The 144,179-nt window shown below is 46.8% G+C and overlaps 1 protein-coding gene across 4 annotated transcripts; it reads left to right on the plus strand.

Moving 5' to 3' along the window:
* Positions 1-6,588: 6,588 nt before the first annotated feature.
* Positions 6,589-103,952, plus strand: LOC135538042 (TBC1 domain family member 15-like). Of its 4 annotated transcripts, none has more exons than XR_010455317.1 (18): positions 6,589-6,852; positions 7,822-7,920; positions 8,015-8,086; positions 15,017-15,176; positions 16,907-17,132; positions 41,700-41,802; positions 49,013-49,213; positions 61,514-61,642; positions 63,901-64,004; positions 69,973-70,067; positions 71,996-72,112; positions 73,624-73,724; positions 79,580-79,679; positions 82,289-82,386; positions 82,837-82,953; positions 95,954-96,040; positions 96,945-98,478; positions 98,515-103,952. XR_010455317.1 is itself a non-coding variant. In XM_064964036.1 (17 exons), the coding sequence occupies exons 1-17, from the start codon at positions 6,709-6,711 to the stop codon at positions 97,167-97,169; spliced, it is 2,178 nt and encodes a 725-aa protein (XP_064820108.1). In that variant the 5' UTR covers positions 6,589-6,708; the 3' UTR covers positions 97,170-103,952. The 4 variants fall into 4 exon arrangements, 2 of the variants coding, with proteins under 2 accessions (XP_064820108.1, XP_064820110.1); XR_010455316.1 differs by having other exon boundaries at positions 96,945-98,002; positions 98,269-103,952; XM_064964036.1 differs by having other exon boundaries at positions 96,945-103,952.
* Positions 103,953-144,179: the final 40,227 nt, after the last annotated feature.

The raw sequence follows: 144,179 nt of genomic DNA on the forward strand, positions 1-144,179 counted from the left end.
GGTGTATCATTGTGTTGTTGTCATGGTGTATCATTGTGTTGTTGTCATGATGAATCATTGTGTTGTTGTCTTTGTGTATCATTGTGTTGTTGTCATGGCATATCATTGTGTTGTTGTCTTTGTGTATCATTGTGTTGTTGTCATGGCATATCATTGTGTTGTTGTCATGGTGTATCATTGTGTTGTTGTCATGGCGTATCATTGTGTTGTTGTCTTTGTGTATCATTGTGTTGTTGTCATGGTGTATCATTGTGTTGTTGTCATGGTGTATCATTGTGTTGTTGTCATGGTGTATCATTGTGCTGCTGTTCTGGTGTATCATTGTGTTGTTGTTCTGGTGTATCATTGTGTTGTTGTCATGGCGTATCATTGTGTTGTTGTTCTGGTGTATCATTGTGTTGTTGTTCTGGTGTATCATTGTGTTGTTGTTCTGGTGTATCATTGTGTTGTTGTCATGGTGTATCATTGTATTGTTGTCATGGTGAATCATTGTGCTGTTGTTCTGGTGTATCATTGTGTTGTTGTCATGGTGTATCATTGTGTTGTTGTCATGGTGTATCATTGTGATCTATGTGGATTTTACATGTTTTTTTTACATCTCATCCTTACCTGCTGCAAAACCAATTGCCCTCTGGGACAAATCAAATTCCATCCATAAATCCCTTTCTATATCATCAGTCACAAAGTGCTTTTACCGTAAGCCGGCCTAGATCCCTATGCAAGCAGCAGTAGAGTAAACATCTCCTTAGAAGGAAGTAACCTTGAGAGAAACAAGAGTCAGGGAGAAACTTAATATCTCCTCGTCTCCTTCTCAAAACCCACTGGAGGAGAAGTCTCCTCGTCTCCTTCTCAAAACCCACTGGAGGAGAAGTCTCCTCGTCTCCTTCTCAAAACCCACCGGAGGAGAAGTCTCCTCGTCTCCTTCTCAAAACCCACCGGAGGAGAAGTCTCCTCGTCTCCTTCTCAAAACCCACCGGAGGAGAAGTCTCTTCGTCTCCTTCTCAAAACCCACCGGAGGAGAAGTCTCCTCGTCTCCTTCTCAAAACCCACCGGAGGAGAAGTCTCCTCGTCTCCTTCTCAAAACCCACTGGAGGAGAAGTCTCCTCGTCTCCTTCTCAAAACCCACCGGAGGAGAAGTCTCCTCATCTCCTTCTCAAAACCCACCGGAGGAGAAGTCTCCTCGTCTCCTTCTCAAAACCCACTGGAGGAGAAGTCTCCTCGTCTCCTTCTCAAAACCCACTGGAGGAGAAGTCTCCTCGTCTCCTTCTCAAAACCCACCGGAGGAGTAGTCTCCTCGTCTCCTTCTCAAAACCCACAGGAGGAGAAGTCTCCTCGTCTCCTTCTCAAAACCCACCGGAGGAGAAGTCTCCTCGTCTCCTTCTCAAAACCCACCGGAGGAGAAGTCTCCTCGTCTCCTTCTCAAAACCCACCGGAGGAGAAGTCTCCTCGTCTCCTTCTCAAAACCCACTGGAGGAGAAGATCAGAGGGGAAGGACCTCTAGCTTTTTTCCAATGTGTTTTTGAGAAGGAGACGAGGAGAGAGAGGACGCGAGGAGTATGCATTTGAGATTCTCCCTCATACGGGAGGAGGCCCATCCTTCTGGCAGGTTGACGTTTATTGTCATTAATCTTGCCCTGGAGGCAGAACTGTGTGATTTTCATTACATGGGCCAGCTTAAAAGTCAAAATAGTCTGTATTGTAAAAATTAATGAAAACAAACATTTGCTTTTTGGTCTTCATTTAAGTTTGGGATTAGTCATTAGGGTTAGCAGTGTGGTTAAGTTTAGGTTCAAATGTATATTTTCTGACTTTATGGCTGTGCCAGGTTGTGACTACTCTGCAGGCTGCCTCTAGGGCAAGATTCATGACAATAAAAGCCAAACTGCGTCCTCCTCTTGTTGTACTGGTTAGAAGCTAATAATACACACGACCACTAGGTGGCGACATCACACCAGGAAAACTTGTGGGAACCGTTAACACAGACCAAGGTGGTGACATCACACCAGGAAAACGAATGGGAACCGTGAACACAGACCAAGGTGGTGACATCACACCAGGAAAACGAATGGTAACCGTGAACACAGACCAAGGTGGTGACATCACACCAGGAAAACTACATGCCAGGTTTCCTGGACACTTTTTACAGAATGACATCAATAACCTCATGAAAACAGTGAACTGTGTTAGTCGGTGTGTGTGTGTGTGTGTGTGTGTGTGTGTGTGTGTGTGTGTGTGTGTGTGTGTGTGTGTGTAGGAGGGCACCATGGAGAGAATATTCATTTTTAGTCATACACGAAACTGCACTCGCACTCTGTCTAACTGTGGGAGTCATCATCATGTTTGTGGTTGAGTGAACCAGAGACCAAGCGGTTCTTCACGGAGTTGTGTACTTGAACTTAGAGCATTATTACTGACTGCTGTAGCCTCCAGTGGGAACAGACTGAGTGGTGAGTTAGAACAGTTTAGGAGAAAGTGATACACACTTCCCTTCAGACTCATCCAGGGGCTGTCCCAGATATCCCTTCTCCTTCTCTCCTGAAATATTAGCCCCATCCATCCCAGATACCCCTTCTGTCTCCTGAAATATTAGCCTCATCCATCCCAGATACCCCTTCTGTCTCCTGAAATATTAGCCTCATCCATCCCAGATACCCCGTCTCCTTCTCTCCTGAAATATTAGCCTCATCCATCCCAGATACCCCTTCTCTCTCTCTCTCTCTCTCTGTGTGTTCTCTCTCTCTCTCTCTCTCTCTCTCTCTCTCTCTCTCTGTGTTTCTCTGTCTCTCTCTCTGTCTCTCTCTAACTCTCACTCTATTTCTCCCTCCTCTCTCTCTCTTCTGTGAAGACAAAGAGGTCTTACAGGAGCCAGAAGAGGTAAATGTGTGAGCTGGTCTGTAAATGGAGCAATTCCAGCTTTAATTTGCTATTAAGAGAGAACAAGATGCACTAAATTATACATTAGAAAGAGAGAGGAGAAAGAGAAACCCACTGACACCCCTATCAGATCACAGCAAAATCACATTCTACTTGAACAGAGCAATATTCAATCATGAGGCATCAAGCTGAATAAACTGCATACATTTTAGAAATGTTATAGATGAAAGGAAAGTAGTGTAGAAACCTACCAGAAAGCAATTAATCACAACAAATTCAATCCCTTTTAGACAACTTTCTGGACAAAACTTTTCACTGCAATAGCGAAGGTGTAAACTTGGCAGTAGAAAGCCTAAATAGCTTCACAATCAAATCTAAACATTTCAACCAGACAACCTAAGAATATGAACAACAATGACAAATGGTTGGATGAAAAGTACAAAATCCTAAGAAATGAATTGAGGAACATATCTAACCAAAAACACAAAGACCCAGAAAACCTGAGTCTACGCCTTCACTATGGTGAATCACTAAAACAATACAGAAATACACAGTAGAAAAAGAAGGAACAGCACGTCAGAAATCAGCTCAATGTAATTGAAGAATCCATAGACTCTAACAACTTCTGGGAAAATTGGAAAACACAAATAGTTATCTATCCAAAATGGAGATGTCTGGGTAAACCACTTCAAAACATATGTTTTTTTATAACAAAGAACAAACAGCAAAAACACATACATGAACAATAGAAAATATTAGTCAGCTATTAAAGACTACCAGAACCCACTGAATTCTCCAATTACATTGAATGAACTACAGGACACAATTACAACCCCTCCAACCCTAAAAGGGCTGTCGTGTTAATGGTATCCTACATGACATTGTAAGTTATACAGACAACAAATTTCACCTCGCTATATTTAAACTCTTTAACATCATCCTCAGCTCTGGCATCTTCCCTAAAACTTGGAACCGAGGACTGATCACCCCAAACCACAAAAGTGGAGACAAATCCGACCCCAATAACTACCGTGGGATATGTGTCAACAGCAACCTTGGGAAAATTCTCTGCATTATCATTAACAGCAGACTTCTACATTTCCACAGTGAAAACAATGTACTGAGCAAATGTCAAATTGGCTTTTTACCAAATTACCGTACGACAGGCCACATATTCAAATCAAATCAAATGTATTTATATAGCCCTTCGTACATCAGCTGATATCTCAAAGTGCTGTACAGAAACCCAGCCTAAAACCCCAAACAGCAAGCAATGCAGGTGTAGAAGCACGGTGGTTAGGAAAAACTCCCTAGAAAGGCCAAAACCTAGGAAAAAACCAAGAGAGGAACGAGGCTATGAGGGGTGACCAGTCCTCTTCTGGCTGTGCCGGGTGGAGATTATAACAGAACATGGCCAAGATGTTCAAATGTTCATAAATTACCAGCATGGTAAAATAATAATAATCACAGGCAGAACAGTTGAAACTGGAGCAGCAGCACGACCAGGTGGACTGGGAACAGCAAGGAGTCATCATGTCAGGTCGTCCTGAGGCATGGTCCTAGGGCTCAGGTCCTCCGAGAGAGAGAGAGAAAGAGAGAGAGAATTAGAGAGAGCATACTTAAATTCACACAGGACACCGGATTGGACAGGAGAAGTACTCCAGATATAACAAACTGACCCCAGCCCCCGACACATAAACTACTGCAGCATAAATACTGGAGGCTGAGACAGTAGGGGTCAGGAGACACTGTGGCCCCATCCGATGACACCCCCGGACAGGGCCAAACAGGAAGGATATAACCTCACCCACTGCCAAAGCACAGCCCCCACACCCACCACTAGAGGGATATCTTCAACCACCAACTTACCATCCTTGCACCCCCTTATTGACAAACAAAACACAACAAAAGCAAAGTCTTCTCATGCTTTGTTGATTTCAAAAAAGCCTTTGACTCAATTTGGCATGAGGGTCTGCTATACAAACTGATGGAAAGTGGTGTTGGGGGAAAAGCAACATTATAAAATGAATGTACACAAACAACAAGTGTCCGGTTAGAATTGGCAGAAAACACACCCATTTCTTTCCACAGGGCCGTGGAGTGAGACAGCTTGATCCCTACCCTCTTCAACATATATCTTAATGAACTGACGAGGGCACTAGAACAGATTCTGTTCAGACCTGGGCCCTGACAGTAAATCTCAGTAAGGCCAAAATAAAGGTGTTCCAAAAAAGGTCCAGTCACCAGAACCACAAATACAAATTCCATCTAGACACTGTTGCACTGGAGCACACACAAAACTATACATACCTTGGCCTAAACATCAGCGCCACAGGTACCTTCCACAGAGCTGTGATCTGAGAGACAAGGCAAGAAGGGCATTCTACGCCATCAAAAGGAATATCAAATATGACATCCCAATTAGGATCAGGCTAAAAATACTTGAATCAGTTATAGAACCCATTGCCCTCTATGGTTGTGAGGTCTGGGATCCGCTCACCAATCAAGAAAATAAGGAGAAAACTATAACGCTGTTTGGCCCTAAACAGAGAGACACAGTGGCAGAATACCTGACCACTGTGACTAACCCAAGATGAAGGAAGACTTTGACTATGTACAGACTCAGTGAGCATAGCCTTGCTATTGAGAGAGGTCGCCATCGGCAGACCAGCCTCTCAAGAGAAGACAGGCTCTGTGCTCACTGCCCACAAAATGAGGTGGACACTGAGCTGCACTTCCTAACCTCCTGCCCAATGTATGACCATATTAGAGAGACATATTTCCCTCAGATTACACAGACCCACAAAGAATTTGAAAACAATCCAATCTTGATATTGGTTGAAATACAGTACCACAGTTGTGCCATCACAGCAACAAGATATGTGACCTGTTGCCACAAGAAAAGGGCAACCGGTGAAGAACAAACCACATTGTAAATATAACTCATATTTATGCTTATTTATTTTCCTTTTTGTACTTTATCTATTTGCACACCGTTACAACACTGTACATAGTCATACTATGACATTTGAAATGTCTCTAATTCCTTTTAAACTTTTGTTGTTTATTATTGTCTTTCACTTTTGTTTCTTATCTATTTCACTTGCTTTGGCAATGTAAATAAGTTTCCCATGCCAATAAAGCCCTTTGAATTGAAGAGAGAGAGTTGATTTTATCACCTGCTCGCTTAAGGTATGACAACAGTCTGACCGGTACCCCCTGTACATAGCCTCGCTAGTTATTTTATTGTTGCTCTTTAATAATTTGTTATTTTTCTATTTTCTTATTTATTTTTTTACTTCAGTTAATTTTAGTAAGAAATTCTTAACACTTTTTTTCATGAAACTGCATTGTTTGTTAAGGGCTTGTAAGTAAGCATTTCACTGTAAGGTCTACTTCACCTGTTGTACTCGGTACATGTGACAAATACAATTTAATTTGATGATTTGACTGAATATGTACAGGGTTTTACAACCTTTGTCTGGAATAAAAGCCGCAAATTAAACACTAAACAACATCCTATGACAAAGTCCAAAGGTGCCACCTCCCACTCCTACTGCCGGGTGTAATCATTAGTCCAAACAGTTCCAAAGAAACGAGTGATTCTATTGGACAGATTAAGGTAGGTCCCGCCCCGTTTCGTTCCGTTTATGAAACGTTTTGCAACACAATTGGGATAATGACTACACCCCTGTTAACGCTAATGTTCCCTGGCAAATGTTTGCGGAAGTGGAAGCTTGAACAAATAACAGTTCAATTAATAATCTCTGTTGTATGCGAGATACACTCAACTTTTTCAATGATCTCGTTATTTGCGTCGTTGGTTTACAATGAATGTGTCAAAAATCAGCAACACACATTGACGAGTATTTAGTTATTTATTCTGCCCTCCCCTCCCAAAACAACTGGAAACGTGTGAGCTGTCCTACTACGTCGTCAGCTGAGACAGGCGACATGGCGACTTCAGCGGGCTTCAAGGTGCTGAGAAAACAGATTTGTGGCATTTAGTTAAATAATAATAATAATATATATATATATGTTTTGTTTTCATTGTCAACGGATCATGTTGTCTGTGAGGGTTTGTAAATAGTTTAACCGAAAACAGTTGGCTAGAAGTTGAGAAAGCCATTGTCGACACTTGACAGTTAACGTTAGTTAGTAGAAGTTGCCTGTCCAGTTGGCAGAGTAATGCAGATTCATGTGAAACAAAGTGGTTTGCGGTCATAAGAAGTTACTTGTAAAATGTTGAACCTGTCTACTTCCAGAATACCAACAGGCTCATGTTGTTAGCTTTCATAGTGACAAGTCGAGCTAACTTGTCTTAACGTTACTAACAACCACCAAAACAAACATGCAAAACAGTTTAAAAGTTGTCAGGAAGTTGGTTGAGGCAGCTACCTAGTTAGCCACAACATCACATTTCTGAAAAGGTAGAAAGGTGAAAGAATGTGAAATTGGTCAATGTTCAAAGAGCAAAATTATAAACAATACAGCCAATGTATCCTATTACATTATCACATGGACATAGCACTTGATTTGGATGAAGTTAGCTAGCTAGGTACACTAGGCATATTTGTTTACCAAGTCTCCAACAACAACATAACATGAGTTGTATCAAATCAAAATCAAATGTTATTTGTCACATACACATGGTTAGCAGATGTTAATGCAAGTGTAGCGAAATGCTTGTGCTTCTAGTTCCGACAATGCAGTAATAACCAACAAGTAATCTAACTAACAATTCCTAAACTACTGTCTTATACACAGTGTAAGGGGATAAAGAATATGTACATAAGGATATATGAATGAGTGATGGTACAGAGCAGCATAGGCAAGATACAGTAGATGGTATCGAGTACAGTATATACATATGAGATGAGTATGTAAACAAAGTGGCATGGTTAAAGTGTATTCATCTCTGCATGCGTTTCCCTCTTTCTCTCTCAGGTTCTATATGAGCATGATGGAGTTTTTATACACACCAACCCAGAAAGGAGTGAGGAGCAGGATTCTCTGACTTCGGGATCCCTGCGTGTCCTGGACCAGGTATGTCAATATGGAACAACAGAGTGAGATGTGTCCTTCCCTGTTAGGATGTCCACAGATCAGACTCAACATTCCTTCTCCTCATTCCTACCAGGATGGAGACATAGTGCTGGAATATAAACCCGTGGAACATGTTGACCACTCTGCCATGCTGTGTGCTGCCAAGGTTAGACGTTATTTACATATCTTTTGATGTTATATATTCCATGTTTCAGGTCACCATAAACAAAGTGTACACATGTGCATATATTAAAATACTAACAAGATGACTCTTATCAATCTTACTGGTACATTCATATAGAAAAACTGCTGATTGGCTTTTGGCCACAACTGTTGGCTGGTGCTGATAATACAGACAGTGCAATTTGTTTAACATGGAAATAGCTGTTCTATCAGTCAGCCTACAGTAGCAGCCAATGTGTGGTGTTCAATATAGACCTACATTTCATGAGATTTTTGAAAAAAAAAACACGCAGGACTTGACGTGAACCTGATTATCCACTTGCCCTTCAGACCAGGAGGTGACTGGAAATTGTGTTTGATGCAAGAAACCACTTAAAATACAATTCATTATTATTCTGACATTATTACAGGGAATTAGACAAATTATACTACCTTCTGCCTATTGGATACTTATACACAACTGCCCCTTTAAGACAAAAACAAAAGCCCTTTACCTGACTCTCGTTTCAAAGATGTCTAGAAATGTACATGTGTTGTGGTCTTGTAGGAAGCAATCACTCCCCTATTGCTGACTACAGATGACCTATCACTGGGCTAATAACAACGCAATTAGAACAGTAAAACTAAATGTTCTGTCATACCCGTGGTATACGGTCTGATATACCACAGCTGTCAGCCAATCAGCATTCAGGGCTTGAACCACCCAGTTTATAATTGTGTGTGTGTGTATAGGACTACTGCAGCTCTGATTGGTTATGCCACCGGTCTGTGTAGAGTACGGGCTGAGTGGTGCCTGTCAACGCAATAGAATCATACAGCGATGTGTTCTGACTACAACAACATCTCTTGTATTGTTAGTTTTGCCTACTAAGTCTTGCACAATTCGTTTTGTTTCGTTATGTTGCGTTGGAAGTGGCTAATAACGCATTGACTCGATCACAATTCGTTTTGTTTCGTTATGTTGCGTTGGAAGTGTCTAATAACGCATTGACTCGATCACAATTCGTTTTGTTTCGTCATGTTGCGTTGGAAGGGGCTAATCACGCATTGACTCGATCACATTCCCACAGCTTAAAGGGAAATGTTGATAGTGTTAACCGCCTACCCAGCCAGCCACCTACCCAGCCACCTACCCACCCACCTACCCACCCACCTACCCAGCCACCTACCCAGCCACCTACCTACCTACCCAGCCACCTACCTACCCACCCAGCCAGCCACGTACCCAGCCACCTACCCAGCCACCTACCCAGCCACCTACCCAGCCACCTACCTACCCACCCAGCCAGCCACCTACCCAGCCACCTACCTACCCACCCAGCCAGCCACCTACCCAGCCACCTACCTACCTACCCAGCCACCTACCTACCCACCCAGCCAGCCACCTACCCAGCCACCTACCTACCCAGCCAGCCAGCCACCTACCCACCCACCCAGCCAGCCACCTACCTACCCAGCCAGCCACCCAGCCAGCCACCTACCCAGCCACCTACCCAGCCACCTACCTACCCAGCCAGCCACCCAGCCAGCCACCTACCCAGCCAGCCACCTACCCAGCCACCCACCCAGCCACCTACCTAACCACCCAGCCAGCCACCTACCTACCCACCCACCTACCTACCCACCCAGCCAGCCACCTACCTACCCAGCCAGCCACCTACCCAGCCACCTACCTACCCAGCCACCTACCCACCCAGCCACCTACCCACCCACCCAGCCACCCACCCAGCCACCTACCTACCCACCCAGCCACCTACCTACCCACCCAGCCAGCCACCTACCTACCCAGCCACCTACCTACCTACCCAGCCACCTACCCAGCCACCTACCCAGCCACCTACCCAGCCACCTACCCAGCCACCTACCTTCCTACCCACCCAGCCAGCCACCGACCTACCCAGCCAGCCACCGACCTACCCAGGCAGCCACCTACCTACCCACCCAGCCACCTACCTCTCTACCCAGCCACCTACCTACCCACCCACCCAGCCACCTACCCAGCCACCTACCTACCTACCCACCCAGCCAGCCACCTACCTACCCACCCAGCCAGCCACCTACCCAGCCACCTACCTACCCACCCAGCCAGCCACCTACCTACCCACCCAGCCAGCCACCTACCCAGCCACCTACCTACCCACCCAGCCAGCCACCTACCCAGCCAGCCACCCACCCAGCCACCTACCTACCTACCCACCCAGCCAGCCACCTACCTACCTACCCACCCAGCCAGCCACCTACCCACCCAGCCAGCCACCTACCTACCCAGCCAGCCATCTACCCAGCCAGCCAGCCACCTACCCAGCCACCTACCCAGCCACCTACCCACCCACCTACCTACCCACCCACCTACCTACCCAGCCACCTACCTACCTACCCAGCCACCCACCCAGCCACCTACCTACCTACCCAGCCAGCCACCTACCTACCCAGCCAGCCACCTACCCAGCCACCTACCCAGCCACTTACCCACCCACCCACCCAGCCAGCCACCTACCCAGCCACCTACCTACCCACCCAGCCACCTACCTACCCACCCAGCCACCTACCTACCCACCCAGCCACCTACCTACCCAGCCACCTACCTACCCACCCAGCCAGCCACCTACCCAGCCACCTACCTACCCACCCAGCCAGCCACCTACCCAGCCACCTACCTACCCACCCAGCCAGCCACCTACCCAGCCACCTACCTACCCACCCACCTACCCACCCAGCCAGCCACCTACCTACCCACCCAGCCAGCCACCTACCCAGCCAGCCACCTACCCACCCAGCCAGCCACCTACCCAGCCACCTACCTACCCACCCAGCCAGCCACCTACCCAGCCACCTACCTACCCACCCAGCCAGCCACCTACCCAGCCACCTACCTACCCACCCAGCTAGCCACCTACCCAGCCACCTACCTACCCACCCAGCCAGCCACCTACCCAGCCACCTACCTACCCACCCAGCCAGCCACCTACCCAGCCACCTACCTACCCACCCAGCCAGCCACCTACCCAGCCACCTACCTACCCACCCAGCCAGCCACCTACCCAGCCACCTACCTACCCACCCACCTACCCACCCAGCCAGCCACCTACCTACCCACCCAGCCAGCCACCTACCCAGCCAGCCATCTACCCACCCAGCCAGCCACCTACCCAGCCACCTACCTACCCACCCAGCCAGCCACCTACCCAGCCACCTACCTACCCACCCAGCCAGCCACCTACCCAGCCACCTACCTACCCACCCAGCCAGCCACCTACCCAGCAACCTACCTACCCAGCCAGCCACCTACCTACCCAGCCACCTACCCAGCCACCTACCCAGCCACCCACCCAGCCACCTACCTACCTACCCAGCCATCCACCTACCTACCCAGCCAGCCACCTACCCAGCCACCTACCCAGCCACTTACCCACCCACCCAGCCAGCCACCTACCCAGCCACCTACCTACCCACCCAGCCACCTACCTACCCACCCAGCCACCTACCTACCCAGCCACCTACCTACCCACCCAGCCAGCCACCTACCCAGCCACCTACCTACCCACCCAGCCAGCCACCTACCCAGCCACCTACCTACCCACCCAGCCAGCCACCTACCCAGCCACCTACCTACCCACCCAGCCAGCCACCTACCCAGCCACCTACCTACCCACCCAGCCAGCCACCTACCCAGCCACCTACCTACCCACCCAGCCAGCCACCTACCCAGCCACCTACCTACCCACCCAGCCAGCCACCTACCCAGCCACCTACCTACCCACCCAGCCAGCCACCTACCCAGCCACCTACCTACCCACCCACCTACCCACCCAGCCAGCCACCTACCTACCCACCCAGCCAGCCACCTACCCAGCCAGCCATCTACCCACCCAGCCAGCCACCTACCCAGCCACCTACCTACCCACCCACCCAGCCACCTACCCAGCCACCTACCTACCCACCCAGCCAGCCACCTACCCAGCCACCTACCTACCCACCCAGCCAGCCACCTACCCAGCAACCTACCTACCCAGCCAGCCACCTACCTACCCAGCCACCTACCCAGCCACCTACCCAGCCACCTACCCAGCCACCCACCCAGCCACCTACCTACCTACCCAGCCATCCACCTACCTACCCAGCCAGCCACCTACCCAGCCACCTACCCAGCCACTTACCCACCCACCCAGCCAGCCACCTACCCAGCCACCTAACTGCCCAGCCAGCCACCTACCTACCCAGCCAGCCACCTACCTACCCAGCCACCTACCTACCCACCCAGCCAGCCACCTACCCAGCCACCTACCTACCCACCCAGCCAGCCACCTACCCAGCCACCTACCTACCCACCCAGCCAGCCACCTACCCAGCCACCTACCTACCCACCCAGCCAGCCACCTACCCAGCCACCTACCTACCCACCCAGCCAGCCACCTACCTACCCACCCAGCCAGCCACCTACCCACCCAGCCAGCCACCTACCTACCCACCCAGCCACCTACCTACCCACCCAGCCAGCCACCTACCCACCCAGCCAGCCACCCACCCAGCCACCTACCTACCCACCCAGCCAGCCACCTACCCAGCCAGCCACCTACCCACCCAGCCAGCCACCCACCCAGCCACCTACCCACCCAGCCAGCCACCTACCTACCCAGCCACCTACCTACCCAGCCACCTACCTACCCACCCAGCCAGCCACCTACCCAGCCACCTACCTACCCACCCAGCCAGCCACCTACCCAGCCACCTACCTACCCACCCAGCCAGCCACCTACCCAGCCACCTACCTACCCACCCAGCCAGCCACCTACCCAGCCACCTACCTACCCACCCAGCCAGCCACCTACCCAGCCACCTACCTACCCACCCAGCCAGCCACCTACCCAGCCACCTACCTACCCACCCAGCCAGCCACCTACCCAGCCACCTACCTACCCACCCACCTACCCACCCAGCCAGCCACCTACCTACCCACCCAGCCAGCCACCTACCCAGCCAGCCACCTACCCACCCAGCCAGCCACCTACCCAGCCACCTACCTACCCACCCAGCCAGCCACCTACCCAGCCACCTACCTACCCACCCAGCCAGCCACCTACCTACCCACCCAGCCAGCCACCTACCCAGCCACCTACCTACCCACCCAGCCAGCCACCTACCCAGCCACCTACCTACCCACCCAGCCAGCCACCTACCTACCCACCCAGCCAGCCACCTACCCAGCCACCTACCTACCTACCCAGCCAGCCACCTACCCAACAAGCCAGCCACCCACCCACCCAGCCACCTACCTACCCACCCAGCCAGCCACCTACCTACCTACCTACCCACCCAGCCAGCCACCTACCCAGCCACCTACCTACCCACCCAGCCAGCCACCTACCCAGCCAGCCACCTACCCACCCAGCCAGCCACCTACCCAGCCACCTACCTACCCACCCAGCCAGCCACCTACCTACCCACCCAGCTAGCCACCTACCCAGCCAGAACTCTGTACTGTATATAGATAGTACAACATTTTGGGGTCACTTACACATTTCTGAAAAACAGCAGATTAAAATAAAAAATGGAATATCTACGTAGGCGTACAGAGGAGCATTATCAGCAATCATCACTCCTGTGTTCCAATGGCACGTTATGTAGCTAATCCAAATTCATAGTTTCAAAAGGCTAATTGATCATTAGAAAACCCCTTTTCACAGAACAGTGCAAACTGGTTCTAACCAAAAGAGAAGTAGAAGGCCCCGGTGCACAACTGAGCAAAAGGGCAAGTACATTTGTGTCTGGTTTGAGAAACAGATGCCTCACATGTCCTCAACTGGCAGCTTCTTTAAATAGTACCTGCAAAACACCAGTCTCAACGTCAACAGTGAAGAGGCGACTCCGGGATGCTGGCCTTCTAGGCAGAGTTGCAAAAAATAAATCCATATCTCAGACTGGCCAATTAAAAATAAAATATTGAGATGGGCAAAAGAACAAACACTGGACAGAGGAAGATTTGGGGAAAAAAAGTGTTATGGACAGACGAATCTGAGTTTGAGGTGTTAGGATCACAAAGAAGAACATTCATGAGATGCAGAAAAGATGCTGGTGGAGTGCTTGATGCCATCTATCAAACATGGTGGAGGCAATGTGATGGTCTGGGGGTGCTTTGGTGGTGGTGAAGTGGGAGATTTGTACAGGGTCAAAGGGATCTTGAAGAAGCAAGGCTATCACTCCATTTTGCAACGCCATGCCACATACCCTGTGGACGGAGCTTAATTGGAGCCAGTTTCCTCCTACAACAGGACAATGACCCAAAGCACAGCTCCACACTATGCAATAACTATTTAGGGAAGGAGCAGTTCGCTGGTGTTCTGTCTATAATGGAGTGGCCAGCAGTCACTGGATCTCAACCCTATTGACTGTTGTGGGAGGAGCCTGACCGTATGGTACTTAAGAAGTGCCCATCAAGCCAATCCAACTTGTGGGCGGGGCTTCAGGAAGCATGGGGTGAAATCTCTTCAGATTACCTCAACAAATTGACAACTAGAATGCCAAAGGTCTGCAAGGCTGCAATTGCTGCAAATGGAGGATTCTTTGACAAAAGCAAAGTTTGAAGGACACAATTATTATTTAAATTAAAAATCATTATTTATAACCTTGTCAACGCCTTGACTATATTTCCTATTCATTTTGCAACTCATTTCAGGTAGGTTTTCATGAAAAACAAGGACATTTCTACATGACCCCAAACTTTTGAACAGTACTGTAGATAGTACAGTATATGGGTGGGGGTGTGTGTGTGTACTGTATATAGGTAGTACAGTATATGGGTGGGGGTGTGTACTGTATGTAGGTAGTGCAGTATATGGGTGGGGGTGTGTGTGTACTGTATGTAGATAGTACAGTATATGGGTGGGTCTGAGTATACCTGTATTCTCTCTCCCAGGAGTCGAGCTCTGTGTTTGAATGGGGCCAGCGGCACCAGGGTCCAAGCCAAGACCCAGGAGACAAGCCTACCAGGCAGGTGGAGCACCAGCTGGGCTATGAGACAGAATGGGACATGGTTCACACTGTTCAGTTCAGGAAGAAACCCAGCAACAATGAAGGTGAGTGGAAGAGAACACAGCAGAACACCCTAGAACACAGCAGAACAGAGTAGGCCCGGATAGGCCACAGCAGAACACCCTAGAACACCCTAGAACACAGCAGAACAGAGTAGGCCCTGATAGGCCACAGTAGAATGGCCATTGATTTGACCTGTTCATTTAGTCATGGAGAACATATCAATGTTTTAGCATCATCATGCTTCCTCTATGGAGAGACAAATGTCACTATTCCTACTGCAATGAGAAATGTCCGGTTTCTTTGATCTGTCAAAGTCTAGTACTGGAACCACAATATTTTTTATTTTTTATTTTACCTTTATTTAACCAGGCAAGTCAGTTAAGAACAAATTCTTATTTTCAATGACGACCTAGGAACAGTGGGTTAACTGCCTGTTCAGGGGCAGAACGACAGATTTGTACCTTGTCAGCTCGGGGGTTTGAACTCGCAACCTTCCGGTTACTAGTCCAACACTCTAACCACTGGGCTACCCTGCCGCCCCAATATCTCGTACTGGAACCACAATGTCTAGTACTGGAACCACAATGTCTAGTACTGGAACCACAATGTCTAATACTGGAATCACAATGTCTAGTACTGGAACCACAATGTCTAGTACTGGAACCACAATGCAACATAATTGTTGTTCTTGGCCTTGCCGTTCTGTGGTTCTTCCTGGTGAGACTTAACCTTGTTAAGCGTGCAGCGGTCTCTCTCTCATATATATACAGTATATTTCTCTCTCTCTCCCTCCTCTCTGGCTGGAATTCCAAAACACCTCCCCTCTTTACGTCCAGAAGCTGCTTTAGCAGAGCGACCATGATTAAGTTGGTTGGAGGAGAGGAGACTAATTGCTTCAGTTTTCCCACAGTACGATCAATCTTCTCCAGCAGGCCCTTGGGGGATTAATCAGGCCTCCTGCTACTTCCTGCTCTGCAGACATTTAAATGTCAAGCGAGTCAAATTAAAAAGCATTACACATGGATCTATACAACTATAGATGAAGTGTGGCATGAACGTTGTGCTGCTTGTCTCTCTGCATTAGGAAAACCCCTAGCGAGAATACACACACACACTCTCATTTGTGTGTGTCTCTCTTCTGTGTGTTTGTACATGTGTTGTGTATCTAAACCCCCCCCCCTCTCTCCATCTCTCCCCCTCTCTCCCCCACCTCATTGTGTGAGTACATGTGTAGTGTTGTGTATCTAAACCCCCCTCTCCACCTCCCTCACTTCATTGTGTGTTTCTGTGTATATCCTGTCTCTAAACCCCTCTCTCCATCTCTCCCCCTCTCTCTCTCCCCTCACTTCATTGTGTGTTTCTGTGTATATCCTGTCTCTAAACCCCCCCCCCTCTCCATCTCTCCCCCTCTCTCTCTCCCCTCACTTCATTGTGTGTTTCTGTGTATATCCTGTCTCTAAATCCCTCTCTCCATCTCTCCCCCTCTCTCTCTCCCCTCACTTCATTGTGTGTTTCTGTGTATATCCTGTATCTAAACCCCCCCCTCTCCATCTCCCCTCTCCACCTCCCTCACCTCATTGTGTGTTTCTGTGTATATCCTGTCTCTAAACCCCTCTCCCTCTCCCCCCTCTCCACCTCCCTCACCTCATTGTGTGTTTCTGTGTATATCCTGTCTCTAAACCCCTCTCCCTCTCCCCCTCTCCACCTCCCTCACCTCATTGTGTGTTTCTGTGTATATCCTGTCTCTAAACCCCTCTCCCTCTCTCTCCAGGTGCTCCTCCTCAACCCGCTCCCATCCCAGAGAAGAGTAAGGGTTCCCGGCTGTTGTTCCGTCTCAGTGACCTGGCCTCGGTCAGGGTGAAGGAGGAGGGCTGGTCCTACCTGGTGTTCACCCTCAGAGACAGCAACATGGGGGTTGAGCTGCCTGCCCTACACTTTCACCAGGGAGGTAGTGAAGTCTTCCTGGACTGTCTCAGGAAGTACATGCTGCTGACAGAGTACGTAGACCAGACAGTACATATACATGCTGCTGACAGAGTACGTAGACCAGACAGTACATATACATGCTGCTGACAGAGTACGTAGACCAGACAGTACATATACATGTTGCTGACAGAATACATAAACACACTCAACTTCGTCTCTCAAAAACAGAACTGCGGGAGCGGGGCTAGGTGAGGGAGCTGGGGCTAGGTGAGGGAGCGGGGCTAGGCGAGGGAGCGGGGCTAGGTGAGGGAGCGGGGCTAGGCGAGGGAGCGGGGCTAGGCGAGGGAGCTGGGGCTGGGCGAGGGAGCTGGGGCTGGGCGAGGGAGCTGGGGCTGGGCGAGGAGCTGGGGCTGGGCGAGGAGCTGGGGCTGGGCGAGGAGCTGGGGCTGGGGCTGGGCGAGGGAGCTGGGGCTGGGCGAGGGAGCGGGGCTGGGCGAGGGAGCGGGGGCTGGGCGAGGGAGCGGGGCGAGGAGCGGGGCTGGGCGAGGAGCGGGGGCTGGGCGAGGAGCTGGGGCTGGGCGAGGGAGCTGGGGCTGGGCGAGGGGCTGGGCGAGGGGCTGGGCGAGGGAGCGGGGGCTGGGCGAGGAGCGGGGGCTGGGCGAGGGAGCTGGGGCTGGGCGAGGGAGCTGGGCTGGGCGAGGGAGCTGGGCTGGGCGAGGAGCGGGGCTGGGCGAGGGAGCGGGGCTGGGCGAGGGAGCTGGGGCTGGGCGAGGAGCGGGGCTGGGCGAGGGAGCGGGGCTGGGCGAGGGAGCGGGGCTGGGCGAGGGAGCGGGGCTGGGCGAGGGAGCTGGGGCTGGGCGAGGGAGCGGGGCTGGGCGAGGGAGCTGGGGCTGGGCGAGGGAGCTGGGGCTGGGCGAGGGAGCGGGGCTGGGCGAGGGAGCGGGGCTGGGCGAGGGAGCTGGGCTAGGCGAGGGAGCGGGGCTAGGTGAGTCTAATACAACTTATTCCACTTAATTCAAATGTTTAAAAAAACAAAACAACTTCAGCAATAGAAAAAGCCAGGGAAGAGTGTTGTATGTATTGCCTCTGGTCACACTGGGTATGTGGTGATCTTTCTGTTCCTCGAAGGGCCACTATCCTATGTCAGCCAAGGCACAAGCCCAGTCCCACAGTGAACACAATTACAGGTTAAACAGACAGTCACTAGTGGACCGAGCAGAGCAATCACGCCCTGGACAGACACACTCCAGAACACACTGCGCTCTAGAATCGAAAGTCAAGTCTTCCCCAGTGCTGGAGACGATTGCTTTCAGGAAAGTATGACCCCCCCCTCCCCCCCCCCCCAGCCAGATGTAGCCTGTTCTGCTGTAAAAAAAACAGTGGCCCGGTGCCCACACACCAGGTGGTCTGGGTAGTTCTGTGGCCGCATGTGAAGAGGCGTTAAGTCTGAGGCCGTGTCCCAAATGGCACCTTATTCCCTATATGGTGCTCTACTTTTGACCAGAGTCCTATGAGCCCCGAAAGAAAGTAGTGCACTATATAGGGAATAGGGTGCCGTTTTGGTACACATCCTGAAAGTGGTTTCTGTTCTGCTTCCACTCTGCCAGGTTCAGTTTAAAACATAAATAAAATGAATGCATTTTTATTTGTCACCTGTTTTCGTAAACAACAGGCAGGTTCAGACGAGCTTTGAAATGCTTTAAGGCTTCCCTTTTCCAGCAATGTAGAGAGAAAGATACAACTCTCTGCTGCTATCCCCTCTGTGGGTTCCTCCTATCCCCCCTGTGGGTTCCTCTCTGCTGCTATCCCCCCTGTGGGTTCCTCTCTGCTGCTATCCCCCCTGTGGGTTCCTCCTATTCCCCCTGTGGGTTCCTCCTATCCCCCCTGTGGGTTCCTCTCTGCTGCTATCCCCCCTGTGGGTTCCTCCTATCCCCCCCTGTGGGTTCCTCTCTGCTGCTATCCCCCTGTGGGTTCCTCCTATCCCCCTGTGGGTTCCTCCTATCCCCCTGTGGGTTCCTCCTATCCCCCCTGTGGGTTCCTCCTATCCCCCTGTGGGTTCCTCCTATCCCCCTGTGGGTTCCTCTCTGCTGCTATCCCCCCTGTGGGTTCCTCCTATCCCCCCTGTGGGTTCCTCCTATCCCCCCCTGTGGGTTCCTCTCTGCTGCTATCCCCCCTGTGGGTTCCTCTCTGCTGCTATCCCCCCTGTGGGTTCCTCCTATCCCCCTGTGGGTTCCTCCTATCCCCCCTGTGGGTTCCTCTCTGCTTTTATCCCCCCTGTGGGTTCCTCCTATCCCCCCCTGTGGGTTCCTCTCTGCTGCTATCCCCCTGTGGGTTCCTCCTATCCCCCCTGTGGGTACCTCTCTGCTGCTATCCCCCCTGTGGGTTCCTCCTATCCCCCCCTGTGGGTTCCTCTCTGCTGCTATCCCCCCTGTGGGTTCCTCCTATCCCCCTGTGGGTTCCTCTCTGCTGCTATCCCCCCTGTGGGTTCCTCCTATCCCCCTGTGGGTTCCTCTCTGCTGCTATCCCCCTGTGGGTTCCTCCTATCCCCCCCTGTGGGTTCCTCTCTGCTGCTATCCCCCTGTGGGTTCCTCCTATCCCCCTGTGGGTTCCTCTCTGCTGCTATCCCCCTGTGGGTTCCTCCTATCCCCCCCTGTGGGTTCCTCTCTGCTGCTATCCCCCCTGTGGGTTCCTCCTATCCCCCTGTGGGTTCCTCCTATCCCCCCTATGGGTTCCTCTCTGCTGCTATCCCCCTGTGGGTTCCTCCTATCCCCCCCTGTGGGTTCCTCCTATCCCCCTGTGGGTTCCTCTCTGCTGCTATCCCCCTGTGGGTTCCTCCTATCCCCCTGTGGGTTCCTCTCTGCTGCTATCCCCCCTGTGGGTTCCTCTCTGCTGCTATCCCCCCTGTGGGTTCCTCTCTGCTGCTATCCCCCTGTGGGTTCCTCCTATCCCCCCTGTGGGTTCCTCTCTGCTGCCATCCCCCCTGTGGGTTCCTCCTATCCCCCCTGTGGGTTCCTCCTATCCCCCTGTGGGTTCCTCCTATTCCCCCTGTGGGTTCCTCCTATTCCCCTGTGGGTTCCTCTCTGCTGCTATCCCCCCTGTGGGTTCCTCCTATCCCCCCTGTGGGTTCCTCTCTGCTGCTATCCCCCTGTGGGTTCCTCTCTGCTGCTATCCCCCCTGTGGGTTCCTCCTATCCCCCCTGTGGGTTCCTCCTATCCCCCTGTGGGTTCCTCCTATCCCCCTGTGGGTTCCTCCTATCCCCCTGTGGGTTCCTCCTATTCCCCCTGTGGGTTCCTCCTATTCCCCCTGTGGGTTCCTCCTATTCCCCTGTGGGTTCCTCTCTGCTGCTATCCCCCCTGTGGGTTCCTCCTATCCCCCTGTGGGTTCCTCTCTGCTGCTATCCCCCCTGTGGGTTCCTCTCTGCTGCTATCCCCCCTGTGGGTTCCTCCTATCCCCCCTGTGGGTTCCTCCTATCCCCCCTGTGGGTTCCTCTCTGCTGCTATCCCCCCTGTGGGTTCCTCCTATCCCCCCTGTGGGTTCCTCTCTGCTGCTATCCCCCCTGTGGGTTCCTCCTATCCCCCTGTGGGTTCCTCTCTGCTGCTATCCCCCCTGTGGGTTCCTCCTATCCCCCCTGTGGGTTCCTCTCTGCTGCTATCCCCCCTGTGGGTTCCTCCTATCCCCCCTGTGGGTTCCTCTCTGCTGCTATCCCCCCTGTGGGTTCCTCCTATCCCCCCCTGTGGGTTCCTCTCTGCTGCTATCCCCCCTGTGGGTTCCTCCTATCCCCCCTGTGGGTTCCTCTCTGCTGCTATCCCCCCTGTGGGTTCCTCCTATCCCCCCCTGTGGGTTCCTCTCTGCTGCTATCCCCCTGTGGGTTCCTCCTATCCCCCCTGTGGGTTCCTCCTATCCCCCCTTTGGGTTCCTCTCTGCTGCTACCCCCCCTGTGGGTTCCTCCTATCCCCCCCTGTGGGTTCCTCCTATCCCCCTGTGGGTACCTCTCTGCTGCTATCGCCCCTGTGGGTTCCTCCTATCCCCCCTGTGGGTTCCTCTCTGCTGCTATCCCCCCTGTGGGTTCCTCCTATCCCCCCTGTGGGTTCCTCTCTGCTGCCATCCCCCCTGTGGGTTCCTCCTATCCCCCTGTGGGCTTCCTCTCTGCTGCTATCCCCCCTGTGGGTTCCTCTCTGCTACTATCCCCCCTGTGGGTTCCTCTCTGCTGCCATCCCCCCTGTGGGTTCCTCCTATCCCCCCCTGTGGGTTCCTCTCTGCTGCTATCCCCCCTGTGGGTTCCTCCTATCCCCCCTGTGGGTTCCTCCTATCCCCCTGTGGGTTCCTCCTATTCCCCCTGTGGGTTCCTCCTATTCCCCTGTGGGTTCCTCTCTGCTGCTATCCCCCCTGTGGGTTCCTCCTATCCCCCCTGTGGGTTCCTCTCTGCTGCTATCCCCCCTGTGGGTTCCTCTCTTCTGCTATCCCCCTGTGGGTTCCTCTCTGCTCCTATCCCCCCTGTGGGTTCCTCCTATCCCCCCTGTGGGTTCCTCTCTGCTCCTATCCCCCCTGTGGGTTCCTCCTATCCCCCCCTGTGGGTTCCTCCTATCCCCCTGTGGGTTCCTCCTATCCCCCTGTGGGTTCCTCCTATCCCCCCTGTGGGTTCCTCCTATCCCCCCGTGGGTTCCTCCTATCCCCCCTGTGGGTTCCTCTCCGCTGCTATCCCCCCTGTGGGTTCTTCCTATCCCCCTGTGGGTTCCTCCTTTCCCCCCTGTGGGTTCCTCTATGCTGCTATCCCCCCTGTGGGTTCCTCCTATCCCCCCTGTGGGTTCCTCCTATCCCCCCTGTGGGTTCCTCTCTGCTGCGTTCCCCCCTGTGGGTTCCTCATATCCCCCCTGTGGGTTCCTCCTATCCCCCCTGTGGGTTCCTCTCTGGTGCTTTCCCCCTGTGGGTTCCTCATATCCCCCTGTGGGTTCCTCCTATCCCCCCTGTGGGTACCTCTCTGCTGCTATCCCCCTGTGGGTTCCTCCTATCCCCCCTGTGGGTTCCTCCTATCCCCCTGTGGGTTCCTCCTATCCCCCTGTGGGTTCCTCCTATCCCCCTGTGGGTTCCTCCTATCCCCCCTGTGGGTTCCTCCTATCCCCCCTGTGGGTTCCTCCTATCCCCCTGTGGGTTCCTCTCCGCTGCTATCCCCCCTGTGGGTTCCTCTCTGCTGCTATCCCCCTGTGGGTTCCTCCTATCCCCCCTGTGGGTTCCTCTCTGCTGCTATCCACCCTGTGGGTTCCTCTCTGCTGCTATCCCCCCTGTGGGTTCCTCTCTGCTGCTACCCCCTGTGGGTTCCTCCTATCCCCCTGTGGGTTCCTCTCTGCTGCTACCCCCTGTGCGTTCCTCCTATCCCCCTGTGGGTTCCTCTCCGCTGCTATCCCCCCTGTGGGTTCCTCTCCGCTGCTATCCCCCCTGTGGGTTCCTCCTATCCCCCTGTGGGTTCCTCCTATCCCCCCTGTGGGTTCCTCTCTGCTGCTATCCCCCCTGTGGGTTCCTCTCTGCTGCTATCCCCCCTGTGGGTTCCTCTCTGCTGCTACCCCCCTGTGGGTTCCTCCTATCCCCCCTGTGGGTACCTCTCTGCTCCTATCCCCCTGTGGGTTCCTCTCTGCTGCTATCCCCCTGTGGGTTCCTCTCTGCTGCTATCCCCCCTGTGGGTTCCTCCTATCCCCCCTGTGGGTTCCTCCTATACCCCCTGTGGGTTCCTCTCTGCTGCTATCCCCCCTGTGGGTTCCTCTCTGCTGCTATCCCCCTGTGGGTTCCTCCTATCCCCCTGTGGGTTCCTCCTATCCCCCCTGTGGGTTCCTCTCTGCTGCTATCCCCCCTGTGGGTTCCTCTCTGCTGCTATCCCCCTGTGGGTTCCTCTCTGCTGCTACCCCCTGTGGGTTCCTCCTATCCCCCTGTGGGTTCCTCCTATCCCCCTGTGGGTTCCTCTCTGCTGCTATCCCCCTGTGGGTTCCTCTCTGCTGCTATCCCCCCTGTGGGTTCCTCCTATCCCCCTGTGGGTTCCTCCTATCCCCCTGTGGGTTCCTCTCTGCTGCTATCCCCCTGTGGGTTCCTCTCTGCTGCTACCCCCTGTGGGTTCCTCCTATCCCCCCTGTGGGTTCCTCTCTGCTGCTACCCCCTGTGGGTTCCTCCTATCCCCCTGTGGGTTCCTCTCCGCTGCTATCCCCCCTGTGGGTTCCTCTCCGCTGCTATCCCCCCTGTGGGTTCCTCCTATCCCCCCTGTGGGTTCCTCCTTTCCCCCTGTTGGTTCCTCTCTGCTGCTATCCCCCCTGTGGGTTTCTCTCTGCTGCTATCCCCCCTGTGGGTTCCTCCTATCCCCCCTGTGGGTTCCTCTCTGCTGCTATCCCCCCTGTGGGTTCCTCCTATCCCCCCTGTGGGTTCCTCCTATCCCCCCTGTGGGTTCCTCCTATCCCCCTGTTGGTTCCTCTCCGCTGCTATCCCCCCTGTGGGTTCCTCCTATCCCCCCTGTGGGTTCCTCCTATCCCCCCGTGGGTTCCTCTCTGCTGCTATCCCCCCTGTGGGTTCCTCTCTGCTGCTATCCCCCTGTGGGTTCCTCTCTGCTGCTATCCCCCCTGTGGGTTCCTCCTATTCCCCCTGTGGGTTCCTCCTATTCCCATGTGGGTTCCTCTCTGTTGCTATCCCCCCTGTGGGTTCCTCCTATCCCCCCTGTGGGTTCCTCTCTTCTGCTATCCCCCTGTGGGTTCCTCTCTGCTCCTATCCCCCCTGTGGGTTCCTCCTATCCCCCCTGTGGGTTCCTCTCTGCTGCTATTTCCCCTGTGGGTTCCTCCTATCCCCCTGTGGGTTCCTCCTATCCCCCCTGTGGGTTCCTCTCTGCTGCTATCCCCCTGTGGGTTCTTCCTATCCCCCTGTGGGTTCCTCCTATCCCCCTGTGGGTTCCTCTCTGCTGCTTTCCCCCCTCTGGGTTCCTCTCTGCTGCTATCCCCCCTGTGGGTTCCTCTCTGCTGCTACCCCCTGTGGGTTCCTCCTATCCCCCTGTGGGTTCCTCCTATCCCCCCTGTGGGTTCCTCCTATCCCCCCTGTGGGTTCCTCCTATCGCCCCTGTGGGTTCCTCCTATCCCCCCTGTGGGTTCCTCCTATCCCCCCTGTGGGTTCATCCTATCCCCCTGTGGGTTCCTCTCCGCTGCTATCCCCCCTGTGGGTTCCTCTCTGCTGCTATCCCCCCTGTGGGTTCCTCTCTGCTGCTATCCACCCTGTGGGTTCCTCTCTGCTGCTATCCCCCCTGTGGGTTCCTCCTATCCCCCTGTGGGTTCCTCTCTGCTGCTATCCCCCCTGTGGGTTCCTCTCTGCTGCTACCCCCCTGTGAGTTCCTCCTATCCCCCCTGTGGGTTCCTCCTATCCCCCCTGTGGGTTCCTCCTATCGCCCCTGTGGGTTCCTCCTATCCCCCCTGTGGGTTCCTCCTATCCCCCCTGTGGGTTCCTCCTATCCCCCTGTGGGTTCCTCCTATCCCCCCTGTGGGTTCCTCCTATCCCCCCTGTGGGTTCCTCTCTGCTGCTATCCCCCCTGTGGGTTCCTCTCTGCTGCTATCCCCCCCGTGGGTTCCTCTCTGCTGCTACCCCCTGTGGGTTCCTCCTATCCCCCCTGTGGGTTCCTCCTATCCCCCTGTGGGTTCCTCCTATCCCCCTGTGGGTTCCTCTCTGCTGCTATCCCCCTGTGGGTTCCTCCTATCCCCCCTGTGGGTTCCTCCTATCCCCCTGTGGGTTCCTCCTATCCCCCCTGTGGGTTCCTCCTATCCCCCCTGTGGGTTCCTCCTATCCCCCCTGTGGGTTCCTCCTATCCCCCCTGTGGGTTCCTCTCTGCTGCTATCCCCCCTGTGGGTTCCTCTCTGCTGCTATCCCCCTGTGGGTTCCTCCTATCCCCCCTGTGGGTTCCTCCTATCCCCCCTGTGGGTTCCTCCTATCCCCCTGTGGGTTCCTCCTATCCCGCTGTGGGTTCCTCCTATCCCCCCTGTGGGCTCCTCTCTGCTGCTACCCCCTGTGGGTTCCTCCTATCCCCCCTGTGGGCTCCTCTCTGCTGCTATCCCCCCTGTGGGTTCCTCCTATCCCCCCTGTGGGTTCCTCTCTGCTCCTATCCCCCCTGTGGGTTCCTCCTAACCCCCTGTGGGTTCCTCCTATCCCCCCTGTGGGTTCCTCCTATCCCCCCTGTGGGTTCTTCTCTGCACCTTTGTTAGCAGATATAATGGCCAGAAAGAGAGGTTAAACTGTTGCGTTTGATGGTAAATTTAAGTGGGTGTCAGTGTAATTCCTAAATTCACCACTAGAGGGCTTCAGGTTCTATTGAAGTCAGTCCATTCAGTTGCAGTCAAATATATTAATATCATTACACAATTTCAGTTGCAGTCAAATATATTAATATCATTACACAATTAACTATTTCTTCTAACATATGTCAAAATTCACCAATCGAATGGTGTTCACACGTTTATTTGTTTGATTTACAACTGGCACAGGACCCCAAAAAATGTGACCTAAACTTAAATTCGGGGCTCCCGAACGGCGCAGCGGTCTAAGGTACTGCATCTCAGTGCAAGAGGCGTCACTACATTCCCTGGTTCGAAATCCAGGTTGTATAACATCCGGTTGTGATTTGGGAGTCCCATAGGGCGGCGCACAATTGGCCCAGCGTCGTCCGTGTTTGGCTGGGGGTAGGCCGTGTTTGGCTGGGGGTAGGCCGTGTTTGGCTGGGGGTAGGCCGTGTTTGGCTGGGGTCGGCTGTCATGGTAAAAAGATAAAAAGAGAACTTGTTCTTAACTGACTTGCCAAGTTAAATAAAGGTTGAATAAAACATAACATTTTTTTAAAGATTTTTCACTTCCAACTAAAAAATCACTTTGGTTTGAGGCAAGTAATTCTCGGCAAGTGTAATTTATCCTACTTGTTGTAAGTTGCAGGTGCTTACAGTGTAATTTATCCTACTTGTTGTAAGTTGCAGGTGCCTACAGTGTAATTTATCCTACTTGTTGTAAGTTGCAGGTGCTTACAGTGTAATTTATCCCACTTGTTGTAAGTTGCAGGTGCCTACAGTGTAATTTATCCTACTTGTAGTAAGTTGCAGGTGCCTACAGTGTAATTTATCCTACTTGTAGTAAGTTGCAGGTGCCTACAGTGTAATTTATCCTACTTGTTGTAAGTTGCAGGTGCCTACAGGGTAATTTATCCTACTTGTAGTAAGTTGCAGGTGCCTACAGTGTAATTTATCCTACTTGTAGTAAGTTGCAGGTGCCTACAGGGTAAAAATGGCCGTTCAACCAGTGTTGAAAAGCATCAGTAGTACTTCATCACATCAAATCAAGTGTTGTTTGTCACATGCTTCGTAAACACCAGGTGTAGACTAACAGTGAAATGCTTCCTGACGGGCCCTTTACCAACAACGCAGAGTTAAACATAAATGCAGACTGTGACACGAGGCAAAAATACACAGTGAGTAAAGATAACATGGCTGTATACAGGAAGTACCAGGTAATAACATGGCTGTATACAGGAAGTACCAGGTAATAACATGGCTGTATACAGGAAGTACCAGGTAATAACATGGCTGTATACAGGAAGTACCGGGTAATAACATGGCTGTATACAGGAAGTACCGGGTAATAACATGGCTGTATACAGGAAGTACCGGTAATAACATGGCTGTATACAGGAAGTACCGGGTAATAACATGGCTGTATACAGGAAGTACCGGGTAATAACATGGCTGTATACAGGAAGTACCGGGTAATAACATGGCTGTATACAGGAAGTACCGGGTAATAACATGGCTGTATACAGGAAGTACCGGGTAATAACATGGCTGTATACAGGAAGTACCGGGTAATAACATGGCTGTATACAGGAAGTACCGGGTAATAACATGGCTGTATACAGGAAGTACCGGGTAATAACATGGCTGTATACAGGAAGTACCGGGTAATAACATGGCTGTATACAGGAAGTACCGGGTAATAACATGGCTGTATACAGGAAGTACCGGGTAATAACATGGCTGTATACAGGAAGTACCGGGTAATAACATGGCTGTATACAGGAAGTACCGGGTAATAACATGGCTGTATACAGGAAGTACCGGGTAATAACATGGCTGTATACAGGAAGTACCGGGTAATAACATGGCTGTATACAGGAAGTACCGGGTAATAACATGGCTGTATACAGGAAGTACCGGGTAATAACATGGCTGTATACAGGAAGTACCGGGTAATAACATGGCTGTATACAGGAAGTACCGGGTAATAACATGGCTGTATACAGGAAGTACCGGGTAATAACATGGCTGTAGACGGTGGTAGCAGCATATGTGGTGAAAGTGTGCGTGGGGTCAGTATGCGTGTGTGTGTGTGTGTGTGTGTGTGTGTGAGCATGTGGGTAGAGTCCCGTGTGTGTGTGTGGGGTCAGTATGCGTGTGTGTTGGGGTGTGAGCTGTGTGTGTGTGTGAGCATGTGGGTAGAGTCCAGTGTGTGTGTGTGTGTGTGTGTGTGTGTGTGGGGGGTCAGTGTGTGTGTGTGTGTGTGGGGTCAGTGTGTGTGTGTGTGTGTGGGGGGGTCAGTGTGTGTGTGTGGGGTCAGTGTGTGTGTGTTGGGGTGTGAGCTGTGTGTGTTGGGGTGTGAGCTGTGTGTGTTGGGGTCAGTATGTGTGTGTGTGTGTGTTGGGGTGTGAGCTGTGTGTGTGGGGTCAGTATGCGTGTGTGTGTGTGTATTGGGGTGTGAGCTGTGTGTGTGTGAGCATGTGGGTATTGTCCTGTGTGTGTGTGTGTGTGTGTGTGTGTGTTGGGGTGTGAGCTGTGTGTGTGTGTTGGGGTGAGAGCTGTGTGTGTGTGTGTGGGGTCAGTATGCGTGTGTGTGTGTGTGTTGGGGTGTGAGCTGTGTGTGTGTGAGCATGTGGGTAGAGTCCCGTGTGTGTGTGTGTGGAGTCAGTATGCGTGTGTGTGTGTTGGGGTGTGAGCTGTGTGTGTGTGTGTGTGTGTGTGTGTGTGTGTGTGTGAGCATGTGGGTAGAGTCCAGTGTGTGTGTGTGTGTGTGTGTGGGGGGGGTCAGTATGTGTGTGTGTTGGGGTGTGAGCTGTGTGTGTGTGTGTGAGCATGTGGGTAGAGTCCAGTGTGTGTGTGTGTGGAGTCAGTATGCGTGTGTGTGTGTTGGGGTGTGAGCTGTGTGTGTGTGGGGTCAGTATGCGTGTGTGTTGGGGTGTGAGCTGTGTGTGTGTGTGAGCATGTGGGTAGAGTCCAGTGTGTGTGTGAGTCTTGTTCAGCAGTCTTATGGTTTGGGGATAGAAGCTGTTCAGAGTCCTGTTGCTTCCAGACATTGGTACCGTTTACCGTGTGGTAGCAGAGAGAACAGTCTACGACTTGGGTGACCTTCCTGCCGCTGAAAAACATCCCCAGAGCAGGATGCTGCCACCACCATGCTTCACCGTAGGGATGGTGCCATGTTTCCTCCAGGCATGATGCTGCCACCACCATGCTTCACCGTAGGGATGGTGCCATGTTTCCTCCAGGCATGATGCTGCCACCACTATGCTTCACCGTAGGGATGGTGCCATGTTTCCTCCAGGCATGATGCTGCCACCACCATGCTTCACCGTAGGGATGGTGCCATGTTTCCTCCAGGCATGATGCTGCCACCACCATGCTTCACCGTAGGGATGGTGCCATGTTTCCTCCAGGCATGATGCTGCCACCACCATGCTTCACCGTAGGGATGGTGCCATGTTTCCTCCAGGCATGATGCTGCCACCACTATGCTTCACCGTAGGGATGGTGCCATGTTTCCTCCAGGCATGATGCTGCCACCACCATGCTTCACCGTAGGGATGGTGCCATGTTTCCTCCAGGCATGATGCTGCCACCACCATGCTTCACCGTAGGGATGGTGCCATGTTTCCTCCAGGCATGATGCTGCCACCACTATGCTTCACCGTAGGGATGGTGCCATGTTTCCTCCAGGCATGATGCTGCCACCACCATGCTTCACCGTAGGGATGGTGCCATGTTTCCTCCAGGCATGATGCTGCCACCACCATGCTTCACCGTAGGGATGGTGCCATGTTTCCTCCAGGCATGATGCTGCCACCACTATGCTTCACCGTAGGGATGGTGCCATGTTTCCTCCAGGCATGATGCTGCCACCACCATGCTTCACCGTAGGGATGGTGCCATGTTTCCTCCAGGCATGATGCTGCCACCACCATGCTTCACCGTAGGGATGGTGCCATGTTTCCTCCAGGCATGATGCTGCCACCACTATGCTTCACCGTAGGGATGGTGCCATGTTTCCTCCATACGTGACACTTGGCATTCAGGCCAAGGAGTTCAATCTCGGTTTCCTCAGACCAGAGAATCTTGTTTCAGAGTCCTTTAGGTGCCTTTTGGCAAACTCCAAGCGGGCTGTCTTGTGCCTTTTACTGAGGAATGGATTCCGTCTGGCCTGATTGGTGGAGTGCTGCAGAGATGGTTGTCCTTCTGGAAGGTTCTCCCAACTCTGGAGCTCTTTCAGAGTGGCCATCAGGTTCTTGGTCACCTCCCTGACCAAGGCCCTTCTCCCTTGGATTGCTCAGTTTGGCCGGTTGGCCAGCTCTAGGAAGAGTGTTGGTGGTTAAAACAATATTGGGAACCTTCACCCTGCAGAAATGTTTTGGTACCCTTCCCCCAGATCTGTGCCTCGACACAATCCTGTCCCGGAGCTCTAAGGACAATTCCTTCGACCTCATGGCTTGGTTATTGCTCTGCCAGGTACTGTCAACTGTGGGACCTTATATAGACAGGTGTGTACCTTTCCAGATCATGTCCAATCAATTGAATTTATCACAGGTGGACTCCAATCAAGTTGTAGAAACACCTCAAGGATGATCAATGGAAACAGCATTAATCCGAGCTCAATTTCGAGTCTCATAGCAAAGGGTCTGAATACCTATGTAAATAAGGTATTTCCGTTTATTAAATTTTAAGGCATTTGCAAACATTTCTAAAAACCTGTTTTTGCTTTGTCATTATGGGGTTGTGTGTGTAGATTAGTGAGTATTTTTGGCTTCTTTAATCAATTTTAGAATAAGGCTTTAATGTAACAGAATGTGGAGAGAAAAAAATCAAGGGGTCGGAATGCTTTCCAAATGCACTGTATGTCCCTTATGAGTACCGGTAGCCTCATTTAATTCACATGATTATTATTGGCAATCTCATCAACTGGTGTTACTGCTGATGTTGCTTACAACGTGATACAGTCACGCCTTCATAAAACATAATGCATCACAATATTGATGTGAACGTGTCTTGTTGGTCAGTGTACACTGTTTGGTACAGTAACCAGGTCTGTGTTGACTCGGGGGTAGAGCTTTTAACACAGACTACAGTACCTGACATCTATGAAAGGACACTACAGGATAACCCTGGGTTTGTCTGTTTGGTTTTGTGTTTATTTGTTTGTTTCATGATTTCCCTACACATTGATTACCTCCCCATAAGGAGTAGAAAGGGGTGTGGTCCCGTTTGTTTAACCATCTACTGTGACATCAGCATGGTACTATATATAGAGGTGCTGCGAGAACCGAGGCCCCAGCATACAGCCCCCAGTGGCGCTGTGAGAATAGCCCCCCCCCAGCGGCGCTGTGAGAACAGGGCCCCCCCAGCGGCGCTGTGAGAACAGGGCCCCCCCCCAGCGGCGCTGTGAGAACAGGGCCCCCCAGCGGCGCTGTGAGAACAGGCCCCCCCTCCAGCGGCGCTGTGAGAACAGGCCCCCCCCCAGCGGCGCTGTGAGAACAGGCCCCCCCTCCAGCGGCGCTGTGAGAACAGGCCCCCCCCTCCAGCGGCGCTGTGAGAACAGGCCCCCCCTCCAGCGGCTCTGTGAGAACAGCCCCTCCCCCCAGCGGCGTTGTGAGAACAGGGCCCCCCCAGCGGCGCTGTGAGAATAGGGGGCCCCCCGGCGGGTGGGCCCTGTGATCATTTACAGGTGGCTTCATTGCTCATCCAGCAGTGATTTATGTTGTTTCTGCTGCGCTGCTACAGAACCTGGGAGGAGAGATACTCACTCACTCACTCACTCACTCACTCACTCACAGGCTCTGGTCTAATGTAGTAAACAGGGAATAGGGCTCTGGTCTAGTGTAGTAAACAGGGAATAGGGCTCTGGTCTAATGTAGTAAACAGGGAATAGGGCTCTGGTCTAGTGTAGTAAACAGGGAATAGGGCTCTGGTCTAATGTAGTAAACAGGGAATAGGGCTCTGGTCTAGTGTAGTAAACAGGGAACAGGGCTCTGGTCTAATGTAGTAAACAGGGAATAGGGCTCTGGTCTAATGTAGTGTAGTAAACAGGGAATAGGGCTCTGGTCTAACGTAGTGTAGTAAACAGGGAATAGGGCTCTGGTCTAATGTAGTAAACAGGGAATAGGGCTCTGGTCTAATGTAGTAAACAGGGAATAGGGCTCTGGTCTAATGTAGTAAACAGGGAATAGGGCTCTGGTCTAGTGTAGTAAACAGGGAATAGGGCTCTGGTCTAACGTAGTGTAGTAAACAGGGAATAGGGCTCTGGTCTAACGTAGTGTAGTAAACAGGGAATAGGGCTCTGGTCTAACGTAGTGTAGTAAACAGGGAATAGGGCTCTGGTCTAACGTAGTGTAGTAAACAGGGAATAGGGCTCTGGTCTGTTGTGTAGTAAACAGGGAATAGGGCTCTGGTCTAATGTAGTGTAATAAACAGGGAATAGGGCTCTGGTCTAATGTTGTGTAGTAAACAGGGAATAGGGCTTTGGTCTAGTGTAATAAACAGGGAATAGGGCTCTGGTCTAATGTTGTGTAGTAAACAGGGAATAGGGCTCTGGTCTAATGTAGTAAACGGAATAGGGCTCTGGTCTAATGTAGTGTAGTAAACAGGGAATAGGGCTCTGGTCTAATGTAGTGTAGTAAACAGGGAATAGGGCTCTGGTCTAGTGTAGTAAACAGGGAATAGGGCTATGGTCTAATGTAGTGTAGTAAACATGGAATAGGGCTCTGGTCTAACGTAGTGTAGTAAACAGGGAATAGGGCTCTGGTCTAATGTAGTGTAGTAAACAGGGAATAGGGCTCTGGTCTAATGTTGTGTAGTAAACAGGGAATAGGGCTCTGGTCTAATGTAGTGTAGTCAACAGGGAATAGGGCTCTGGTCTAATGTAGTGTAGTAAACAGGGAATAGGGCTCTGGTCTAATGTAGTGTAGTAAACAGGGAATAGGGCTCTGGTCTAATGTAGTGTAGTAAACAGGGAATAGGGCTCTGGTCTAATGTAGTGTAGTAAACAGGGAATAGGGCTCTGGTCTAATGTAGTGTAGTAAACAGGGAATAGGGCTCTGGTCTAATGTAGTGTAGTAAACAGGGAATAGGGCTCTGGTCTAATGTAGTGTAATAAACAGGGAATAGGGCTATGGTCTAATGTAGTGTAGTCAACAGGGAATAGGGCTCTGGTCTAACGTAGTGTAGTAAACAGGGAATAGGGCTCTGGTCTAATGTACTGTAGTCAACAGGGAATAGGGCTCTGGTCTAACGTAGTGTAGTAAACAGGGAATAGGGCTCTGGTCTAACGTAGTGTAATAAACAGGGAATAGGGCTCTAGTAAACAGGGAATAGGGCTCTAGTAAACAGGGATTAGGGTGCCATTTGAGAGACAGCCCAGTCTCAGCCCTGTATGTGTCCAACAGAATCACACAACTGTCTGTTGTCATCTATCAGCTGTTTTGTAACAGTTTCTCAGTGGCCTTTAGCAACGCCTTCCCCTCTCTAGTGGTAATAATACCTGCTGTCACACCGTGTGTGTCCCAAACCCCACACTATCCCCTGTATAGAGGGGCTCTGGTAGGAGTTAGTGCTCTATATATGGGATCGGGTGCCATTTAGGACGACGGCTGTGGGATTTATCTGCGTGCGGGGAGCTGCTATTGCAGTTTATCCCTTTTTTTATTCTCTAGATGCTGCCGTGCTGTGATTGGTTATTAAAGGCTTCTCTTCCCTTCAACGGATGGGACAGTTTTAACGTGTTGTGTTTCTACACCATTTCTATGCTAATGCTGCGGGTGGTGAGTTGCAGTGTGTTCTGTGTGTGGCTGGCTACATTGTGTTGGTGTGGCCTTCTCTTACCTTCCCTCTGCTGTGTCAGGCTAACAGTCTACTGGTCTCTTAGGACCAATTGTGAGGGGGGGGGGGGCGCGAGAGAGAGACTGTCAATTCTAATAACCCCTCTTAGCCCTCCCCTAGTTTTCGAGTGTCCCTCGGTGTGGGAGTGTCCCTCCAGGCGGAGCATTTAGTCGTAGGGAGAGATAAATATCCCTATGGAGTGGGACATCACTCATGCACAGCAGAAGCCGCCAAAGGATTGCTCACCTCGCACTTCACTGAAGACGAGCCTCGTGTTTTTCACCATGCCAGTACTGACGGCAGTAATAGCATTACTTATGATGTATTTCTCATGCAACAACACGTACTCACCGTATGAGAAACAAATGGGAACCGCAAAACAATAATGGGGTGGTAATGTAGCTGTCCTCTGGCTGTGGTTCAATGTAGAGTAGTAATGTAGCTGTGGTTCAATGTGGAGTAGTAATGTAGCTGTCCTCTGGCTGTGGTTCAATGTAGAGTAGTAATGTAGCTGTGGTTCAATGTGGAGTAGTAATGTAGCTGTCCTCTGGCTGTGGTTCAATGTAGAGTAGTAATGTAGCTGTGGTTCAATGTGGAGTAGTAATGTAGCTGTCCTCTGACTGTGGTTCAATGTGGAGTGGTAATGTAGCTGTCCTCTGGCTGTGGTTCAATGTGGAGTAGTAACGTAGCTGTCCTCTGGCTGTGGTTCAATGTGGAGTGGTAATGTAGCTGTCCTCTGGCTGTGGTTCAATGTGGAGTGGTAATGTAGCTGTCCTCTGGCTGTGGTTCAATGTGGAGTGGTAATGTAGCTGTCCTCTGGCTGTGGTTCAATGTGGGTGGTAATGTAGCTGTCCTCTGGCTGTGGTTCAATGTGGAGTGGTAAAGTAGCTGTGGTTCAATGTGGAGTGGTAAAGTAGCTGTGGTTCAATGTGGAGTAGTAATGTAGCTGTCCTCTGGATGTGGTTCAATGTGGAGTGGTAAAGTAGCTGTGGTTCAATGTGGATTAGTAATGTAGCTGTCCTCTGGCTGTGGTTCAATGTAGAGTAGTAATGTAGCTGTCCTCTGGCTGTGGTTCAATGTAGAGTAGTAATGTAGCTGTCCTCTGGCTGTGGTTCAATGTAGAGTAGTAATGTAGCTGTCCTCTGGCTGTGGTTCAATGTAGAGTAGTAATGTAGCTGTCCTCTTGCTGTGGTTCAATGTGGAGTAGTAATGTAGCTGTCCTCTGGCTGTGGTTCAATGTGGAGTAGTAATGTAGCTGTCCTCTGGCTGTGGTTCAATGTGGAGTGGTAATGTAGCTGTCCTCTGGCTGTGGTTCAATGTGGAGTTGTAAAGTAGCTGTCCCCTGGCTGTGGTTCAATGTAGAGTAATAATGTAGCTGTCCCCTGGCTGTGGTTCAATGTGGAGTTGTAATGTAGCTGTCCCCTGGCTGTGGTTCAATGTAGAGTAATAATGTAGCTGTCCTCTGGCTGTGGTTCAATGTAGAGTAGTAATGTAGCTGTCCTCTGGCTGTGGTTCAATGTGGAGTAGTAATGTAGCTGTCCTCTGGCTGTGGTTCAATGTAGAGTAGTAATGTAGCTGTCCTCTGGCTGTGGTTCAATGTAGAGTAGTAATGTAGCTGTCCTCTGGCTGTGGTTCAATGTAGAGTAGTAATGTAGCTGTCCTCTGGCTGTGGTTCAATGTGGAGTAGTAATGTAGCTGTCCTCTGGCTGTGGTTCAATGTAGAGTAGTAATGTAGCTGTCCTCTGGCTGTGGTTCAATGTGGAGTAGTAATGTAGCTGTCCTCTGGCTGTGGTTCAATGTGGAGTAGTAATGTAGCTGTGGTTCAATGTAGAGTAATAATGTTGCTGTCCTCTGGCTGTGGTTCAATGTAGAGTAGTAATGTAGCTGTCCTCTGGCTGTGGTTCAATGTAGAGTAGTAATGTAGCTGTCCTCTGGCTGTGGTTCAATGTGGAGTAGTAATGTAGCTGTCCTCTGGCTGTGGTTCAATGTAGAGTAGTAATGTAGCTGTCCTCTGACTGTGGTTCAATGTAGAGTAGTAATGTAGCTGTCCTCTGGCTGTGGTTCAATGTGGAGTAGTAATGTAGCTGTCCTCTGGCTGTGGTTCAATGTAGAGTAGTAATGTAGCTGTCCTCTGGCTGTGGTTCAATGTGGAGTAGTAATGTAGCTGTCCTCTGGCTGTGGTTCAATGTAGAGTAGTAATGTAGCTGTCCTCTGGCTGTGGTTCAATGTGGAGTGGTAATGTAGCTGTCCTCTGGCTGTGGTTCAAAGTGGAGTGGTAATGTAGCTGTCCTCTGGCTGTGGTTCAATGTGGAGTGGTAATGTAGCTGTCCTCTGGCTGTGGTTCAATGTGGAGTGGTAATGTAGCTGTCCTCTGGCTGTGGTTCAATGTGGAGTTGTAATGTAGCTGTCCTCTGGCTGTGGTTCAATGTAGAGTAGTAATGTAGCTGTCCTCTGGCTGTGGTTCAATGTGGAGTGGTAATGTAGCTGTCCTCTGGCTGTGGTTCAAAGTGGAGTGGTAATGTAGCTGTCCTCTGGCTGTGGTTCAATGTGGAGTGGTAATGTAGCTGTCCTCTGGCTGTGGTTCAATGTGGAGTGGTAATGTAGCTGTCCTCTGGCTGTGGTTCAATGTGGAGTTGTAATGTAGCTGTCCTCTGGCTGTGGTTCAATGTAGAGTAGTAATGTAGCTGTCCTCTGGCTGTGGTTCAATGTGGAGTAGTAATGTAGCTGTGGTTCAATGTAGAGTAATAATGTAGCTGTCCTCTGGCTGTGGTTCAATGTAGAGTAGTAATGTAGCTGTCCTCTGGCTGTGGTTCAATGTAGAGTAGTAATGTAGCTGTCCTCTGGCTGTGGTTCAATGTAGAGTAGTAATGTAGCTGTCCTCTGGCTGTGGTTCAATGTAGAGTAGTAATGTAGCTGTCCTCTGGCTGTGGTTCAATGTGGAGTAGTAATGTAGCTGTCCTCTGGCTGTGGTTCAATGTGGAGTGGTAATGTAGCTGTCCTCTGGCTGTGGTTCAAAGTGGAGTAATAATGTAGCTGTCCCCTGGCTGTGGTTCAATGTGGAGTTGTAATGTAGCTGTCCCCTGGCTGTGGTTCAATGTAGAGTAATAATGTAGCTGTCCTCTGGCTGTGGTTCAATGTAGAGTAGTAATGTAGCTGTCCTCTGGCTGTGGTTCAATGTGGAGTAGTAATGTAGCTGTCCTCTGGCTGTGGTTCAATGTAGAGTTGTACTGAAGGACTTTCATTTCATAATAGCTGTTTGACAGTCACATTTCCTTCACTCTTTAATTTTCTGCAATTTCTTGGGGATTAATGATGAACCAGTTGAAGCCATTAAAACCAGTGTTCTGAACTATAATTTATACCAAACGTTTTAGGGTGCATTCAGATGGCCACACAACTCCATAGGCATTACAGCTCTTCATCATCGACTACACAATAAGCTAGAAAATAGTTAGCTACGTTACAAACATCTTCAATCTCTAATGTTTACTGCAATATTTACATCAGCTACGTTAAAAACATCTTTAATCTCTAACGTTACTACAATATTTACATCAGCTACGCTACAAACATCTTTAATCTCCAATGTTACCACAATAAAGAACAATGACTTGTGTTTGACTTTGAAACTTGTTTTAATGAATATCAAGGCAAGCTTACAACATTGTTCATTCAATTTGTAGTAAATGGCTTTATCTAGATTCTTTACATCCACTGGTTCACAAGATGACAGCTTGGTTTGCTGGTTTATTGGAGGACCATACTATAAGTTCCATTTAAAATGGACAAAAATGCAATTTCTCAGGCAAGAATTTTGCTAAGACTGTCTGGGAGTGATCTAAGTGAGGGGAAAACGGACAACTATCTTTTATTGGCAGAGAGGTTTGGAACTCTTTTTGTTATTGGTCTATTAACCAGTTTACGGCATTGTGATGTCACCATGGAAAGCCGGAACGCCCGCCCATGCCAACCTGCTGATTAGAAGGTTGTCTGGATATCGTTTTTTTTTCAACTAGAAACTATCAGGAAATTAAACGGATAAAATGTTTTCACTCTTTAACAGTGTTAGTTTCATCAACTGTTGTACAATATGATATAAAACACTGAATTTGGACCACACTGTGCCTTTAAACAACACAAATGCCAATTAATTCAAACGTCAACACTCCATATAGCAAGCTTAATGTATAGCTAGCTAGCTAATGTTAGCTAGTCGGATAGCTTGTTAATTTGTGATTTTCATAAATTAATGGCAAAAAAAATGCAAAATCGTTTGTCAAAATATTAACATATACCTGTTAAATGTACATCATTATTTGCATGAATTGTTATGAAGTTATGACTTATATTTGCTTCCATCCTAGTATAGGCGTACTCATCCACAGATAAAAGCCCATTACAATCAGCTTTCATTTGTAATCAACCTTTTTCCCAAATATCAATAAGGAATATTTCAATGTCACTGGAGTCTGGAGGAGTTACAGAATGACCCTCCTATTGTTCTTCACTTTGTCATCCTCATCCCGCCTTTCTCTTTCCTCATTTCCTCTCCTGGCCGGAGTGGGAATAGGCCACCCGTTACACCCCTATAAATGGCACCTTATTCCCTATGAAGTGCACTACTTTCTAAAGTACTTTATAGTGTCGTTTGGGACGGAGCCTCACTCTCTCCTCTGTTTTTAAATCAGCCAAACTGAGCACAGTGGAGTTTGTTTGAAATAGCTCTGAATATTAAAATCACAGAGTATATTACAGCTGGCAGAGGTTTTTAATGAGTTGCAAGCCTTTAACAACTGCTGTGTTGGTTTTCTGGGGCTGCAGGACTATTCAAACAGGCTAATTAACTTTACATCACACTACTGTCCCAAATGTGACTCTATTTATTCCCTATATAGGGCACCTCCTTAGAAGTAGTGCACTATAAAGGGAATAGGCTGCCATTTTGCCAGATGGCGTTTTTCATTTGTTTATTTTTCATTAGCATCATCGCTAACGGCTACAGAAAGGGGTAGACAAACGGGCAAACACAGACAGGGGCTTTCTTGTGATCTGGCCTCTTCGAATCAAAGTTTATTTGTCACGTGTGCCGAATACAACGGGTACATTACATTGAAATGCTTACAGTCTCTAACCAACAGTGCAAAAAGGTATTAGGTGAAATATAAACAAAAGTGAAAAATAACAGGAGAGGCTATATACAGTAGAGGCTATATACAGTAGCTAGGCTATATACAGTAGCTAGGCTATATACAGTAGCTAGGCTATATACAGTAGTAAGGCTATATACAGTAGTGAGGCTATATACAGTAGTGAGGCTATATACAGTAGTGAGGCTATATACAGTAGTGAGGCTATACAGTAGCGAGGCTATACAGTAGCGGGGCTATATACAGTAGAGGGGCTATATACAGTAGAGGGGCTATATACAGTAGAGGGGCTATATACAGTAGAGGGGCTATATACAGTAGAGGGGCTATATACAGTAGTGAGGTTATACAGTAGTGAGGTTATACAGTAGCGAGGTTATATACAGTAGAGGGGCTATATACAGTAGAGAGGCTATATACAGACACCGGTTAGTCGGGCTGATTGAGGTAGTACATGTAGTACAAGTACATGTAGATAGTTAAAGTGACTATGCATATATGATGAACAGAGGGTAGCAGCAGTGTGAAAGAGGGGTTGGCGGGTGGAGGGACACAATGCAGCCCGGTTAGCCAATGAGCAGGAGCACTGATTGGTCGGGCCAATTGAGGTAGTATGTACATGAATGTCTAGTTAAAGTGATTATGCATATATGATAAACAGAGTAGCAGCAGCGTAAAAGAGTGGTTGAGGGGGGGGCACAATATGCAAATAGTTCAGGTAGCCATTTGATTACCTGTTCAGGAGTCTTATGGCTTGGTGGTAAACACTGTTGAGAAGCCTTTTTGTCCTAGACTTGGCACTCTGGTACCGCTTGCCATGCGGTAGTAGAGAGAACAGTCTATGACTGGGGTGGCTGGGGTCTTTGACAATTATTAGAGCCTTCCTCTGACACCGCCTGGTGTAGAGGTCCTGGATGGCAGGCAGCTTAGCCCCAGTGATGTACTGGGCCGTACGCATTACCCTCTTGTGTCTTGCGGTCGGAGGCCGGGCAGTGATGCAACCAGTCAGGATGCTGTCGATGTTGCAGCTGTAGAAACTTTTGAGGATCTGAGGACCCACGACAAATCTTCAGCAAGTTGAAGTAATTTATGCATCACCGACTTATTTTGTTCGTTTTATGATCATCTTTGGACAATTATAGAATTTTCTAATAAGTTAATCACATTTAGTTGATGTCCTGCTAGCTTCAATACATTTAGGTGATGTCCTGCTAGCTTCAACACATTTAGGGGATGTCCTACTAGCTTCAACACATTTAGGTGATGTCCTACTAGCTTCAACACATTTAGGCGATGTCCTACTAGCTTCAACACATTTAGGCGATGTCCTACTAGCTTCAACACATTTAGGCGATGTCCTGCTAGCTTCAACACATTTAGGCGATGTCCTGCTAGCTTCAACACATTTAGGCGATGTCCTGCTAGCTTCAACACATTTAGGTGATGTCCTGCTAGCTTCAACACATTTAGGTGATGTCCTGCTAGCTTCAACACATTTAGGTGATGTCCTGCTAGCTTCAACACATTTAGGTGATGTCCTGCTAGCTTCAACACATTTAGGTGATGTCCGGCTCGCTTCAACACATTTAGTTGATGTCCGACAAGCTTCAGTAGTTAAATGTTTTAATATTGTTGACTTGTGTTTTAATGTCTGGATCCCGTCCGTGTTCTCCACAAAGCAGATCTTTGTAGGGCCCTACATTTGGGCCCTACATTTGGGCCGCAGCCCCTGTTTGACCCCACTCTACGATATGATATGAGTAACGCTAGTCACTGAGCCTACCTACTATAGTACAGGGATGTTGATGAACTAAGTGTGTTAGTGTTTCCTGTGCTACTCCCCGATGTGAAGCAACCGTTGTCAGACCTGGTGTTTTTTTACGTGTTACATTTTTAGTCTTTTAAAGAGTCCCTATTCAATTTCCATGAAAAATCAATAGAGCTCTTCAATAATTCATGGAGGAACAAGTCCTAGTGGGGATCATCTTAACCATAGAAAAGACTCTTCCCCCACATCCCAAATGGCAGCCTGTTTCCTATTTAGTGCACTACTTTTGACCAGAGCCCTATAGAACCCTATTCCCTATATATAGTGCACTACTTTAGACAAGGGCCCTATAGAACCCTATTCCCTATTTAGTGTACTACTTTTGACCAGAGCCCTGTGAACTATGAAGGGAATAGGGTGCCATTTGGGACCCAGGCACTGGCTGTGGGGCTGTTAGCACCAGAAGTAGTCTACTCCACACATCAGCCAGACACTAACAACACACCGTTAAGACCTGTGACTTGTAGTAGTCTACAGGATGGATCTGAGTACAGCTTAGTGAAGGACTGTTAAGTGGTTGTCACAATATTGGTTTCTGTAGTGGCAGAATCCAATACTGGACAAGCTTGTTCCCTGAGACCAGAGACTCTCTGAGCTTCTCTTCCAGACAAGCTTGTTCCCTGAGACCATAGACTCTCTGAGCTTCTCTCCCAGACAAGCTTGTTCCCTGAGACATTGACTCTCTGAGCTTCTCTCCCAGACAAGCTTGTTCCCTGAGACATTGACTCTCTGAGCTTCTCTCCCAGACAAGCTTGTTCCCTGAGACCATTGACTCTCTGAGCTTCTCTCCCAGACAAGCTTGTTCCCTGAGACATTGACTCTCTGAGCTTCTCTCCCAGACAAGCTTGTTCCCTGAGACCATTGACTCTCTGAGCTTCTCCCCCAGACAAGCTTGTTCCCTGAGACCATTGACTCTCTGAGCGTCTCTCCCAGACAAGCTTGTTCCCTGAGACCATTGACTCTCTGAGCGTCTCTTCCAGACAAGCTTGTTCCCTGAGACCATTGACTCTCTGAGCGTCTCTCCCAGACAAGCTTGTTCCCTGAGACCATAGACTCCCTGAGCTTCTCTCCCAGACAAGCTTGTTCCCTGAGACCATTGACTCTCTGAGCTTCTCTCCCAGACAAGCTTGTTCACTGAGACCATTGACTCTCTGAGCTTCTCTCCCAGACAAGCTTGTTCCCTGAGACCAGAGACCCAACTGTCACTGGGGGCCGTGGGATTTTATGATTGGAATGTGATAGAAAAAGAAGCAACAGTGGGCTTTAGGACCGTGCGGATGCCTCCGAGCGGCCGGGTTGAATGTTTGGAGTGTTTATCCGACTGGAAAAATAATAATAATAATTATGTCAACCCCCCCCCCACACACACACACACACACACACTTCTAAAACCAAAGTTGTGGCCCTGAAACCACCGACTCTTGGACTCGTCTCATGATCAGTCCATGACACAGAGGCTTTGAACGTTCCTCCTCTGTTCTCTGTTATATCTCACTTATTCTAATTTCTCTCTCTCTCTTTCTATCTTCCCTATTAGGTCTACCACAGATGCCTCCCTCCTCCAGGTCAGCCCCCACAGCGGAGCTCTGTCCCAGTCCTTTGAGAACCTGCTAGATGAGACCACCTTCGGACTTATTACGGTACAACCTGAACACCCTAGTGTACACCTGCCCCCTCACACCCTAGGGTACACCTGCCCCCTCACACCCTAGTGTCCACCTGCCCCCTCACACCCTAGGGTACACCTGCCCCCTCACACCCTAGTGTCCACCTGCCCCCTCACACCCTCGGGTACACCTGCCCCCTCACACCCTAGTGTCCACCTGCCCCCTCACACCCTAGTCTACACCTGCCCCCTCACACCCTAGGGTACACCTGCCCCCTCACACCCTAGGGTACACCTGCCCCCTCACACCCTAGTGTACACCTGCCCCCTCACACCCTAGTGTACACCTGCCCCCTCACACCCTAGGGTACACCTGCCCCCTCACACCCTAGTGTACACCTGCCCCCTCACACCCTAGTGTCCACCTGCCCCCTCACACCCTAGTGTCCACCTGCCCCCTCACACCCTAGGGTACACCTGCCCCCTCGCACCCTAGTCTACACCTGCCCCCTCGCACCCTAGTCTACACCTGCCCCCTCGCACCCTAGTGTACACCTGCCCCCTCGCACCCTAGTGTACACCTGCCCCCTCGCACCCTAGTGTACACCTGCCCCCTCGCACCCTAGTGTACACCTGCCCCCTCGCACCCTAGTGTACACCTGCCCCCTCGCACCCTAGTGTACACCTGCCCCCTCGCACCCTAGTGTACACCTGCCCCCTCGCACCCTAGTGTCCACCTGCCCCCTCGCACCCTAGTCTACACCTGCCCCCTCGCACCCTAGTCTACACCTGCCCCCTCGCACCCTAGTCTACACCTGCCCCCTCGCACCCTAGTGTACACCTGCCCCCTCGCACCCTAGTGTACACCTGCCCCCTCGCACCCTAGTGTACACCTGCCCCCTCGCACCCTAGTGTACACCTGCCCCCTCGCACCCTAGTGTACACCTGCCCCCTCGCACCCTAGTGTACACCTGCCCCCTCGCACCCTAGTGTACACCTGCCCCCTCGCACCCTAGTGTACACCTGCCCCTCGCACCCTAGTGTACACCTGCCCCCTCGCACCCTAGTGTACACCTGCCCCCTCGCACCCTAGTGTACACCTGCCCCCTCGCACCCTAGTGTACACCTGCCCCCTCGCACCCTAGTGTACACCTGCCCCCTCGCACCCTAGTGTACACCTGCCCCCTCGCACCCTAGTGTACACCTGCCCCCTCGCACCCTAGTGTACACCTGCCCCCTCGCACCCTAGTGTCCACCTGCCCCCTCGCACCCTAGTGTCCACCTGCCCCCTCGCACCCTAGTGTCCACCTGCCCCCTCGCACCCTAGTGTCCACCTGCCCCCTCGCACCCTAGTGTCCACCTGCCCCCTCGCACCCTAGTGTCCACCTGCCCCCTCGCACCCTAGTGTCCACCTGCCCCCTCGCACCCTAGTGTCCACCTGCCCCCTCGCACCCTAGTGTACACCTGCCCCCTCGCACCCTAGTGTACACCTGCCCCCTCGCACCCTAGTGTCCAGCCGGGCTCTGTACGGCCCCCTCCCAGCCGGGCTCTGTACGGCCTCCTCCCAGCCGGCCTCTGTACGGCCCCCTCCCAGCCGGCCTCTGTACGGCCCCCTCCCAGCCGGGCTCTGTACGGCCCCCTCCCAGCCGGGCTCTGTACGGCCCCCTCCCAGCCGGGCTCTGTACGGCCCCCTCCCAGCCGGGCTCTGTACGGCCTCCTCCCAGCCGGGCTCTGTACGGCCCCCTCCCAGCCGGGCTCTGTACGGCCTCCTCCCAGCCGGGCTCTGTACGGCCCCCTCCCAGCCGGGCTCTGTACGGCCTCCTCCCAGCCGGGCTCTGTACTGTCTCAGGGTTCACAGAACAACTCTGCTGTTATTTTAATGAGTGTGACTTAATGAGAGCAGCACATTTGTTGGTTTGTTTTATGAGGCCTCTGAAAGCCTGGGTAGGAGAAATGAAATATGTCCTAAATGGCACCCTATCCCCTTTATAGTCCATAGGGCTCTGGACTAAAGTAGTGCACTATATAGAGAATAGGGCCCTGGTCTAAAGTAGTGCACTATATAGGGAATAGGGCTCTGGACTAAAGTAGTGCACTATATAGTGAATAGGGCCCTGGTCTAAAGTAGTGCACTATATAGGGAATAGGGCTCTGGACTAAAGTAGTGCACTATATAGGGAATAGGGCCCTGGTCTAAAGTTGTGCATTATATAGGGAATAGGGCCCTGGCCTAAAGTAGTGCTCTATATAGGGAATAGGGCCCTGGTCTAAAGTAGTGCACTATAACTGGGTAATAAAGGATGGGGGTTACAGGGGGGGGGGGGTACATGCTCTGAATAGAGGAGAACTGGGTAATAAAGGATGGGGGTACAGGGGGGTACATGCTCTGAATAGAGGAGAGCTGCGTAATAAATAATGGGGGGTACAGGGGGGGGTACATGCTCTGAATAGAGGAGAACTGGGTAATAAAGGATGGGGGGGGGGGGTACAGGGGGGGGGGTACATGCTCTGAATAGAGGAGAGCTGCGTAATAAATAATGGGGGGTACAGGGGGGTACATGCTCTGAATAGAGGAGAACTGGGTAATAAAGGATGGGGGGGGGTACATGTTCTGAATAGAGGAGAACTGGGTAATAAATAATGGGGGGTACAGGGGGTACATGCTCTGAATAGAGGAGAACTGGGTAATAAAGGATGGGGGGGGGGTACATGCTCTGAATAGAGGAGAACTGGGTAATAAAGGATGGGGGGGGTACATGCTCTGAATAGAGGAGAACTGGGTAATAAAGGATGGGGGGTACATGTTCTGAATAGAGGAGAACTGGGTAATAAAGGATGGGGGGTACATGCTCTGAATAGAGGAGAACTGGATAATAAAGGATGGGGGGTACATGTTCTGAATAGAGGAGAACTGGGTAATAAAGGATGGGGGTACGGGGGGGGGGGTACAGGGGGGTACATGCTCTGAATAGAGGAGAACTGGGTAATAAAGGATGGGGGGTACGGGGGGGTACAGGGGGGTACATGCTCTGAATAGAGGAGAACTGGGTAATAAAGGATGGGGGGGTACGGGGGGGTACAGGGGGGTACATGTTCTGAATAGAGGAGAACTGGGTAATAAAGGATGGGGGTTACAGGGGGGTACATGTTCTGAATAGAGGAGAACTGGGTAATAAAGGATGGGGGGTACATGCTCTGAATAGAGGAGAACTGGGTAATAAAGGATGGGGGTTACAGGGGGGGGTACATGCTCTGAATAGAGGAGAACTGGGTAATAAAGGATGGGGGGTACATGCTCTGAATAGAGGAGAACTGGGTAATAAAGGATGGGGGGGGGTACATGTTCCGAATAGAGGAGAACTGGGTAATAAAGGATGGGGGTTAATAGGGGGGGGGGTACATGCTCTGAATAGAGGAGAACTGGGTAATAAAGGATGGGGGGGCTCCATGCTCTGAATAGAGGAGAACTGGGTAATAAAGGATGGGGGGTACATGTTCTGAATAGAGGAGAACTGGGTAATAAAGGATGGGGGTTACAGGGGGGTACATGTTCTGAACAGAGGAGAACTGGGTAATAAAGGATGGGGGTTACAGGGGGGTACATGTTCTGAATAGAGGAGAACTGGGTAATAAAGGATGGGGGGTACAGGGGGGGGGTACATGTTCTGAATGAGGAGAACTGGGTAATAAAGGATGGGGGTTACAGGGGGGTAGGGAGAACTGGGGGATGGGGGTTACAGGGGGGTACATGTTCTGAATAGAGGAGAACTGGGTAATAAAGGATGGGGGTTACAGGGGGGGGGGTACATGCTCTGAATAGAGGAGAACTGGGTAATAAAGGATGGGGGTTACAGGGGGGGGTACATGCTCTGAATAGAGGAGAACTGGGTAATAAAGGATGGGGGTTACATGCTCTGAATAGAGGAGAACTGGGTAATAAAGGATGGGGGGGGGGGGGGTACATGCTCTGAATATAGGAGAACTGGGTAATAAAGGATGGGGGTTACGGGGGGGGGGGTACATGCTCTGAATAGAGGAGAACTGGGTAATAAAGGATGGGGGGGGTACATGCTCTGAATAGAGGAGAACTGGGTAATAAAGGATGGGGGGGTACATGCTCTGAATAGAGGAGAACTGGGTAATAAAGGATGGGGGGGCTACATGTTCTGAATAGAGGAGAACTGGGTAATAAAGGATGGGGGGTACATGTTCTGAATAGAGGAGAACTGGGTAATAAAGGATGGGGGGCTCCATGCTCTGAATAGAGGAGAACTGGGTAATAAAGGATGGGGGGTACATGTTCTGAATAGAGGAGAACTGGGTAATAAAGGATGGGGGGTACATGTTCTGAATAGAGGAGAACTGGGTAATAAAGGATGGGGGGGGCTCCATGCTCTGAATAGAGGAGAACTGGGTAATAAAGGATGGGGGGTACATGCTCTGAATAGAGGAGAACTGGGTAATAAAGGATGGGGGGGGTACATGTTCTGAATAGAGGAGAACTGGGTAATAAAGGATGGGGGGGGGGGCTACATGTTCTGAATAGAGGAGAACTGGGTAATAAAGGATGGGGGGGCTCCATGCTCTGAATAGAGGAGAACTGGGTAATAAAGGATGGGGGGGGCTCCATGCTCTGAATAGAGGAGAACTGGGTAATAAAGGATGGGGGGCTCCATGCTCTGAATAGAGGAGAACTGGGTAATAAAGGATGGGGGGGTACATGCTCTGAATAGAGGAGAACTGGGTAATAAAGGATGGGGGGGGGTACATGCTCTGAATAGAGGAGAACTGGGTAATAAACTTTGTACGCCATCAGCACCAGGCTACATGGCCAGTGGACAGAGGGAATAGTTGGCAGGAGTTGTTTTTTAGGTCGCCTCAGGGACTTTTAATTGCGTGTCATTTATCTATTGTCTTTCTCGTTGACATTTTGACTCTTGTAATAAAAATCTATTTTTTTTTCTGTTTGAAATAGAACCTCTGTCAGGTCTCAGTGTTGTCCTTTATAATAAAAAGTGGGCCGTGCCTCTGCTCCCTCCCAACCAACCGGGGGCACGTTTTTAACGGCGTCTGGTAATGCGCTGTGGGCAGATAACAGGCCTAACTGCGGTGGTCCATTGTTTTAGATCCCGACTGTGTTATGGAATAGCAGCGACATCTCATAGACATTGGCTGCCTGTCTGAGTGGGAGCACTGTACTCATTATCATTAAGGTTCAGGGTGCCTCCCTCCCGGCCCAGCCTCCTCTCTCCTGCTCTATATCAGTATTACAGGAGCCATTTAGTAGAGCAGGGATTGTGGGGGAGAAGCTAATGAGCCTTGACTTGCTAATAACATTGGGTGGCCTCTCTTCACAAAAGGGGTTAACGCTGCTGGAATATTGTTTTCTAATGTGACTCTAAAAAAGAAAAATATCCAATTGCAAAGATGAATGAGCAGCGTCTCAGCTGGCCGGTAACCAACGTCAGGAGAAATAGATTGGCCTCTTTTCTGTCTTTCATTCCTGTGCTACTTTTTGTAGCGAGAGTAAAAATAAAATAAAAGAGGCCTTTGAAAAGCATTTAGTTTTCTTGGTGATGTGATATTGTAGGCTTTTACTTCTTCGTAGTAAGAGTACGCAGTGTGGAGAGTTGAAAGTGTTAGAGTACGCAGTGTGGAGAGTTGAAAGTGTTAGAGTACGCAGTGTGGAGAGTTGAAAGTGTAAGAGTACGCAGTGTGGAGAGTTGAAAGTGTCAGAGTACGCAGTGTGGAGAGTTGAAAGTGTTAGAGTACGCAGTGTGGAGAGTTGAAAGTGTCAGAGTACGCAGTGTGGAGAGTTGAAAGTGTAAGAGTACGCAGTGTGGAGAGTTGAAAGTGTCAGAGTACGGAGTGTGGAGAGTTGAAAGTGTCAGAGTACGCAGTGTGGAGAGTTGAAAGTGTCAGAGTACGCAGTGTGGAGAGTTGAAAGTGTTAGAGTACGCAGTGTGGAGAGTTGAAAGTGTTAGAGTACGCAGTGTGGAGAGTTGAAAGTGTTAGAGTACGCAGTGTGGAGAGTTGAAAGTGTAAGAGTACGCAGTGTGGAGAGTTGAAAGTGTCAGAGTACGCAGTGTGGAGAGTTGAAAGTGTACGAGTACGCAGTGTGGAGAGTTGAAAGTGTACGAGTACGCAGTGTGGAGAGTTGAAAGTGTCAGAGTACGCAGTGTGGAGAGTTGAAAGTGTTCCAGGCAGTGAGTGGCCAGGGGAGGGGGGGGCTACTAGGTTGGGCGTCTGAGATGATGACCAATGCTGTTGTGCTTTTGAGATGCTTTCGCCCGTTGCTTTTGATGAAAATCGAAAGAAGTTATAATGTGCAGTAAGTCATCTGGCTGTGGGCACTTCCTAATGTAACATTTCACACCTGTGATTCAGGTGAAAATAGCATGGCTAAAATAAGCTCGTGTCATCTTAAAGTGCTTATAATGAGACTGCAGCTAAACTACATCTGTCTGGTGCCACAGCGTTAACAGTGACCTCCTTCATGACCCCTATCTTCCCTGTCATCCCTCTCCTCTCCTTCTCCCTCTCTCCTCCTCTCTCTCCTTCTCCCTCTCTCTCCTTCTCCTTCTCCATCTCTCCTCCTTCTCTCCTTCTCTCTCATCCTCCCTCTCTCCTCCTCTCCTCTCTCCTTCTCCCTCTCTCCTCCTCTCTCCTTCTCTCTCCTCCTTCTCTCCTTCTCCCTCTCTCCTCCTCTCTCCTCCTCTCTCCTTCTCTCTCATCTTCTCTCCTTCTCCCTCTCTCCTCTCCTCCCAGTCTCCACTCTCTGGGTCCTCCAAGGTCTCTCCTCCTCTCTCCTCCTCTCTCCTTCTCTCTCATCCTCCCTCTCTCCTCCCCTCTCCTCCCCTCTCCTCTCTCCTCCTCTCTCCTCTCCCTCCTTCTCCCTCTCTCCTCCTCTCTCCTCTCCCTCCTTCTCCCTCTCCCCTCTCCCTCCTCTCCTCTCTCCCTCCTCCCTCTCTCCTCTCTCTCCTTCTCCCTCTCTCCTCCTCTCTCCTTCTCTCCTCCTCTCCTCCTTCTCTCCTCCTCTCCTCCTCTCTCCTTCTCTCCTCCTCTCTCCTTCTCTCCTCCTCTCTCCTTCTCTCCTCCTCCTCTCCTTCTCTCCTCCTCTCTCCTTCTCTCCTTCTCTCCTTCTCTCCTCCTCTCTCCTTCTCTCCTCCTCTCTCCTTCTCTCTCCCTCTCTCCTTCTCCCTCTCTCCACCAATCAACTCTCTCTCCTCCCTCTCCCCCACCAGAAGTTTTCCCAGGACCCAGTCACCACTACGCTGGGTGGTTTCTCCAAGGTGACCAACTACCTGTTTGACGCGTTCCGGGGTCCAGACACGGTGCTACTGAAGCAGAGGCCTGTCGGGGAGGTGGCTGACCTGCTGAATGAGACCATACCTGGTCTGGACATCAACCAGCTGGAGGAACCAGGCTTTGAGGTTATCACCAGGGTGAGGAACACACACACACACGCACACGCACACGCACACACACACACACACACACACACACACACACAACCAGCTGGAGGAACCAGGCTTTGAGGTTATCACCAGGGTGGGTCAGAGTAGACAATGATGAATGAACGCTCTCACTCACTCACTCACTCACTCACTCACTCACTCACTCACTCAGGAACTCAGGAACTCACTCACTCAGGAACTCACTCACTCAGGAACTCACTCACTCACTCACTCACTCACTCACTCACTCACTCACTCACTCAGGAACTCACTCACTCACTCAGGAACTCACTCAGGAACTGGAAAATGGCGCCAGAAGAAATGGCAGCAGTTTTACGGGCGTCCAACCAATTGTGCTGTTATGTTGTTTTTTTGCGTTATTTGTAACTTATTTTGTACATATTTTTCTGCAACTGTATCTTACGGCAAAAAAAGAGCTTCTGGATATCAGGACAGAGATCACTCACCTCGGATTAGACAAAGAGCTTCTGGATATCAGGACAGAGATCACTCACCTCGGATTAGACAAAGAGCTTCTGGATATCAGGACAGCGATCACTCACCTCGGATTAGACAAAGAGCTTCTGGATATCAGGACAGAGATCACTCACCTCGGATTAGACAAAGAGCTTCTGGATATCAGGACAGCGATCACTCACCTCGGATTAGACAAAGAGCTTCTGGATATCAGGACAGCGATCACTCACCTCGGATTAGACAAAGAGCTTCTGGATATCAGGACAGCGATCACTCACCTCGGATTAGACAAAGAGCTTCTGGATATCAGGACAGCGATCACTCACCTCGGATTAGACAAAGAGCTTCTGGATATCAGGACAGCGATCACTCACCTCGGATTAGACAAAGAGCTTCTGGATATCAGGACAGCGATCACTCACCTCGGATTAGACAAAGAGCTTCTGGATATCAGGACAGCGATCACTCACCTCGGATTAGACAAAGAGCTTCTGGATATCAGGACAGCGATCACTCACCTCGGATTAGACAAAGAGCTTCTGGATATCAGGACAGCGATCACTCACCTCGGATTAGACAGAGCTTCTGGATATCAGGACAGCGATCACTCACCTCGGATTAGACAGAGCTTCTGGATATCAGGACAGCGATCGCTCACCTCGGATTAGACAAAGAGCTTCTGGATATCAGGACAGCGATCGCTCACCTCGGATTAGACAAAGAGCTTCTGGATATCAGGACAGAGATCACTCACCTCGGAGTAGACAAAGAGCTTCTGGATATCAGGACAGAGATCACTCACCTCGGATTAGACAAAGAGCTTCTGGATATCAGGACAGCGATCACTCACCTCGGATTAGACAAAGAGCTTCTGGATATCAGGACAGCGATCACTCACCTCGGATTAGACAAAGAGCTTCTGGATATCAGGACAGCGATCGCTCACCTCGGATTAGACAAAGAGCTTCTGGATATCAGGACAGAGATCACTCACCTCGGAGTAGACAAAGAGCTTCTGGATATCAGGACAGAGATCACTCACCTCGGATTAGACAAAGAGCTTCTGGATATCAGGACAGCGATCACTCACCTCGGATTAGACAAAGAGCTTCTGGATATCAGGACAGAGATCACTCACCTCGGATTAGACAAAGAGCTTCTGGATATCAGGACAGCGATCACTCACCTCGGATTAGACAAAGAGCTTCTGGATATCAGGACAGCGATCACTCACCTCGGATTAGACAAAGAGCTTCTGGATATCAGGACAGCGATCACTCACCTCGGATTAGACAAAGAGCTTCTGGATATCAGGACAGCGATCACTCACCTCGGATTAGACAAAGAGCTTCTGGATATCAGGACAGCGATCACTCACCTCGGATTAGACAAAGAGCTTCTGGATATCAGGACAGCGATCACTCACCTCGGATTAGACAAAGAGCTTCTGGATATCAGGACAGCGATCACTCACCTCGGATTAGACAAAGAGCTTCTGGATATCAGGACAGAGATCACTCACCTCGGATTAGACAAAGAGCTTCTGGATATCAGGACAGCGATCGCTCACCTCGGATTAGACAAATATTTTTCTTCTTCAACAAGCAGACGCAACAGGACATTCTCCGAACACCCGACAAGGCCAACATCCCCGTTATTCTGTAGAGGAAGAGACGCAGGTACAGAGGACACAGAGCAGGATGCCTTGTGAGGATCTGCAGAAGGTGTGTGGGAAAGCTGCCGTTACCTTAAATATTACTCGCCAACGTGCAATCATTGGACAATAAATTAGGTGAGGTACGATCACGAATATCCTACCAGCGGGACATCAAAAACTGTAATATCCTATGTTTCACGGAATCGTGACTGACTGACGACATGGATATTCAGCTAGCGGGATATACGCTGCACCGGCAAGATAGAACAGCACACTCCGGTAAAACGAGGGGGGGGGGGGTCTGTGCGTATTTGTAAACAGCTGGTGCACGAAATCTAATGAAGTCTCTAGATTCTGCTCGCCTGAAGTAGAGTATATTGTGATAAATTGCAGGCCACACTACTTGCCTAGAGAGTTTTAAAGCTATAGTTTTCGTGGCTGTTTATTTACCACCACAGACTGATGTGGTCACTGAGATCACACTCAGTCAGCTGTATAAGGAAATAAGTAAACAGGAAACCACTCATCCAGAGGCGGCGCTCCTAGTGGCCGGAGACTTTAATGCAGGGAAACTTAAATCAGTTCTATCAAATCAAATTTTATTTGTCACATACACATGGTTAGCAGATGTTAATGCGAGTGTATCGAAATTCTTGTCTATCAACATGATAAATGTGCAACCAGAGGGGGAAAAACAAATCTAGATCACCTGTACTCCACACACAGAGACGCGTACAAAGCTCTCCCTCGCCCTCCATTTGGTAAATCGGACCACTACTCTATCCTCCTGATTCCTGCTTACAAGCAGAAATTAAAGCAGGAAGCACCAGTGACGAGATCAATAAAGACGTGGTCAGATGAAGCAGATGCTGAACTTCCAATGGCATTGAGGAGAACACCACATCAGTCACTGGCTTTATCAATAAGTGCATTGAGGACGTTGTCCCCATAGTGACTGTACGTACATACCACAACCAGAAGCCATGGACTACAGGTAACATTCGCACTGAGCTGAAGGGTAGAGCTGCCTCTTTCAAGGTGCGGGACTCTAACCCGGAAGAAATCCCGCTATGCCCTGTGACGAACCATCAAATAGGCAAAGCGTCAATACAGTCTTGGAGATAAAGACAGACTTAGGAAACACATACAGGCGATCAGATCTGACCGCGTTTAACGTCTCCAGAACCACATCAATATGACATACTGTAGCAATCTTGTGAGATGTGAAGCACGGCTGCTTACTGCCTAGTGCCCACCTGTCTCACTGGCTAGATGGGACTCTCAGCCAGGACCCGAGCATTCTGGCTAGATGGAACTCTCAGCCAGGACCCGAGCAGACTGGCTAGATGGGACTCTCAGCCAGGACCCGAGCAGACTGGCTAGATGGGACTCTCAGCCAGGACCCGAGCAGACTGGCTAGATGGGACTCTCAGCCAGGACCCGAGCAGAATGGCTAGATGGAACTCTCAGCCAGGACCCGAGCAGAATGGCTAGATGGAACTCTCAGCCAGGACCCGAGCAGAATGGCTAGATGGAACTCTCAGCCAGGACCCGAGCAGAATGGCTAGATGGAACTCTCAGCCAGGACCCGAGCAGAATGGCTAGATGGCACTCTCAGCCAGGACCCGAGCAGACTGGCTAGATGGCACTCTCAGCCAGGACCCGAGCAGAATGGCTAGATGGGACTCTCAGCCAGGACCCGAGCAGACTGGCTAGATGGGACTCTCAGCCAGGACCCGAGCAGACTGGCTAGATGGGACTCTCAGCCAGGACCCGAGCAGACTGGCTAGATGGGACTCTCAGCCAGGACCCGAGCAGACTGGCTAGATGGGACTCAGCCAGGACCCGAGCAGAATGGCTAGATGGCACTCTCAGCCAGGACCTGAGCAGAATGGCTAGATGGGACTCTCAGCCAGGACCCGAGCAGAATGGCTAGATGGGACTCTCAGCCAGGACCCGAGCAGACTGGCTAGATGGAACTCTCAGCCAGGACCCGAGCAGACTGGCTAGATGGGACTCTCAGCCAGGACCCGAGCAGACTGGCTAGATAGAACTCTCAGCCAGGACCTGAGCAGACTGGCTAGATGGAACTCTCAGCCAGGACCCGAGCAGACTGGCTAGATAGAACTCTCAGCCAGGACCCGAGCAGAATGGCTAGATGGGACTCTCAGCCAGGACCCGAGCAGAATGGCTAGATGGGACTCTCAGCCAGGACCCGAGCAGAATGGCTAGATGGGACTCTCAGCCAGGACCCGAGCAGACTGGCTAGATGGGACTCTCAGCCAGGACCCGAGCAGAATGGCTAGATGGGACTCTCAGCCAGGACCCGAGCAGACTGGCTAGATGGGACTCTCAGCCAGGACCCGAGCAGACTGGCTAGATGGGACTCTCAGCCAGGACCCGAGCAGACTGGCTAGATGGGACTCTCAGCCAGGACACGAGCAGAATGGCTAGATGGGACTCTCAGCCAGGACCCGAGCAGACTGGCTAGATGGGACTCTCAGCCAGGACCCGAGCAGACTGGCTAGATGGGACTCTCAGACAGAAATTCCCTTTTTCCTCACACAGATACAGCTCTACCGTCTGTCTCCATTAAAACAGGAGGTTGTGGTAACAGCCACCCAGTTCCTCTCTAATTGCCTCTCTGTTTTAATTAGAAGTGACCCTCTGCTCTCAGCGTTGCCAAGGCAACCCGCGCTGCTCGCTTGCCTCCTCTTCTCTCCACAGGTGTGGTTGAGTGTGATGTTGGATGACATGTGCTTTGCTAAACATAGGAATAGTCACCCCACACAACCCACTCAGTGGAATGGCACCCAGAGTGGAACGGCAAAATCACACTCTCTGTGCTTCTCAGAAACGGCTGGAAATGAGAAATCCACTTAAATGTGGTTTGAACTTTGTTTCTCAGTAGGTTTATAGGACAGAGTGTGGGGACGTCGGTAGGTCTGTGGGACAGAGTGTGGGGATGTCGGTGGGACAGAGGGGGTGGGGGGGGCGTCGGTAGGTCTGTGGGACAGAGGGTGGGGACTTCGGTAGGTCGGTGGGACAGAGTGCGGTGGGGATGTCGGTAGGACAGAGTGGGGGGTGTGACGTCGGTAGGTCTGTGGGACAGAGTGTGGGGACGTCGGTGGGACAGAGTGGGTGGGGGGGGCGTCGGTAGGTCGGTGGGACAGAGTGGGGTGGGGACGTCGGTGGGACAGAGTGGGGGGGACGGGGACGTCGGTAGGTCGGTGGGACAGAGTGTGGGGACGTCGGTAGGACAGAGTGGGGGGGGAGGTCGGTGGGACAGAGTGGGGGGGACGTCGGTGGAACAGAGTGTGGGGACATCGGTGGGACAGAGTGGGGGGGGGACGTCGGTGGGACAGAGTGGGGGGTGGACGTCGGTGGGACAGAGTGGGGGGGGACGTCGGTGGGACAGAGTGGGGGGGACGTCGGTGCGACAGAGTGGGGGGGCGTCGGTGGGACAGAGTGTGGGGACTTCGGTGGGACAGAGTGTGGGGACGTCGGTGGGACAGAGTGTGGGGACGTCGGTGGGACAGAGTGTGGAGACGTCGGTGGGACAGAGTGGGGGGGGGCGTCGGTGGGACTGAGTGGGGGGGGCGTCGGTGGGACAGAGTGGGGGGGCGTCGGTGGGACAGAGTGGGGGGCGTCGGTAGGTCTGTGGGACAGAGTGGGGGGGACGTCGGTGGGACAGAGTGGGGGGACGTCGGTGGGACAGAGTGGGGGGGGGCGTCGGTAGGTCTGTGGGACAGGGGGCGGCGTCGGTAGGTCTGTGGGACAGAGTGGGGGGGACGTCGGTAGGTCTGTGGGACAGAGTGGGGGGACGTCGGTAGGTCTGTGGGACAGAGTGGGGGGGACGTCGGTGGGACAGAGTGGGGGGGCGTCGGTAGGTCTGTGGGACAGAGTGGGGGGGGGGGGACGTCGGTGGGACAGAGTGGGGGGGGGACGTCGGTAGGTCTGTATCACCTCCTCCTGGTTCTAATCTTCTGTCTTGGTGTTACTGTAATAGAGAACGTGTTCTCAGTAATCAATATATGAATAATAAATAAAGAGTGCACTATATTTATTTATTATTCATATATTATTACTGTTATTATTAAACCTCATGACCAACAGAGTGCGCTGTAATAATATGTGCCGGTAGGCAGCAGGTAGGGTGAGGGGGAGGCAGGTAGGGTGAGGGGGAGGCAGGTAGGGTGAGGGGGAGGCAGGTAGGGTGAGGGGGAGGCAGGTAGGGTGAGGGGGAGGCAGGTAGGGTGAGGGGGAGGCAGGTAAGGTGAGGGGGAGGCGGTGAGGGGGAGGCAGGTAGGGTGAGGGGGAGGCGGCAGGTAGGGTGAGGGGGAGGCAGGTAGGGTGAGGGGGAGGCAGGTAGGGATGAGGGGGAGGCAGGTAGGGATTAGGGGGAGGCAGGTAGGGATTAGGGGGAGGCAGGTAGGGATTAGGGGGAGGCAGGTAGGGTGAGGGGGAGGCAGGTAGGGTGAGGGGGAGGCAGGTAGGGATTAGGGGGAGGCAGGTAGGGTGAGGGGGAGGCAGGCAGGGTGAGGCGGAGGCAGGCAGGGTGAGGGGCAAATCTGCTTTTCTGTCGTTGGGCAAAGCAGTTACCCTCAACAACAACTGCTCCCCAGGCAGCGCTGACGTGGATTAAGCCCCCCCCCCCCCCCACCCCCGCTCTGATTCAGAGGGTTAAATGAGGAAGACACATTTCAGTTGATGACATTCAGTTGTACATCTGACTAGGTCTCCCCTTTCAACATTAGGACTGTTGTCCCCAACTGACTAGGTCGCCCCTTTCAACATTAGGACTGTTGTCCTCAACTGACTAGGTCTCCCCTTTCAACATCAGGACTGTTGTCCTCAACTGACTAGGTCTCCCCTTTCAACATCAGGACTGTTGTCCCCAACTGACTAGGTCTCCCCTTTCAACATTAGGACTGTTGTCCTCAACTGACTAGGTCTCCCCTTTCAACATTAGGACTGTTGTCCTCAACTGACTAGGTCTCCCCTTTCAACATTAGGACTGTTGTCCTCAACTGACTAGGTCTCCCCTTTCAACGTCAGGACTGTTGTCCTCAACTGACTAGGTCTCCCCTTTCAACATCAGGACTGTTGTCCTCAACTGACTAGGTCTCCCCTTTCAACATCAGGACTGTTGTCCTCAACTGACTAGGTCTCCCCTTTCAACGTCAGGACTGTTGTCCTCAACTGACTAGGTCTCCCCTTTCAACATTAGGACTGTTGTCCTCAACTGACTAGGTCTCCCCTTTCAACATCAGGACTGTTGTCCTCAACTGACTAGGTCTCCCCTTTCAACGTCAGGACTGTTGTCCTCAACTGACTAGGTCTCCCCTTTCAACATTAGGACTGTTGTCCTCAACTGACTAGGTCTCCCCTTTCAACATTAGGACTGTTGTCCCCAACTGACTAGGTCTCCCCTTTCAACATCAGGACTGTTGTCCTCAACTGACTAGGTCTCCCTTTCAACATTAGGACTGTTGTCCCCAACTGACTAGGTCTCCCTTTCAACATTAGGACTGTTGTCCTCAACTGACTAGGTCTCCCCTTTCAACATTAGGACTGTTGTCCCCAACTGACTAGGTCTCCCCTTTCAACATTAGGACTGTTGTCCTCAACTGACTAGGTCTCCCCTTTCAACGTCAGGACTGTTGTCCTCAACTGACTAGGTCTCCCCTTTCAACATTAGGACTGTTGTCCTCAACTGACTAGGTCTCCCCTTTCAACATTAGGACTGTTGTCCTCAACTGACTAGGTCTCCCCTTTCAACGTTAGGACTGTTGTCCTCAACTGACTAGGTCTCCCCTTTCAACATTAGGACTGTTGTCCCCAACTGACTAGGTCTCCCCTTTCAACGTTAGGACTGTTGTCCTCAACTGACTAGGTCTCCCCTTTCAACATTAGGACTGTTGTCCTCAACTGACTAGGTCTCCCCTTTCAACATTAGGACTGTTGTCCTCAACTGACTAGGTCTCCCCTTTCAACGTCAGGACTGTTGTCCTCAACTGACTAGGTCTCCCCTTTCAACATTAGGACTGTTGTCCTCAACTGACTAGGTCTCCCCTTTCAACATTAGGACTGTTGTCCTCAACTGACTAGGTCTCCCCTTTCAACATTAGGACTGTTGTCCCCAACTGACTAGGTCTCCCCTTTCAACATCAGGACTGTTGTCCCCAACTGACTAGGTCTCCCCTTTCAACGTTAGGACTGTTGTCCCCAACTGACTAGGTCTCCCCTTTCAACATTAGGACTGTTGTCCTCAACTGACTGCGTATCCCCTATCCCATTTAGCAGATGCTTTTATCAAGTACAGACAGTAGTGTGCATAAATGTAACATATGGGAGGCTCCAGCGAAAATCTAACCAAGGACCCTTGGCATTGCAAGCGCCATGTGCTCTCAATCTACCTGGTTTAAATAAAGGTTAATACATTATGTAAATAGATCTGTGGTGAGTAAATAGTAAATCGCTCTCTCTCACACACACACACACACACACACACACACACACACACACACACCCTTCGATTGGCTGATGATGCAGAGTGTAACCTCTGAGTCGCGGAGGAATGCAACGCACGGCAGATTTTTTAATTAGATTTTGATTACATGAACCTCCTGGCTGGCCACTTTATTACCTTGTGGAAATCATTAGAAGAGAGGGAGAAAGATCAATAGTGTAACTATGCTACTTTACCTGTTTAAAACAACCTCTGTATAAAGAGCCACACTATACGAAGGTGATCAGATATGCAGCTTTGAAGGTTCCCCAAGAACACCGTGGCCTTCATCATTATTAAATGGAGGTAGTTTGGAACCACCAGGGGCTGGTCGCCCGGACAACCTGAGCAAATGGGGGAGAAGGGCCTTGGTCAGGGAGGTGACCAAGAACCCGATGGTCACTCTGACAGAGCTCCAGAGTTCCAGAAGAATAACCATCTCTGCAGCTCTCCACCAATCAGGCCAGATGGAATCCATTCCTCTATGGAGATGGGATAACCTTCCAGAAGAACAACCATCTCTGCAGCTCTCCACCAATCAGGCCAGACGGAATCCATTCCTCTATGAAGATGGGAGAACCTTCCAGAAGGACAACCATCTCTGCAGCACTCCACCAATCAGGCCTTTATGGTAGAGTGGTCAGACGGAAGCCACTCCTCAGTAAAAGGCACATGACAGCCTGCTTGGAGTTTGCCAAACGACACCTAAAGGACTCAGACCATGAGGAACCAGATTTTCTGGTCTGATGAAACCAAGGTTGAACTCTTTGGCGTCACGTCTGGAGGAAACCTGGCACCATCCCTACGGTGAAGCATGGTGCTGGCAGCATCCTGCTCTGGGGATGTTTTTCAGCGGCAGGGACTGGGAGACTAGACAGGATCAAGGGAAAGATGAATGGACCAGAGAGATCCTTGATGAAACCTGCTCCAGAGCACTCAGGACCTCAGACTGGGGCGAAGGTTCACCTTCCAACACGACAACCCATAAGCACACAGCCAAGACAATGCAGGAGTGTCTATGGGACAAGTCTCTGAATGTCTTGAGTGGCCCAGCCAGAGCCCAGACGTCTCTGGAGAGACCTGAAAATATCTGTGCAGCGACGCTCCCCATCCAACCGGACAGAGCTTGAGTTGATCTGCAGAGAAGAATGGGAGAAACTCCCCAAATACAGGTGTGCCAAGCTTGTAGCGTCATACCCAAGAAAACTCTAGGCTGTAATCGCTGCCAAAGATGCTTCAACAAAGTCCTGAGTAAAGGGTCTGAATACATATGGTAATGTGAAATGTCAGTGTTTTTATTTTGTCATATTTTTTTCAAACAATGTTAACTTGTTTTTGCTTTGTCATTATGGGTTGTTGTGTATAGCTTGACGAGGGGGATTTAAATGATTATAATCCATTTTAGAATAAGGCTGTAATGTAACAGAATGCGGATGACGTCGAGGGGTCTGAGTACTACCTGAATCCACTGAATGGAGAAGCTTAGTGGAACTCTCTCTCTGAATCCACTGAATGGAGAAGCTTAGTGGAACTCTCTCTCTGAATCCACTGAATGGAGAAGCTTTGTGGAACTCTCTCTCTGAATCCACTGAATGGAGAAGCTTAGTGGAACTCTCTCTCTGAATCCACTGAATGGAGAAGCTTTGTGGACTTCTCTCTCGTTCTGTTTATACAACCCACACCTTAAGAAAAAATATTTTCACTGATGTGAGAAAAGTTCTTCCTAAATCTCTTTCTAGTTATTTTCCAATGAAGGCGTAACAAAATAGCGCTGTCTTGTGTGTGTTGGCTGGCTGGATGTTGGATAGTGATGGTGCTGCACGAACACATGCGCGCACACACACACACACACACACACACACACACACACACACACACACACACACACACACACACACACACACACACACACACACACATCCCTGCTTATCACAAAGCTCATGAATTATTGACTCCTATTTACAGTCCACCCCGTCCCCCCCCTTATCAGCCCTGTCCCCATGGAAACAGTTCTCCGCTTCGTAGCTTAGGCTTTAGTTAGTCTGTCTTTCTGGCTGAATCCTCTTCTTCTATCTCTCTGAGCAGAACTGTTCAATTGACTTAAGTGTCTGAAAAGAGGACAGAGTGTCGTCGCTACGGTATTGTACCAGGTTGTTGGCCTGGCAAACCAAACGTCACACAGCTGTTAATTGGACGTGTGTGTAGGCTAGTACTGGACACAGAGTTAGAAATGACATGACACACACACACACACACACACACACACACACACACACACACACACACACACACACACATTAGAAATAGTGTTTTAAATGATTTCCATTTTAAAACAGCCACAACGTAACCAGTGTGTCCAGCCAGAGCTTGGGGTTTTGTTGGATTTCAATGGGGTCGTGACCCTCATGACTTGGTCTTTCTCTCTGTCTCGGCTATATTGGCATGGGAAACATATGTTAACATTGCCAAAGCAAATGAAGTAGATATTAAACAATTTACAGTAAACATATGTCTATATACAGTGTTGTAATGATGTGCATATAGTTTAAATAAACATAAATATGGGTTGTATATTCAATGGTGTTTGTTCTTCACTAGTTTCCCTTGTGGCAACAGGTCACCAATCTTGCTGCTGTGATGGCACACTGTGGTATTTCACCCAATAGATATGGGAGTTTATCAAAAGTGGATTTGTGTGATCTGAGGGAAATATGTGTCTCTAGTATGGTCATACATTTGGCAGGAAGTGTGGTTAAGTGCACCACAGTTTCCACCTCATTTTCTGCAACTGTGAACTCACTGTTTAGGGCAAAATGGCGTTCGAGTTTGCACAGTTTTTTTGTTAATTACTTGACACGTTGAAAATAATAATATTTTTGTTTTCTCATGATTTGGTTGGGTTCTAGTTGTGTTGCTGTCCTGGGGCTCTGTGGGGTCTGTGTGTGAACAGAGCCCCAAGACCAGCTTGTTTTCTATGTTGTCTCTATAGCCAGGCTATGGTCACTGAGTCTTTACATTGTTAATGTCTTTCTTTTGTTTAAATTCTTAGATTTTGACAAGGTATTTTGCTGATTTGATATCTCAGTCCCCTCCCTCTCCCTCTCTCTATAGTGTGTTATTGGTGTAGCAGTCAGTCCCCTCCCTCTCTCTATAGTGTGTTATTGGTGTAGCAGTCAGTCCCCTCCCTCCCTCTCTCTCTATAGTGTGTTATTGGTGTAGCAGTCAGTCCCCTCCCTCCCTCTCTCTCTATAGTGTGTTATTGGTGTAGCAGTCAGTCCCCTCCCTCCCTCTCTCTCTATAGTGTGTTATTGGTGTAGCAGTCAGTCCCCTCCCTCCCTCTCTCTCTATAGTGTGTTATTGGTGTAGCAGTCAGTCCCCTCCCTCTCTCTCTCTCTATAGTGTGTTATTGGTGTAGCAGTCAGTCCCCTCCCTCTCTCTCTCTCTATAGTGTGTTATTGGTGTAGCAGTCAGTCCCCTCTCTCTCTATAGTGTGTTATTGGTGTAGCAGTAAGTCCCCTCCCTCTCTCTCTCTATAGTGTGTTATTGGTGTAGCAGTAAGTCCCCTCCCTCTCTATAGTGTGTTATTGGTGCAGCAGTAACATGTAGGTAATGCAGTATTTCCATACCCTCTCTGTCCTGGTAGATTGATCTTGGCGTGCTGCCAGAGGTCCGGCGTAGGGAGCCTGTTGGGGCGAAGGAGTGGAACACCAACATGGACCCTGAGGGACGCATGAGGAACATCTCACACCTCAAACAGACCATTTTCAAAGGGGTAAGGAACACCTCAAATGTGGGGCCAGGAACCAGCTAAAGGCAGTATGATGTAACGCACTGAAACACCAGGATGTAACACACTGAAACACCGGGATGTAATAATATATAATATATCCCATTTAGCAGACGCTTTTGTCCAAAGCGACTTACAAGTCGGCTGGGGCCACTACTTTTACATATGGGTGGTCCCAGCGGGAATCGAACCCACGACGCTTGGCGTTGCAAGCGCCATGCTCTACCGACTGAGCCACACACTGAAACACCGGGATGTAACACACTGAAACACCAGGATGTAACACACTGAAACACCAGGATGTAACACACTGAAACACCAGGATGTAACACACTGAAACACCAGGATGTAACACACTGAAACACCAGGATGTAACACACTGAAACACCAGGATGTAACACACTGAAACACCAGGATGTAACACACTGAAACACCAGGATGTAACACACTGAAACACCAGGATGTAACACACTGAAACACCAGGATGTAACACACTGAAACACCAGGATGTAACACACTGAAACACCGGGATGTAACACACTGAAACACCAGGATGTAACACACTGAAACACCAGGCTGTAACACACTGAAACACCAGGATGTAACACACTGAAACACCAGGATGTAACACACTGAAACACCGGGCTGTAACACACTGAAACACCAGGATGTAACACACTGAAACACCGGGATGTAACACACTGAAACACCAGGATGTAACACACTGAAACACCAGGATGTAACACACTGAAACACCGGGATGTAACACACTGAAACACCGGGATGTAACACACTGACACACCGGGATGTAACACACTGAAACACCAGTATGTTACACCAGGATGTAACACACTGAAACACCAGGATGTAACACACTGAAACACCAGGATGTAACACACTGAAACACCAGGATGTAACACACTGAAACACCAGGATGTAACACACTGAAACACCAGGATGTAACACACTGAAACACATGATCAAACGGGACAGTCTCTGTATCTCACACACACCACAAACACACCACACACACGCCCTCTGCTGTTAATTAAGAGAGTAGCAACAGCACAAACCCATCAGTGCTTTTAATTCCTACATATACTGTTCATCCTTGACAGAGCTAGTAGCTCATCCACACTGGAGTCTATGGCCTGTGGATGTCTATGGCCTGTGGATGTCTATGGCCTGTGGATGTCTATGGCCTGTGGATGTCTATGGCCTGTGGATGTCTGTGGCCTGTGGATGTCTGTGGCCTGTGGATGTCTGTGGCCTGTGGATGTCTGTGGCCTGTGGATGTCTGTGGCCTGTGGATGTCTGTGGCCTGTGGATGTCTGTGGATGTCTGTGGCCTGTGGATGTCTGTGGCCTGTGGCTGTCTGTGGCCTGTGGCTGTCTGTGGCCTGTGGCTGTCTGTGGCCTGTGGATGTCTGTGGCCTGTGGATGTCTGTGGATGTCTGTGGCCTGTGGATGTCTGTGGCCTGTGGATGTCTGTGGCCTGTGGATGTCTGTGGATGTCTATGGCCTGTGGCTGTCTGTGGCCTGTGGATGTCTGTGGCCTGTGGATGTCTATGGCCTGTGGATGTCTATGGCCTGTGGATGTCTATGGCCTGTGGATGTCTGTGGCCTGTGGATGTCTGTGGCCTGTGGATGTCTGTGGCCTGTGGCTGTCTGTGGATGTCTGTGGCCTGTGGATGTCTATTGGCTGTGGCCTGTGGATGTCTGTGGCCTGTGGATGTCTATGGCCTGTGGATGTCTGTGGCCTGTGGATGTCTGTGGCCTGTGGATGTCTGTGGCCTGTGGATGTCTGTGGCCTGTGGATGTCTATGGCCTGTGGATGTCTGTGGCCTGTGGCTGTCTGTGGCCTGTGGCTGTCTGTGGCCTGTGGATGTCTGTGGCCTGTGGATGTCTGTGGCCTGTGGATGTCTATTGGCTGTGGCCTTGAGCAGCGAGGCAGAACACTCATTAAAGGCAGCATCTGATGCCTCTCCGTAGTCTCTCTCCATGAAGGAAATGAAAGTAGGGGCCAGCCGCTTTTCAGAGATTGTTTTGTCTCCCGACATCGCCTCTCTCTCTCTGAAGCGACCGTTGGAAGTCGAAGGCTCAGTTGAACCTTGAATAGCTCTGTTAGGCCTGTTTTGTTTGTTACTTACTGTAGGACTGTGGAAATGAAAGCTGTCCGTCTCTCCTCTCTTACTTTCTCTCTGTCCCCCCCCATCCCTCTTTCTGTCTCTCCTTCCCTCCTAGGGTCTGTGTCACGTGTTGAGGAAGGAGGGATGGAAGTTTCTGCTGGGCTACTTCCCCTGGGAGAGCACCCTGGAGGAGAGGAGGAGTCTGGCCAGGAGGAAAACGTAAGAGAGACACTCCTCCTCATTAGGAGACAGGGAGGAAAACCTGAGAGAGACACTCCTCATTAGGAGACCGGGAGGAAAACCTAAGAGAGACACTCCTACTCATTAGGAGACCGGGAGGAAAACGTAAGAGACACTCCTCATTAGGAGACCGGGAGGAAAACCTGAGAGAGACACTCCTCATTAGGAAACCGGGAGGAAAACGTAAGAGACACTCCTCATTAGGAGACCGGGAGGAAAACCTGAGAGAGACACTCCTCATTAGGAGACCGGGAGGAAAACCTGAGAGAGACACTCCTACTCATTAGGAGACCGGGAGGAAAACCTAAGAGAGACACTCCTACTCATTAGGAGACTGGGAGGAAAACCTAAGAGAGACACTCCTACTCATTAGGAGACCGGGAGGAAAACCTGAGAGAGACACTCCTCATTAGGAGACCGGGAGGAAAACCTAAGAGAGACACTCCTACTCATTAGGAGACTGGGAGGAAAACCTGAGAGAGACACTCCTCATTAGGAGACCGGGAGGAAAACCTGAGAGAGACACTCCTACTCATTAGGAGACCGGGAGGAAAACCTGAGAGAGACACTCCTCATTAGGAGACTGGGAGGAAAACCTGAGAGAGACACTCCTACTCATTAGGAGACCGGGAGGAAAACGTAAGAGAGACACTCCTACTCATTAGGAGACCGGGAGGAAAACCTGAAAGAGACACTCCTCATTAGGAGACTGGGAGGAAAACCTAAGAGAGACACTCCTCATTAGGAGACTGGGAGGAAAACCTGAGAGAGACACTCCTCATTAGGAGACCGGGAGGAAAACCTGAGAGAGACACTCCTCATTAGGAGACCAGGAGGGAAACCTGAGAGAGACACTCCTACTCATTAGGAGACCGGGAGGAAAACCTGAGAGAGACACTCCTCATTAGGAGACTGGGAGGAAAACCTAAGAGAGACACTCCTACTCATTAGGAGACCAGGAGGGAAACCTGAGAGAGACACTCCTACTCATTAGGAGACCGGGAGGAAAACCTGAGAGAGACACTCCTACTCATTAGGAGACTGGGAGGAAAACCTGAGAGAGACACTCCTCATTAGGAGACCAGGAGGAAAACCTGAGAGAGACACTCCTACTCATTAGGAGACAGGGAGGAAAACCTGAGAGAGACACTCCTACTCATTAGGAGACCAGGAGGAAAACCTAAGAGAGACACTCCTACTCATTAGGAGACAGAGAGGAAAACCTGAGAGAGACACTCCTCATTAGGAGACTGGGAGGAAAACCTGAGAGAGACACTCCTCATTAGGAGACTGGGAGGAAAACCTGAGAGAGACACTCCTACTCATTAGGAGACCGGGAGGAAAACCTAAGAGAGACACTCCTCATTAGGAGACCGGGAGGAAAACCTGAGAGAGACACTCCTACTCATTAGGAGACAGGGAGGAAAACCTAAGAGAGACACTCCTACTCATTAGGAGACAGGGAGGAAAACCTAAGAGAGACACTCCTACTCAATAGGAGACCGGGAGGAAAACCTAAGAGAGACACTCCTACTCATTAGGAGACAGGGAGGAAAACGTAAGAGAGACACTCCTACTCATTAGGAGACAGGGAGGAAAACGTAAGAGAGACACTCCTCATTGGGAGACTGGGAGGAAAACCTGAGAGAGACACTCCTACTCATTAGGAGACCGGGAGGAAAACCTGAGAGAGACACTCCTCATTAGGAGACAGGGAGGAAAACCTGAGAGAGACACTCCTACTCATTAGGAGACCAGGAGGAAAACCTAAGAGAGACACTCCTACTCATTAGGAGACAGGGAGGAAAACCTGAGAGAGACACTCCTCATTAGGAGACAGGGAGGAAAACCTGAGAGAGACACTCCTACTCATTAGGAGACAGGGAGGAAAACCTGAGAGAGACACTCCTCATTAGGAGACCGGGAGGAAAACCTAAGAGAGACACTCCTCATTAGGAGACCAGGAGGAAAACCTAAGAGAGACACTCCTCATTAGGAGACTGGGAGGAAAACCTGAGAGAGACACTCCTACTCATTAGGAGACCGGGAGGAAAACCTAAGAGAGACACTCCTCATTAGGAGACTGGGAGGAAAACCTGAGAGAGACACTCCTCATTAGGAGACAGGGAGGAAAACGTAAGAGAGACACTCCTACTCATTAGGAGACTGGGAGGAAAACCTGAGAGAGACACTCCTACTCATTAGGAGACCGGGAGGAAAACCTGAGAGAGACACTCCTACTCATTAGGAGACTGGGAGGAAAACCTAAGAGAGACACTCCTCATTAGGAGACTGGGAGGAAAACCTGAGAGAGACACTCCTACTCATTAGGAGACCGGGAGGAAAACCTAAGAGAGACACTCCTCATTAGGAGACTGGGAGGAAAACCTGAGAGAGACACTCCTCATTAGGAGACAGGGAGGAAAACGTAAGAGAGACACTCCTACTCATTAGGAGACTGGGAGGAAAACCTGAGAGAGACACTCCTACTCATTAGGAGACCGGGAGGAAAACCTGAGAGAGACACTCCTACTCATTAGGAGACTGGGAGGAAAACCTAAGAGAGACACTCCTACTCATTAGGAGACTGGGAGGAAAACCTGAGAGAGACACTCCTACTCATTAGGAGACCGGGAGGAAAACCTGAGAGAGACACTCCTACTCATTAGGAGACTGGGAGGAAAACCTGAGAGAGACACTCCTACTCATTAGGAGACCGGGAGGAAAACCTGAGAGAGACACTCCTACTCATTAGGAGACTGGGAGGAAAACCTAAGAGAGACACTCCTCCTCATTAGGAGACCGGGAGGAAAACCTGAGAGAGACACTCCTACTCATTAGGAGACCGGGAGGAAAACCTGAGAGAGACACTCCTACTCATTAGGAGACAGGGAGGAAAACATAAGAGAGACACTCCTACTCATTAGGAGACCGGGAGGAAAACCTGAGAGAGACACTCCTCATTAGGAGACAGGGAGGAAAACCTAAGAGAGACACTCCTCATTAGGAGACCGGGAGGAAAACCTAAGAGAGACACTCCTACTCATTAGGAGACCGGGAGGAAAACCTAAGAGAGACACTCCTCATTAGGAGACCGGGAGGAAAACCTGAGAGAGACACTCCTATTCATTAGGAGACCGGGAGGAAAACCTAAGAGAGACACTCCTACTCATTAGGAGACCAGGAGGAAAACCTGAGAGAGACACTCCTACTCATTAGGAGACTGGGAGGAAAACCTGAGAGAGACACTCCTACTCATTAGGAGACTGGGAGGAAAACCTAAGAGAGACACTCCTCATTAGGAGACTGGGAGGAAAACCTGAGAGAGACACTCCTACTCATTAGGAGACCGGGAGGAAAACCTAAGAGAGACACTCCTCATTAGGAGACCGGGAGGAAAACCTGAGAGAGACACTCCTACTCATTAGGAGACTGGGAGGAAAACCTAAGAGAGACACTCCTACTCATTAGGAGACCGGGAAGAAAACCTGAGAGAGACACTCCTACTCATTAGGAGACTGGGAGGAAAACCTGAGAGAGACACTCCTACTCATTAGGAGACTGGGAGGAAAACCTAAGAGAGACACTCCTACTCATTAGGAGACTGGGAGGAAAACCTGAGAGAGACACTCCTACTCATTAGGAGACCAGGAGGAAAACCTAAGAGAGACACTCCTACTCATTAGGAGACCGGGAAGAAAACCTAAGAGAGACACTCCTACTCATTAGGAGACAGGGAGGAAAACCTGAGAGAGACACTCCTACTCATTAGGAGACCGGGAGGAAAACCTAAGAGAGACACTCCTACTCATTAGGAGACTGGGAGGAAAACCTGAGAGAGACACTCCTACTCATTAGGAGACCGGGAGGAAAACCTGAGAGAGACACTCCTACTCATTAGGAGACTGGGAGGAAAACCTAAGAGAGACACTCCTCATTAGGAGACCGGGAGCTCCTCCATAGTTGACACATGTCCTCTGTCAGATCTGCAGATCGTAACAGCACTGCTGATATAATACTAGGATGCGAAAACCCAACAACTCTCACTTCATGTTGTCTTTATGCTCGTAGAGAGATCTTCACAGCCTTTTATGAATCGTTAAGCTTTACATTTACAAGTAAAATGACTTGTCTTTAAGAATGGCTAATACGTTTCAGTTTGAAAATAAATTACTTCATATTATTATACATAAATATATTTAAAAGACAGAGAAATCAAGGTTTTGACTGCACTGGGCTTTTAAAAAGAAGATGGAGAACGAGCTATAGGACAAAATACCAGTGTTTTAGTACAGGTAAAGTGAACTAGCGCTAGCTAACACTACCTAGCAAAATCAACAAATATTTACATTGATATATGTTTTACTTGGAGTCAAGGTATCTATAATATGGTCCAAAGTAATATTGCGATATGTAGCTATCCATTTTTTTCCCGTCACTAATGTAATATGTGAAATATTCTCCGTTGTCTCACTCCTTTACTTTGCTCTCTTTCCTCGGGGATGAGTACTTATTCCCTCTCTCCTCATCCTCTTTTCTCTCTTCTCATCTTCTTTCCTCAGGGATGAGTACTTATTCCCCCTCTCTTCTCATCCTCTTTCCTCAGGGATGAGTACTTATTCCCCCTCTTCTCATCCTCTTTCCTCGGGGATGAGTACTTATTCCCCCTCTCTTCTCATCCTCTTTCCTCTGGGATGAGTACTTATTCCCCCTCTCTTCTCATCCTCTTTCCTCAGGGATGAGTACTTATTCCCCCTCTCTTCTCATCCTCTTTCCTCTGGGATGAGTACCTATTCCCCCTCTCTTCTCATCCTCTTTTCTCTCTTCTCATCTTCTTTCCTCAGGGATGAGTACTTATTCCCCCTCTTCTCATCATCTTTCCTCTGGGATGAGTACTTATTCCCCCTCTCTTCTCATCCTCTTTTCTCTCTTCTCATCTTCTTTCCTCAGGGATGAGTACTTATTCCCCTTCTCTTCTCATCCTCTTTCCTCAGGGATGAGTACTTATTCCCCCTCTTCTCATCCTCTTTCCTCAGGGATGAGTACTTATTCCCCCTCTCTTCTCATCCTCTTTCCTCAGGGATGAGTACTTATTCCCCCTCTCTTCTCATCCTCTTTCCTCTGGGATGAGTACTTATTCCCCCTCTCTTCTCATCATCTTTCCTCAGGGATGAGTACTTATTCCCCCTCTCTTCTCATCCTCTTTCCTCAGGGATGAGTACTTATTCCCCCTCTCTTCTCATCCTCTTTCCTCAGGGATGAGTACTTATTCCCCCTCTCTTCTCATCCTCTTTCCTCAGGGATGAGTACTTATTCCCCTCTCTTCTCATCCTCTTTCCTCAGGGATGAGTACTTATTCCCCTTCTCTTCTCATCCTCTTTCCTCAGGGATGAGTACTTATTCCCCCTCTCTTCTCATCCTCTTTCCTCAGGGATGAGTACTTATTCCCCCTCTCTTCTCATCATCCTTCCTCAGGGATGCGTACTTATTCCCCCTCTCTTCTCATCTTCTTTTCTCTCTTCTCATCATCTTTCCTCAGGGATGAGTACTTATTCCCCCTCTCTTCTCATCCTCTTTCCTCTGGGATGAGTACTTATTCCCCCTCTCTTCTCATCTTCTTTTCTCTCTTCTCATCATCTTTCCTCAGGGATGAGTACTTATTCCCCCTCTCTTCTCATCCTCTTTCCTCTGGGATGAGTACTTATTCCCTCTCTCCTCATCCTCTTTTCTCTCTTCACATCTTCTTTCCTCTGGGATGAGTACTTATTCCCCCTCTCTTCTCATCCTCTTTCCTCCAGGATGAGTACTTATTCCCCCTCTCTTCTCATCCTCTTTCCTCTGGGATGAGTACTTATTCCCTCTCTCCTCATCCTCTTTTCTCTCTTCTCATCTTCTTTCCTCAGGGATGAGTACTTATTCCCCCTCTCTTCTCATCCTCTTTCCTCAGGGATGAGTACTTCCGTATGAAGCTCCAGTGGAAGTCAGTGAGTGAGGAGCAGGAGAAACGCAACAGCATGTTTAGAGACCACAGGAGTCTAATAGGTAATCATCATCTTCATCACTTCTAACAGCATGTTTAGAGACCACAGGAGTCTAATAGGTAATCATCATCATCACTTCTAACAGCATGTTTAGAGACCACAGGAGTCTAATAGGTAATCATCATCATCATCATCATCACTTCTAACAGCATGTTTAGAGACCACAGGAGTCTAATAGGTAATCATCATCTTCATCACTTCTAACAGCATGTTTAGAGACCACAGGAGTCTAATAGGTAATCATCATCATCATCACTTCTAACAGCATGTTTAGAGACCACAGGAGTCTAAAAGGTAATCATCATCATCATCATCAGCATCATCATCATCATCACTTCTAACAGCATGTTTAGAGACCACAGGAGTCTAATAGGTAATCATCATCATCATCACTTCTAACAGAATGTTAGTCAGGAGTCTAATAGGTCATCTTCACCATCATCATCATCATCATCACTTCTAACATAATATTAGTCAGGAGTCTAATAGGTCATCATCATCATCATCACGTCTAACAGAATGTTAGTCAGGAGTCTAGGTCATCTTCATCATCGTCATCATCACTTCTAACAGAATGTTAGTCAGGAGTCTAATATCATCATCATCATCATCTTCATCACTTCTAACAGAATGTTAGTCACCAGATAATAGCCTGGAGGTTTTAGACCAGCAGCCAAAAGGATTTCATCCCATGTAACATATCCTGCCATTGTGCCCTTGATCAAGGGACTTAACCCCCCACGATTGGGGCGCTGCTGCTGACCCTGTACATCTGGGGTCTCTGCCTGGGGTCTCTGCCTGGGGTCTCTGCCTGGGGTCTCTGCCTGGGGTCTCTGCCTGGGGGCTCTGCCTGGGGGCTCTCTCTGGGGGCTCTGTCTGGGGTTGTTGAGGAAGCCAGAAGAAAGTTTCCCCTTCTAATCGATGGACAATAGTTGTATTCTATTTGATTCTATTGGTCTGACTGTTGGATGGTTACGTGGTTTGAACGATGGGCACTGTGACAAACAGGAGACCTTTCCAATATGTTAATGAGTTAGACTCCTTGTTCCAACAGCCTCAGTCAGCAACTTAACTTCCACCTGCCAGTGAAGAACAAAAGTTGGCCACATTTCTCCAGGTCTCACCCCAAACTGCTCAGCAAAACCATTTGAAACAAAGTGTGACACCTTTCCTCGTTTAGCTACTTTACGACTGAGCTGAGCCTGGAATCAATCTGTCTCCCATCGGATCAACCCCATGTTTTATTTATTCAATATTCCATCAGCGTCGTCCGCCTGGAGAACCCGGCCCCAAATCTGCGTCCCAAATCGCACCTTATACCCTGTACGTAGTGCACTACTTTTGACCTGAGCCCTATGTGCACTAAATACGGAGCAGGTTGTCATTTGGGACAGGACCCATGTCAGCCAGGTAATGGGATCTCATCTCCTCCTGATCGTTGAGGAATGATCCATACTGGATCTGGCTGGCTCCTCAATGGACTTGGCATTTCTGTTCTCTCTGTCTCTTTATTCTCTCTCTCTCTGAGTCGCCCCCCCCCCTCCCCCTGCTATTCAAAGGATTGAAATTAGGCTCCGGTTGTAACAGGGTTAGAGTTGTGTGCTCTCTGTAAATGTCAACTGAAATGAATATGTAAATGAGCGGCGGCTGGCATGGAGCAATGCTGAACTGCTGGAAGTGCTGCTGGTCCCATTTCTGATTTCAACTCCTGGTGGTAAAACCTTTCGTCTGAGGACCGTCAGGCAGACGAGATGTGTGGTGAAGTCGGAGCCTGTATAATCATAAAGTGTCTCTGAGTTGTGAGGATCTACGATCAGCTTCCTTCTGTTGCATGTCATCTGACTCATTATGTTCTTCATGTACATGCAACTGTATTTGGTGAATTCAGGGGGATTCTAAGGTCTCTGACTGTGTTGATTTCCTCCACAGAGAAAGACGTGAACAGGACAGATCGGACCAACACTTTCTACGAAGGACAAGACAACCCCGGACTGATCCTGCTGCACGATGTCCTCATGACCTACTGCATGTATGACTTTGACCTGGGTAAGACCACGCTTGTCATACTGAATGACTTTGACCTGGGTAAGACCACGCTTGTCGTACTGAATGACGTTGACCTGGGTAAGACCAAGCTTGTCATACTGAATGACTTTGACCTGGGTAAGACCAAGCTTGTCATACTGAATGACTTTGACCTGGGTAAGACCACGCTTGTCATACTGAATGACTTTGACCTGGGTAAGACCAAGCTTGTCATACTGAATGACTTTGACCTGGGTAAGACCAAGCTTGTCATACTGAATGACTTTGACCTGGGTAAGACCACGCTTGTCATACTGAATGACTTTGACCTGGGTAAGACCAAGCTTGTCATACTGAATGACTTTGACCTGGGTAAAACCAAGCTTGTCATACTGAATGACTTTGACCTGGGTAAGACCAAGCTTGTCGTACTGAATGACTTTGACCTGGGTAAGACCAAGCTTGTCGTACTGAATGACTTTGACCTGGGTAAGACCACGCTTGTCATACTGTATGACTTTGACCTGGGTAAGACCACGCTTGTCATACTGAATGACTTTGACCTGGGTAAGACCACGCTTGTCATACTGAATGACTTTGACCTGGGTAAGACCACGCTTGTCATACTGAATGACTTTGACCTGGGTAAGACCAAGCTTGTCATACTGAATGACTTTGGCCTGGGTAGGACAAAGCTTGTCATACTGCATGACTTTGACCTGGGTAAGACCACGCTTGTCATACTGAATGACTTTGACCTGGGTAAGACCACGCTTGTCATACTGCATGACTTTGACCTGGGTAAGACGAAGCTTGTAAGACGTGATCAGTGGAGGCTGCTGAGGGGAGGACGGCTCATAATAAAGGCTGGAGTGGAGTGACTGGAATGTTATCAAACACATGGAAACCATGTGTTTGATGTTGATACCATTCCTCTGATTCCGCTCCAGCCATTACCACGAGCCTGTCCTCCCTAATTAAGGTGCCACCAACCTCCTGTGGTCAAGATTGTGTTGGAATGAAAACTCTCCAGAACTGTTTCAAATCCTCTCTCTGTCACCACCAGGCTTAGGCTGGCTGGCTGACTGACTGACTTGCTGACTGACTTGCTGACTGACTTGCTAGCTGGCTGGCTGACTGGCTGATTTGCTGACTGGCTGGCTGATTGACTGGCTGGCTAGCTGACTGGCTGGCTGACTTGCTGACTGGCTGGCTGACTAGCTGGCTGACTTACTGGCTGGCTGACTTACTGGCTGGCTGACTTACTGGCTGGCCGGCTGGCTGATTGACTGGCTGACTGGCTGACTGACTGACTGGCTGGCTGACTTGCTGACTGACTTACTGGCTGGCTGACTTGCTGACTGACTTACTGGCTGGCTGACTTGCTGACTGGCTGACTGACTGACTGGCTGGCTGACTTGCTGACTGGCTGACTTACTGGCTGGCTGGCTGGCTGATTGACTGACTGGCTGACTGACTGGCTGGCTGACTGGCTGGCTGGCTGAACCGGGTTGTTTTCTCTCTGTCACCAGGCTATGTCCAGGGTATGAGTGACCTGCTGTCTCCGATCCTCTATGTGATGGAGGACGAGGTGGACGCCTTCTGGTGCTTTGTCTCCTTCATGGACCAGATGGTGAGACTGACGACATAGAACTAGATATACTAGAACAGACATAACTAAATAAGACCATAGAAATAGGCTAGATAAACTAGCAGGGACATAACCTGTTAGTGGTTTGTCTCCTTTATGGACCAGATGGTGAGACTGACAACATAGAACTAGATATACTAGAACAGACATAACTTAATAAGACCATAGAAATAGGCTAGATAAACTAGCAGGGACATAACCTGTTAGTGGTTTGTCTCCTTCATGGACCAGATGGGTAAAACTGAGAACATCTGAATTGTTAGAACATACGTAACACAGAAATATAAATACTAGAATGGACAAAGCCCCTCAGACCAAAGCAAATTAAATGAGGATGTCCATTCTAGTCATTCCATGTCTGTGGGTGAGACCTTCACTTACCTCTGTGTAGGTATATGACAGCACAGTTCTTCCTGTTTAACGAGAGAGGGAGGCCAAGTGTTGGTAGAGTGAGACCTGACCAAGCTGGGTTCCCATGGTGCATTTCACAAAGGATGCATCCAAGACCACCCTCTCATAGCCTCCACCAATAGCTGAGCAGAGCCCTGACACTTTGTGATGTCACTCCAGCTTCCCGTCTGTTCTGTTACGACACCATCCAGCTTCCTGTCTGTTCTGTTAACGACACCAACCAGCTTCCTGTCTGTTCTGTTACGACACCATCCAGCTTCCTGTCTGTTCTGTTACGAAACGATCCAGCTTCCTGTCTGTTCTATTACGACACCATCCAGCTTCCTGTCTGTTCTGTTACGACACCATCCAGCTTCCTGTCTGTTCTGTTACGACACCATCCAGCTTCCTGTCTGTTCTGTTACGACACCATCCAGCTTCCTGTCTGTTCTGTTACGACACCATCCAGCTTCCTGTCTGTTCTGTTACGACACCATCCAGCTTCCTGTCTGTTCTGTTACGACACCATCCAGCTTCCTGTCTGTTCTGTTACGACACCATCCAGCTTCCTGTCTGATCTGTTACGAAACCATCCAGCTTCCTGTCTGTTCTGTTACGACACCATCCAGCTTCCTGTCTGTTCTGTTACGAAACCATCCAGCTTCCTGTCTGTTCTGTTACGACACCATCCAGCTTCCTGTCTGTTCTGTTACGAAACCATCCAGCTTCCTGTCTGTTACGACATTATCCAGCTTCCTGTCTGTTCTCTGTTACGAAACCATCCAGCTTCCTGTCTGTTCTGTTGCGAAACCATCCAGCCTCCTGTCTGTCACGACACCACCCAGCCTCCTGTCTGTTCTGTCACGACACCATCCAGCCTCCAGTCTGTCACGACACCATCCAGCCTCCAGTCTGTCATGACACCATCCAGCCTCCAGTCTGTCACGACACCATCCAGCCTCCAGTCTGTCACGACCCCATCCAGCCTCCAGTCTGTCACGACACATCCAGCCTCCAGTCTGTCACGACACCATCCAGCCTCCAGTCTGTCACGACACATCCAGCCTCCAGTCTGTCACGACACCATCCAGCCTCCTGTCTGTCACGACACCATCCAGCCTCCAGTCTGTCACGACACCATCCAGCCTCCAGTCTGTCACGACACCATCTAGCCTCCAGTCCGTCACGACACCATCCAGCCTCCAGTCTGTCACGACACCATCCAGCCTCCAGTCTGTCACGACACCATCCAGCCTCCAGTCTGTCACGACACCATCCAGCCTCCAGTCTGTCACGACACCATCCAGCCTCCTGTCTGTCACGACACCACCCAGCCTCCTGTCTGTTCTCTGTCACGACACCACCCAGCCTCCTGTCTGTTCTCTGTCACGACACCACCCAGCCTCCAGTCTATCACGACACCATCCAGCCTCCTGTCTGTCACGACACCACCCAGCCTCCTGTCTGTTCTCTGTCACGACACCACCCAGCCTCCAGTCTGTCACGACACCACCCAGCCTCCAGTCTGTCACGACACCACCCTGCCTCCTGTCTGTCACGACACCATCCAGCCTCCTGTCTGTCACGACACCACCCAGCCTCCTGTCTGTTCTCTGTCACGACACCACCCAGCCTCCAGTCTGTCACGACACCACCCAGCCTCCAGTCTGTCACGACACCATCCAGCCTCCAGTCTGTCACGACACCACCCAGCCTCCAGTCTGTCACGACACCACCCAGCCTCCAGTCTGTCACGACACCATCCAGCCTCCTGTCTGTTCTCTGTCACGACACCACCCAGCCTCCTGTCTGTCACGACACCACCCAGCCTCCTGTCTGTTCTCTGTCACGACACCATCCAGCCTCCAGTCTATCACGACACCATCCAGCCTCCTGTCTGTCACGACACCACCCAGCCTCCTGTCTGTTCTCTGTCACGACACCACCCAGCCTCCTGTCTGTTCTCTGTCACGACACCACCCAGCCTCCAGTCTATCACGACACCATCCAGCCTCCTGTCTGTCACGACACCACCCAGCCTCCTGTCTGTTCTCTGTCACGACACCACCCAGCCTCCAGTCTGTCACGACACCACCCAGCCTCCAGTCTGTCACGACACCACCCTGCCTCCTGTCTGTCACGACACCATCCAGCCTCCTGTCTGTCACGACACCACCCAGCCTCCTGTCTGTTCTCTGTCACGACACCACCCAGCCTCCAGTCTGTCACGACACCACCCAGCCTCCAGTCTGTCACGACACCATCCAGCCTCCTGTCTGTCACGACACCATCCAGCCTCCTGTCTGTCACGACACCATCCAGCCTCCAGTCTGTCACGACACCACCCAGCCTCCAGTCTGTCACGACACCACCCAGCCTCCAGTCTGTCACGACACCATCCAGCCTCCAGTCTGTCACGACACCATCCAGCCTCCTGTCTGTTCTCTGTCACGACACCACCCAGCCTCCTGTCTGTCACGACACCACCCAGCCTCCTGTCTGTTCTCTGTCACGACACCATCCAGCCTCCAGTCTATCACGACACCACCCAGCCTCCAGTCTGTCACGACACCATCCAGCCTCCAGTCTGTCACGACACCACCCAGCCTCCAGTCTGTCACGACACCACCCAGCCTCCAGTCTGTCACGACACCATCCAGCCTCCAGTCTGTCACGACACCATCCAGCCTCCTGTCTGTTCTCTGTCACGACACCACCCAGCCTCCTGTCTGTTCTCTGTCACGACACCACCCAGCCTCCAGTCTGTCACGACACCACCCAGCCTCCAGTCTGTCACGACACCACCCAGCCTCCAGTCTGTCACGACACCACCCAGCCTCCAGTCTGTCACGACACCACCCTGCCTCCTGTCTGTCACGACACCACCCAGCCTCCTGTCTGTACTCTGTCACGACACCACCCAGCCTCCAGTCTGTCACGACACCACCCAGCCTCCAGTCTGTCACGACACCACCCAGCCTCCAGTCTGTCACGACACCACCCAGCCTCCTGTCTGTCACGACACCACCCAGCCTCCTGTCTGTCACGACACCATCCAGCCTCCTGTCTGTCACGACACCATCCAGCCTCCTGTCTGTCACGACACCACCCAGCCTCCTGTCTGTTCTCTGTCACGACACCACCCAGCCTCCATTCTGTCACGACACCACCCAGCCTCCTGTCTGTTCTCTGTCACGACACCATCCAGCCTCCTGTCTGTCACGACACCATCCAGCCTCCTGTCTGTCACGACACCACCCAGCCTCCTGTCTGTTCTCTGTCACGACACCACCCAGCCTCCAGTCTGTCACGACACCACCCAGCCTCCTGTCTGTTCTCTGTCACGACACCATCCAGCCTCCAGTCTGTCACGACACCATCCAGCCTCCAGTCTGTCACGACACCACCCAGCCTCCTGTCTGTCACGACACCACCCAGCCTCCAGTCTGTCACGACACCACCCAGCCTCCAGTCTGTCACAACACCATCCAGCCTCCTGTCTGTCACGACACCATCCAGCCTCCTGTCTGTTTCCTCTATTCTTTCTTCCAGATAGCTGCTGAAGTAATTTAAAGGGGATTTCGTGTTCATTAACCATCCAGAGCTTTATAGATACTGTAGCCCAGGGCTGGTCTACCCTGGTAAACAGCTACACACAGGTTAGGGTAAACAGCAATCATGTTATTATTACTCGGCTGAGTGGTCTTGTACCTGACAGGCCCTTGTTATTCAAAGAAAACCCAAAGACCTTGTCATCTCCAGCACTGTAGCTGTCATCCCATCCATTAATACATCAAACATGGCAACATCAGGGTTATTGATTTAAACGCCAGATAGCAACTTGTTAGTGAGGAAGGCAAAAGGAAGCCTGGTGATTGAGGAGCAGAGAGAATCAATGTGGTGTTATGTGACGGGCTGGCTGGCCGACTGGCTGGCAGGCTGGCCGACTGGCTGGCAGGCTGGCTGGCTGGCTGGCCGACTGGCTGGCTGGCTGGCTGGCTGGCAGGCTGGCCGGCTGGCTGGCCGGCAGGCTGGTCGACTGGCTGGCTGGCTGGCCGACTGGCTGGCTGGCTGGCTGGCTGGCAGGCTGGCTGGCCGGCTGGCTGGCTGGCTGGCCGACTTGCTGGCAGGCTGGCCGACTGGCTGGCTGGCCGACTGGCTGGCTGAATGGCCGGATGGCCGACTGACTGGATGGCCGACTGACTGGCTGGCTGAATGCCGGCACGCTTCATCTGGCAGTCCGACGGACGAATCTGGGTTTGGCGGATGCCAAGATTTACACTACCTGCCCCATGCATAGTGCCAACTGTAAATTGTGGAGGAGGAGCAATAATGAATACAGAAATGCTTTGTCAAGATCGGTATGGGAAGAACTTGACTGGTCTGCACGGAGCCCTGACCTCAACCCCCAATCGAACAACTTTAGGATGAATTGGAACGCCGACTGCGGGCCAGGCCGGATCAGTGCCCGACCTCACCAATGCTCTTGTGACTGAATGAAAGAAAGTCCCCCACAGCAATGTTCCAACATCTAGTGGAAAGCCTTCCCAGAAGAGTGGAGGCTGTTATAGCAGCAATGTTCCAACATCTAGTGGAAAGCCTTCCCAGAAGAGTAGAGACTGTTATAGCAGCAATGTTCCAACATCTAGTGGAAAGCCTTCCCAGAAGAGTGGAGGCTGTTATAGCAGCAATGTTCCAACATCTAGTGGAAAGCCTTCCCAGAAGAGTGGAGGCTGTTATAGCAGCAATGTTCCAACATCTAGTGGAAAGCCTTCCCAGAAGAGTGGAGGCTGTTATAGCAGCAATGTTCCAACATCTAGTGGAAAGCCTTCCCAGAAGAGTGGAGGCTGTTATAGCAGCAATGTTCCAACATCTAGTGGAAAGCCTTCCCAGAAGAATGGAGGCTGTTATAGCAGCAATGTTCCAACATCGAGTGGAAAGCCTTCCCAGAAGAGTGGAGGCTGTTATAGCAGCAATGTTCCAACATCGAGTGGAAAGCCTTCCCAGAAGAATGGAGGCTGTTATAGCAGCAATGTTCCGACATCTAGTGGAAAGCCTTCCCAGAAGAGTGGAGGCTGTTATAGCAGCAATGTTCCAACATCTAGTGGAAAGCCTTCCCAGAAGAGTGGAGGCTGTTATAGCAGCAATGTTCCAACATCTAGTGGAAAGCCTTCCCAGAAGAGTGGAGGCTGTTATAGCAGCAATGTTCCAACATCTAGTGGAAAGCCTTCCCAGAAGAGTAGAGACTGTTATAGCAGCAATGTTCCAACATCTAGTGGAAAGCTTTCCCAGAAGAGTAGAGACTGTTATAGCAGCAAAAGGGGGGACCAACTCCATGTTGATGCCCATGATTTTGTAATGAGATGTTTGACGAGCTGGCATCCACATAGTGTTGATCGTGTCGTCTGTATAGTGTGAATGTATTTCTATTCTGTCTAAACTCTCAGCACCAGAACTTTGAGGAGCAGATGCAGGGAATGAAGACTCAACTGATCCAGCTCAGCACTCTGCTACGACTACTGGACCTGTCCTTCTGGAACTACCTGGGTGAGGGGAGCACACACACACACACACACTCTGCTACGACTACTGGACCTGTCCTTCTGGAACTACCTGGGTGAGGGGAACACACACACACACACACACACACACACACACACACACACACACACACACACACACACACACACACACACACACACACACACACACACTCTGCTACGACTACTGGACCTGTCCTTCTGGAACTACCTGGGTGAGGGACACACACACACACACACACACACACACACTGCTACGACTGCTGGACCTGTCCTTCTGGAACTCCCTGGGTGAGGGGAACACACACACACACACACACACACACACACACTGCTACGACTACTGGACCTGTCCTTCTGGAACTACCTGGGTGAGGGGAACACACACACACCACACACACACACACACACACACACACACTCTGCTATGACTACTGGACCTGTCCTTCGGGAACTACCTGGGTGAGGGACACACACACACACACTCTGCTACGACCACTGGACCTGTCCTTCTGGAACTACCTGGGTGAGGGACACACACACACACACACACACACACACACACACACACACACACACACACACACACACACTGCTACAACTACTGGACCTGTCCTTCTGGAACTACCTGGGTGAGGGGAACACACACACACACACACACACACACACACTGCTACGACTACTGGACCTGTCCTTCTGGAACTACCTGGGTGAGGGACACACACACACACACACACACACTGCTATGACTACTGGACCTGTCCTTCTGGAACTTCCTGGGTGAGGGGAACACACACACACACACACACACACACACACACACACTGCTACGACTACTGGACCTGTCCTTCTGGAACTACCTGGGTGAGGGACACACACACACACACACACACACACACACTGCTACAACTACTGGACCTGTCCTTCTGGAACTACCTGGGTGAGGGGAACACACACACAAACAAGGCATGCTTTAAAAAATAAAATCCTTACAGAAAATTACATTTTAGCGTCAATTATTGGAGTCTGGGTAGTCCAGTCCCTCCCTAATGAACAACACCCATTACTGCCATTTAGAATCCACGGAATAGAACGTTCACCGTGACAACGGAACACACATTCATCCTCGTCATAAGTGTACTAGATAATCACCTTGATGGAGCCAGTGAAACATTGCCCTTGTGCTTTCTCTCTCACAAGTGCCGACGCCACATTTTGTCTTCGAAAGAAAAACAAGAGTTTATCCGAGTTTGACTAAGACTTCCTAATGAGATAAATATGGTGTGTTCTGTTTGGAAAAGTCTCCTATTTGCTAGAGGTCATAGGGGTTAGCCGCATCCCTAAACAGTCCCTGATAAGTTGTTTTGAATTAGGCTGTTTAAATGCGGCGAGCGCTACCGTGCAGTCTGATTGGGACGATGTTGATTTATCACCGCGTACTTTATAGTCATTAATTTTCTAGATTAATTTGGGTTCGCTCAGCCACCCTACAAAAACTGGTCTGCTGTTCGTTACCGCGCCGGATAACAACAACTGCTCCTTCGGAATTTAGAGAGCTTCCAAGAACAATAAACCAAGGAAATTCAATAATATGTAAATGAAATGTGCTATTTATCGCTTTAATTTGAGCTGGAAAGGTTAGATTGAGGGCAGGAAGAGAACGACAGTGATGGACGTGATTGTCTTTTGCGGGGGGGTGCCGGGGGGGGGAAGAGATAGCGAGGGGACGTAAGAGGCTTAAGGTCTATGATTGGTTGACTTTAATTTACGAGGCTCCACTTCCTCACTATTGATATTCCTTCAGCTCCTTGATCAGAGATACTCACAACTCTGACACACAGTGGATTTAACCCCCTCAGGGATGGCTGGATCTCTGCCCAATGGCTTTTCAGCTCATGATGTCTGAAGGCAATACCTGAGGTGTTGTCGGGTTCCCTTCATTCTAACCTTATGTTAGAGGCTACCTGTACTTCTGCTAACCTCGTGTGTGTGTGTGTGTGTGTCCATCTTACAGTGGCCCAGGACTCTGGTCACCTGTACTTCTGCTAACCTCGTGTGTGTGTGTGTGTGTGTGTGTGTGTGTGTGTGTGTGTGTGTGTCTCCATCTTACAGTGGCCCAGGACTCTGGTCACCTGTACTTCTGCTAACCTCGTGTGTGTGTGTGTGTGTGTGTGTGTGTGTGTGTGTGTGTCCATCTTACAGTGGCCCAGGACTCTGGTCACCTGTACTTCTGCTAACCTCTGTTTGTGTGTGTGTCCATCTTACAGTGGCCCAGGACTCTGGTCACCTGTACTTCTGCTAACCTCTGTTTGTGTGTGTGTGTGTCTCCATCTTACAGTGGCCCAGGACTCTGGTCGCCTGTACTTCTGCTAACCTCGTGTGTGTGTGTGTCCATCTTATAGTGGCCCAGGACTCTGGTCACCTGTACTTCTGCTAACCTCGTGTGTGTGTGTGTGTGTGTGTCTCCATCTTACAGTGTCCCAGGACTCTGGTCGCCTGTACTTCTGCTAACCTCGTGTGTGTGTGTCCATCTTACAGTGGCCCAGGACTCTGGTCACCTGTACTTCTGCTAACCTTGTGTGTGTGTGTGTGTGTGTGTGTGTGTCCATCTTACAGTGGCCCAGGACTCTGGTCACCTGTACTTCTGCTTCCGCTGGCTCCTGATTCGCTTCAAGAGAGAACTGAGTTTCCCTGATGTTCTGCGTCTTTGGGAGGTGAGTCCCAGACATTCAAGGCGTTTTACCGTTAATCAATCGTCTGTTCTCTAATGATCCATCAGCCCACACAGTCAATCCAGCCAATCAATCAAAGAGGCCAATCAGTCATTACAGTGAGCACTTGATCAATCAGTGGCCTCTCTCTGTCCCCTGACTCTCTGGTCCTGCTGCTCCTCAGTCTCTCCTCCTCTTCTCCTGCTCTCCTCCTCCTCCTCCTAACTCCCCGTAGAGGAATCGGTAACCTGATTAAAGGGCCCATAGTTTAGTTTTCATTTCATCATCTCTCCATTCGTCCAGAGGCATTGCGAGAAAACACAAGCCAATTAGCATTAATTTAATTATGTTTCACAGAATCACAACAATTAGTTTTATTCATCAGACATAATGATGCAGATACTGTGTCTCTCACACACACACCGACTCTGATCGTCTCTGGGTTGACTTCAGGTAATGTGGACCGGGCTGCCATGCCAGAACTTCCACCTGCTGGTGTGCTGTGCCATCCTGGACTCAGAGAAACACCAGATTATGGAGAAACAATATGGCTTCAATGAGATCCTCAAGGTGTGTGTTCTGACGTTTTTGTCTATGTGTGTGTTCACTTGTAGCTGTCTCTGTGTGAGTGCAAGGTTGGTTGGGTCAACATTATACTAAATATGACCTAACCTACCTCCTAAAATAAAAAGGGTCCTTTTAACTCCTATCAGAGGAGAGTGGGGGGGGGGAAGAGGAGAGTGGGGGGAGAGAAGAGGAGAGTGGGGGGGAAAGAGGAGAGTGGGGGGAGAAGAGGAGAGTGGGGGGAGAAGAGGAGAGTGGGGGGAGAAGAGGAGAGTGTGGGGGGGGGAGAAGAGGAGAGTGTGGGGGGGGAGAAGAGGAGAGTGTGGGGGGGGAGAAGAGGAGAGTGGGGGGAGAAGAGGAGAGTGGGGGGAGAAGAGGAGAGGAGAGTGGGAGGAGAAGAGTAGAGTGGGGAGGAGAAGAGGAGAGTGGGGACAGCACTACAGACACATTGATGTCTGGTCCCCTCTGTCTTTTAGTGGTGTTCAACCACTCACTATTAAAAGTCTCCATCTAAATGTACTGATGACGGTCAATGAAACCATAGAACTAGTTTTTCCCCCGTTTTCTCAATAGTGGAATGGGATTGTTTTAGTGCTCAGTGTAACGGATGTGAAACGGCTAGCTTAGTTAGCGGTGTTCGTGCTAAATAGCGTTTCAATCGGTGACGTCACTTGCTCTGAGACCTTGAAGTAGTAGTTCCCCTTGCTCTGCAAGGGCCGCGGCTTTTGTGAAGCGATGGGTAACGATGCTTCGAGGGATGAGTGTTGATGTGTGCAGAGGGTCCCTGGTTCGCGCCCGTGTCGGGGCGAGGGGACGGTCTAAAGTTATACTGTCACATTGATGCTGTTGACCCGGATCACTGGTTGCTGCGGAAAAGGAGGTCAAAAGGGGGGTGAGTGTAACGGATGTGAAACGGCTAGCTTAGTTAGCGGTGTGTGCAGAGGGTCCCTGGTTTGCGCCCGGGTATGGGTGAGGGGACGGTCTAAAGTTATACTGTTACACATGTTTAGTGTCTTTGTATATTGAAAATGACTAATGGTAGGTCTGGTAATCTCTCTAGAAATACAGGCTGATGTAATCAGGAGTTATCTTGGCTGTGGCATATACATGTAAGGATGCTTGGAACCGTTTTAAATCATTCAGCATTTTACCTTGAGGTTACTTCCTGATGTGATCACAGCTGTTCTTTCTGCAGTTGGTAGACAGCTAGTAGATGGTAACCATGGAGACCTTGCAGGCTCTATCTATACAGTAGCTAAAACACCAGGTGGGAGACAGCTAGTAGATGGTAACCATGGAGACCTTGCAGGCTCTATCTATACAGTAGCTACAACACCAGGTGGGAGACAGTTGGGAGACAGCTAGTAGATGGTAACCATGGAGACCTTGCAGGCTCTATCTATACAGTAGCTACAACACCAGGTGGGAGACAGTTAGTAGACAGCTAGTAGATGGTAACCATGGAGACCTTGCAGGCTCTATCTATACAGTAGCTACAACACCAGGTGGGGGAGGGAGGTGGCAGTAGATAGGGGGAGAAAGAGAGTGGGGAGAGCGAGGGAGAGGGAGAGAAAGTTGGAAGAGTGAGAGGGAAAGAGAGTGGTGAGAGAGAGAGAGAATGGGCTGTGTTTTATGATGTCTGAAGGAAGCAGTTAATTATCACCTAGCAGGAGCATGTGGTCTTCTAACTAACAGGCTCTCACTGCCTAGTCACATTACAACACACGTGTGTTATCCACACAGAACACTGGTTTCCAGTGTTGGAGTGTTTATCCGTGTCATCACTTTAGCACAGGGACGGGCAACTTCGGGTGGGGTGGGGGCCACCAAAAACCTCATCACGAGGGGACGCAGTGGCTCGCTGGTCTGCGTACCCACATCCATGTTCACACATGCAGTCAGAGCTGGCTCTAGCCTTTTGGAGGCCCTAAGCAACATTTTGTTGGAGGGCCCTGCCACCTTGCGGGCAAAACTTGTTTTAGCTGCCTCCCCTCTTGAAAGCCGGAGAGAGAAATTTTGACACATTTTGCAAAATGTGAAAAATGTTTGCAGTGTATAAGAATTTGTTCTTAAAATAAGAATGTGTTCTTAACTGACTTGCCTAGTTAAATAAAGGTAAAATAAACACTCTCATTTCCACTTATTACAGGACACTGATAATAACTTGTCCACTGGAGCTGTTGACTTCTGTTTCAACTTTCTCCTTCTGGTTCCTGAGAGAGTGATGGCACAAGACTTGCAAAGTCAAAATTAACACCCAAAACACAACAGCATTAACAACGTGTTAAGATCTGCATGACAACGTGTCAATTCCAACTCTCTCTTCGCCTGACTTTGTCTTCAGGACACTGTTCTGCTGGATTCCACCAAAATGAAAGCCCTAAAAAGCCTCCTCATGCTTTCGCCTGCCTTCACCGTCAGACCACAGGTTCCGAGAGCGGTTCCCAAGCCATGGCATCCTCACTCTGCTCTCCATCTCCTCCTTTGTCACCTGATAGGCAGGTTCCCAAGCCATGGCATCCTCACTCTGCTCTCCATCTCGTCCTTTGTCACCTGATAGGCAGATCACCTGATAGGCAGGTTCCCAAGCCATGGCATCCTCACTCTGCTCTCCATCTCCTCCTTTGTCACCCGATAGGCAGGTTCCCAAGCCATGGCATCCTCACTCTGCTCTCCATCTCCTCCTTTGTCACCTGATAGGCAGGTTCCCAAGCCATGGCATCCTCACTCTGCTCTCCATCTCCTCCTTTGTCACCTGATAGGCAGGTTCCCAAGCCATGGCATCCTCACTCTGCTCTCCATCTCCTCCTTTGTCACCTGATAGGCAGGTTCCCAAGCCATGGCATCCTCACTCTGCTCTCCATCTCTTCCTTTGTCACCTGATAGGCAGGTTCCCAAGCCATGGCATCCTCACTCTGCTCTCCATCTCCTCCTTTGTCACCTGATAGGCAGGTTCCCAAGCCATGGCATCCTCACTCTGCTCTCCATCTCCTCCTTTGTCACCTGATAGGCAGGTTCCCAAGCCATGGCATCCTCACTCTGCTCTCCATCTCGTCCTTTGTCACCTGATAGGCAGGTTCCCAAGCCATGGCATCCTCACTCTGCTCTCCATCTCCTCCTTTGTCACCTGATAGGCAGGTTCCCAAGCCATGGCATCCTCACTCTGCTCTCCATCTCCTCCTTTGTCACCTGATAGGCAGGTTCCCAAGCCATGGCATCCTCACTCTGCTCTCCATCTCCTCCTTTGTCACCCGATAGGCAGGTTCCCAAGCCATGGCATCCTCACTCTGCTCTCCATCTCCTCCTTTGTCACCTGATAGGCAGGTTCCCAAGCCATGGCATCCTCACTCTGCTCTCCATCTCCTCCTTTGTCACCTGATAGGCAGGTCACCCGATAGACAGGTCACCCGATAGACAGGTCACCCGATAGACAGGTCACCCGATAGACAGGTCACCCGATAGACAGGTCACCCGATATAGACAGGTCACCCGATAGGCAGGTCACCCGATAGGCAGGTCACCCGATAGGCAGGTCACCCGATAGGCAGGTCACCCGATAGGCAGGTCACCCGATAGGCAGGTCACCCGATAGGCAGGTCACCCGATAGGCAGGTCACCCGATAGGCAGGTCACCCGATAGGTAGGTCACCCGATATAGGCAGGTCACCCGATATAGGCAGGTCACCCGATAGACAGGTCACCCGATATAGACAGGTCACCCGATATAGGCAGGTCACCCGATATAGGCAGGTCACCCGATAGGCAGGTCACCCGATAGGCAGGTCACCCGATAGGCAGGTCACCCGATAGGCAGGTCACCCGATAGGCAGGTCACCCGATAGGCAGGTCACCCGATAGGTAGGTCACCCGATAGGCAGGTCACCCGATAGGCAGGTGCGTAGCCCTAATCAATGCTCCATCCTCTTGAGGTAACTCGGCACTGGATAGACTTTCACATCAATGCCTCCAACATGTTGTTTAAAGTACCATCTCACAACCTAACAACCTCACAACCTCACAGGTTTCTGGAAAGTTGACAATAGTGTCCAAAATGCCAACACGATCTCTGCTACTCTCACCATGATCTGGGTCTGTGTAATAGTCTCTATATTGGGCACAGTCAGCTGTCCTCCCTCTCCTACGAGCCATCTCCTGTAACAACATACACAGTCTCTGTGGATGATCCCATTCTATCACCCCCATCACCTTCCCTCTCACTTAACAGTCTACAGTTAGCTGTCCTCCTTCACCTACGAGCCATCTCCTGTAACAACATACACATCACCTTCCCTCTCACTTAACAGTCTACAGTTAGCTGTCCTCCCTCTCCTACGAGCCATCTCCTGTAACAACATACACATCACCTTCCCTCCCACTCAACAGTCTACAGTTAGCTGTCCTCCCTCTCCTACGAGCCATCTCCTGTAACAACATACACATCACCTTCCCTCCCACTCAACAGTCTACAGTTAGCTGTCCTCCCTCTCCTACGAGCCATCTCCTGTAACAACATACACAGTCTCTGTGGATGATCCCATTCTATCACCTCCATCACCTTCCCTCTCACTTAACAGTCTACAGTTAGCTGTCCTCCTTCACCTACGAGCCATCTCCTGTAACAACATACACATCACCTTCCCTCCCACTCAACAGTCTACAGTTAGCTGTCCTCCCTCTCCTACGAGCCATCTCCTGTAACAACATACACATCACCTTCCCTCCCACTCAACAGTCTACAGTTAGCTGTCCTCCCTCTCCTACGAGCCATCTCCTGTAACAACATACACAGTCTCTGTGGATGATCCCATTCTATCACCTCCATCACCTTCCCTCTCACTTAACAGTCTACAGTTAGCTGTCCTCCTTCTCCTACGAGCCATCTCCTGTAACAACATACACATCACCTTCCCTCTCACTTAACAGTCTACAGTTAGCTGTCCTCCTTCACCTACGAGCCATCTCCTGTAACAACATACACATCACCTTCCCTCCCACTAAACAGTCTACAGTTAGCTGTCCTCCCTCTCCTACGAGCCATCTCCTGTAACAACATACACATCACCTTCCCTCCCACTAAACAGTCTACAGTTAGCTGTCCTCCCTCTCCTACGAGCCATCTCCTGTAACAACATACACATCACCTTCCCTCCCACTAAACAGTCTACAGTTAGCTGTCCTCCCTCTCCTACGAGCCATCTCCTGTAACAACATACACATCACCTTCCCTCCCACTAAACAGTCTACAGTTAGCTGTCCTCCCTCTCCTACGAGCCATCTCCTGTAACAACATACACAGTCTCTGTGGATGATCCCATTCTATCACCTCCATCACCTTCCCTCCCACTTAAGTCTGATGTCAACATTCTCTCTCAATCACAGGCCCCATGTGTACCTCACTTCCTGCTACTGTGTGTGTGTGTGCGTTAGTCAATATACCTCAGTCCCTCCTCCTCCTGAGTGTGCGTGCGTGTGCGTGCGTGTGCGTGCGTGTGCGTGCGTGTGTGTGCGCGTGCGTGTGTGTGTTAGTCAATATACATCAGTCCCTCCTCCTCCTGAGTGTGTGTGTGTGCGTGTGTGTGCGTGTGTGTGCGTGCGTGCGTGCGTGTGTGCGTGTGTGTGTGTGTGTGTGTTAGTCAGTCAATATACATCAGTCTCTCCTCCGGAACAATGATCAGTCTTATGTTTCACGACACCTAAAAACCTGTTGACTTGATCAGGGAAGAGAGAAAGAAGACTGTTTAATAATTCACACCACCCTTGATGCTACTCGGACTGGGGTACAGAACCGTCCATCCGGTACGTTCTATGGCCTTGTGATGCTGGTCTCCATGCCATCTCCTTCACGTTCATCCTTGGGTGTTATCGCAAGACACAGACTATGAACCTTGTGTGCAACTAATTATACCGTATCGTCCAGCAATCTGAATGTATGATGCGATTTAACATTAATATTCTGATGACATGGTAAAACAGAAGAGAACAGAAATGGTTGACCCGAGCTATCATCCAGTGAGTTCTCCAATAACCTCCCTCTTGGAGGACACTTAAAGATAAGGTTTCTAGAGCCTTCCTGGGGCCTAATACGTTTTAAAGATAAGGGTTCTAGAGCCTTCCTGGGGCCTAATACATTTTAAAGAAAAGGTTTCTAGAGCCTTCCTGGGCCTAATACGTTTTAAAGATAAGGTTTCTAGAGCCTTCCTGGGCCTAATACATTTTAAAGATAAGGTTTCTAGAGCCTTCCTGGGCCTAATACATTTTAAAGATAAGGGTTCTAGAGCCTTCCTGGGCCTAATACATTTTAAAGATAAGGTTTCTAGAGCCTTCCTGGGCCTAATACATTTTAAAGAAAAGGTTTCTAGAGCCTTCCTGGGCCTAATACATTTTAAAGATAAGGGTTCTAGAGCCTTCCTGGGCCTAATACATTTTAAAGATAAGGTTTCTAGAGCCTTCCTGGGCCTAATACATTTTAAAGATAAGGGTTCTAGAGCCTTCCTGGGCCTAATACATTTTAAAGATAAGGTTTCTAGAGCCTTCCTGGGCCTAATACATTTTAAAGATAAGGTTTCTAGAGCCTTCCTGGGGGCCTAATACATTTTAAATATAAGGTTTCTAGAGCCTTCCTGGGCCTAATACATTTTAAAGATAAGGTTTCTAGAGCCTTCCTGGGCCTAATACATTTTAAAGATAAGGGTTCTAGAGCCTTCCTGGGCCTAATACATTTTAAAGATAAGGTTTCTAGAGCCTTCCTGGTCCTAATACATTTTAAAGATAAGGTTTCTAGAGCCTTCCTGGGGGCCTAATACATTTTAAAGATAAGGTTTCTAGAGCCTTCCTGGGCCTAATACATTTTAAAGATAAGGTTTCTAGAGCCTTCCTGGGGGCCTAATACATTTTAAAGATAAGGTTTCTAGAGCCTTCCTGGGCCTAATACATTTTAAAGATAAGGGTTCTAGAGCCTTCCTGGGCCTAATACATTTTAAAGATAAGGGTTCTAGAGCCTTCCTGGGCCTAATACATTTTAAAGATAAGGGTTCTAGAGCCTTCCTGGGCCTAATACATTTTAAAGATAAGGTTTCTAGAGCCTTCCTGGGCCTAATACATTTTAGCAGTGTCCCCATGCCTCCAGTTTGAGAGCGACTCTCTCTCGCTGAATCATAACTAAAACATTTTTATAAATTATCCGACCCAAATTTAGAATGACAGTCCTTAGTGCTTTACTTTGTCTTCTCAGACTAGCACACATCATCCCGGTTAGAATGTACATTTAGAAATGGGATCTTTTTATTGCCGGTAATAACTCTTCTCATTACAGCCTCCCGTTGTCCCTGTTTTGCTGTTGCGAGTGGCCTGGTAATGACAGATCGGTATCTCAATGCGTACTTAGTCTAAATTGTTGACAGTGTGTAGACCTCCATTCTCCCGGCACTTATAATTCTAGCGTCTTCTTCAGATGGCGTTGCAGTTCATCTTCCCAACGCCACTCTTGCCTGTCACAATGTCCCGGTTTCAATGTAAAGTAATGTTTTTCCCACAATTACAAGTCTCTCACCTGAGCCGCTATTTTTTTATTTGTAATTTGACCTTTATTTAACTCGGCAAGTCAGTTAAGAAAAAAAATCTTATTTTCAATGACGGTCTAGGAACAGTGGGTTATAACTGCCTGTTCAGGGGCAGAACGACAGATTTGTACCTTGTCAGCTCAGGGGTTTGAACTTGCAACCTTCCGGTTACTAGTTCAACGCTCTAACCACTAGGCTACCCTGTCTGGTCAATTTCTCCCATCAGCACGCTAGAAGTTTCTCTCTCCATGCTGACTCCACATGCGCGTTTTCAGCGCCCCTGCCGCCCGCACCCAGGTTTGGCTCGGACACAGATAAGTGTCAAAGGTCACCGTCACTTTGAACGCCTTTTGTCGCTTTTTCTGCAGCCGGTCTGGGAGGGTTTTAAGGTTCACACACACTGTTTGTGGCCAAATGATTCCTACATCTGTTAAGACACCGTCTGACGTCCCCTTCCATGATGACCTAAAGAGAGGACAGATCAGAACAACAGTTTTAGTTCGTTTCTGTTTCAGGAAATCCAGACAAGATTTGACTATATGACAAATGATTACATTCTTAATAATAGCATTTTCTCTAGGATAAATGTCAAATAACACAACAACATACTGTTACTGTTGAAACGGTCTTTCCTACTTAGTTCACACTCCCTTATTTTACTGGCTGCCGCTCTGAAGAGTTGCCAGGTCAGGGAGTTGACACCCTAACCCATTGGGGGGAACCCCAACACTCCCTTATTTTACTGGCTACCTCTGAAGAGTTGCCAGGTCAGGGAGTTGACACCCTAACCCATTGGGGGGAACCCCAACACTCCCTTATTTTACTGGCTACCTCTGAAGAGTTGCCAGGTCAGGGAGTTGACACCCTAACCCATTGGGGGGAACCCCAACACTCCCTTATTTTACTGGCTACCTCTGAAGAGTTGCCAGGTCAGGGAGTTGACACCCTAACCCATTGGGGGGAACCCCAACACTCCCTTATTTTACTGGCTACCTCTCTGAAGAGTTGCCAGGTCAGGGAGTTGACACCCTAACCCATCGGGGGGAACCCCAACACTCCCTTATTTTACTGGCTACCTCTCTGAAGAGTTGCCAGGTCAGGGAGTTGACACCTTCTTAACCCATCGGGGGGAACCCAACACTCCCTTATTTTACTGGCTACCTCTCTGAAGAGTTGCCAGGTCAGGGAGTTGACACCCTAACCCATTGGGGGGAACCCCAACACTCCCTTATTTTACTGGCTACCTCTCTGAAGAGTTGCCAGGTCAGGGAGTTGACACCCTAACCTATCGGGGGAACCCCAACACTCCCTTATTTTACTGGCTACCTCTCTGAAGAGTTGCCAGGTCAGGGAGTTGACACCCTAACCCATCGGGGGGAACCCCAACACTCCCTTATTTTACTGGCTACCTCTCTGAAGAGTTGCCAGGTCAGGGAGTTGACACCCTAACCCATCGGGGGGAACCCCAACACTCCCTTATTTTACTGGCTACCTCTCTGAAGAGTTGCCAGGTCAGGGAGTTAGCACCCTAACCCATCGGGGGGAACCCCAACACTCCCTTATTGTACTGGCTGCCTCTCTGAAGAGTTGCCAGGTCAGAGAGTTGACACCCTAACCCATCGGGGGAACCCCAACACTCCTTATTTTACTGGCTACCTCTCTGAAGAGTTGCCAGGCCAGGAGTTGACACCCTAACCCATCGGGGGAACCCCAACACTCCCTTATTTTACTGGCTACCTCTCTGAAGAGTTGCCAGGTCAGGGAGTTGACACCCTAACCCATCGGGGGGAACCCCAACACTCCCTTATTTTCCTGGCTACCTCTCTGAAGAGTTGCCAGGTCAGGGAGTTGACACCCTAACCCATCGGGGGGAACCCCAACACTCCCTTATTTTACTGGCTGCCTCTCTGAAGAGTTGCCAGGTCAGAGAGTTGGCACCCTAACCCATCGGGGGGAACCCCAACACTCCCTTATTTTACTGGCTACCTCGCTGAAGAGTTCCCAGGTCAGGGAGTTGACACCCTAACCCATCGGGGGGAACCCCAACACTCCCTTATTTTACTGGCTACCTCTCTGAAGAGTTGCCAGGTCAGTGAGTTGACACCCTAACTCATCGGGGGGAACCCCAACACTCCCTTATTTTACTGGCTACCTCTCTGAAGAGAGTTGCCAGGTCAGGGAGTTGACACCCTAACCCATCGGGGGGAACCCCAACACTCCCTTATTTTACTGGCTACCTCTCTGAAGAGTTGCCAGGTCAGGGAGTTAGCACCCTAACCCATCGGGGGGAACCCCAACACTCCCTTATTTTACTGGCTACCTCTCTGAAGAGTTGCCAGGTCAGGGAGTTAGCACCCTAACTCATCGGGGGGAACCCCAACACTCCAGTAGACCCATTCTGGTGAAATTGGTATCGAAACAAAGACACTAATGAAATCAGCAATACACACATCACACTCCATTTGGGGTAACTGTCAACCCTCATTAACATATATTTTATTTTATTATATTTTTCTTTCTATATGCAGACTGAACAAAATACATGTGTATATTTACCTAGAGACTAGGACCCTGGGAACTGGTCGTTTCCACTTTGAACACATGATTCACATCGTGATTTTAAAAAAACAAACACTGCATGTTAACTCAAAAATAAACAAATTCGAATACCCAATCTTCTTACAATTACAAATCTTGATAATTGTTTATTTTATTTATTTAACCTTTATTTAACCAGGCAAATCATAACTCCTTATGGAAATAATGTTACCTCATTAAGTAATGGTAGAATAGAGACAGGTGTTTCTCATTCATTTTGTAATTAAATCCCACATGTCCCCTTCATTGATCAAACACCGCTATGTAAAATGTTCCTGTCCCGCTGCTCGCGAGAGGATTGGTTGTTGCTCTTTTGAAAAAGATGCAAACGCTCGTATAGCCTCATTTCCTCCAACTGCAGCAGGCTTCATTCCTACTTCACACTCATTTTCCAATGTCCGATAGCTCCCTGTTTTTAGATGTGGGACAGTCTGCCTACGCTAAAGTATTTTTTTTTTTTGCTACTCAAAACACCAGTCTGAACGTTAACATTGAGTTCCTCTGTCCAGTGTCTGTGTTCTTTTGCACATCTTAATCTTTTATTTTCATTGGCCATTCTGAGATGTGGCTTTTTCTTTGCAACCCTGCCTAGAAGGCCAGCATCCCGATGTCTCCTCTTCACTGTTGATGTTGAGACTGGTGTTTTGCGAGTACTATTTAATGGAGCTGCCAGTTGAGGACTTGTGAGGCGTCTGTTTCTTAAACTAGACACTAGAAATGTACTTGTCCTCTTGCTCAGTTGTGCACCGGGGCCTCCAACTCCTCTTTCTATTCTGGTTAGAGCCTGTTTGCGTTGTTCTGTGACGGGAGTAGTACACAGCGTTGTACGAGATCTTAAGTTTCTTGGCAATTTCTCGCATGGAATAGCCTTAATTTCTCAGAACAAGAATAGACTGACGAGTTTCAAAAGACATTACCATTTTGAGCCTGTAGTTGAACCCACAAATGTTGATGCTCCAGATACTCAACTAGTTTAAAGAAGGCCAGTTTTATTTCTTTTTTTAAATCAGTTCAATAGTTTTCAGCTGTGCTAACATAATTGCAAAAGGGTATTCTAATGATCAATTAGCCTTTTTTTAAATGATAAACTTGGATTAGCTAACACAACATGCCATTGGGACACAGGAGTGATGGTTCCCGATAATGGGCCTAATTTAGATATTCCATAAAAAAATCAGCTGTTTCCAGCAACAATAGTCATTTACAACATTAACAGTGTCTACACTGTATTTCTGATCAGTTTGATGTTATTTTAAATGGACGAAAAATGTGCTTTAAAAAATAAATAAAACAAGGATGTTTTTTAGTGACCCCGATGTTTTGAACGGTTAGAATATGTTTTACTGATTTGCCCGCAGGCCGTCAGTTACCTGTCTCTGCTTTAGCAAGTCACCGATCAAAGAATGTTCTCCCTTCTTCTTTCCTCCCTTCTTCTTTCCTCCCTTCTTCTTTCCTCCCTTCTTCTTTCCTCCCTTCTTTTCACCCTTCTTCTTTCCTCCCTTCTTTTCTCCCTTCTTCTTTTCTCCCTTCTTCTTTCCTCCCTTCTTCTTTCCTCCCTTCTTCTTTCCTCCCTTCTTCTTTCCTCCCTTCTTTCCTCCCTTCTTCTTTCCTCCCTTCTTCTTTTCTCCCTTCTTCTTTCCTCCCTCCTTTCTCCTCCCTTCTTCTTTCCTCCCTTCTTCTTTCCTCCCTCCTTTTCTCCTCCCTTCTTCTTTCCTCCCTTCTTTTCTCCCTTCTTCTTTTCTCCCTTCTTCTTTCCTCCTTCTTCTTTCCTCCCTTCTTCTTTGCTCCCTTCTTTCCTCCCTTCTTCTTTCCTCCCTTCTTCTTTTCTCCCTTCTTCTTTCCTCCCTTCTTCTTTCCTCCCTCCTTTCTCCTCCCTTCTTCTTTCCTCCCTTCTTCTTTCCTCCCTTCTTCTTTTCTCCCTTCTTCTTTCCTCCCTCCTTTTCTCCCCCCTTCTTCTTTCCTCCCTTCTTTTCTCCCTTCTTCTTTCCTCCCTTCTTTTCTCCCTTCTTCTTTCCTCCCTTCTTCTTTCCTCCCTTCTTTTCTCCCTCCTTCTTTCCTCCCTTCTTCTTTCCTCCCTTCTTCTTTCCTCCCTTCTTCTTTCCTCCCTTCTTTTCTCCTTCTTCTTTTCTCCCTTCTTCTTTTCTCCCTTCTTCTTTTCTCCCTTCTTCTTTTCTCCCTTCTTCTTTCCTCCCTTCTTCTTTCCTCCCTTCTTCTTTCCTCCCTTCTTTCCTCCCTTCTTTCCTCCCTTCTTCTTTCCTCCTTCTTCTTTTCTCCCTTCTTCTTTTCTCCCTTCTTCTTTTCTCCCTTCTTCTTTCCTCCCTTCTTCTTTCCTCCCTTCTTCTTTCCTCCCTTCTTCTTTCCTCCCTTCTTTCCTCCCTTCTTTCCTCCCTTCTTCTTTCCTCCCTTCTTCTTTTCTCCCTTCTTCTTTCCTCCCTCCTTTTCTCCTCCCTTCTTCTTTCCTCCCTTCTTCTTTCCTCCCTTCTTCTTTCCTCCCTTCTTTGCTCCCTTCTTCTTTCCTCCCTTCTTTCCTCCCTTCTTCTTTCCTCCCTTCTTCTTTCCTCCCTTCTTTTCTCCCTTCTTCTTTCCTCCCTTCTTCTTTCCTCCCTTCTTCTTTCCTCCCTTCTTCTTTCCTCCCTTCTTTTCTCCCTTCTTCTTTTCTCCCTTCTTCTTTTCTCCCTTCTTCTTTCCTCCCTTCTTCTTTCCTCCCTTCTTTCCTCCCTTCTTCTTTCCTCCCTTCTTCTTTTCTCCCTTCTTCTTTTCTCCCTTCTTTTCTCCCTTCTTCTTTCCTCCCTTCTTCTTTCCTCCCTTCTTCTTCTTTCCTCCCTTCTTCTTTTCTCCCTTCCTTGCAGCTCATAAATGAACTGTCGATGAAACTGGACATTGTGGCCATCCTCAACAAAGCTGAAGCTATATGCCTGCAGCTGAAGAGTTGTAAGGTATGTATCCATAGATAGGACATCTATCTTTTGTGCTTCCAGTATATTCTGAAATACAATGCATGGGTTTTAAGAACCTATCCGGCTCGAAGGACCATGGTAAATAATGGAGGGTTTGCCGAGTGTGGAGAGGGAAAGGAAGTGGGATACAATTGGTTTGTGCTGTTTCCAGTAGAAGGGTGTGAAGGGGGTTTTCAACACAACCCTCGTTAACTTGTTTGTTTAGTCCGACAATATGTTCACAGAATTTACCCAACAGTGGTAGAAACACACAGGGGATATGAATGAATGCAGTTGAATCTAACCCGCATTCAAAAAAAACTGTAACATATGTTTTTAATATTTATTTTGATTTATTTTATTTAAAAAAATAAGAAAACTGTGTAGGATTTCCCCAACTTGGTGGTATAACTATATTCCCAAGATGTGTGAATAAATGCAGTTGAAACTAAACCTCATTAAAACTGTGTTTTTAATAGTTTCCTCTGATGATATCCTTGTAGGGTGTGTCCAACTCCGTGGCAGAACATTAGATACCTTCAGAATGTTTGTTCCTGTATTCTGAAACACTTACTGAACTTGCTACTCTTTTTTTTCAAATGGCTTTTTACTGTTGTTTTATTTATTCTCACACACACACACACACACACACACACACACACACACACACACACACACACACACACACACACACACACACACACACACACCTTTTTTTCCCCGCACCATTGGTTAGAGTAGACATTTCACTGTAAGGTCAACACCTGTTGTATTCGGAGCAAGTGACAAATAAACTTTGATTTGATTCGATTGTACCTATATTCATAGCTAACACTCTTCAACACCTTGTTATTGACCTATGGTTCTAACCAGATCGTTAACCTGATGTTTATTATCTGTGTAGGATTTGCCCAACTCCGTGGTTGAGATGCTTGGATTCAACAGCACAGACACTGAGTCATCATCCCAGTCAGAGGACACTGAGAGAACGGACAGACCGGACTCTCCCGAACCTTCGACACCGTCAGACGACCAGCAGGACTTAGTCTCTGAGCACAACCCCGGCGGCAACAGCGGACACTTACGGGACGCGGCGCGTGACGTTTACAAATTAGCCTACATATCGTAGCCAGCCTGGCTAACAGTCGTCTCTCGTCCAGTGAGAGATTTGGTTCTGGTGGCTGAGACGAGGCTCACAGCCTAGTGGAAAAGGTGGATTGCCTCTCTCCCACCTCACAGACCGAGGAGAGATAGGAAACGGCTTCTCAGGGCAGTATCTTTCTAATAGAGCCCAAGAGGTATTCATTTAAAGGAAGTTTTTCAAATCAAATCATTTTTGTAATGATTCTCTGTCTGTTATTCGTCTAATTTTTCTTGTTCGATGGTGGTCTTTGAGTTTTTAGGATATTGTTCCTTATTGCCCCTGACTCCCAGGTATTTAGTGTTCATCAGATTGCTCCTTATTGCCCCTGACTCCAAGGTATTTAGTGTTCAGCAGATTGCCCCTGACTCCCAGCTATGTAGTGTTCAGCAGATTGCTCCTTATTGCCCCTGACTCCCAGGTATTTAGTGTTCAGCAGATTGTTCCTTATTGCTCCTGACTCCCAGGTATTTAGTGTTCAGCAGATTGCTCCTCATTACCCCTGACTCCCAGGTATTTAGTGTTCAGCAGATTGCCCCTGACTCCAAGGTGTTTAGTGTTCAGCAGATTGTTCCTGACTCCCAGGTATTTAGTGTTCAGCAGATTGTCCCTTATTGCCCCTGACTCCCAGGTATTTAGTGTTCAGCAGATTGTCCCTTATTGCCCCTGACTCCCAGGTATTTAGTGTTCAGCAGATTGTTCCTGACTCCCAGGTATTTAGTGTTCAGCAGATTGTTCCTGACTCCCAGGTATTTAGTGTTCAGCAGATTGCCCCTGACTCCCAGGTATTTAGTGTTCAGCAGATTGTTCCTGACTCCCAGGTATTTAGTGTTCAGCAGATTGCTCCTTATTGCCCCTGACTCCCAGGTATTTAGTGTTCAGCAGATTGCTCCTTATTGCCCCTGACTCCCAGGTATTTAGTGTTCAGCAGATTGTCCCTTATTGCCCCTGACTCCCAGGTATTTAGTGTTCAGCAGATTGTCCCTTATTGCCCCTGACTCCCAGGTATTTAGTGTTCAGCAGATTGCCCCTGACTCCCAGGTATTTAGTGTTCAGCAGATTGTCCCTTATTGCCCCTGACTCCCAGGTATTTAGTGTTCAGCAGATTGCCCCTGACTCCCAGGTATTTAGTGTTCAGCAGATTGTTCCTGACTCCCAGGTATTTAGTGTTCAGCAGATTGTCCCTTATTGCCCCTGACTCCCAGGTATTTAGTGTTCAGCAGATTGCTCCTTATTGCCCCTGATTCCCAGGTATTTAGTGTTCAGCAGATTGTTCCTTATTGCCCCTGACTCCCAGGTATTTAGTGTTCAGCAGATTGTTCCTGACTCCAAGGTATTTAGTGTTCAGCAGATTGCTCCTTATTGCCCCTGACTCCCAGGTATTTAGTGTTCAGCAGATTGTTCCTGACTCCAAGGTATTTAGTGTTCAGCAGATTGCTCCTTATTGCCCCTGATTCCTAGGTATTTAGTGTTCAGCAGATTGTTCCTTATTGCCCCTGACTCCCAGGTATTTAGTGTTCAGCAGATTGTTCCTGACTCCAAGGTATTTAGTGTTCAGCAGATTGTCCCTTATTGCCCCTGATTCCAAGGTATTTAGTGTTCAGCAGATTGTTCCTGACTCCAAGGTATTTAGTGTTCAGCAGATTGTCCCTTATTGCCCCTGACTCCCAGGTATTTAGTGTTCAGCAGATTGTCCCTTATTGCCCCTGACTCCAAGGTATTTAGTGTTCAGCAGATTGCTCCTTATTGCCCCTGACTCCAAGGTATTTAGTGTTCAGCAGATTGTCCCTTATTGCCCCAGACTCCAAGGTATTTAGTGTTCAGCAGATTGCTCCTTATTGCCCCTGACTCCTAGGTATTTAGTGTTCAGCAGATTGTTCCTTATTGCCCCTGGACTCCTAGGTATTTAGTGTTCAGCAGATTGTTCTTTATTGCCCCTGACTATAAGGTATTTAGTGTTCAGCAGATTGCTCCTTATTGCCCCTGACTCCAAGGTATTTAGTGTTCAGCAGATTGTTCCTTATTGCCCCTGGACTCCAAGGTATTTAGTGTTCAGCAGATTGTCCCTTATTGCCCCTGACTCCAAGGTATTTAGTGTTCAGCAGATTGCTCCTTATTGCCCCTGACTCCTAGGTATTTAGTGTTCAGCAGATTGTTCCTTATTGCCCCTGGACTCCTAGGTATTTAGTGTTCAGCAGATTGTTCTTTATTGCCCCTGACTATAAGGTATTTAGTGTTCAGCAGATTGCTCCTTATTGCCCCTGACTCCAAGGTATTTAGTGTTCAGCAGATTGCTCCTTATTACCTTGTTAATCTTGACTTGACTTGTTAATCGCTCCTGAATCGTGTGAATAGTCAAACATAATGCTGAAGTAGTTGACATTTAAATAGAGGTGGAAGTGCTGAGGAATGGATAAGGTTTTATATAAACAGGGCTTATTATATCTCACTGCAGTATTCAGCTAATAGGAGCCCTGCTGTAGGTGTAATTCAATTAGAACTATTTAATGAAGATGTGGCTGTATTATCTCAAGGCAAGGCCCCTCTCATCTACCAACTGAAAATGCTTTTCTGCCCTGCAGCCTATTGCCATGGGTTTTACACAGTGTACAAAACATTAAGAACACCTGGTCTTTACATGACATAGACTGACCAGGTGAATCCAGGTGAAAGATATGATCCCTTGTTGATGTCACTTGTTAAATCCTCTTCAATCAGTGTAGATGAAGGGGAGGAGACAGGTTAAATAAGGGTTTTTAAGCCTTGAGACATGGATTGTGTGCCATTCAGAGGGTGAATAGTCAAGACCAAATATTTAAGTGCCTTTGAACGGGGTATGGTAGTAGGCACCAGCCGCACCAGTTTAAGTGTGAAGAACTGCAACGCTGCTGGATTTTTCAACAGTTTCCGTGTATATTAACAATGGTCCACCATCCAAAGGACATTCAGCCAACTTGAGACAACTGTGGGGAACATTGCAGTCAACATGGACCACTATCCCTGTGGAACGCTTTCGACACCTTGTAGAGTCCATGCCCCAACGAATCGAGGCTGTTCTGAGTGCGAATATAATCAATGTTAAGAAAGTGTTCCTAATGTTTTGTCCACTCAGTGGTTTTCTATCCCGCTGCCTTTCCTGACATGTGATTTGGTAAGACTGATAGAGACATGATTTATTATTTTTAATTTTACCTTTATTTAACTGGGCAAGTCAGTTAAGAACAAATTCTTATTTTCAATGACGGCCTAGGAACAGTGGGTTAACTGCCTGTTCAGGAGCAGAACAACAGATTTGTACCTTGTCAGCTCGGGGATTTGAACTTGCAACCTTCCAGTTACATTTACATTTACATTTACCAGTCCAACGCTCTAACCACTAGGCCCCATGTCATTCTTTTTCTGAATCCATATTGTTAATCGCACTAGACTGTGTGGGTTGGCATGGTGATAATGTATGTACAAGTAGTTAGCTGTCTGTTCCTCTGGACTGGAGGGTTCCCAGAAGTTGCTTCAACAAACTTCCAACCTTACAGCAACGTTTTTTTTTTTTTAAACGATGTTGAGTTCATGCTTAGCCAACCATGAGGCCTTTGTCAACATATACAGACGTAGTGAATTCTTGGTGTGTTTAACATGGACACGTCTTACTTCTGTGGGGAAGATTGGAAAGGTGTTGATGTAGTCATTGATTATGTTGGGGAAGATTGTAAAGGAGTTGATGTAGTCATTGATTATGTTGGGGAAGATTGTAAAGTTGATGTAGTCATTGATTATGTTGGGGAAGATTGTAAAGGAGTTGATGTAGTCATTGATTATGTTGGGGCAGATTGTAAAGGAGTTGATGTAGTCATTGATTATGTTGGGGAAGATTGTAAAGGAGTTGATGTAGTCATTGATTATATTGGGGAAGATTGTAAAGGAGTTGATGTAGTCATTGATTATATTGGGGAAGATTGTAAAGGAGTTGATGTCGTCATTGATTATGTTGGGGAAGTTTGTAAAGGAGTTGATGTCGTCATTGATTATATTGGGGAAGTTTGTAAAGGAGTTGATGTCGTCATTGATTATATTGGGGAAGATTGTAAAGGAGTTGATGTAGTCATTGATTATATTGGGGAAGATTGTAAAGGAGTTGATGTCGTCATTGATTGTGTTGGGGAAGATTGTAAAGGAGTTGATGTCGTCATTGATTGTGTTGGGGAAGATTGTAAAGGAGTTGATGTCGTCATTGATTATGTTGGGGAAGATTGTAAAGGAGTTGATGTAGTCATTGATTATGTTGGGGAAGATTGTAAAGGAGTTGATGTAGTCATTGATTATATTGGGGAAGTTTGTAAAGGAGTTGATGTAGTCATTGATTATATTGGGGAAGTTTGTAAAGGAGTTGATGTAGTCATTGATTATATTGGGGAAGATTGTAAAGGAGTTGATGTAGTCAGTAATTATGTTGCATGATGAAAGTCTCGGCCTTCAAGTGATTTATCAGAAACAGCAATGCTGGAAGACTGTTCGTACCTGAATCTTTCTGTGTACAGATTTGTCTATTGCAGCAGTTTGTACTGTATATACATTTGATACCATCTTTCACAACCAATTATGTTTTGAAATCTTTTAAAGAAGCTGAAATTCATGACTCCTCTTTGTATTGCTTAATGTGGTAGGAGTATCAGTGTCCCTCTCCCCTCTGTTCAGGTGTCTCTCCCAGTCCTGACAGCCGTCTATGGGAGGATCTCAATGGCCTTTCCTTGATTTCTAGCATCCTCGCTTCCTTCTCAACACGCATTGGATGAAATGGTCAGATGGGGAGGGAACTCTTACCTTCTCATCCAATGGGTTTTAAGAAGGTGAGAAGAGAGGATGCGAAGAATGAAGGAAAAAAAGGTTCTCTCCATGTCTCAACTGGCGTGGCCCGTCTGTTCACAGTTCCACATATCCTGTGTCTAGAAATATAATTAAATGAACCATAATGTCCCATATAATGTCTCTTATTTTGTTCCCTATTTTATACTGACACAAATGGACAACTATATACCTTTTTTTGTTTTGTTTTCCAATACAATGAATGTCGCTCTTTCAAAGGCTTGATGTAACAGTGAGACAACGGGACACTTTTTCAGGTTAGTTATTCACCGATGCGACAATGAATCTGTTGGCTCTCAGCTGATGTGCTGTTCTCTCCGGTCTCTCTTGTTGTTGTGAGAGATTTGGAGTCGTTCCTCGAAATAGAGTCCGCTTCCCAAATGGCACACTATTCCCTACGTGGTGCACTACTTAGCCTAGGGCTCTGGTCAAAAGTAGTGCACTATATAGTGAATAGGGTGCCAGTCAGTGTCTGAGAATCAGCATCTGAATAGGACCGTCTGAATGAAACGGTATCGCTGGTCTGTTCAGAGCGTTTGTAGCAAAACAAAATCATATCATTGTCCCATAGGAAATGACCTCAGTTGCTATGTCACTTTTTAGGCTACAGCCCTGAGGCCTCTAACACTGCGTGCCTGTCCTCCTGTCACACAGAAAGGGGAGTAAAACCAAAATACAAGGATTCTGTTAGCCTCGACTTGAAGAATGAAATGGGATCCGATATCAAAAACTTTTCTAGCATAGACTTTGGATAAATAACCCAGAGAAAATGAAGTTGTTCTTTGAGATGAGAGCTTTAGGCGCTATCGTGGTTTTGTAACAAACTACTTGTGAGTTATGGATGTATGGTGCTGGTGAATGGCGGCGCGTGTTTGAAAGCCTGCAAATTGTTGGGGGAAAAAAATAGCACTTTACAAAATAAATAAAACTTCACACATCTCGAGACCACCAGATGGCTCAGAGCAAGTGGCAGTATTAATATAGCTAAGACTGCCAGCTGTTGTAAGTCGTCTGAAACAACGCACAGCTGAACACTGCAGCTCAATCAGGTAAGAACACAGGTAAGAACACTGAATAGCCACATCCAGTAGCAGCTCACTTCGTTGACCATCCCATCTCCTCCCTCAAATACACAGGCGTGGAGCATGTTGCTCTACCAAGGAGAGGAGGTCACATGGAGATCCTACTTGCGACAGAGGGAGGCCTATCGGATATCCTGTCTAAAAACATGGACCCCTAGTGGTCTGAATATTGACTTAGATCTCAGACCCTTCTTGTGAACAAGTATTTTGAAAAATCTGTTAAATTCTTGCTACAGGTTATCATCGTACACCCAATATGTTCCCCCTGTTGATGATGCTTACTATGCATCAGGGCTGAACCAAAGGTTGATTGGAAACTTAAACCATGTATGTTGATGCTAATAATTCTGTACAACATCGAATTATGTTTCCATGTGATAACAGTAGCCTAATATATTCAATATGCTGTAAATTATTGTTTTTAAAAAAAAACAGTTTCACTCAATTCATTCTAATCAACCTAATAGTGATGACACGCCCCTCACTGTTGTCATTGGTTGCTCTAATAGTTATGACACGCCCCTCACTGTTGTCATTGGTTGCTCTCATAGTTATGACACGCCCCTCACTGTTGTCATTGGTTGCTCTAATACTAATGACATACCCCTCACTGTTGTCATTGGTTGCTCTAATACTAATGACATACCCCTCACTGTTTTCATTGGTTGCTCTAATACTAATGACATACCCCCTCACTGTTGTCATTGGTTGCTCTAATTGCCTTGTTTGTCGACAACCTGGTTCCAGCATTCATGACATCACCCTGAAGAAGAAAAAGTGATGCTGAAATGTTGCTGTTTTACCAAATAAATTACTGGGACTTAATATATATACAGCAGTAAATACATTCATAAAAAATCCTACAATGTGATTTTCTGGATTTTTTTTCTTCTCATTTGTCTGTCATAGTTGAAGTGTACCTATGATGAAAATTACAGGCCTCTCTCATTTTTTTAAGTGGGTGAACTTGCACAATTGGTGGCTGACTAAATACTTTTTTGCACCACTGTATGTACAGTGCCTTGTGAAAGTATTCGGCCCCCTTGAACTTTGCGACCTTTTGCCACATTTCAGGCTTCAAACATAAAGATATAAAACTGTATTTTTTTGTGAAGAATCAACAACAAGTGGGACACAATCATGAAGGAACGACATATATTGGATATTTCAAACTTTTTTAACAAATCAAAAACTGAAAAATTGGGCATGCAAAATTATTCAGCCCCTTTACTTTCAGTGCAGCAAACTCTCTCCAGAAGTTCAGTGAGGATCTCTGAATGATCCAATGTTGACCTAAATGACTAATGATGATAAATACAATCCACCTGTGTGTAATCAAGTCTCCGTATAAATGCACCTGCACTGTGATAGTCTCAGAGGTCCGTTAAAAGCGCAGAGAGCATCATGAAGAACAAGGAACACACCAGGCAGGTCCGAGATACTGTTGTGAAGAAGTTTAAAGCCGGATTTGGATACAAAAAGATTTCCCAAGCTTTAAACATCCCAAGGAGCACTGTGCAAGCGATAATATTGAAATGGAAGAAGTATCAGACCACTGCAAATCTACCAAGACCTGTCCGTCCCTCTAAACTTTCAGCTCATACAAGGAGAAGACTGATCAGAGATGCTGCCAAGAGGCCCATGATCACTCTGGATGAACTGCAGAGATCTACAGCTGAGGTGGGAGACTCTGTCCATAGGACAACAATCAGTCGTATATTGCACAAATCTGGCCTTTATGGAAGAGTGGCAAGAAGAAAGCCATTTCTTAAAGATATCCATAAAAAGTGTTGTTTAAAGTTTGCCACAAGCCACCTGGGAGACACACCAAACATGTGGAAGAAGGTGCTCTGGTCAGATGAAACCAAAATTGAACTTTTTGGCAACAATGCAAAACGATATGTTTGGCGTAAAAGCAACACAGCTCATAACCCTGAACACACCATCCCCACTGTCAAACATGGTGGTGGCAGCATCATGGTTTGGGCCTGCTTTTCTTCAGCAGGGACAGGGAAGATGGTTAAAATTGATGGGAAGATGGATGGAGCCAAATACAGGACCATTCTGGAAGAAAACCTGATGGAGTCTGCAAAAGACCTGAGACTGGGACGGAGATTTGTCTTCCAACAAGACAATGATCCAAAACATAAAGCAAAATCTACAATGGAATGGTTCAAAAATAAACATATCCAGGTGTTAGAATGGCCAAGTCAAAGTCCAGACCTGAATCCAATCGAGAATCTGTGGAAAGAACTGAAAACTGCTGTTCACAAATGCTCTCCATCCAACCTCACTGAGCTCGAGCTGTTTTGCAAGGAGGAATGGGAAAAAATTTCAGTCTCTCGATGTGCAAAACTGATAGAGACATACCCCAAGCGACTTACAGCTGTAATCGCAGCAAAAGGTGGCGCTACAAAGTATTAACTTAAGGGGGCTGAATAATTTTGAATTATTGTTATATTATTATTATAATTCTGAATTAATTTCTGTGTGTGTGTGTGTGTGTATATATATATATATATGCACACACACAATGCTTTCAAATGTATAAAAAAAAAACAGAAATACTTTATTTACATAGATATTCAGACCCTTTGCTATGACACTCAACATTGAGCTCAGGTGCATCTTGTTTCCATTGATCATCCTTGAGATGTTTCAACAACTTGATTGAAGCCCAGCTGTGATAAATTCAAATAGATGGACATGATTTGGAAAGATACACACCTGATACACACACCTGGTCCCACAGTTGACAGTGCATGTCAGAGCAAAAACCAAGCCATGACCAAGAACCAGATGGTCACTCAAAGAGTGTGTTCCTCTGTGGAGATGGGAGAACCTTCCAGAAGGACAACCATCTCTGCAGCACTCCACCAATCTGGCCTTTATGGTAGAGTGGTCAGACGGAAGCCACTCCTCAGTAGAATGCACATGACAGCCCGCATGGAGTTTGCCAAAATGCACCTAAAGGACTCTCAGACCATGAGAAACAAGATTCTCTGGTCTGATGAAACCAAGTGTGAACTCTTTGGCCTGAATGCCAAGCGTCACATCTGGAGGAAACCTGGCGCCATCCTACTACGGTGAAGCATAGTGGTGGCAGCATCATGCTGTGGGGATGTTTTTCAGCAGCAGGGACTGTTTCACATTGACATTGCTTATTTGAGCTGTTCTTGCCATAATATGGACTTGGTATTTTTACCAAATAGGGCTATCTTCTGTATACCACCCCTACCTTGTCACAACACAACTGATTGGCTCAAACTAAATAACAAATCAACTTTTAACAATGCACACTTGTTAATTGAAATGCATTCTAGGTGACGACCTCATGAAGCTGGTTGAGAGAATGCCAAGAGTAAGCAAAACTGTCATCAAGGCAAAGGGTGGCCACTTTGAAGAATCTCAAATATAAAATATATTTTGACTTGTTTAACACTTTTTTGGTTACTACGTGATTCCATATTTGTTACTTCATAGTTTTGATGTCTTCACTATTATTCTACAATGTAGAAAATAGTAAAAAATTAAGAAAAACCTTTCAATGAGTAGATGGCTGTGTCAGGTCTGTCCAGGTGAGCTCCCTCAGCACACCAGTAGCTCCAACATGTTTCATTGATTGGCAGATCATTTGACTGGAGAGTTCTCTTCCTAGCTTTATATCAGTGAGTTGAGCTTGCATCCCAGGTGGCACTCTATTCCCTATATAGTGCACTACTTTTGACCAGAGTTTGCACCCTATGAAGTGCACTACTTTTGACCAGAGTGCTATGGGAATAGGGTGCCATTTCAGAAGCAGACAGTGACTAACACACCTGTAAATACCACATGTATGTTTGATAGGAAGTGTGACTTCAGACTCAGAGAAGCTAAGCCAGTCCTTATCTCTCCCCTCCAGACCGATGAGGGGGTCTTCAGGAGGCAGCAAGGAAGGGAACAGTGCACTGAGCTGGGGGTATTAGGCTCTGCATCGCCCCCCTGGGAGCTACAGACTATGGACAGTCTGAGATGGATGCTTCAGTGAGAAAGCACTGGGGCTGGGTTTAAGGGTAACTAACTACAAGGAAGGGAACAGTGCACTGGGGCTGGGTTTAAGGGTAACTACAAGGAAGGGAACAGTGCACTGGGGCTGGGTTTAAGGGTAACTACAAGGAAGGGAACAGTGCACTGGGGCTGGGTTTAAGGGTAACTAACTACAAGGAAGGGAACAGTGCACTGGGGCTGGGTTTAAGGGTAACTACAAGGAAGGGAACAGTGCACTGGGGCTGGGTTTAAGGGTAACTACCGTCAACTTTCCAAGTTATCTTGTCTTTTAACTTCTCATTTTCTTCTAAATGTGCACCAGTTTGGTTTTAGACCTGGGGCCGTATGTACAGAGCATTCAGAAAGTATTCAGACCCCTTGACTTTTTCCACATTTTGTTACGTTACAGCCTTATTCTGAAATGGGTTAAATCATTTTTTCCCCCTCATCAATCAACACACAATATCCCATAATGAAAGTCCCAAAATGGGTTTTTATATATTTTTGCAAATTTATAAAAAACATCACATTTACGTCAGTAGTCACACACTTTACTCGGTACTTAGTTGAAGCACCTTTGGCAGCGATTACAGCCTAGAGTTTTCTTGGGTATGATGCTACAAGCTTGGCACACCTGTATTTGGGGAGTTTCTCCCATTCTTCTCTGCACATCCCCAAGCTCTGTCAGGTTGGATGGGGAGCGTTGCTGCACAGCTATTATCAGTGTTGTCTTTGGCTATGCCGGATTAAGTGATATGACATGCTATTCTATAAAATCATTTCTCTGTAATTAATATTACCTGATTAAGCTAATCATGTAATTAGCTAGAAAGTCGGGGCACCACAAAATAATAATATTTATAGAGCTGTTATCTTCCGAATAAACTCTTAAAGACCTAGACATCTTTTACATCAATAGCAGTCAATATTTAATCGTCACCTTATTTAGTCTTAACCAATAATTTACCACTTTCAGATATCTTCACAAACCCTGGCTAAGAAGTTCAATCAGCAATACAAAATTTGGTTTAATTATGTATTTACTAAATACCTAAATAATCACAGAGTTACATCTACACGGAATGGATCATACATTGATTACAAATGATGTCATAAAGGAAAACGTCCCTAGCGGACGGATCAGATATGACGGCTGGTTACACAAAGAAAGGGGGTTGGGTTTGTGTGAAAGAGCGGGAAGACTGAGTAACAAAGGGAGAAGCTATCGTAAATACAGTATCTTATGCATTCTAAATTTACCAACCATTTGAAAAAGGAAAATGCAATAAATATTCACTCTGAGCTGCGCTTTTGTAGATTGGTCGTAGATAGTAGGTCGGGTTGTCCTTTGAAGAATGTCTGGTGGTAAAAAGGATACTAGGTAGTACCGTCGTCGTGGAGTAGAAGAGACACTCTGTCCGTCCTCTCCTAGCCCACATCTACAGTTGCTGCGCTAACGCAACTGCTTGGACGTATCACTTCTTTAGTGAATAAGAGTTCAAAGTTCATACCAAGTTGCTGTACTTAAAACTTGTTTGGAATAGGGGGCAGTATTTTGACATCCGGATGAAAAGCGTGCCCAAAGTAAACTACCTGCTACTCAGGCCCAGAAGCTAGGATATGCATATAATTGGTAGATTTGGATAGAGAACACTAACGTTTCAAAAACTGTTAAAATAATGTCTGTGAGTACAACAGAACTGATATGGCAGGTGAAAATCCAGAGGACAAACCATCCCAAAACAAATGTTTTCAGCCTACCACTGTTTTCACTGGCTGTCACTTTTATTATAAGGTGAAGTCCTCCCAGATTGCAGTTCCTAGGGCTTCCACTAGATGTCAACAGTCTTTAGAAAGAGTTTCAGGCTGGGTTTTGGAAATTGTAGTTTTTCTAGGTGGCTCCCATTTTGGCTGTAGTGTTTCCAAGCGCGTGAATGAGAGTGCGTTCTTTGGTATTTTTCTTCGGTAAAGACAATAAATCTCCGTTATTAGCATACCTAAGGTTTGATAATAAATGTTGTTTGACTTGTTTGGAAAAGTTTATTAGTAATGTTTGGGATTCATTTTGTATGCATTTTGATGGAGGGAAACTGGGTGGATTATTGACTGAGTTTTTATGGATACAAAGAAGGACATTATCGAACAAAAGGACCATTTGTGATGTAACTGGGACCTTTTGGAGTGCCAACAGAAGAAGATCATCATAGGTAAGGCATTTATTATATCGCTATTTCTGACTTTCGCCTCGCACATGCCTGGTTGAAATATGTTTTTCATGGTTTTGTATGCAGGCGCTGTCCTCAGATAATCGCATGGTGCTTTCGCCGTAAAGCCTGTTTGAAATCGGACACATCGGCTGGATTACCAAGAAGTTCAGCTTTATTTAGATGTATTGGGGTGGCGCAGTGGTTAAGGGTGCCAGCTGTGCCATCAGAGACTCTGGGTTCGCGCCCAGGCTCTGTCGTAACCGGCCGCGACAACGCACAGTTGGCCTGGTCCGGGTTAGGGAGGGCTTGGCCGGTAGGGATACCTTTGTCTCATCATGCACCAGCGACTCCCGTGGTGGGCCGAGTGCGCGTTAACCAAGGTTGCCAGGTGCACGGTGTTTCCCCCGTCACATTGGCTTCCAGGTTGAGAAGCAGTGCGGGCTTGGTTGGGTTGTGTATCGGAGGATGAATGACTTTCAACCTTCGTCTCCCCCGACTGTTGTAGCGATGAGACAAGACAATTGGAAACCATGAAATTGGGGAGAAAAAAGGAGGTTAAAAAAATTATGAAAACATTTAAAAAAAAGAATGAATGAAGCCACCGTGTCCTTGGGAACCTTCAATTCTGACATTTTGGTACCCTTCCCCAGATCTGTGCATCGACAAAAACTATTTACTTCTTTTTAGAACAAGGCTGTAACGTAACATAATGTGGAAGAAGTCAACTGATATGAATACTTTCTGAATGCCCTCTATCAACAGATATGAATACTTTCTGAATGCCCTCTATCAACAGATATGAATACTTTCTGAATGCCCTCTATCAACAGATATGAATACTTTCTGAATGCCCTCTATCAACAGATATGAATACTTTCTGAATGCCCTCTATCAACAGATATGAATACTTTCTGAATGCCCTCTATCAACAGATATGAATACTTTCTGAATGCCCTCTATCAACAGATATGAATACTTTCTGAATGCCCTGTATCAACAGATATGAATACTTTCTGAATGCCCTGTATCAACAGATATGAATACTTTACGAATGCCCTGTATCAACGGATATGAATTCTCTTCAAATGCACTGTATCAACGGATATGAATTCTCTTCAAATGCACTGTATCAAGCACCTTAAAGAAGGAGTGCTGATCCAGGACCTGGTTTTACCTGTCCATGCAATCGTATTCATTATGATAAATCCTGATCCTAAACCAGTACTTCTGCTCTGAGATGCTTGATACATACAGTACCTACAGAAAGTATTCACGCAGCCTGAATTTAAAATGGATTCAATTGAGATGTCTTGTTACTGTCCTAAACACAATACCCCATAATGTCAAAGTGGAATTATGTTTTTAGACATTTTTACAAATGAATTAAAAATGAAAAGCTGAAATGTCCCGAGTCAATAAGTATTCAACCCCTTTGTTCTGGCCAGCTATTCGCCAGCCTAACTAAGTTCAGGAGTAAACATTTGCTTAACAAGTCACATGGACTCACTCTGACTACCTAATCTCTGTACCCCCCACACAACTATCTATCTGGAAGGTCCTTTAGTCAAGCAGTAAATTTCAAACACAGATTCAACCTCAAATACCAGGGAGGTTTTTCAATGCCTCGCAAGGAACGCCACCTATTTTTTTTATATTTTTAAATCAGATATGAAATATCCCTTTGAGCATGGTGAAGTTATTAATTACACTTTGGATGGTGTGTCAATACACCCAGTCACTACAAAGATGCAGGCGCCCTTCCTAACTTAGTTGCCAAAGAGGAAGGAAACAGCACAGGGTTTTCACCTTGAAAACAGTTAGAGTTTAATGGCTGTGATAGGAGGAAACTGAGGATGGATCAACAACATTGTAGTTACTCCACAATACCGACCTAAATGACACAGGGAAAATAACAAAGCCTGTACAAAACATGCATCCTGTTTGCAACATTGCACAAAAGTAAAACTGCAAAAAATGTGGCAAAGCAAATAGCTTTGTCTTGAATACAAAGTGCAATGTTTGGAGCAAATCCAATACATTACTGAGTATCACTCCTCATATTTTCAAGCATAGTGGTGGCCGTATCATTTTATGGGTATTCTTGTAATCGTTAAGGACCTGGGAGTGTTTCAGGATAAAAAAAAGAAGAAACGGAATGGAGCGAAGCACAGGCAGAATCCTTGAGGAATACCTGGTTCATTCGCCTCTCTGATTCAGAGGGTTAAATGCGGAAGACACATTTCAGTTGAAGGCATTCAGTTGTATAACTGACTAGGTCTCCCTCTTTCAACTGACTTACCCCTTTTCTCTTGCCACCAGACACTGGAAGATGAATTCAGTAACCTAAACCGCAAGGCCAAATCTACACTGGAGCTGCTTACCAAGAGGACAGTGAATGTTCCTGAGTGGTTGAGTTACACGTTTGACTTGAATCTACTTAACAATCTATGTCAAGACCTGAAAATGGTTGTCTAGCAATGATCAACAACCAATTTGACAGAGTTTGATAAAATTTTTGAAGAATAATGGGCAAATATTGCAAAATTCAAGTTTGGAAAGCTCTGAGACTTACCCAGAAAGACTTCCAGCTGTAATCACTGCCAAATGTGCTTCTGCAAAGTATTGACTCAGGGGTCTGAATACTTACAGTACCAGTCAAAAGTTTGGACACCCCTACTCATTCAAGGGTTTTTACTTTATTTTTTACTCTTTTCTACATGTAGAATAATAGTAAGAATAATAAAAATCAACACTGTGAAATAACACATGTGGAATCAAATCAAATCATCAAATTTATTTATATAGCCCTTCGTACATCAGCTGATATCTCAAAGTGCTGTACAGAAACCCAGCCTAAAACCCCAAACAGCAAGCAATGCAGGTGTAGAAGCACGGTGGTTAGGAAAAACTCCCTAGAAAGGCCAAAACCTAGGAAGAAACCTAGAGAGGAACCAGGCTATGTGGGGTGGCCAGTCCTCTTCTGGCTGTGCCGGGTAGAGATTATAACAGAACATGGCCAAGATGTTCAAATGTTCATAAATGACCAGCATGGTCGAATAATAATAAGGCAGAACAGTTGAAACTGGAGCAGCAGCACGGCCAGGTGGACTGGGGACAGCAAGAAGTCATCATGTCAGGTAGTCCTGGGGCATGGTCCTAGGGCTCAGGTCCTCCGAGAGAGAGAAGGAGAGAATTAGAGAACTCACACAGGACACCGAATTGGACAGGAGAAGTACTCCAGATATAACAACATGACCCCAGCCCCCGACACATAAACTACTGCAGCATAAATACTGGAGGCTGAGACAGGAGGGGTCAGGAGACACTGTGGCCCCATCCGAGGACACCCCCGGACAGGGCCAAACAGGAAGGATATAACCCCACCCACTTTGCCAAAGCACAGCCCCCACACCACTAGAGGGATATCTTCAACCACCAACTTACCATCCTGAGACAAAGCTGAGTATAGCCCGCAAAGATCTCCGCCAGGATGACCACATCAGTGAATCAACCCACTCAGGTGACGCACCCCTTCCAGGGACGGCATGAGAGAGCCCCAGTAAGCCAGTGACTCAGCCCCTGTAATAGGGTTAGAGGCAGAGAATCCCAGTGGAAAGAGGGGAACCGGCCAGGCAGAGACAGCAAGGGTGGTTCGTTGCTCCAGAGCCTTTCCGTTCACCTTCCCACTCCTGGGCCAGACTACACTCAATCATATGACCCACTGAAGAGATGAGTCTTCAGTAAAGACTTAAAGGTTGAGACCGAGTTTTTCGTCTCTGACATGGGTAGGCAGACCGTTCCATAAAAATGGAGCTCTATAGGAGAAAGCCCTGCCTCCAGCTGTTTGCTTAGAAATTCTAGGGACAATTAGGAGGCCTGCGTCTTGTGACCGTAGCGTACGTGTAGGTATGTACGGCAGGACCAAATCAGAGAGATTGTTAGGAGCAAGCCCATGTAATGCTTTGTAGGTTAGCAGTAAAACCTTGAAGTCAGCCCTTGCTTTGACAGGAAGCCAGTGTAGGGAGGCTAGCACTGGAGTAAATAAGGTAGTAACCAAAAAAGTGTTAAACAAATAAAAAATATATTTAAAATGTTAGATTATTCAAAGTAGCCACCTATTGCCTTGATGGCAGCTTGCACACTCTTGGCATTCTCTCAATGTTGTGTCTCATAGCAAAGGGTCTGAAAATGTATGTAAATAAGGTGTTTCTGTTTTTCATTTTCAATAAATGTGCAAAAAAAAATCGAAGCATATTTTCACTTTGTCATTATGGGGTATTGCTTGTAGATTGCTTGTAGATGGGTGCGAAAAAAATCTATTTAATTAATTTTGAGGCTGTAACAACACTGTGGAATAAGTCAAGGGGTATGAATGCTTTCTGAAGGCACTGTAGCAACGTTTCAGCTGCTACGCTTGTTCTAGATGATGTGTTAAGTTGTTTATATGGTACAAATCATTGTGCTGCCTTATTTATAGACTTTTCCAAGGCCTTTGACACTGTTGACTATTACTCATTCAAAGGCTGACTGAAATAGGCCTGACTGAAATAGGCCTGGATGAAATAGGCCTGGATGAAATAGGCCTGACTGAAATAGGCCTGACTGAAATAGGCCTGACTGAAATAGGCCTGGATGAAATAGGCCTGGATGAAATAGGCCTGACTGAAATAGGCCTGGGTGAAATAGGCCTGGATGAAATAGGCCTGACTGAAATAGGCCTGGATCAGGATTCTGGCAAGGGGTTTGAGAATTATGTCAGACAGGACACAATGTGTGATTTCTTTGATGGTGTCAAGTCCCGTTTCCTGGATATTACAACATGTGTACTGCAGGGGTCAGTATTGGGACCTGTTCATTTGCCTATTTATATAAATAATATGGGTCTGTCTGTTAACGTGTAATATTTATCTGTATGCAGACTAGACTGTTACTTATGCCGTTGCCCCAATTGTTGAACAGGCTATGTTAGATCTTCAATCTGACCTTGTTACCTAACAGAAAGCCCCGGTTGTTAGATAATCAAACTGACCTTGTTACCTAACAGAAAGCCCTGGTTGTTAGATCTTCAATCTGACCTTGTTACCTAACAGAAAGCCCTGGTTGTTAGATCTTCAATCTGACCTTGTTACCTAACAGAAAGCCCTGGTTGGTAGATCTTCAATCTGACCTTGTTACCTAACAGAAAGCCCTGGTTGGTAGATCTTCAATCTGACCTTGTTATCTAACAGAAAGCCCCGGTTGCTAGATCTTCAATCTGACCTTGTTACCTAACAGAAAGCTCCGGTTGTTAGATCTTCAATCTGACCTTGTTACCTAACAGAAAGCCCTGGTTGTTAGATCTTCAATCTGACCTTGTTACCTAACAGAAAGCCCTGGTTGTTAGATCTTCAATCTGACCTTGTTACCTAACAGAAAGCCCTGGTTGGTAGATCTTCAATCTGACCTTGTTACCTAACAGAAAGCCCTGGTTGGTAGATCTTCAATCTGACCTTGTTACCTAACAGAAAGCCCCATTGTTAGATCTTCAATCTGAACTTGTTACCTAACAGAAAGCCCTGGTTGTTAGATCTTCAATCTGACCATGTTACCAAACAGAAAGCCCTGGTTGTTAGATCGTCAATCTGACCTTGTTACTCAACAGAAAGCCCTGGTTGGTAGATCTTCAATCTGACCTTGTTACCTAACAGAAAGCCCTGGTTGTTAGATCTTCAATCTGACCTTGTTACCCAACAGAAAGCCCTGGTTGGTAGATCTTCAATCTGACCTTGTTACCTAACAGAAAGCCCTGGCTTGTAGATCTTCAATCTGACCTTGTTACCTAACAGAAAGCCCTGGTTGGTAGATCTCCAATCTGACCTTGTTACCTAACAGAAAGCCCTGGTTGGTATAAAACGACTTAATGCGGGCAAGACTAAATCTATGCTCTGTAATTCTTGCAAAAAAAAATGTTTCAGATGAACCTATATTTATTCCTTAGATGGTTGTCCCATCGATCGGTTTCGCCCCTATAAATATCTGTGCATTTGTATTGACAAAAATGTAATGTTTTAAAAATCTAACGGATCTTGGTAAAAAAAGCAAACATTTAATATGGGCTTATTTATTTTATTATCGATCTTACCTCTTCCATACCTCTTACCTGTGGCTGCCTTCGACCACCACACCATTTACCAGATTGTAGCAGCCACTACTCTGAAACCCGTGGAGGCTGTCTACCACCACACCATTTACCAGATTGTAGCAGCCACTACTCTGAAACCTGTGGAGGCCCTCTACCACCACACCATTTACCAGATTGTAGCAGCCACTACTCTGAAACCCGTGGAGGCTGTCTACCACCACACCATTTACCAGATTGTAGCAGCCACTAATCTGAAACCTGTGGATGCCGTCTACCACCACAACATTTACCAGATTGTAGCAGCCACTACTCTGAAACCCGTGGAGGCCGTCTACCACCACACCATTTACCAGATTGTAGCAGCCACTAATCTGAAACCTGTGGATGCCGTCTACCACCACACCATTTACCAGATTGTAGCAGTCACTACTCTGAAACCCGTGGAGGCTGTCTACCACCACACCATTTACCAGATTGTAGCAGCCACTAATCTGAAACCTGTGGATGCCGTCTACCACAACACCCTTTGTTTAATCACAGGTGGCCGTTTTTATCACGACATCCCGTATTAAAAGGTCTAGTTTGTCCTCATTAAAGTCCCATTGGTCACTTCATTATTCCATCTTTGTTAACAACGCTCAACCATAACAGCTCCTGAGTTACCATCTGCATGTCTTGCTGTTTGTGGTTTCAGGCTGGGTTTCTGTACAGCACCTTGTGATATCGGCTGATGTAAGAAGAAAAGGGCTTCGTGAAATCCATTTTGATTGATTGACTTATCTAACTTTGCTGTTAAAATATAAAATCTTGAGGTACCAAACTCCTTCACTATCTCTTGATGTTCCTCGGCTACTGAACTTGGTAAAACACGTTTAGTTTAAAAGCACCTCGTTACTGAAACAAACTACAAAATAGATTACAATTGAATGTTCCGGTTGCTGCTCGGACAATTTAGATTATTGATTGAGGAGTTTCTTATTGAGAAATGTAATTGTTTTTCTTGAATATTTGTGTTGTGCTGTATTTTACTGGTTTTACTTTTAAAAAAGGGAGAGGAACAGAGGACTGGCTAACTGCTAAGGCCAATAGAGAACTTCTGAAGGAACAGAGGACTGGCTAACTGCTAAGGCCAACAGGGAACTTCTGAAGGAACAGAGGACTGGCTAACTGCTAAGGCCAATAGAGAACTTCTGAAGGGACAGAGGACTGGCTAACTGCTAAGGCCAAGAGGGAACTTCTGAAGGAACAGAGGACTGGCTAAATGCTAAGGCCAATAGAGAACTTCTGAAGGGACAGAGGACTGGCTAACTGCTAAGGCCAATAGAGAACTTCTGAAGGGACAGAGGACTGGCTAAATGCTAAGGCCAATAGGGAACTTCTGAAGGAACAGAGGACTGGCTAACTGCTAAGGCCAACAGGGAACTTCTGAAGGAACAGAGGACTGGCTAAATGCTAAGGCCAATAGGGAATTTCTGAAGGAACAGAGGACTGGCTAACTGCTAAGGCCAATAGGGAACTTCTGAAGGAACAGAGGACTGGCTAACTGCTAAGGCCAACAGGGAACTTCTGAAGGAACAGAGGACTGGCTAACTGCTAAGGCCAACAGGGAACTTCTGAAGGAACAGAGGACTGGCTAACTGCTAAGGCCAATAGAGAACTTCTGAAAGAACAGAGGACTGGCTAAATGCTAAGGCCAATAGAGAACTTCTGAAGGAACAGAGGACTGGCTAACTGCTAAGGCCAATAGAGAACTTCTGAAGGAACAGAGGACTGGCTAACTGCTAAGGCCAATAGAGAACTTCTGAAGGGACAGAGGACTGGCTAAATGCTAAGGCCAATAGGGAACTTCTGAAGGGACAGAGGACTGGCTAACTGCTAAGGCCAATAGAGAACTTCTGAAGGGACAGAGGACTGGCTAACTGCTAAGGCCAATAGAGAACTTCTGAAGGGACAGAGGACTGGCTAAATGCTAAGGCCAATAGAGAACTTCTGAAGGGACAGAGGACTGGCTAACTGCTAAGGCCAATAGAGAACTTCTGAAGGGACAGAGGACTGGCTAACTGCTAAGGCCAATAGAGAACTTCTGAAGGGACAGAGGACTGGCTAACCGCTAAGGCCAATAGAGAACTTCTGAAGGGACAGAGGCCTGGCTAACTGCTAAGGCCAATAGAGAACTTCTGAAGGGACAGAGGACTGGCTAACTGCTAAGGCCAATAGAGAACTTCTGAAGGGACAGAGGACTGGCTAACTGCTAAGGCCAATAGAGAACTTCTGAAGGGACAGAGGACTGGCTAACTGCTAAGGCCAATAGAGAACTTCTGAAGGGACAGAGGACTGGCTGACTGCTAAGGCCAATAGAGAACTTCTGAAGGGACAGAGGACTGGCTAACTGCTAAGGCCAATAGAGAACTTCTGAAGGGACAGAGGACTGGCTAACTGCTAAGGCCAATAGAGAACTTCTGAAGGGACAGAGGACTGGCTAACCGCTAAGGCCAATAGAGAACTTCTGAACAGACAGAGGCCTGGCTAACTGCTAAGGCCAATAGAGAACTTCTGAAGGGACAGAGGACTGGCTAACTGCTAAGGCCAAAGCCAGAAGAGAGCAGAGACTAAAGCATACCTCCGTAAAGCTGCTGTCTAGACCAGGATGAGCTCCTCAATAGACTTCGTATCTCTAGAGGCTGCCAACTACACTCTGTCCCTACTGATCATGTCCAGGGACTATTGTTCCTATCTCTCCAAGGAACACGACAAATATCTGTCCCGAAGGGCCATGAAAAATATCTGTCCCGAAGGACCATGAAAAATATCTGTCCTGAAGGACCATGACAAATATCTGTCCCGAAGGACCATGACAAATATCTGTCCCGAAGGGCCATGACAAATATCTGTCCCAAAGGAACATGAAAAATATCTGTCCCGAAGGGCCATGACAAATATCTGTCCCGAAGGAACATGACAAATATCTGTCCCGAAGGGCCATGACAAATATCTGTCCCGAAGGAACATGACAAATATCTGTCCCGAAGGAACATGAAAAATATCTGTCCCGAAGGAACATGAAAAATATCTGTCCAGAAGGACCATGACAAATATCTGTCCTGAAGGGCCATGACAAATATCTGTCCCGAAGGAACATGACAAATATCTGTCCCGAAGGAACATGAAAAATATCTGTCCAGAAGGACCATGACAAATATCTGTCCAGAAGGGCCATGACAAATATCTGTCCCGAAGGACCATGACAAATATCTGTCCCGAAGGACCATGACAAATATCTGTCCCGAAGGACCATGACAAATATCTGTCCCAAAGGACCACGACAAATATCTGTCCCGAAGGAACATGACAAATATCTGTCCCGAAGGACCATGAAAAAGAGCACCACCTTACAGTCAGTGGTCTCAGAAATGAGATGCATCTTTAGTTTGGAACAGAAGTACGTACTTGATCAGTATGGGTTTAGTTTCATCCAGTACCATACATGGAAAACTAGAAAGCTGTCTCAAACAGTTACAGGAGGAGTTCTGCGTTTTCCCCCAGCACTCCTCTCACAACCTGTTAGTGGATGAGAATATTTATAGAGCCCATGTCTGATAGTATTGCCTTAAAGTGCCTGTACTTGGCTATACTTGTCTGTTAAAATGGCTGTAAAGTGGATGTAGTTGTCTGTTAAAAATGGAGAGCGGCCAGTGTTGTAGTGTTCCGGAATCCTCCATCACTTCCAAAGCATCCTCTGGAGGTTTCTCAAGCTTTTACAAGATGGCTGCCAGTAGCCTACAGGGTGTTAAAGCTGATCTAACCTGCAGTGTTGTCAGCCTTATCACAGACACGGTTCTGTGGCTCTCGTTCTCCCTCTATATTTCTTTCTTTATTTCTGCTCTCTTAGAGCAAAGAGTGCCTCTCTGAGCACTGCTATGGGCAGTTTTCCTGACCTCATTCCAGTTGTATGGCAGCACAAAGAAACAGAACATATCAGGGACTCATAATAGTCATATTGAAGTAACTAATGACCAGGTGCATTGGACCCTTTGTCCAGCATCAAGCCAGAGCACACAGATATCCTGAATGAAATCTGCTGTAGTATTATGAAAAGGGCCGTAGTCTCATGGTCTGTTATTGTTATCATTACAGGTTGGCATGTATGATGGGTGTTGTTGCCCTTGTCTTACCCCTCCTCTTACCCCTCCTGTTACACCTCCTCTTACTCCTCCTGTTACCCCTCCTCTTACCCCTCCTGTTACCCCTCCTCTTACCCCTCCTGTTACCCCTCCTGTTACCCCTCCTCTTACCCCTCCTGTTACCCCTCCTCTTACCCCTCCTCTTACCCCTCCTGTTACCCCTCCTCTTACCCCTCCTGTTACCCCTCCTCTTACCCCCTCCTCTTACCCCTCCTGTTATCCCTCCTGTTACCCCTCCTCTTACCCCTACTGTTACCCCTCCTGTTACCCCTACTGTTACCCCTCCTGTTACCCCTCCTCTTACCCCTACTGTTACCCCTCCTGTTACCCCTCCTCTTACCCCTCCTCTTACCCCTCCTGTTACCCCTCCTGTTACCCCTCCTCTTACCCCTACTGTTACCCCTCCTGTTACCCCTACTGTTACCCCTCCTCTTACCCCTACTGTTACCCCTCCTGTTACCCCTACTGTTACCCCTACTGTTACCCCTACTGTTAGCCCTACTCTCTCTCTCTCTCTCTCTCTCTCTCTCTGAGATGCCATCTCTCTCCCTCTCCCTCTCCCTCTCCCTCTCTCTCTCTCTCTCTCTCTGAGATACCATCTCCCTCTCTCCCTCTCTCTCTCTGAGATGCCATCTCTCTCCCTCTCCCTCTCTCTCCCTCTCTCTCTCTGAGATGCCATCTCTCTCTCTCCCTCTCTCCCTCTCTCTCTCTAAGATGCCATCTCTCCCTCTCTCCCTCTCTCTCTCTGAGATGCCATCTCTCTCTCTCTCTCTCTGAGATGCCATCTCTCTCTCTCTCCCTCTCTCTCTCTCTCTCTCTGAGAGGTGATGAGGAACTGTAACTCTGAGAGGTGATGAGGAACTGTAACTCTGTGTTAAACTCTCAGGTGATGAAGAACTGTAACTCTGAGAGGTGATGAGGAACTGTAACTCTGAGAGGTGATGAAGAACTGTAACTCTGAGAGGTGATGAGGAACTGTAACTCTGAGAGGTGATGAGGAACTGTAACCCTGAGAGGTGATGAAGAACTGTAACTCTGTGTTAAACTCTCAGGTGATGAAGAACTGTAACTCTGTGTTAAATCCTCAGGTGATGAAGAACTGTAACTCTGTGTTAAACTCTCAGGTGATGAAGAACTGTAACTCTGAGAGGTGATGAAGAACTGTAACTCTGTGTTAAACTCTCAGGTGATGAAGAACTGTAACCCTGAGAGGTGATGAAGAACTGTAACTCTGTGTTAAACTCTCAGGTGATGAGGAACTGTAACTCTGTGTTAAACTCTCAGGTGATGAGGAACTGTAACTCTGTGTTAAACTCTCAGGTGATGAGGAACTGTAACTCTGTGTTAAATCCTCAGGTGATGAAGAACTGTAACTCTGTGTTAAACTCTCAGGTGATGAAGAACTGTAACTCTGTGTTAAATCCTCAGGTGATGAAGAACTGTAACTCTGAGAGGTGATGAGGAACTGTAACTCTGAGAGGTGATGAAGAACTGTAACTCTGAGAGGTGATGAGGAACTGTAACTCTGAGAGGTGATGAGGAACTGTAACTCTGAGAGGTGATGAGGAACTGTAACTCTGAGAGGTGATGAGGAACTGTAACCCTGAGAGGTGATGAAGAACTGTAACTCTGTGTTAAACTCTCAGGTGATGAAGAACTGTAACTCTGTGTTAAATCCTCAGGTGATGAAGAACTGTAACTCTGTGTTAAACTCTCAGGTGATGAGGAACTGTAACTCTGAGAGGTGATGAGGAACTGTAACTCTGAGAGGTGATGAGGAACTGTAACTCTGAGAGGTGATGAGGAACTGTAACTCTGTGAGGTGATGAGGAACTGTAACTCTGAGAGGTGATGAAGAACTGTAACCCTGAGAGGTGATGAGGAACTGTAACTCTGTGTTAAACTCTCAGGTGATGAGGAACTGTAACTCTGTGTTTAACTCTCAGGTGATGAGGAACTGTAACTCTGTGTTAAACTCTCAGGTGATGAAGAACTGTAACTCTGTGTTAAATCCTCAGGTGATGAAGAACTGTAACTCTGTGTTAAACTCTCAGGTGATGAGGAACTGTAACTCTGTGAGGTGATGAGGAACTGTAACTCTGAGAGGTGATGAGGAACTGTAACTCTGTGTTAAACTCTCAGGTGATGAAGAACTGTAACTCTGTGTTAAACTCTCAGGTGATGAGGAACTGTAACTCTGTGAGGTGATGAGGAACTGTAACTCTGAGAGGTGATGAGGAACTGTAACTCTGAGAGGTGATGAGGAACTGTAACTCTGTGTTAAACTCTCAGGTGATGAAGAACTGTAACTCTGTGTTAAACTCTCAGGTGATGAGGAACTGTAACTCTGTGTTAAACTCTCAGGTGATGAGGAACTGTAACTCTGTGTTAAACTCTCAGGTGATGAAGAACTGTAACTCTGTGTTAAACTCTCAGGTGATGAAGAACTGTAACTCTGTGTTAAACTCTCAGGTGATGAAGAACTGTAACTCTGTGTTAAACTCTCAGGTGATGAAGAACTGTAACTCTGTGTTAAATCCTCAGGTGATGAAGAACTGTAACCCTGAGAGGTGATGAGGAACTGTAACTCTGTGAGGTGATGAGGAACTGTAACTCTGAGAGGTGATGAGGAACTGTAACCCTGAGAGGTGATGAGGAACTGTAACTCTGAGAGGTGATGAGGAACTGTAACTCTGAGAGGTGATGAGGAACTGTAACTCTGAGAGGTGATGAGGAACTGTAACCCTGAGAGGTGATGAGGAACTGTAACTCTGTGAGGTGATGAAGAACTGTAACTCTGAGAGGTGACGAGGAACTGTAACTCTGTGTTAAACTCTCAGGTGATGAGGAACTGTAACTCTGTGTTAAACTCTCAGGTGATGAGGAACTGTAACTCTGTGTTAAACTCTCAGGTGATGAAGAACTGTAACTCTGTGTTAAATCCTCAGGTGATGAAGAACTGTAACCCTGAGAGGTGATGAGGAACTGTAACTCTGAGAGGTGATGAGGAACTGTAACTCTGAGAGGTGATGAGGAACTGTAACTCTGTGTTAAACTCTCAGGTGATGAAGAACTGTAACTCTGTGTTAAACTCTCAGGTGATGAAGAACTGTAACTCTGTGTTAAACTCTCAGGTGATGAAGAACTGTAACTCTGTGTTAAATCCTCAGGTGATGAAGAACTGTAACCCTGAGAGGTGATGAGGAACTGTAACTCTGTGTTAAACTCTCAGGTGATGAGGAACTGTAACTCTGTGTTAAACTCTCAGGTGATGAAGAACTGTAACTCTGTGTTAAACTCTCAGGTGATGAAGAACTGTAACTCTGTGTTAAACTCTCAGGTGATGAAGAACTGTAACTCTGTGTTAAACTCTCAGGTGATGAAGAACTGTAACTCTGTGTTAAACTCTCAGGTGATGAAGAACTGTAACTCTGAGAGGTGATGAGGAACTGTAACTCTGAGAGGTGATGAGGAACTGTAACTCTGTGTTAAACTCTCAGGTGATGAGGAACTGTAACTCTGAGAGGTGATGAGGAACTGTAACTCTGTGTTAAACTCTCAGGTGATGAGGAACTGTAACTCTGAGAGGTGATGAAGAACTGTAACTCTGAGAGGTGATGAAGAACTGTAACTCTGAGAGGTGATGAGGAACTGTAACTCTGAGAGGTGATGAGGAACTGTAACCCTGAGAGGTGATGAGGAACTGTAACTCTGAGAGGTGATGAGGAACTGTAACTCTGAGAGGTGATGAGGAACTGTAACTCTGAGAGGTGATGAGGAACTGTAACTCTGAGAGGTGATGAGGAACTGTAACTCTGAGAGGTGATGAGGAACTGTAACTCTGAGAGGTGATGAGGAACTGTAACTCTGAGAGGTGATGAGGAACTGTAACTCTGAGAGGTGATGAGGAACTGTAACTCTGAGAGGTGATGAGGAACTGTAACCCTGAGAGGTGATGAAGAACTGTAACTCTGAGAGGTGATGAAGAACTGTAACTCTGAGAGGTGATGAGGAACTGTAACTCTGAGAGGTGATGAGGAACTGTAACTCTGAGAGGTGATGAGGAACTGTAACTCTGAGAGGTGATGAGGAACTGTAACTCTGAGAGGTGATGAGGAACTGTAACTCTGAGAGGTGATGAGGAACTGTAACTCTGAGAGGTGATGAGGAACTGTAACTCTGAGAGGTGATGAGGAACTGTAACTCTGAGAGGTGATGAGGAACTGTAACCCTGAGAGGTGATGAGGAACTGTAACCCTGAGAGGTGATGAGGAACTGTAACTTTGAGAGGTGATGAAGAACTGTAACTCTGAGAGGTGATGAGGAACTGTAACTCTGAGAGGTGATGAGGAACTGTAACTCTGAGAGGTGATGAGGAACTGTAACTCTGAGAGGTGATGAGGAACTGTAACTCTGAGAGGTGATGAGGAACTGTAACTCTGAGAGGTGATGAGGAACTGTAACTCTGAGAGGTGATGAGGAACTGTAACTCTGTGTTAAACTCTCAGGTGATGAAGAACTGTAACTCTGTGTTAACCTCTCAGGTGATGAAGAACTGTAACTCTGAGAGGTGATGAGGAACTGTAACTCTGAGAGGTGATGAGGAACTGTAACTCTGAGAGGTGATGAGGAACTGTAACTCTGAGAGGTGATGAGGAACTGTAACTCTCAGGTGATGAGGAACTGTAACTCTGAGAGGTGATGAGGAACTGTAACTCTGAGAGGTGATGAGGAACTGTAACTCTGTGAGGTGATGAGGAACTGTAACTCTGAGAGGTGATGAGGAACTGTAACTCTGTGTTAAACTCTCAGGTGATGAAGAACTGTAACTCTGTGTTAACCTCTCAGGTGATGAAGAACTGTAACTCTGAGAGGTGATGAGGAACTGTAACTCTGTGTTAAACTCTCAGGTGATGAGGAACTGTAACTCTGAGAGGTGATGAGGAACTGTAACTCTGAGAGGTGATGAAGAACTGTAACTCTGAGAGGTGATGAGGAACTGTAACTCTGAGAGGTGATGAGGAACTGTAACTCTGTGTTAAACTCTCAGGTGATGAAGAACTGTAACTCTGTGTTAAACTCTCAGGTGATGAGGAACTGTAACTCTGAGAGGTGATGAGGAACTGTAACTCTGAGAGGTGATGAAGAACTGTAACTCTGTGTTAAACTCTCAGGTGATGAAGAACTGTAACTCTGTGTTAAACTCTCAGGTGATGAAGAACTGTAACTCTGTGTTAAACTCTCAGGTGATGAGGAACTGTAACTCTGAGAGGTGATGAGGAACTGTAACTCTGAGAGGTGATGAAGAACTGTAACTCTGTGTTAAACTCTCAGGTGATGAGGAACTGTAACTCTGTGTTAAACTCTCAGGTGATGAAGAACTGTAACTCTGTGTTAAACTCTCAGGTGATGAGGAACTGTAACCCTGTGTTAAACTCTCAGGTGATGAGGAACTGTAACTCTGAGAGGTGATGAGGAACTGTAACTCTGAGAGGTGATGAGGAACTGTAACTCTGAGAGGTGATGAGGAACTGTAACTCTGTGTTAAACTCTCAGGTGATGAGGAACTGTAACTCTGTGTTAAACTCTCAGGTGATGAAGAACTGTAACTCTGTGTTAAACTCTCAGGTGATGAGGAACTGTAACTCTGTGTTAAACTCTCAGGTGATGAGGAACTGTAACTCTGTGTTAAACTCTCAGGTGATGAAGAACTGTAACTCTGTGTTAAACTCTCAGGTGATGAGGAACTGTAACCCTGTGTTAAACTCTCAGGTGATGAGGAACTGTAACTCTGTGTTAAACTCTCAGGTGATGAGGAACTGTAACTCTGTGTTAAACTCTCAGGTGATGAGGAACTGTAACTCTGTGTTAAACTCTCAGGTGATGAAGAACTGTAACTCTGTGTTAAACTCTCAGGTGATGAGGAACTGTAACTCTGTGTTAAACTCTCAGGTGATGAGGAACTGTAACTCTGTGTTAAACTCTCAGGTGATGAAGAACTGTAACTCTGTGTTAAACTCTCAGGTGATGAGGAACTGTAACTCTGTGTTAAACTCTCAGGTGATGAGGAACTGTAACTCTGTGTTAAACTCTCAGGTGATGAGGAACTGTAACCCTGAGAGGTGATGAGGAACTGTAACCCTGTGTTAAACTCTCAGGTGATGAAGAACTGTAACTCTGTGTTAAACTCTCAGGTGATGAAGAACTGTAACTCTGAGAGGTGATGAAGAACTGTAACTCTGTGAGGTGATGAGGAACTGTAACTCTGTGAGGTGATGAGGAACTGTAACTCTGAGAGGTGATGAGGAACTGTAACTCTGAGAGGTGATGAGGAACTGTAACTCTGAGAGGTGATGAAGAACTGTAACTCTGTGTTAAACTCTCAGGTGATGAGGAACTGTAACTCTGAGAGGTGATGAGGAACTGTAACTCTGTGAGGTGATGAGGAACTGTAACTCTGAGAGGTGATGAGGAACTGTAACTCTGAGAGGTGATGAGGAACTGTAACTCTGAGAGGTGATGAGGAACTGTAACCCTGAGAGGTGATGAGGAACTGTAACCCTGAGAGGTGATGAGGAACTGTAACTCTGAGAGGTGATGAGGAACTGTAACCCTGAGAGGTGATGAGGAACTGTAACCCTGAGAGGTGATGAGGAACTGTAACCCTGAGAGGTGACGAGGAACTGTAACTCTGAGAGGTGATGAGGAACTGTAACTCTGTGTTAAACTCTCAGGTGATGAAGAAGTGTAACTCTGTGTTTAACTCTCAGGTGATGAGGAACTGTAACTCTGAGAGGTGATGAAGAACTGTAACTCTGTGTTAAACTCTCAGGTGATGAGGAACTGTAACTCTGTGAGGTGATGAGGAACTGTAACTCTGTGTTAAACTCTCAGGTGATGAAGAACTGTAACTCTGTGTTAAACTCTCAGGTGATGAAGAACTGTAACTCTGTGTTAAACTCTCAGGTGATGAAGAACTGTAACTCTGTGTTAAACTCTCAGGTGATGAGGAACTGTAACTCTGTGAGGTGATGAGGAACTGTAACTCTGAGAGGTGATGAGGAACTGTAACTCTGAGAGGTGATGAGGAACTGTAACTCTGTGAGGTGATGAAGAACTGTAACTCTGTGAGGTGATGAGGAACTGTAACTCTGAGAGGTGATGAGGAACTGTAACTCTGAGAGGTGATGAGGAACTGTAACTCTGTGAGGTGATGAGGAACTGTAACTCTGTGTTAAATCCTCAGGTGATGAGGAACTGTAACTCTGAGAGGTGATGAGGAACTGTAACTCTGTGAGGTGATGAGGAACTGTAACTCTGTGTTAAATCCTCAGGTGATGAGGAACTGTAACTCTGAGAGGTGATGAGGAACTGTAACTCTGTGAGGTGATGAGGAACTGTAACTCTGTGTTAAACTCTCAGGTGATGAAGAACTGTAACTCTGTGTTAAATCCTCAGGTGATGAAGAACTGTAACTCTGTGAGGTGATGAGGAACTGTAACTCTGTGTTAAACTCTCAGGTGATGAAGAACTGTAACTCTGTTTAACTCTCAGGTGATGAAGAACTGTAACTCTGTGTTAAACTCTCAGGTGATGAAGAACTGTAACTCTGTGAGGTGATGAAGAACTGTAACTCTGTGAGGTGATGAGGAACTGTAACTCTGAGAGGTGATGAGGAACTGTAACTCTCAGGTGATGAGGAACTGTAACTCTGTGAGGTGATGAAGAACTGTAACTCTGTGAGGTGATGAGGAACTGTAACTCTGTGTTAAACTCTCAGGTGATGAAGAACTGTAACTCTGTGAGGTGATGAGGAACTGTAACTCTGTGTTAAACTCTCAGGTGATGAAGAACTGTAACTCTGTGAGGTGATGAGGAACTGTAACTCTGTGTTAAACTCTCAGGTGATGAAGAACTGTAACTCTGTGTTAAACTCTCAGGTGATGAAGAACTGTAACCCTGTGAGGTGATGAGGAACTGTAACTCTGTGTTAAACTCTCAGGTGATGAGGAACTGTAACTCTGTGTTAAACTCTCAGGTGATGAAGAACTGTAACTCTGTGTTAAACTCTCAGGTGATGAAGAACTGTAACTCTGTGTTAAACTCTCAGGTGATGAAGAACTGTAACTCTGTGTTAAACTCTCAGGTGATGAAGAACTGTAACTCTGTGTTAAACTCTCAGGTGATGAAGAACTGTAACTCTGTGTTAAACTCTCAGGTGATGAAGAACTGTAACTCTGTGTTAAACTCTCAGGTGATGAAGAACTGTAACTCTGAGAGGTGATGAGGAACTGTAACTCTGTGTTTAACTCTCAGGTGATGAGGAACTGTAACTCTGAGAGGTGATGAGGAACTGTAACTCTGTGTTTAACTCTCAGGTGATGAAGAACTGTAACTCTGTGTTAAATCCTCAGGTGATGAAGAACTGTAACTCTGAGAGGTGATGAGGAGTTGTGTGGCCCTGTGTTAGTGTGTTAAACTCTCAGAAACCTGACACCAATCTGTCAGTGTTACTGGCAAGATCAACGCCTCCCTGCAACTTCTCAGCATTGTCACATTGAGGTTATCTAAAGCCAGAGTGTTACTTCTAATGGCAGTTAAGATGAGACGGGAACTGCTGACGAACAGACAGCCATTCACATTTGATGTGACTGAGTTTGATTTGCTGTTGAAATGGAAGCTCATCTCCAGTTTTACTTGTATGGAGGAAGAAAGCTACACCTTGTGTTGTTCAGTAGTGGATACAGACATACTTAGGTGCTTGGTTCTGGGTGTGTATTGTAACCATTATGATAGTGATACACTTAATACAATACAAGAGAGGCTCATCAACTGTCTTCTATGGTGGATGGGAACAGATTCTCACAATAGTATAGAACTAGGACTATCTAGACAGGCACACTGGTGCAGATAACCATGGATACATTTTACTGTATGGAGCCATAAACATATACATTACACACTGATGGTAGACACTATATAATATCAGACACTATACAATACTAGACACTATACAATACAAGAGACTATACAATACTAGACACTATACAATACTAGACACTATACAATACTAGACACTATACAATACTAGACTCTATACAATACCAGACACTATACAATACTAGACACTATACAATACTAGACACTATACAATACTAGACTCTATACAATACCAGACACTATACAATACCAGACACTATACAATACTAGACACTATACAATACTAGACACTATACAATACTAAACAATATACAATACCAGACACTATACAATACTAGACCTGATGGTAGACACTATACAATACTAGACACGAGCCAATATAAGACACTAGACATTATACAATACTAGACACTAGACACTATACAATACTAGACACTATACAATACTAGACACTAGACACTATACAATACTAGACACTAGACACTATAAAAAACTAGACACTATACAATACTAGACACTATACAATACTAGACACTATACAATACTAGACACTATACAATACTAGACACTATACAATACCATACACTATACAATACCAGACACTAGACACTATACAATACTATACACTATACAATACCAGACACTAGACACTATACAATACCAGACACTATACAATACTATACACTATACAATACTAGACCTGATGGTAGACACTATACAATACTAGACACTATATAATACTAGACTCTATACAATACCAGACACTATACAATACCAGACACTATACAATACCAGACACTATACAATACTAGACACTATACAATACTAGACACTATACAATACTAGACTCTATACAATACCAGACACTATACAATACTAGACACTATACAATACTAGACACTATACAATACTAAACAATATACAATACCAGACACTATACAATACTAGACCTGATGGTAGACACTATACAATACTAGACTCTATACAATACTAGACACTATACAATACTAGACACTATACAATACTGGACACTATACAATACTAGACACGAGCCAATATAAGACACTAGACATTATACAATACTAGACACTAGACACTATACAATACTAGACACTAGACACTATACAATACTAGACACTATACAATACTAGACACTAGACACTATACAATACTAGACACTATACAACACTAGACACTATATAATACTAGACACTATACAACACTAGACACTATACAATACTAGACACTATACAATACTAGACACTAGACACTATACAATACTAGACACTATACAATACTAGACACTAGACACTATACAATACTAGACACTAGACACTATAAAAAACTAGACACTATACAATACTAGACACTATACAATACTAGACACTATACAATACTAGACACTATACAATACTAGACACTATACAATACTAGACCTGATGGTAGACACTATACAATACTAGACACTAGACACTATACAATACTAGACACTATATAATACTAGACACTAGACACGATACAATACTAGACACTATACAATACTAGACACTATACAATACCATACACTATACAATACCAGACACTATACAATACTAGACCTGATGGTAGACACTATACAATACTAGACACTAGACACTATACAATACTAGACACTATATAATACTAGACACTAGACACTATACAATACTAGACACTATATAATACTAGGCACTAGACACTATACAATACTAGACACTATACAATACTAGACACTAGACACTATACAATACTAGATACTATACAATACTAGACACTATACAATACTAGACACTATACAATACTAGACCTGATGGTAGACACTATACAATACTAGACACTATACAATATTCGACACAATACAATACTAGACACTAGACAATACTAGACTCTATACAATACTAGACTCTATACAATACTAGACACTATACAATACTAGACTCTATACAATACTAGACACTATACAATACTAGACACTTTACAATACCAGACAGTATACAATACCAGACACTATACAATACTAGACACTATACAATACTAGACACTATACAATACTAGACACTATACAATACTAGACACTTTACAATACCAGACACTATACAATACCAGACACTATACAGTACTAGACACTATACAATATCAGCCACTCTACAATACCAGACACTATAAAATACTAGACACTATACAATACTAGACACTATACAATACTAGACACTATACAATACTAGAAACTATATAATACTAGACACTAGACACTATACAATACTAGACACTATACAATACTAGACACTATACAATACTAGACACTATATAATACTAGACACTATGCAATACTAGACCTGATGGTAGACACTATACAATACTAAACACCATAGAATACTAGACACTATACAATACCAGACACTATACAATACTAGACACTATACTTTACTAGACACTATACAATACTAGACACTATACAATACTAGACCTGATGGTAGACACTATACATTACTAGACACTACAAAACTAGACACTATACAATAATAGACACTATACAATAATAGACACTATACAATACTGGACACTAGACAATGTTAGACGCTATACACTATACAATACTAGACACTAGACACTATACAATACTAGACACTATACAATACTAGACACTATACAATACTAGACAATACTAGACACTATACAATACTAGACACTATACAATACTAGACACTATACAATACTAGACACGAGACAATATTAGACACTAGACATTATACAATACTAGACACTAGACACTATACAATACTAGACACTAGACACTATACAACACTAGATACTATACAATAAGCCACTAGGCACTATACAATACTAAACACTATAAAATACTAGACACTATACAATACTAGACACTATACAATACCAGACACTATACAATACTAGACACTAGACACTATACAATACTAGACACTATACAATACCAGACACTATACAATACTAGATACAAGACACTATACACTACTAGACCCTATGGTAGACACTATACAATACTAGACACTATATAATACTAGACACTAGACACTATACAATACTAGACACTATACAATATTAGACACTATACAATACTAGACACTATACAATACTAAACCTGATGGTAGACACTATACAATACTAGACACTATACAATACTAAAAACTATACAATACTAGACACTATACAATACCAGACACTCTACAATACCAGACACTATACAATACTAGACACTATACAATACTAGACACTATACAATACTAGACACTATACAATACTAGACCTGATGGTAGACACTATACAAAACTATACACTATAAAATACTAGACACTATACAATACTAGACACTATACAATACTAGATATTATACAATACTAGACATTATACAATACTAGACATTATACAATACTAGACACTATACAATACCAGACACTATACAATACTAGACACTATACAATACTAGACACTATACAATACTAGACACTATACAATACTAGACACTATACAATACTAGACCTGATGGTAGACGCTATACAATACTAGACACAATACAATACTAAAAACTATACAATACTAGACACTATACAATACCAGACACTCTACAATACCAGACACTATACAATACTAGACACTATACAATACTAGACACTATACAATACTAGACACTATACAATACCAGCCACTCTACAATACCAGACACTATAAAATACTAGACACTATACAATACTAGACACTATACAATACTAGACACTATACAATACTAGAAACTATATAATACTAGACACTAGACACTATACAATACTAGACACTATACAATACTAGACACTATACAATACTAGACACTATATAATACTAGACACTATACAATACTAGACCTGATGGTAGACACTATACATTACTAGACACTACAAAACTAGACACTATACAATAATAGACACTATACAATAATAGACACTATACAATACTAGACACTAGACAATATTAGACGCTATACACTATACAATACTAGACACTAGACACTATACAATACTAGACACTATACAATACTAGACACTATACAATACTAGACAATACTAGACACTATACAATACTAGACACTATACAATACTAGACACTAAACAATACTAGACACGAGACAATATTAGACACTAGACATTATACAATACTAGACACTAGACACTATACAATACTAGACACTAGACACTATACAATACTAGATACTATACAATAAGCCACTAGGCACTATACAATACTAGACACTATAAAATACTAGACACTATAAAATACTAGACACTATACAATACTAGACACTATACAATACCAGACACTATACAATACTAGACACTAGACACTATACAATACTAGACACTATACAATACCAGACACTATACAATACTAGATACAAGACACTATACACTACTAGACCCTATGGTAGACACTATACAATACTAGACACTATATAATACTAGACACTAGACACTATACAATACTAGACACTATACAATACTAGACACTATACAATACTAGACACTATATAATACTAGACACTAGACACTATACAATACTAGACACTATACAATACTAGACACTATACAATACAAGACACTATATAATACTAGACACTAGACACTATACAATACTAGACACTATACAATACTAGACACTATATAATACTAGACACTAGACACTATACAATACTAGACACTATACAATATTAGACACTATACAATACTAGACACTATACAATACTAAACCTGATGGTAGACACTATACAATACTAAAAACTATACAATACTAGACACTATACAATACCAGACACTCTACAATACCAGACACTATACAATACTAGACACTATACAATACTAGACACTATACAATACTAGACACTATACAATACTAGACACTATACAATACCAGACACTATACAATACTAGACACTAGACACTATACAATACTAGACACTATACAATACCAGACACTATACAATACTAGATACAAGACACTATACACTACTAGACCCTATGGTAGACACTATACAATACTAGACACTATATAATACTAGACACTAGACACTATACAATACTAGACACTATACAATACTAAAAACTATACAATACTAGACACTATACAATACCAGACACTCTACAATACCAGACACTATAAAATACTAGACACTATACAATACTAGACACTATACAATACTAGATATTATACAATACTAGACATTATACAATACTAGACACTATACAATACTAGACACTATACAATACCAGACACTATACAATACTAGACACTATACAATACTAGACACTATACAATACTAGACACTATACAATACTAGACACTATACAATACTAGACCTGATGGTAGATGCTATACAATACTAGACACAATACAATACTAAAAACTATACAATACTAGACACTATACAATACCAGACACTCTACAATACCAGACACTATACAATACTAGACACTCTACAATACTAGACACTATACAATACTAGACACTATACAATACTAGACACTATACAATACTAGACACTATACAATACTAGATACTATACAATACTAAACACTATACAATACCAGACACTATACAATACTAGACACTATACCATACTAAACCTGATGGTAGACGCTGTACAATACTAGACACTATACAATACTAGACACTAGACACTATACAATTCTAGACATTATACAATACTAGACACTATACAATACTAGACATTATACAATACTAGACCTGATGGTAGACACTATACAATACTAAACACGAGACAATATAAAACACTAGACATTATACAATACTAGACACTATACAATACTAGACACGAGACAATATAAGACACTAGACATTATACCATACCAGACACTAGACACTATACAATACTAGACACTAGACACTATACAATTCTAGACACTATACAATACTAGACACTATACAATACTAGACATTATACAATACTAGACCTGATGGTAGACACTATACAATACTAAACGCGAGACAATATAAAACACTAGACATTATACAATACTAGACACTATACAATACTAGACACGAGACAATATAAGACACTAGACATTATACCATACCAGACACTAGACACTATACAATACTAGACACTAGACACTATACAATTCTAGACATTATACAATACTAGACACTATACAATACTAGACCTGATGGTAGACACTATACAATACCAGACACTATACAATACCAGACACTATACAATACTAGACACTATACAATACAATACACTATACAATACTAGACACTATACAATACTAGATACTATACAATACTAAACACTATACAATACCAGACACTATAAAATACTAGGCACTATACAATACTAGACACTATACAATACTAGACACTAGACACTATACAATACTAGACACTATACAATACTAGATACTATACAATACTAGACACTCTACAATACCAGACACTATACAATACCAGACACAATACAATACTAGACACTATACAATACTAGACACTATACAATACTAGATACTATACAATACTAAACACTATACAATACCAGACACTAGACACTATACAATACTAAACCTGATGGTAGACACTATACAATACTAGACACTATACAATACTAGACTCTATACAATACTAGACACTATACAATACTAAACACTATACAATAGTAGACACTATACAATACTAGACACTATACAATAATATAAACTATATAATACTAGACTCTAGACACTATACAATACTAGACACTATACAATACTAGACACTATACAATACTAGACCTGATGGTAGACACTATACAATAATATACACTATACAATACTAGACACTACAATACTAGACATTATACAATACTATACACTATACAATTCTAGACACTATACAATACTAGACACTATACAATACTAGAACTGATGGTAGACACTATACAATACTAGACACTATACAATACTAGACAGTATACAATACTAGACACTATACAATACTAGATACTATACAATACTAAACACTATACAATACAATACAATAATAGGTTATTAATGCTAAACTGTATAGAATAAATAAACTGTACTGTATAATCTGACCTGTATAGAATAGATTATTAATTCTGTATAAAATAGATTATTAATGCTCTATAATCTGACCTGTATGAAATAGATTATTAATGCTATATAATCTGCCCAGTATATTATAGAATATTAATGCTGTGTAATCTGACCTGTATAGAATAGATTGGTAATGCTGTATAATCTGACCTGTATAAAATAGATTATTAATGCTATATAATCTGCCCTGTATATTATAGAATATTAATGCTGTATAATCTGACCTGTATAGAATAGATTGGTAATGCTGTATAATCTGACCTGTATAAAATAGATTATTAATGCAGTATAATCTGACCTGTATGAAATAGAATATGAATGCTGTATAATCTGACCTGTATAGAATAGATGATTAATGCTGTAATCTGACCTGTATAGAATAGATGATTAATGCTGTAATCTGACCTGTATAGAATAGATGATTAATGCTGTATAATCTGACCTGTATAAAATAGATAAATAGTACTGTATAATCTGACCTGTATAGAATAGATTATTAATGCTGTATAATCTGACCTGTATATAATAGATTATTAATGCTGTATATTCTGACCTGTATAGAATAAATAAACTGTACTGTATAATCTCACCTGTATAGAATAGATTATTAATGCTATATAATCTGACCTGTATAGAATAAATAAACTGTGCTGTATAATCTAACCTGTATAGAATAAATAAACTGTACTGTATAATCTGACCTGTATAGAATAGATTATTAATGCTATATAATCTGACCTGTATAGAATAGATTATTAATGCTGTATAATCTAACCTGTATAGAATAAATAAACTGTACTGTATAATCTCACCTGTATAGAATAAATTATTAATGCTATATAATCTGACCTGTATAGAATAGATTATTAATGCTGTATAATCTAACCTGTATAGAATAAATAAACTGTACTGTATAATCTCACCTGTATAGAATAGATTATTAATGCTATATAATCTGACCTGTATAGAATAGATTATTAATGCTGTATAATCTAACCTGTATAGAATAAATAAACTGTACTGTATAATCTCACCTGTATAGAATAGATTATTAATGCTATATAATCTGACCTGTATAGAATAGATTATTAATGCTGTATAATCTAACCTGTATAGAATAAATAAACTGTACTGTATAATCTAACCTGTATAGAATAAATAAACTGTACTGTATAATCTGACCTGTATAGAATACATTATTAATGCTGTATAATCTGACATGTATAGAATAGATAAATAGTACTGTATAATCTGACCTGTATAAAATACATTATTAATGCTGTATAATCTGACCTGTATAGAATAGATTATTAATGCTGTATAATCTGACCTGTATAGAATAGATAAATAGTACTGTATAATCTGACCTGTATAAAATAGATAAATAGTACTGTATAATCTGACCTGTATAAACCACTGCTGTGCTGCTGTGCTTTTGAATGTGATGACACATATTTAGCATATTTTGCTTTTTAATTAGGGTCTAATTATACACACTGTGTTTGTTGAAGGCATTTACTGCGCAAAGATATCTTCCTCACAATGTGATATAAGAAAACATTTTGCTTCTCTTCTGGGTTATACAATAGCATTAGGCAGAACAATTCATTCTGGGTTATAGTGTAGAACTAGGCAGAACAATTCATTCTGGGTTATACAGTAGATCTAGGTAGAACAATTCATTCTGGGTTATAGTGTAGAACTAGGCAGAACAATTCATTCTGGGTTATACAGTAGATCTAGGTAGAACAATTCATTCTGGGTTATACAGTAGAACTAGGTAGAACAATTCATTCTGGGTTATACAGTAGATCTAGGTAGAACAGTTCATTCTGGGTTATACAGTAGAACTAGGTAGAACAGTTCATTCTGGGTTATACAGTAGATCTAGGTAGAACAGTTCATTCTGGGTTATACAGTAGAACTAGGCAGAACAATTCATTCTGGGTTATAGTGTAGAACTAGGCAGAACAGTTCATTCTGGGTTATACAGTAGAACTAGGTAGAACAGTTCATTCTGGGTTGTACAGTAGAACTAGGTAGAACAATTCATTCTGGGTTATACAGTAGAACTAGGTAGAACAATTCATTCTGGGTTATACAGTAGAACTAGGTAGAACAATTCATTCTGGGTTATAGTGTAGAACTAGGCAGAACAGTTCATTCTGGGTTATACAGTAGAACTAGGTAGAACAGTTCATTCTGGGTTATACAGTAGAACTAGGCAGAACAGTTCATTCTGGGTTATACAGTAGAACTAGGCAGAACAGTTCATTCTGGGTTATACAGTAGAACTAGGTAGAACAGTTCATTCTGGGTTATAGTGTAGAACTAGGCAGAACAGTTCATTCTGGGTTATACAGTAGAACTAGGTAGAACAATTCATTCTGGGTTATACAGTAGAACTAGGCAGAACAATTCATTCTGGGTTATACAGTAGAACTAGGCAGAACAGTTCATTCTGGGTTGTACAGTAGAACTAGGTAGAACAATTCATTCTGGGTTATACAGTAGAACTAGGTAGAACAATTCATTCTGGGTTATACAGTAGAACTAGGTAGAACAATTCATTCTGGGTTATAGTGTAGAACTAGGCAGAACAGTTCATTCTGGGTTATACAGTAGAACTAGGTAGAACAGTTCATTCTGGGTTATAGTGTAGAACTAGGTAGAACAGTTCATTCTGGGTTATACAGTAGAACTAGGCAGAACAGTTCATTCTGGGTTATACAGTAGAACTAGGTAGAACAGTTCATTCTGGGTTATAGTGTAGAACTAGGCAGAACAGTTCATTCTGGGTTATACAGTAGAACTAGGTAGAACAATTCATTCTGGGTTATACAGTAGAACTAGGCAGAACAATTCATTCTGGGTTATACAGTAGAACTAGGCAGAACAGTTCATTCTGGGTTATACAGTAGAACTAGGCAGAACAGTTCATTCTGGGTTATAGTGTAGAACTAGGCAGAACAGTTCATTCTGGGTTATACAGTAGAACTAGGTAGAACAATTCATTCTGGGTTATACAGTAGAACTAGGTAGAACAATTCATTCTGGGTTATACAGTAGAACTAGGTAGAACAATTCATTCTGGGTTATACAGTAGAACTAGGCAGAACAGTTCATTCTGGGTTATAGTGTAGAACTAGGTAGAACAGTTCATTCTGGGTTATACAGTAGAACTCGGTAGAACAGTTCAAGCTGAACATGTGAGAGCTCTGTATGTGTATAATGTTGGTGGGGATAGTTTATTTTATTCATTGTAATGAGTCTGCCATTAGTGAATAGGGCTTCTCTTATCACTCTCTCTTTGGTTAAAAGGGCTTGTCTCTGAAGTCACATAATGTAACCATCATTCCATCACATAACATATCCATCACATCCCACATAACATAACCATCACATAACATATCCATCACATATCGTATCCATCACATAACGTATCCATCACATAATGTATCCATCACATATCGTATCCATCACATATCGTATCCATCACATATCGTATCCATCACATAACGTATCCATCACATATCGTATCCATCACATAACGTATCCATCACATATCGTATCCATCACATAACATATCCATCACATAACGTATCCATCACATACCACATAACGTATCCATCACATATCGTATCCATCACATACCACATAACATATCCATCACATACCACATAACGTATCCATCACATAACGTATCATCACATAACGTATCCATCACATACCACATAACGTATCCATCACATAACGTATCATCACATAACGTATCCATCACATACCACATAACGTATCCATCACATAGCGTATCCATCACATACCACATAACATATCCATCACATAACGTATCCATCACATACCACATAACGTATCCATCACATACCACATAACGTATCCATCACATAACGATCATCACATAACGTATCATCACATAACGTATCCATCACATACCACAAACGTATCTATCACATACCACATAACATATCCATCACATACCACATAACATATCCATCACATACCACATAACATATCCATCACATACCACAAACATATCTATCACATACCACATAACATATCCATCACATACCACATAACATATCCATCACATACCACATAACATATCCATCACATACCACATAACGTATCCATCACATAACGTATCCATCACATCCCACATAACGTTTCCATCACATACCACATAACATATCCATCACATACCACATAACATATCCATCACATACCACTTAACGTATCCGTCACATAGCGTATCCATCACATCCCACATAACATATCCATCACATACCACATAACGTATCCATCACATACCACATAACATATCCATCACGTTCTTTAGATATTCTGAAAGAGGAGACACAAGCCCTGCTCAAATGGATCTGCATCCCAAATGGCTCCCTATTCGCTACGTAGTGCACTACTTTTTAACAGAACCCTATGGGCCCTGTTCAAATGTAGTGCACTACGTAGGGCATACAGTAGGGTGCCATTAGAGATGCAAAACCACTGAAACCCTCACAGTGAGTCAGTCTGCCTCAGGCTGTTCCAGCCTGCTACAAAGCCTTTCCTCCAGGCTGTTCTGACACACAGGCCCCAGTGTAAACTGAGACACACAAACACCTAATCTCAATCCTCTCTACCACACTCCTGATGGAAGATACAGTAAGAAACCATTTGACAATCCACAGGATTGATTCGTCTTAAAGCCACAATTTGTCAGACTAAATTTCAGAACTTGTAAATGTCTCAATGGAGTATGTCCAACCATTACTAATCTTTTTGGACAGAAAATGTGGAGTAATTTCTTCCAGGGAATTTCCCCAAGTCTTTATCCCTAAAGAGAGTATTTTCACGATTTAGTACTGTGTTCCAAATCGCATTATATTCCCTATACAGTGCACTACTTTTGGCCAGAGCCCTATAGTTCCTGTCATCTGAAACACAGCCTAGAGTTCCCTTCAGAGATGATGCTGTAGACTACAGTACATGTAAGGTATATCGATCACGACTACACTCTGTGTGACTGAGCCATCAGGTATTGAGCTGTTCTCTGGCATGTCCATCTGTCAGCAATATGAAAACTGGAAAGGCCTTTAAACACCAGAGGGTTGCCTGCTGTCTCCAGCACGTGCTTGCTTCTTATTTGTTTCACACACGTATGTACACACACACACACACACACACACACACACACACACACACACACACACACACACACACACACACACACACACACACACACACACACACACACACACACACACACTCACACACACACACACAACACACACCTTGACACACACACACCTTGACACACACACCTTGACACACACACACACACACACACACACACACACACACACACACACACACACACACACACACACACACACACACACACACACACACACACACAGCACACACACTTGACACACACACACACACACACACACACACACACACACACACACACACACACACACACACACACACACACACACACACACACACACACACACACACAGACACACACACACAGACACAGACACACACAGCTTGACACACACACACCGCTGAGCAGGGCCTCATTATAACCTGGGTTCTGTCAGTAGTAGAGACATGTCCATGGTTTTCCCCTCTGTAATTGGCCAGGAAGGACTGTGGAGGTGGTGCAATCCTGGTGTGTACTGGATGGATGGGGTGGCCGGGGGGTTCTGTAAATGATAATGAATACTAGCCAATTAGGCCTGGGCCACACACACTCACACTGCCTAAACATACTGTAATGAACTCATCAGAGCCTTTAAAGGGGCCACCCATAGTGACAGATCTCCTGTCGCTGCCTACATCAGACTCCCTGGTGTGTGTGTGTGTCCACCAACCTGACAGGCTGAGTATCATTCAGTTCCTCTCATTACCTTCCCAGGAACTATGTAGAGCGGGACCGTCTTCCCTCCTTCCCTGTTTCCGAGGGTGGAAGACAGGAACAGATCGTGTCTGCTGTGCCAAACGAATAAAAAATGTTTCTACAGTCGAGGGATTTTTTTGTGATTAATATGACGAAATGTCTGGCTTTCGTGGATCTCTCCTCTTTTAAAGTTCCAGTTGGTGGACCTTTGCAAATGTCTGGTTTCGTGGCCCGTTCCTTCAAAACGTCCCTAGTTAGTTGTGTGTGTGTGTATGTGTGTGTGTGTGTGTGTGTGTGTGTGTGTGTGTGTGTGTGTGTGTGTGTGTGTGTGTGTGTGTGTGTGTGTGTGTGTGTGTGTGTGTGTGTGTGTGTGTGTGTGTGTGGTTGAGACCTTGCCGTGGCTGAAGAGGACACACAGGAATGTTGTTTCATAGCAGTGTCTTCCTAAGACGCCTCACTTGTCTCCCTCTTCTCTGAGGTAAACACAGAACTTGTCTCCCTCTTCTCTGAGACAAACACAGAACTTGTCTCCCTCTTCTCTGAGGTAAACATAGGACTTGTCTCCCTCTTCTCTGAGATAAACACAGAACTTGTCTCCCTCTTCTCTGAGGTAAACACAGAACTGGTCTCCCTCTTCTCTGAGATAAACACAGAACTTGTCTCCCTCTTCTCTGAGGTAAACACAGAACTGGTCTCCCTTTTCTCTGAGATAAACACAGAACTTGTCTCCCTCTTCTCTGAGGTAAACACAGAACTTGTCTCCCTCTTCTCTGAGACAAACACAGAACTTGTCTCCCTCTTCTCTGAGACAAACACAGAACTGGTCTCCCTCTTCTCTGAGATAAACACAGAACTTGTCTCCCTCTTCTCTTAGGTAAACACAGAACTTGTCTCCCTCTTCTCTGAGGTAAACACAGAACTTGTCTCCCTCTTCTCTGAGGTAAACACAGAACTTGTCTCCGTCTTCTCTGAGGTAAACACAGAACTTGTCTCCCTCTTCTCTGAGGTAAACACAGAACTTGTCTCCCTCTTCTCTGAGATAAACACATAACTTGTCTCACTCTTCTCTGAAGTAAACACATAACTTGTCTCACTCTTCTCTGAGGTAAACACAGAACTTGTCTCCCTCTTCTCTGAGGTAAACACAGAACTTGTCTCCCTCTTCTCTGAGGTAAACACAGAACTTGTCTCCCTCTTCTCTGAGATAAACACATAACTTGTCTCACTCTTCTCTGAGGTAAACACATAACTTGTCTCACTCTTCTCTGAGATAAACACAGAACTTGTCTCCCTCTTCTCTGAGGTAAACACAGAACTTGTCTCACTCTTCTCTGAGGTAAACACATAACTTGTCTCACTCTTCTCTGAGATAAACACAGAACTTGTCTCCCTCTTCTCTGAGGTAAACACAGAACTTGTCTCACTCTTCTCTGAGGTAAACACATAACTTGTCTCACTCTTCTCTGAGGTAAACACAGACGGGCCCAGCGTTCTGAATGGAATCCTGTTCCCAACATTGTGCTCTATGGGTACAGGTCTAAACTAGTGAACACTATATAGGGAATCGGATTCTGTTTATCTCAGAGAAGAGGTAGACAGTGATTTAGATGATGACAGTCTGTTGAAGGAGGAAACAACATCTGCTAGTTGAGTGTCACTGGGGAGAGCATTAAAACATAACATACTGTTGTCTTTCTCTGTTCACTCCCAGTGGGGGGCTATGGTCAGGGGGGGGGGTATTTTTGTTCCTTCTCTGTGAGAGAGAAAGTATGACTTTTAAGGAATAAAGAGAAATAAATCTCACACAGAGCAGTGCATCATGGTTAGTAGTTAGGAGTGGGCCCTGCTGAGTCTCCATCGTGCGCTGCTCTGCTCACATGCACTGGGGTAACTCAGCTCAACAGATGGGTGGTACAACTGTCACAAGGTCTGGAGTAACTCAGTTCAACAGTAACTCAGCTCAACAGTAACTCAGCTCAACAGTAACTCAGCTCAACAGTAACTCAGCTCAACAGATGGGTGGTACATCTCTGTAACAAGGCCTGGAGTAAATCAGTTCAATAGTAACTCAGTTCAACAGTAACTCAGCTCAACAGTAATTCAGTTCAACAGTAACTCAGCTCAATAGTAACTCAGTTCAACAGTAACTCAGCTCAACAGTAAATCAGTTCAACAGTAACTCAGTTCAACAGTAACTCAGTTCAACAGTAATTCAGTTCAACAGTAACTCAGTTCAACAGTAACTCAGCTCAACAGTAACTCAGCTCAACAGTAACTCAGTTAAACAGTAACTCAGCTCAACAGTAACTCAGTTAAACTGTAACTCAGTTCAACTGTAACTCAGCTCAACAGTAACTCAGCTCAACAGTAACTCAGCTCAACAGTAACTCAGTTAAACAGTAACTCAGCTCAACAGTAACTCAGCTCAACAGTAACTCAGTTCAACTGTAACTCAGCTCAACAGTAACTCAGTTCAACAGTAACTCAGCTCAACAGTAACTCAGCTCAACAGTAACTCA

This window comes from Oncorhynchus masou, unplaced genomic scaffold (genome assembly GCF_036934945.1).
Source record: "Oncorhynchus masou masou isolate Uvic2021 unplaced genomic scaffold, UVic_Omas_1.1 unplaced_scaffold_897, whole genome shotgun sequence".
Classification (NCBI taxonomy): Eukaryota; Metazoa; Chordata; class Actinopteri; order Salmoniformes; family Salmonidae; genus Oncorhynchus; species Oncorhynchus masou.

Excerpts from the sequence above, each read along its gene's own strand:
- LOC135538042 (XM_064964036.1), top strand. The coding sequence starts at position 6,709 with ATGTGTCAAAAATCAGCAACACACATTGACGAGTATTTAGTTATTTAT. Across the intron at positions 17,133-41,699 it reads AAGTACATGCTGCTGACAGA|GTCTACCACAGATGCCTCCC; the intron begins GTACGTAGACCA and ends CTTCCCTATTAG. Across the intron at positions 70,068-71,995 it reads AGACCACAGGAGTCTAATAG|AGAAAGACGTGAACAGGACA; the intron begins GTAATCATCATC and ends TTTCCTCCACAG.